The sequence below is a fragment of the Populus alba genome, chromosome 1 (genome assembly GCF_005239225.2).
Source record: "Populus alba chromosome 1, ASM523922v2, whole genome shotgun sequence".
Lineage (NCBI taxonomy): Eukaryota > Viridiplantae > Streptophyta > Magnoliopsida > Malpighiales > Salicaceae > Populus > Populus alba.
The window spans coordinates 32,130,775-32,269,520 of NC_133284.1; the positions used below are offsets into that span (position 1 = coordinate 32,130,775).

The window sequence follows — 138,746 nt, forward strand, 5'->3', positions numbered from 1 at the left end:
GAAATATATGTGATGGCTTGTTGTTTTAATTATGTTTACTGTGATGTTTGTGTTTTGATATAATAAAAATGTTTTTTTGTGTGTTGCATACGGCCAATACCATAACATATTTTAAATTTTTTATTAAAAAAAAAGAAGCAAGCAATTATTCGAGGTTTCCAAAAATATGTTTTAGCATGGATTTCTTAAATACAAAAATTATTTTCTTGCATCTTGGATTTTACAACGTGTTTGTAAATTCCAAAGGGTGTTGGCCAATATTTCAAAAAACATAAAAATCTTATTTTTGAGAATTCATCTTTATTCACTATTATCACTATTAATATTTGAATAAAGAAATCCCAAAGGCTGTAAATATTCAAAATATTATTAGGAATAATTTGTTATTATTCACTATTAATGTTTGGATAAAAAAAATCCAAAAGGGATAAATATCCGAAATATTATTAGGAATAATTTGTTATTATTCACTATTAATGCCTAATAATTTGTTATTATTCACTATTAATTTTGGATAAAAAAAAATTCAAAAGGGATAAATATCCGAAATATTATTAGGAATAATTTGTTATTATTCATTATTAATGTTGGGATAAATAAACCCAAAAGAGGTTAATATTCAAAATATTATTAGGAATAATAACATATTATTCACTACAAATGTTTGGATAAAGAAACCCCAAAGGGGTTGATATTCAAAATATTATTGGGAATAATTCGTCATTGTTCACTGTTAATATTTAGAAAAAGAAACCCCAAGTGGTAAATATCAAAAATATTTTTCTAAGAATAACAAGTCATTATCCCTCAATAATATAAGGGAAAATAAACCCATGAAAGGTAAATGTTCAAAATATTGTTAATAGGAATACAACTTGTTTAGTTTTAACATAAGGGCAGATTTATGCTTGAAATTTTATTTAGAACCTTTTAATCGCACATCCTTGGAAGAAGCCTCAATTATAATTAGGGACATTTCAAATTTTGATTCCATAATTTATAAGCCATAGAAAATATGAAATACTAAGGCAAAAATGGGCTTTTAAAGCACTTTGAATTTCCTTAGATTTCTAACTTAGTTTTTTTTCTCTTCCTTGCGATTTACGAGTCGTGAAGACTTGCAATACTAAGGGAAAAATAAGCTTTTAAGCACATTGAATCTCCTTAGATTTCTATCTTAGCTGTCTCTAAATTCATAAATTCTGAATTTATTTCAAATCAAACATAGACTTCAAGAGATCTGCATCATTTCTCTTTGGCACTCTGCAGACATATCTAAAGGTATGATCCTTATTGGCCAAGGGTTTTTTCCCTTAGACTTTAAACCCAAGTTCGTTCGTCAGAGTAGACTTATCCTAGGAAACTAATGGGATTAGAAACATCAACACCATAACAATTATAAGGCAAACCAAACACCAAGAAGCTTACCTTAGGTAGGGTGTACTAGGGGTGCTAAAACCTTCCCTTTACATAACCAGTCCCTTGCCTTAGAATCTCTGAAAGACTAGTTAGGTTTCCTAGTGACCATAATACTAGGTGACGACTCCCTTTTTTCACAAAACAAAGACCTTAACATCAATCCCTTCAACCATCGACGTCGCGCTCTTGCGAGGGTATGACAAGATGGCAACTCCCTTGGGGACCCTTGGACTAGGCTTGGTATTTGTTTGTTTATGCTATGTATTGTTGGTTTGTTTTCTTTTTTGCTATGAATGGTTAAATACTTTAGCATGCATCTTTACATCCTGTCATGCATGGTATATTGGATATGGATATAGATGTTATTACATCCTGTCATACATCACCTTTATTATTATCTTTTCGAGAGCACACACATTAAACTTTAAGTTAGGTGGGAGGCTAGCAGCTTGCCTTATAACATGAGTCAAGGTTTAAGTTTGTGTATACCCCAACTCTTTGTTGAGTGCTTAGACTGGTGGTGATTGGTATACGTGTCATCCCACTATCTACTGAGCCCCCATATTGCCTTCACGAGGGTGATCATTGGGACAACAAGAGACCCTCTTTAGAGACCAAGTAGCAAGCCTACCCCATGTCTCACATAAAAGAACTAGAACCTATCCTTAGGGTGTATGCTTCGTAATATCTCTTGTTTGCATTAAAACAAGCCTAACCCCCAAACATCTTGAATTGCAGGACTTGTGAACGAAATGGCCACCATTGCTAAATTTTCAATCATTTAATATGAAAAAAATTCTGAACTATTATAATTGACTGAAGGAGACTCCCCTAGAAGTGATGCTAAGAAACTATTGCTAATAAAAAATCTGAATTGCACAGTAAATGAGGTGAAAAAGTTAATAGCTCACTTTCAGAATATGGATGAGGTTGCATTTCTTAGGAAATATGGACACTTGATAGATATTACAAAGGTGGAAGTTTTAAACCCGGCAGTGCGAGCTTTATTTCACTTCTGGGATCCGGATTATCGGTGTTTTTCTTTTAAGGGCATTGACCTATGTCCCACTATGAAGGAATATGCGATGTTGACTGAGTTTCCAAACCATCTGCGTAGGGTTTACTTTCCTTTGAGATTTGACAAGATCATCCCTGAACTATTAAGGCTGCTCAAAATCTCTAATTTGGAGAAGTTTTTGGAGAAGAATGCTACTGGTCTAAAATGGAAGATGCTAGAAATTGAACTAGAAAAGAAGACAGGATCAGAAAAAGAGAGATTGGTTGATTTGGGCATGTTTGGCCTTGTGTTATTCCCAAGCCAAACAGGTGTAATAAGTTTGGAGGCCGCATCTGCTTATGTAGAATATGAGAACACCTAAATCAATCCAATGGCCGTTATTATAGCTGAAACCATCCTAATACTTAACCATTGTAGGAGGGCTGGAAAAGGAGTAATAAGGTACTACACACAGTTGTTGTATATCTGGATGGTTAGCCATATTGAGACAAAAAAGCCTGTCTTCAATAATTTTTGGTGGTTCAACCAAAGACCATTGAAGATAGTGGAAAAATAAGAATGGGGAAAATTAGACAACCAAGGTTGGGTAGGCAAACTAGAAAATTTGCCTGAAAGTGATTTCAAGTGGAGAGCCCTATGGGTCACGGTAATGGATGTCTTAGTGAGTTGTGGGCAAAGACACTGGGTGCCTTTGGTAGGGATCGCAGGTTATGTAAGTTATGCTCCTGCCCTTATGATGAGACAACTTGGGGGCATACAATTTGTTCTGAGGACCATGGGAATTGCTCAATTTTTTGGTTTATTCAAAGATCTCATTACACAAGAAGTTTTGGAGATCATCAAACAGGATTGGAAGCATCCGGTTTTGGTCGAGAGTATCAAAGCTTTGAGGGATCCAAGTGCCAGTGAAGAATATACAAGATGGGGAGACTTGGCTACTTCGGTCATGCCTTACTCGGGAGTCAGATCTTGCCAAGTTGTGGAGGCATCAATTAAAAGGAAAAGGATCAGCAGTGAAGAAGAGTTGAGAAGACAAGTGGAAAAGCTTTAGATAGAATTAAGCAAGAGTAAAAAAGACAAGACATTATTAGAAGAAATGATGCTTGAAAGGGACAAAAGGAGAGCCTTTTTAGATGAGCAAATACAGTCTAGAGATGCGAGAATATCAAAGCTGGAGTTGAAGCTGAGAGAGGAGAAGATTGCTAGGGAAGAAAGTGAAAAGGAGCTAAAAGGATTAAGTTTAGACTAGATGCAAAGCTGCTCTGAACTTGAAGCATTGAAGATTGATTTCAATGATTGTCAAGGAAGCACATAATATTACCGAGAGAAATTTGCACAAGTTCAGGCTGAGCAAAAAGGATATCCAATTGCTTTCGAGAGTCAAAAGTTAAATGATGTTGAATAAAAATACTCGATCTATGAGAAGGAAATGATGGTAATGGTGTACCCCCTTAGCATATGAAGAGTATATATGTTAAGACTAAGATTTGTTGCCAAAACTGACAAAATTACTAACACATTCTTCAGGACATAGAAGAAATTATCGGAGCAGGAAGCTAGGTGACAAGAATTCTTGGCTGAGTATGACTTTGTATGAGAGCACAAACTAAGAAGGCATAATCAAGATGCGAATGCACTCAACATACACGAGGTAATTACTATTGTTCTTGCTATTGTTCAGGTGGAGTCGAACATGCTGGGTCAACTTTGTCAAGCTGTTGGGGAAGATGCAACATATAAGAAGCTAAATGATTTGTTATGAGAAGGGACAATACAGAGGTATTGGTTAGAACAAGACCTACTTTATGCAAAAAAAAAGGTTGGATTTTAAGGCTAAAAGGAGAGTTGCAAGAATATTTGATAACAAAGACTCATGACCCGTAGTAGGCTGGACATCTAGGTAGAGAAAGAATGCTTGTTTTTTTGTTGCAAACTTATTATTGGCTGAAGATGGACAACGTAGAACTTTATGTCAAGACTTGTCTAGCGTACCAGTAAGACAAGACCTTACAGCAGTGAGAGGCAGGCTAGTTACAACCACTGTCGATTCCAAACATGCCTTGGGTGTCAGCTTGTGGATTTTCAAAGGTGGATGGCATGAACATTGTCATGGTTGTCGTAGACAAATTCACCAAGTATGCGATGTTTGTGGCTGCCCCGTTGACGTGTACAGCTGAAGTGGCCGCTGAGTTATTCTATCAAAACATGGTGAAGTATTTTGGAGTACCTTTTGACATCGTAAGTGATCGTGATGTGTGATTTACAGGTAGATTCGGGACAACATTGTTCAACATTATAAGAACAAAGCTGAAGTTTTTCACTGCCAATCATTCCCAAATCGATAGGTAGACATAAAGGATAAAGGCTTTGTTGAAGGAATATTTGAGACACTATATGACAACAATGCAACAAAACTAGTTGGATTTGCCAGATAGTATGTAATTTTGCTACAATCTTAAAAAATCCTCGACAACAGAAACAAGCTCATTTAAGTTGGTTTTGGGAGCACAACACCAAACTCATACTAAGATTGCAATGCAAAAATATAATAGGAAAGTCTAGCGACGTATAAGTTCGCAATGGAGCGACAAGAGTTGTTTGAGCAAACCCAAGATAACTTGCATAAGGCAAGGAAAAGGATGCTGAAATATGCCAACAAAAAACAAAGACTTTTGGAATTCAACGAGGGTGACAAGGTTTTGCTTAAGTTAACTCCACAAATTTAGAAGAAAATTATGGGAAAGACAAAGCATTAAGGTTGAAGTCAAGATACGTTGGACCTTTTAAAATCATGAAAAAGGTCGGGGTTGTTGCTTATAGGCTAAAGATACATGAATGGCTAAAGGTTCATCCTACATTTCGCATAAGTTATTTAAGACCTTTTCTTGAAGACCAAGAGGATGCAAAATAAAGTAAGTCGTAAAAAGCTCATTCTATAATTCATAAATAGTTTGATGATGGTATCATTAAGGTCATAAATCATCGTCGACTTGGCCAACATAGGAAGAATCGACGAACTATGTTTTTAGCAAAATGTGCGAAAAAACATAGATGTTTCATGGGAGAAGTACATAGATTTATGGCAATTCAAAGAATAGGTACAAAACTACCTCACGTCTATTCCAATGAGGACGTTAGGCTTTTCTGAGGGTGGTTTGTTAGAGCTCTAGGTGCGAGGACGCGCCAACGAATGCATACTGCCTAGAATTCAACAGCAATGGACATCGGTAACCTTGCATAGGCAACGACGAATTTGGCAAGCAACATGGAATGATTTGTGCAAGTCATTGAGCTATTGACTTGGCATGGACCTAGGGCTTTAATCATGGACTATAAAGGCTAGCAGCAGACAGAAACTAGCAGTTAGGACTGCCAGGTGGACATGCAGATCGTGGGTTAGTGGTGGCAATTATGGACATCAAGATCATGAGAACATGAGGGCAGAACTGGGTTGCTCTACAAGCTACTAAGATCATGGGATAATGAGAGAGAAACTACCAACAACTTCCTGGAAAATAGGCCATTAAGTTCATGGAGAACATGGGAGAGAAAATGCCCTATTCTGTCTGGAAAAATAGGGATCATGGTTGTGCCTTGTAACTCACATATCTTTGTTTATAAATAGGTTGGAAAGTCTTGGTCGTAAGGGTGAGCATTTTCGGTTCGATTCGGTTTTTATCTAAAAAACTAACCAAAATAAAGTTTTGAAAAACTAAAAAATTCAAAACAGAACCGGTTCAAACCGACCGGTTGCGATTTGGTTCAATTTTTTAACCTAAAAATCAGAAAACCTGTTTTCTCCTTCAAGATTCACTATAAGCTATCTTCAAGCAAAAGTTTATCAAAGAAAATAAACATAAACATCTCAAAGCACTATATTAATTTTCAATATAATCGAATTATGAACATAAAGTATTTAAAAAAGAAATCAACAATAAAAAAAGTTACAATCACAACCAAAAGCAGGAGAATTCAGGCTACAGTTAGATCTAGTAGAACTCATCAATATGCAAAAACTTGCAGATGCTTGAGCCATGGGCACTCATCTCCTTCTCTTTATAATAAGTATTCAGTGCCTTAAAAGAAAGCCTGAATTGAGAAGTGAAAGAGCTTATGGAGTCAAAGAAATCCTGCAGGTAGGACTCTGATCTTGTCTCCTTCTTATCATTGTCCTTCTTATAAGCAGCAAAGAACCTCCCACTGGCCATACCTTTAGTTACAGTTACAGATATGTGCGTGAAGGTGAAAGTGTGAAATGTGAATTGTGAGAGAGTGATTGAGGACCAAGGAGAAGGACGACGGAGTTTAGTGGATGCTAGGGTTAAGAATAATTACGCGTTTTTTTTTTATATTAATAGTACCCCCAACTGAACTGGTTTAGTTCAATTAGGGTTTTTCCGGTTTCAGATTTCTGAAACCAAAACCAAAACCTAACCGAATCGAAAATTTTTATAAAAATTTTAATCAGTTTTTATTTACGGTTCGGTTTTTTTGGTTATTTTTTTTCTTGGTTTAATCAGTTTCTCAGTTTTTTTGCTCACCCTTACTTAGTTGTAGCATGCAATCATTATACACGCGCACAAACACACTTATATTGTGTAATCCTTTGTTGACAAGATTAATAAAGGTTGAGAGATCTTCTTGTATTCTCGGTGTGCTTTAAGTTCATTTACTTGTTTATGTTATTTGCTTATAATAAGACAATTATAGGAACCTCTTTGGATCAGCAAAACATATAGTTGTAGGCAAACATGAGTGAAAAGGGGAGGCAAGACTTAGTCTAGTCGGGACTAGACTGCCGCAAAAGGCTAAATTTTGGGGTGAAAAATTTAATCTTGTGATAATTGGTATCAGAGCCCGGTTAATTCTAAGACCGTGCATCTCGAAGTCATGGAATCTATTCGAGAATGGTTGATGCGAGAGAAATTGGAGTATTTTTTAGCACATCCACTCTAAAAAGAGAAATCGATGGGAGCATCATTGACTAAATAACCTATTTTACTTCCACTATAATTTGAGATTGACACAAAAATATTTTCTTTTCTCTTATTCTTCAAAAGTTATTTTATATTATTAAGTAACATCATTAATACTTATATTGTGTACCTTCACTTTGATTTTGTAGGAATTATTGGAAAGGATGAGATTATAGTCTAACTAATTTTGAAGCATTTTCTGAAACTAAAATTTAGATAGTAAAAGATAATCCTTCATCTTTCACAACCGTAGTAGTATAAATCTTTCATCGTGATTTATCAATCATGACTATTCAAGATACTTTAAATGAAGGTAATCGAAGATTTGATCCTTTAGTTATTAGTTGTTTGAAAATAAATTATTGTTTAACATGTAATGTTTATTGGTTAATTTTGTTTCAATTATAGATTTGATAAATATAAATGATATTAAAGATGAATGTGATAATGAAGATACACGGAGAATGGTGATGTTTTAATAGACATTAATGAGGTTTGCTCAATCCCATTGGTTTTTGATTCAAATTTTGCTCCTATATATGAACACTGAAGAACTTAATGCCTACATTCAACCAAAGTAAAAATATTGTTGTGTTAGAAAAAGTGTGGTCATTCCAATGAGGTTTTGTACTTTACCATTTTTTTTTTTTAAAAAAAAAAAAATTCTACTAGTGTTAAGTGTTTAACATGTTTTAAATTTTTTTGCTTTTTTTATGTAGCGGAGAATGTTAATTTATGGATTCTAATGCAAAGTGGAGTTTGGATGTTGCTTATATATTTTATGATAAATTATTTATCTCTAGAACAACTTGTTATTTTATTATCCTTGTCTTTATTTTTATTTATTTTTTAATTTTAAGACAATCATGTTAAATGTTTGTTTATTGAAGACAAATGCCCCTTCTAATATGTTGATGCTAATTAGTTATGCTAGCATATATGTTAATGTGATATTTTTCTTCTATACTAGCTAAATTTTATGTTGAAACAACCATATTAATGTATGCTTGGTTCTTGACCCGAGTTAACCCACCTAACCCGTGAGCGGGTCATTTTATCGGGTCAATTATCGAGTCGAGTTTTATAATTATAATGAAAACATTGTAACTCTTAACAAAACGTATTGTGAATAAGAATAGTGATTTTATTATTTTGCTCTTAACAAAAAAGAAAAACTCATATGCTAATATTTGAAGGTTAAATGGTCTTCGTACAAGAACTATTTAGGCATTTTAAAGTTGATTAGGATAATTCAGGACTTTCTTATTTTTTATGGACAGTAATATTACAACAATAACCTTAAAAGTAAAAACATTTAAGCTAAGATGAAAGGTATTTTTTTGTCATTTTCCTTTTCAATGTACAAAATAACATATTTGCCTTTAGATTAAAAAATACTAATCGGCTATTATGGGCTTTTATTGTCTTTTTATGATTAAATGCACAATGAAAATGTAATTTTGTAAGTTGTGCATTTGTTTTTATCAATTTGAGTTAAAGACAATTTGGTAGTTTAACATATATAAAATATTAAAAAAAAAGTAGTTGACATGTGTAGTGCATGCGTCAGTCGCTTAGTCATCTCCGAATGGCAAGGATAGTTGACTCAAATGGTGAAAAATAGGGTTTTTATGTGACATTTGATTCTTCTTGACCTCCCCTCCATTCTTGAGTGGCGTGTGTCATAAACGAAGCTTCGGTGTAGTGTCGATAACCCTTTTTTTCTTTTTCTTTCTTCTCTCTCTCCCATTGATTTTTGCGCCTTACCCTTTAGTTTTACAAATTATCCTTGGAACTTTTTTTTTTTTTGGATTTTATTCTTGTTTTATTCTTATTATTTATTTTATTTTAAATAGCTTATAAAATTGAAATTCCTTTTCAATTTCATTTCCATTCATTTTTTTTTTGTTTTTAATATCTTGTCCCTATTTTTTTTTAATTTCTATTTGTCTTATTTAAGATAATTTCTAAAATTAATTTTTGTATAGATTTCATTATCCTTAAGGTTTTTTTCCTATCAAATTTTATCTTTATTCTTTTGATTGCGATTTTCTTTTGCTTTTACAACTTTTTAAATTAATTTTTTTTTATTTCATCTTTCAACATTAAATTTATTTAGAATTTAGCTTCTTTATTGAATTCAGGTCTAGCATTTCATGGGTTGTAAGCTTAAAAGATTTACCCAGCTCCATGAGATTTGCCCAAGTTTGCTTGGGTCTTTTTATCTTTTTTTTTTAAACTCATGTTCTTTTGATTTCATCCTTAAGAATTTATTTAATTAGAGATTGAACTTTGTTATCTTTTTTTATGCTTTTTACATCCTTTGTTTTATCCTTTTTTTTTTTGATTAATGGGTTTATTTCGGATTTTTTTATTTGTTATTTTTTATTAAATTAAATAGAATTATTGATTAAATATAGACACGAGATGCTTATTTCATTATATCTTGTTTTATTTGCCTTTTGGATCATTGCCCTAGCAACACGTGTGAATTTTTTCAGTGTTTTCATATAGTCTTTTCTAGTGGCGCATGAACCATCTTGACAATTTTTTTTTTTATGATGGGGCAGGGGGGAGAACAATGGGGAGTCTTTGATGGATTTTTTTTTTCTTTACAGGTATGATACTAGCGGCTCAATTTTTACAGTTAATTATTGTTATAAAATTTTATTTGATTAATCTGTTATCATTTTTTTTTAATGTCAAAATCCAAGTTGAATTGTGTCATCTTTGCATTCTCAAGTCACCCCATCTGTTACCTATCGGAATCATGTCAGAACACTTGGATCTGTACTTGGAATAATTTGGTGTGAACGTAGTCATATTATTGCCAACTTTATGCCTTACTAACCTAAATCGTAAATTTTAAGACACTTGCAGCAAGAAAACCCTTTTCAGTCAACTGTGATTGAGGTCCATGGATTTTTCACGTAGCGAAGAAAAAAAATAAAAAGTTTTTACGTCCATTCAAGCAGTGGATTAATGCCACGTGCTTTGGTCTCTGGGTTCATCTAATTGTTAGGCTTTCAAGTCAATGGCTAGAGAGAAAAATTGCTTATTCAAGTCTTAATTTTCAGTCCCTTCCACTTTGATTTGAAAACAAACAGAAACAGACTCTGTCTGGAAAAAGAAAAAAGAAAAAGAAAAAAAGAATTCAGTTCACAAAGACCACCCTTCCTCCACCCGAGAAACAGATCATAGGGCCGTGAACGGAATTTTACTGAGGCGGAGGATGCACCTTCACGGCTTCACTTCCGTGAATTTAGTTTTACTCTACCCTTCCTTCATCGGAGAATAGAAGCTTCCATTTTTATTGGTTACCACTAATTGATTGATTCTCCATCCAACTCATATAATGACTCGATAGTAAGATATATTTTCAATTTCTAATTAAACATGAAAATAATAATAATAATAATGGTGTTTTCAAATATTCTTCAACCTTCAAATATAAAATAGATTATTCAAAATAGTTTGTCCTATAAAATAAGAAATAATAAATATTCATAATATTGCTTCTGCAAATACAAAAAATAAAAACATTTTATATTTGCAAAACAATGAAAGAAAATCAATAACAAATACTTCTTTTTTTTAGATCTTGTATTATTAATGTTTATCAAATCCGTTATAAAACTCCAACAAGAAAAAGAAATATTAATGTTTGAGATTGCAATAATAATTATTTTTTAAAATTTATCTTAAAAATATATTAAAATAATATTTTTTAAATTTATTTTTGACATCAGTATATAAAAACAATTTAAAATTTAAAAAAAATTAATTAAAAATTAAAAATTAAAAAAATCTCATAAACTTTTTGAATCCAAAAATAAATACACTCATCGTATTTTTGTCGATACACGATTTAGAGAGTGTTTAAAAGGGAGTTTTAGCATGCTTTTCTCAAAATTTTTATTTTTTTGTTTTATAATAATTATTTTAGATATTTTTGTTATGTTGATATAAAAAAATAAATTTTAAAAAAATAAAATAAATATTATTTTAATATTTTTCTAAAATTTTTTAATAAAAACTAATCTTTTTTTTTTTTTTTTTTTTTGTTTCCACCTCCGTTTCCATTAAGATTTAGAGGGTGTTTGGAAGTGTGATAGCGGTTGCTTTTCAAAAGCTTTTCGTGTCGAAAAGCATGCCAATAATATTTTTTTTATTTTTTAAAAATATTTTTGATATCAGCACATCAAAACGATCTAAAAAGTATAAACTGCATTCAATTTTAGTAAAAACAAAAAACATTTTTAAAATTTTTTAAAAAACAGGTTCAACCTCACCCTCGAACAGGCACTTAGAAATACCAGCCCTTGTTTGGATAGATCTAGATCGATCTATCTCAAGAATAACAGGAGTAAAGAAACGCTACAGTAAGAATTCTGCTTTCTACTTTTCACCTTTTTTAGTCAACAAAATGAGTTTTTACTTTCTCAGCCACCAAACAGAAAAAAGAAGAAGAAGTAATTCATCAATATAATAACTACCAGCAATTAGCAAAATAAAACCAAAACAACTGTCAAATTAAATTTGAGGGCGGATAACAGCATGGAAAAGAATTATCCTACCCCACTCCTTTTCTTCTTTTCTTGCCATTTCTTTATTCTCTCTACTCTCTCTTCTTGAGCTCCATAAAATTAAAAATAAAAAAACGAAGAAAAACACTGCTCCACTCTTAGAGAAAAAGAAAAAGAAAAAGAAGCTGGAAGCTCTGGTTTATCGCTCTCTTTTGCCTACAGAAAGAAACTTCAATAATCAGATCAAACAATATATATTGTTTTCCCACACTCTCCCTCTCTCCAAACAGATACTTGATTTTATTTTCCAGCTCCAAAATCACCGGACTTTGGTATTTTTTTTCCTCCTATTTTTTATAAGTTCCGTTTAAGTATTCACTTCATTATTGCTACTATTAACTTCAAATTGAAGTTACTGTGAAGTGACAAGTTTCATGACTTTTGAAGCCAAGTGAGTGATCTTGATGGTCGAGCAGAGCTGGCTGAGAGTATGGATTTCTGCTGTTCGTAGGGTTTTGAATTGAATTGGATGGAAGGGTTTGGTTTTTTCGAGAATGGTTAATCTTAAAGAGTAGATTCTTTCTTTCTTTTTTAATTTTATTTTTGGATTATTGTTACTGTTGAGGATTTAATGTTAAGGAGTGATAGAATGGCTTCGGATCTTAGTAGAACTGGAACTGTTGAAAGAGACATCGAGCAGGTATTTTTCTTTTCTTTTCTTTTCTGTGTTAATTTTTTTAACTTTTTTTTTTTTTTTAATGTTATAGTTTAGTTCAATTAATTTAGATGACTGAGGAAAATTTATGAAAATTTATTGTTCGACAGATTTTTTCGCGGGATTAAATGAAATGCTGATTCTATGTGGTTGTTATGAGAGGTTGGGTGTTGACAATTTCTGGGTCATGGTTAGATAAGGATTGTCTGCTTTATTATTTGATTCTAAATGGCTTTGCTAGTGCTGAGGAAATAGTTTAGAATCTGGATGGTTAAACAACTGTTCTCTGGATGGTTAAACAACTGCTCTCTGGATAGTTGTTGTCGCTTTAGATTTCCACTTGAATGAAAGAAGATGGTGCAAGGTATCGGTGGTAGTGAGTAGGAATTTAAGAAATGTATGGGTGTTGGAAATAGGAAAAAATCAAAGTATATTATGAGGGCATTTATCAGAAGTTATGATTTGTCAACATTAAAGGGAAACATTGAATTTTCCATCTACAGTCCAATCCTTGGTCCCTTTGTAACTTCTGTTTCTGGAATGATAGATTTGATCAAGTTAAATGTTGAAATGGAAATATATCTTAAAGGAGAGTAATCCAGGTTGGGGGTCAAATATGTTAATCATCTTTATTCAGGCAGTAAAGGCAATAAAAATACTCATATCCTGAACGTCTGGTGGTGTTTTTGTATTGATTGAGAAGGCACACTAGTTAGATAGGATCTCTTGCAAAATGGGTTTTTACAATAAGACTTAGATTTGAGATCTTGCCAGATTGTTTGCTGTGCTTTTAGCCCCCCCCCCCTCCACCTGAAAGGATTGTGAAGTGCATTTTTGTCAGACTTTCAGTTCATTTTCTCTCCACCAACCTCATTGACATCTGTACAAATCTCTTTGAATTTTCTTGGCCATTTGAATATGACATTTACCATTTCACTTTCATTTAGTGTTCTGCTAGTATTATTATGCTTAAGAATATGCTAGCAGCGAACGTGCTGAATGTGCTTAAGTTAAGTTCGTGAATGATCTTTACAACAGGCCATCACAGCTTTAAAGAAAGGGGCTTACCTGCTCAAGTATGGAAGAAGGGGAAAGCCAAAGTTCTGTCCCTTTCGTCTTTCCAATGTAAGTTTGGTCCTGGTTTTACTGATATTTGTCTGTTAGTTTTGTGTACAAATTGAATGGGGTCAAGTTACACATGCACCTCTCCCATCCAACTTTTGCTCTTATGACAACAAATTTAAGTACCATGGATTTTGTTCATGCAATGATATATGTTATATAAGTTAATTTATTATGATATTGGCCCAGGTGGGTAGGAGATTAGGTTTTCTTGTAAAGTGCTGGTACATCTTTGTCTGCAACAATTGAATCTTTTCTTTCTTTGTTTATCTTTCATTTACGTTGCAACCAAGCATGTTTACTGCATATCAGTCATTGTAATCTTATTGTTGAATTATATTCTTCTTACTTGAAATTCTAAATGGCTGAATTTTCATTGTTTTCAGGATGAATCTGTTTTAATATGGTTCTCTGGGAAAGAGAAGAAACATCTCATACTAAGCCATGTATCTAAAATCATATCTGGGCAGCGCACGGTAAGTTTCTGAGATGAAATTATTGTGGTTTACTTAGCTACTCTACGTAGAATTTGACTTTGTTAATAGACTGCAGCTACGTGCTGACATCTCATTATAAGTTTTATAGCTACCTGTGAATCTATTGTTGTTTCCCCTGCCGTCCTCTCTTTTCTTCTTTTTAAACCCCTGGCTTAATTAGAGCATTATTAGCGTGTTTAAGGAAACTTTCCAAATACAATATTACTTGATTCCAGAAACTTATCTAGGTTGGCATAGAGCTGGCTGTAGTTCTCCAATATTAAACTCTCACATCTTAAATCCACATGAAAAAATGCTCATTCAGTGTAATCTTTTTTGTTTTTTAATTTGTCCATAAAAGGCCACTACCTTGTGCTGGTCCAAATAAAATGGAGTCTCATAGTGCATGACTTTTAGTTGGTCCCAACTTCCAGTTTATCTACCTGAAATTAGTTTCCCAAGGTTAAGGCATGCACTTAATGGTTCAGGATATTTGCCATTGCCCCAGAGAAGAAACCATGTTTGCTTTGTTTTCCAAACTAGTGGCCAGATTAAGTATTCTCCTTGCTAACTTTTTACCCACTGAGTGCAACACACCCATTCGGCTATCAGGATGCTTTTCAACTAGGATCATCTGTTGCAGTATCATGGCAATCCCTTCTTCAAATTTTATTTCCATGCAATTGTTTGTGTCAGAATAGATTGTTTGCAAATTTCACATGTCTCATTATGAATCCATCAAAGGATTCTTCATTTTGTTTTGTTCTGATTTACAGTCCAATTTTTCCAGCCAATCTTTCAAAGGTATCCACGCCCTGAGAAGGAGTATCAGTCGTTTTCTCTTATCTATAATGATAGGTCACTGGATTTGGTAAGAGTTCGTTAGCTGTAGTAATTCTCTTCTATTTATGAGTTAATTTCTATTTCTATTCATCCATTTCATTGTTTCCGTGACCTCCCTGTCATACCAGGTAGGAACAGTTGTAAAAAACTTTTTAGTATCTGATGATCTGATCTTTCTTACCAGATTTGCAAGGATAAAGATGAAGCGGAGGTATGGTTTAGTGGTTTAAAAGCATTAATTTCACGCAGTAATCCCCGAAAATGGAGAACAGAATCGAGGAGTGATGGAATTCTGTCTGAGGTTAACAGCCCTAGGACTTATACTCGCAGAAGCTCTCCCTTGAATTCTCCATTTAGTAGCAATGACAGTTTGCAGAAGGTACAGTTCTCTACTTTATGTCTTCCCCCTGTCCACCCACTTTCAATTGGTTGATGATTTAAGGGATTTTCTTTACCTTCAATTCAGGGCGCAGACCACCTTCGCATTCATAGTCCATATGAAAGTCCCCCCAAGAATGGTTTGGATAAAACATTTTCAGATGTGGTATTATATGCTGTTCCTCCAAAAAGTTTTTTCCCTTCAGACTCTGCTAGTGGTTCTGTACATTCTTTATCATCTGGGGGCTCGGACAGTGTACATGGTCATATGAAGGCAGTGGCAATGGATGCTTTTAGAGTTAGCCTATCAAGTGCTGTTAGCTCATCAAGCCAAGGTTCTGGTCATGATGATGGTGAGGCGTTGGGGGATGTTTTCATTTGGGGTGAAGGGACAGGGGATGGTGTACTAGGTGGTGGTGGAACTCATAGAGTTGGAAGTTTTTTTGGTGTAAAAATGGATTCTTTGTTGCCTAAAGCCCTGGAATCTGCAGTCGTACTTGATGTCCAGAACATTGCCTGTGGTGGACAACATGCAGCCTTAGTGACCAAGCAAGGAGAGATTTTCTCATGGGGTGAGGAATCTGGCGGCAGGCTTGGGCATGGTGTGGACTCTGATGTTTTGCATCCCCAGCTTATTGAGTTCCTCAGTAATACAAATGTTGAGTTCGTAGCATGTGGAGAGTACCATACATGTGCTGTAACACTTTCTGGTGATCTGTACACATGGGGTGATGGAACATATAATTTTGGTCTTCTTGGACATGGAAATGAAGTAAGTCACTGGGTCCCAAAAAGAGTGAATGGGCCCTTGGAAGGCATACATGTGTCATCCATCTCTTGTGGACCCTGGCATACAGCAGTTGTGAGCTCTGCTGGGCAACTGTTTACGTTTGGTGATGGCACATTTGGTGTTCTGGGTCATGGAGATCGAAAAAGCATTTCATTACCAAGGGAAGTGGAATCTCTTAAGGGGCTCCGCACTGTCCAGGCTGCCTGTGGTGTTTGGCATACTGCTGCAGTTGTAGAAGTCATGGTTGGAAATTCAAGTTCCAGCAATTGCTCTTCAGGGAAACTGTTTACCTGGGGTGATGGAGATAAAGGACGACTTGGGCATGGTGACAAGGAAGCAAAGTTGGTTCCTACATGTGTTGCTGCTCTTGTTGAACCCAATTTTTGCCAAGTTGCATGTGGACATAGTCTGACAATTGCACGTACAACATCTGGTCATGTGTACACAATGGGCAGTCCTGTTTATGGTCAGTTGGGCAACCCACAATCTGATGGAAAGCTCCCAGCTCGTGTTGAAGGAAAACTCTCCAGGAGTTCTGTTGAGGAGATTGCTTGTGGTGCTTATCATGTTGCAGTTTTAACTTCAAAAACTGAAGTTTACACCTGGGGCAAGGGAGCAAATGGAAGACTCGGTCATGGGGATACAGATGATAAAAATTTGCCGTCTTTAGTGGAAGCCCTAAAAGACAAACAAGTAAAGAGTATTGCTTGTGGTACTAATTTCACTGCAGCTATCTGCCTTCATAAATGGGTTTCTGGTGTTGATCAGTCTATGTGTTCTGGCTGCCGCCTACCACTTAATTTCACAAGGAAGCGGCATAATTGTTATAATTGTGGACTGGTTTATTGTCATTCATGCAGCAGCAAGAAGTCTCTCAAGGCTTCAATGGCACCAAATCCAAACAAAGCTTATCGTGTCTGTGATAATTGCTATAACAAACTAAGAAAAGCAATTGAGACTGATGCTTCTCAGTCTTTTGTGAGTAGGAGAGGCAGTGTCAATCAAGGGCCAAGCGAGTTTATTGATAAAGATGAGAAGTTGGACACCAGATCTCGTGCACAACTTGCTAGATTTTCATCAATGGAATCCTTGAAGCAAGCAGAAAGCCGGTCTAAGAGAAACAAAAAACTTGAATTCAATAGTAGCAGGGTTTCACCTGTTCCAAATGGAGGCTCCCAGTGGGGAGCGTTTAATATTTCTAAATCTTTCAACCCAATGTTTGCTTCATCCAAGAAGTTTTTTTCTGCTTCTGTTCCTGGATCAAGAATTATTTCTCGAGCAACATCACCAATATCAAGACGACCTAGCCCCCCTAGATCAACAACACCAACCCCAACCCTGGGTGGACTTACCTCACCAAAAATTGTCGTGGATGATGCTAAGAGAACAAATGAGAGCCTTAGCCAAGAGGTTCTTAAATTAAGAGCACAGGTATATATTTTCCTTCCTTTCTGTCACCTACCTGTGTAATTTAGTCAATTACTGGGACTATTTTCTTCTCTTTTCCCTGGCAATTTTGGCAAAGCATTCTGAAAGTGTATGAATGGACAGATGACAAAGGGAATTGGTTTCAATATATCCTTTTTATTTATGTTCAGTGCTAACCATATGTATGAGATACTGTAAATGACAAAGAACTGCACGTTTTAGTTTTATATATTTCTCAATAGCTGATGAATGTAATCATCAAACTGGCACAACTTTTCTAGTTAAGCACACTCTGTCTACTGCATCTATTTTCTGCTTGGCTCTGTTCTGCTGAATCACAAATCTTCATCCAACCTCATGCCATTGTGTTGTTCATAACTTGGTCATATTCTTTACCAATGGTGAAGGCCATCAAAGACAAACAGGTAGCCTGTAATGCTTGTGTTATTGATTTTACTGCAGTTATCTGCCTTTATAAGTGGTCTCTGATGTTGATCAGTCCATGTTTCTGGCTACCAACCACCATTTGATTTCAAAAGGAAATGTAGTGTGTAATCACAGATTAGTTTATTGTCATTCATGTGACAGGCATGGCAGGGATTGACTTGGCAGTTTCCATCATGACTATACTATCAGTTGTTAAATTTTTAACATTTGTCTAATTATGATTGTTTGGCATTTCAGCCTAAGAGAACCTAAGATCTAAACCCCTGGTATTTCATTGTTTTCACTTGATTTGGTTGTTTTACTTGTTCATTATTATTCCTTATCAAATTGGTCTCTCAGGTGGAGAATCTTACTCACAAAACCCAGCTTCAAGAAGTTGAGCTGGAAGGAATAACCAAAGAGCTGAATGAAGCAATAGCCATTGCTGGAGAAGAGACTGCTAAATGCAAAGCAGCAAAAGAAGTGATCAAGTCACTTACTGCTCAAGTAAGATTGATTTCATCTTCATTAGAATGATTGATTATGGATTGCCTCAACATACCTAGATTGTCTTTTTCTTGGTTTATGTTCTCCCTGTTTTTTTTTTTGTGTTCTTTTTGCAATCAGGTTTTCTCACTTCCTAGTTGTAGTAATCCAACCTTTCTTTATAGAAGGTCGTGGAACTCAACTTTGAACTCCTGAAAATGCAGATAAATTCTGTCTTGAAAATTCAATTTGAAAATCATATACTTGTGTGCTTTGCTTTATCTCAAGTAGCATGTAAAAATTGTCTGGTGTGCATGCAACCAAGAAGCAATGCTCAGTTGGATAGCTGCTAATCAACCCAATTGCAACTCTATGTTAATGTTGCATCTTTTGCTAATGATTGATTTTTTTCATATACTTAATAGTTAAAAGACATGGCTGAAAGGCTACCTGTGGGAGCAGCCCGGAGCATCAAATCACCTTTGTTTGCTTCGTTTGGCTCCAGTCCTACTTCCAACGATGTTTCTACTATTGACTGTTTGAATGGTCAAATCACATGCCAAGAACCAGACACGAATGGATTGCATAGCCAGTTGCTTTCTAATGTTTCAAGCACCACCAGTAACCGCGGTGCAGGTCACAACAATCAAGGCCACTTGGAAGCAACAATTAAAAATGGAAGCAGAAACAAAGAAGGTGAATTGCGTCATGAAGCTGAATGGGTTGAGCAAGATGAGCCCGGTGTATATATAACACTAAACTCCCTACCTGGAGGCATCAAGGATCTTAAGCGAGTGCGCTTCAGGTGCGTTGTTTTCAAGCCAGTTTGGCTATCCAAATCATACCCACATTTCTCTGGTCAATTAGATTGTATAGTCAGTGGTTGCATTACCAGGCTCACGCTTCTAATAGCATATTGCCCATGTGTCTCTATTACCCTTTTAACTTTGCCATGAAGCAGGCTCTTGTTTTTGTGTATTTGCATTCCTGGCTTCTGCCTTTGATTTGAACACGACTTTGAAAGCAGTCTCTTTCCGCGATTCAGTTAAGGATAGAGGTTCTGATGGAAAGAAAGCTTGTCAAAGAAAGTTTTGGTCCTATCAACCTTGAATTTTTTTTCTTGCATATGCCACGAAACAAATCCAAATGTTTCTTCATGTTTTTTTTTTTCTTGAAAATTGTAACTATATAGTTGCCAGTAATTTGTGACATCGTAATTGAGTTCTAGAAATGAATCTTGTTAATGGTTCCAGTGGTGCAATTTTAAATTTTGATCGAGTTTATAAATGCAGTCGAAAGCGGTTCAGTGAGAAACAAGCAGAACAATGGTGGGAAGAAAATAGAGCAAGAGTATATGAACAGTACAATGTCCGTATGATTGCCAAGTCAAGCGTTGGTGTTGGGAGTGAGGATTTGGCTCATTAGCATGCAGAAACAATCTCTGTGATGGAACCTAGATTGTTTTCCAGTTTTGAGCTCCACTTTAAGGATGGGCATCTCCACACTAATTAGATTTGCTTCCATCCTTCTACTGAGTTTAGAAAAGCAAGTAGCGAGGATTGGTGTCGGGCAGAGAGCTCTAGAAAAGTTTGATTGCCTTTTTTTTTTTTTTTTCCCTTCATAATATTTTTTTCACCTTGTATTGATTTTTTTTCATGGTTTCTAATTTTTTCCCTATATGTACGTTGTGTGGGGAGTTGAGGGTGAGAAATGTAAATTCCTAGTAGGTTGCTGCTCATGTTCAAGAAAGTATCAGATGCCATGTAAATTCACAAGAGAACGTGCTACAGAAATGCTCTTTTATCCGGTTCATAAATTCAGCTCAGGTTTGTTGAAAGCAGATGCCATGCCATGTACATTCATAATCGAATGCCACTTCAGTTGTCTTATTTTGTTCTAGCTTCTAAGATCATCATGATTTATTGCAAGTCTCAAAACAAACCTCTCCTGCATCATAATTTCCACCTTCAAGGAAGAACTGCAAGATCTTCAACTTACAATTATACATGTCATCCCGCTCTTTGATTGAGCTCATTCTAGTCACCTTGCTCTATTCATAGCTTCTCTCTTCGCTTCTACAAGGTTAATCCATGGAGGAAAACCCTGAAATGGATTCATAGCAGCTGACGATTGCGTGCCAGATTGAGAGAAAGGGGCCACTCACCTCCTTATTGGTCTGGATCGAGAGGCCAGCTAGATGAACCCATCTTGCTCCGAGTTCACGACTCTTTCTCTTGGCTGAAGCAATTCAATGAATTGAAGCCGTGGATAGAGGGAATGATGTATCCAGTGATATCATATCTAATGTGGCAGACAACCATCTCTTGCATTGAATGTACTGGTTAGTGAGGATGGGAAGGAAATAAATGCAGGCAATGGACATAACTGCAAGTTTCTTTTCCTCTTTCTATATTTTTGATCAAGAGAACTAGAATTTGATGCTCAAAACAAGACAAGATGTGGTATAATAACAAGCTCCGTTGAGGAGCTTTCAACACAAGGACATAACTGTAAGTGAGCATTTGGTTACTGTTATATAACAAAAATAAAATAAAGACAACGGATATAGCAAAGAAAAGATAAAAGAGGAAACAAAATATAATTGTGTTTAATAATGATGTATAAGATAAAGTGATTGTTTTTATATTTTGTTTGGTTATGATGGACATTGTATAATAAAAAAAAAATATATTTTATCTTAATACGTATAGTTAAACTTGCATTTTTTTAAAAATAATTTGATTTTTTATTTATTTTAATTTATAGTGTTGAAATTAATAATACTATAATAACCTTGTTATAAACCAGAAATGATTTGATGGGTTGACTCGGGGTCTAAATCGAGTCGAGTCAAGTTTAAGAAAATATAGAAGAATGATTGACTCGACTTGACCAAGTCGAAAACCTGGCTCAACTCGAGATAAAACACAGGTTAAAAATCCATTGACTTCTTTGAAAAAAATTAGTCAAAAAAATATTGTTTTGATCATTTAGAAAAAAAAACTTTGGATTAATTGGGTTGACCCTCCTGATGTGTGACTTGAAACTTACCTCGGGTTAACTCTCTAATCGAGTTTTAATTGTGTTTAATAGTGATGTATAAAATAAAATGATTGTTTTTATAATTTGTTTTGTTAAGATGGACATGGCATAAAAAAAACAAAAAAATATTTTAATACTGATAGTTAAACTTGCATATTTTAAAAAATAACTAGATTTTTTTTAATTTTAATTTATATTAAGTGTTGAAACTAATAATACTATAATAACCTTATTATAAAACCGAAATTGACTTGATGGGTTGACTCGGGGTCTGAACTGAGTCGAGTTTAAGAAAAAATAGAATAATGATTTACTCGACTTAACATAGTTGAAAACCTTGGTCAACTTGGGATAAAATACATGTCAAAAACTCATTGATTTTTTTGAAAAAAGGTTGTTTTGATTATTTTTTAAAAAAAAACTTTTGATTAATCGGGTTGATCCTCCTGATACGTGACTTGAACTTTATCTCGGGTTAACTCCCGAGTTGAGTTTTAAAACTATAATAATAACCATTTTTTTTTATATATTAGCTCGAGTCAACCCGTGTTGACCCTTTTGAACCGTCACCCGGTCCTTGCCCCAATCGACCTTCAAGTCAGGTTTTAAAATTATAATAATAACAATTTTTATCTTTTCATTGGCTGAGGTTAATCTGAGTTGATCATTTTGATCTATGATCTTAGTCTTGTCTCGAGTTGACTCCCGAATCGAGTTTTAAAACTATAATAACAATCACTTTTATTTTATGTTGACTCGAGTCAATTCAAGTTGATCCTTTTAACATACGACTGAGCCTTACCCAAAGAGTATCATAAAATCAGGTTTTAAAACTATAATAATAACCACTTTTATTACAAGCCCATCATTAAATGTTGTGGAGGCACAGAGCTTGCATCATCTTACATCCAAGGATGTCCATTGCAGCCACAAGCTTTTGGACCATTTAGCACTGCATCGATGACAGCAGGCTTTGTCATCCTTGATGAAAATGGTGTTTCTTATGTAAGATAACTTTAATTTTCAACTGTTGTTCTGGGTCCAATTTTTATTTCTACCATTGCAAACCAACCTGTGTGACCTGTCACTGGATCATATCAGTGTGATCTTAGTGTCAGGTGGGAGATTACAAGAATTGTCATGATAACAAAATAAATGTGAATTGAGTCAAGCTGAAGGACTGACATGTTCATTTCTGTTCTATACATATGTATCTGATTTCTTTGATCTATTGCAGCCAGATGACATGCCTTGTGTTGGTGAAGTGGGCTTATTCCCTCTATATCTGGGAGCAAGTGATAGATTGCTCAATGCTGATCATGACAAAGTTTACTTCAAAGGAATGCCGATGTACAAGGGAATGGTACAAATTTGCCGTTCTTACAATATGCTATCATTCTTCATGGAACATATTCTTGAATGTTCGGTTATGGTCTAATTACAATTCCATGCAGAGCTGTTTGTATATTCTTGGTTATAACATTAGTATCCTACCTAAAAGGCAAATTTGGAGGTATGTTCATGTACTATTACAAGGAGATACCTAGCCCTGATATAGTTTGACATTTAGACATTCCATTCCTTGTTTCACCAAGATTAGGAGACCTGCTTAGCTGGTTTCTTAGCATTGTCAGGGTTTATGATCATATAAAACTGGACTCATAGGTCTTTAATGACTTGGCACATGCATTTGCAGCAACTTAGGAGACATGGAGACATCATTGAGCGAACAGTTGGAGGCTATTTTGTTGTACAAGGCCGGGCAGATGACACCATGAATCTTGGTGGAATTAAGGTACAACATTCTCTACGGACAGGATTGTCCTTCAGTTTTGTCCCTCCTAATAGGCTTTTGGCATGGCATGCTTCCTGACTCTTGAATGACCTTCGCCTGTATCCCTTGTGTTTCCTTTGAAATGCTTGGACCAATTTCTGAATTTTAAAATCTTGAGTCTTTCTTGATATACAGACAAGTTCTGTTGAAATCGAGCGTGTCTGTGACCGTGCTGAAGAAAGCATCATGGAGACTGCCGCAATCAGTGTAGCACCAGTAGATGGGGGTCCAGTGCTATTGGTAATTTTTGTGGTACTAAAGAAAGGATTTGATGGGGAACCAGACAAGTTGAAGATGAAATTCTCAAAAGCCATCCAAAACAATCTAAACCCTTTGTTTAAGGTTTGACTCTGAATTTATGTTTTCTTCATTCACATGACATCTGATTTGGACACCTTGAAATTCTCAAAAGCCATCCAAAACAATCTCAACCCTTTGTTTAAGGTTTGACTCTGAATTTATGTTTTCTTCATTCACATGACATCTGGTTTGGACACCTTGGCATCTAGGCTACTCTACACGGTTGTTTTAAAGTGTAAACCATGATATTGTTTGGGTTCCTAGCTTCATTGTTTCCATATTCTTGGCTGTTGACAGGTGAGCTTTGTTAAGATTGTTCCTGAGTTTCCCCGAACTGCTTCTAACAAGTTACTAAGGAGAGTTTTGAGGGACCAAATGAAGCATGAGCTATCAGTTCGGAGTAAAATTTAGTTGAAGCATCTTCAAAATCTCTTATACATCAGTCTTTGAACCAAAAACCTGTTTTGTAATAATGAAAAAGAGATGCTAGGTAGCCATTTTAATCCCATTGTTCTATGGTGGATAGATGGGATCAATTGAGGCATGCATTCTTGTAATTCCTGCCATGTCATTGCTTGTTGTCAAATAGATGTAGCTGAGATGCTTGTGGTTTTGCATAAAGGACTGGTGTAAAATGGAAAAATGTTTCTTGCTACCTGATGATTTGTCAGATAGTTGGAATAAATATTTTGTTGCAAGCCTGTTTTCCTTTCCTCGTTCTGTTAAATTATAGTATGATTTTTCTAGATTTGGATTAGAGAGTTTGAAGCTTCAAATACTTTGTTGCAGAGGTATTTTTCAGGTTGTTTATGTTAAAGAATAATATAAATTATATATTGGAATCTCACCTAAAAGTTTAAGTTATTGAGTTGAGATAGTTCTTTTACATGATATCATAGCTTTAATAACCAAACGGTTACGAGTTCGAATCTCATCATCTTTATTTATTTAATAAAAATTAAGCACAAGGTACTTTAAGCTTATGTAAGTTCCTAGCTCAAATAGCTTATATTTAAGAAGAGGTGTGATAGAAAATAATATAAATCATATATTGAAATCTTATCTAAAAATTTAAGTTATTGAGTTGAGATGATTGTTTGACAACCTAAAAAAATGCTGATTTAACTCTTTCGTGAATAATATCTTGCACAATAAAGGATATAAACCATGCAAAATCATATAATTTCTTTTCAAATAAGATAAGCAGCAGCAAAGTAAAACTTCTGCGTACAAGATAATACACAGGTAAGTGCTGGTCTCTCACATGTTGTGACCGGCCTCAACCCTTGTAAATCTTGCTCCTTATTAGACAACATTGCTCATGTAGTATCAAAACAAGTTACACACCTGAAAGAAAGGGAAAAAATAGAGAGCATTATATCTTTGCCAAATCGATTGTTTTCTTCCCATCATGTGCTTTTCGGAAGAAATGCTTGACGTAATCCGAGTACAGAACTTCCTTATACACGGCCTTCTCGCCACTGGCTAGCACTTCAGGGAAAGGAGAGATTTTGTCTGATGGCCTGGGGTTGATGAAAATGGGAACTGAGATCCTGTTACTATTTCCATTAGCAATAACACGGTGCTCGATGCTCTTGTATCGACCATTGCTCATTATTTGCAAGGCATCTCCAACATTGATCACAATGGAGCCGCTAACAGGAGGAACATGAATCCAGCTATCATTGTTCCCTCGCACGTAAAGTCCACCGATGTCATCTTGGAGGAGGAAAGTGAGTGTTGAGACATCCGAGTGGCGGCCAACTCCTACAGTGAGCTCAGGGTTTGGACAAATCGGATAGTAGTTAAGGTTAGTCCTTTTAGATCCCATTAAGAGGGATTCTTTTGTCTCATCGATCTCAGTCACATTTAGATTCTTCATTAGCACATCCAGTAGCTTTCTGATAACAATTTCTGATCTCTTCATGTACTCTAGCACTTGATCCCTGAAACAGAAGAAAAAATCACGAGGCCGACAAATTGATAGCCGTTATAATCAAGTAATAATGGTATATGCATGTGCAATGTGCAAAGTTAAATATTTATTACTTGCAAACCGCAGGCCACATTGCAGAAGCCTCATCCTCGGAGACATAAAAGAGACTAAGGTAATCTTTCCACTCTAAAGCCTTCTCAGCTTCAGGACTAAAGCTCGTGCCAAACCGCACGTTGTTAGAAGGAGAAAACTCTTTTAAATACTTCCTCTTTTCCTCTGCTGGTAATCTGAAGAACTGATGAGTTGCTTCCTTGACATTCTCAAGTACTTCAATGGGAACTCCATGGTTAATAATCTGGAAGAATCCCCATTTCTCTGCAGCCTCACAGATTGCTTCAGCAACTTTAGGGTCATCCCATTTTGACATGTCGATGATGGGAATGGATTCATGGGACATGATCTTGGTACCACACATTCTTTCCTCAAGGGGTTGGATATATTGCTTGGGGAGGCTTTCGAGGCCCATGTCGGAGAGACCCTTGACTCCATTGCCTTTGTTCAGGACAAAATCAGTGATATCTGAGGAGTCATTGAATGACACTGCAAGTGTTGGAGCCATTAAAGCTTGGACGCTTCTAGCTAGCTAAGACAACCAAGGTAGAAGATGTAGTGTGTGCCATCAGCTTCCAGGGCTTCGCTACTTATACTGTACTGTTGAGGGATGTCTCCTTGCCTTCTGCTACATGTTCTTTCAGTTGATAAATTCCTCACCAACTCACCTAGCAACTTGCACGCCTTCTCACCTTTTCCTTCTCAAAGTTGACTTGATGCTGCTCAATCTTAATTCCTTACATGCATGTCACTAGTTTAGTTTGTCAAGTATTTTTTTCTAGTCAATCTCATTATTTATGTTGGCTTAGGTCCCCTTTAATGAAATTATTTTATAGTGTTTATGTTTTATCTAAAAATAGTATTTTAGTTAAAGAGCATAATTTTGCTTTGAATCAAAGCAGCTACATCCTCGTTTTTAACAAAAATTAAATAAAATAAACAATTTATTGTACTGTTTTCAACTCACAACTCTATATATATAATATAATAATTAAAACCTAACATAGCATAATAATATCAAACATATTCAGTAATGACATTATGTTTTCTTTTTTAAGTTTTTTTAATTAAAAATATATTAAATAATCAATGGATATAAATAATATCAAAATATTAATTTAATGTTTTTTTATGCAAATTTTTTTTTTTTGAAAAATGCTTTAAAAAATAAATTGAAGCACAAAAATAAATACTACCTCAAAAATAAAAAATAAAATTGGATTAATGCGAAACAAACACACTGTGGATTAAAGAAGATACAAGTAAATAATTGAACATTGATACAAGAAATCTCATAATCAAGAAAGGATAGAGAATTGTACGAACAAATCAAAGTCATTGCATAATTAAGATCCTTTTTATTTCATCATGCCAAATTGCTAGATTGACTTGGTAAAATTAGTAATTGATCCTTGCTTGCCAACCTCGCGGCATGCATGTTTGAGTGAGGGAATGGGGCAAGAAGCACGTTACAAATTTAAAAAAATCAAAATTAGTCCCTATTGTATAAAATTACTTTCATTTAGGTCCCTAACCAATATTCTTGATTTGTTACAAGAAATGGAAACTACTAAAGCTGACATTGATAATTGTATCCGACAATTTGTGATGTTATAGCAACAACAAATGACAAGAAAATGAATTTCTTGTATATTCGGATGAAAGAATCCAAAATGTTTTTTTTTTTTTTTCATATAGAAGTGTGAATATTTTCATTAATCAATTATGCGGCACATAATTGAAAAAATAATTGGTATTAAGGTAATTTTGAAGCTAGAACCACGTCTATATGGCATCAAAAACATTATGCGGAATATATTGTTAAATTCTATGTCTTAGATTGAGAGGAAATTGATTAATATGAAGTTTCTTAATTATATAATTAGGATTTTGTTTCAAGTTGTGCTTTATTTAAAGAGAAAGGCCAGACACGCAGGCCATAGGATCAGCGCATACACAAAGCAACAAAGACATATCACTCTTTCAAAGATTTGTTTTTGGGAGGAAATTAGCAATAATAAATAATTCTGAGCGAGTCCAATATGATCCTATAATGTTCGATTTGTTTACGAATGAGCCGGGATGAATATATATATATATATATATAATTTTAGTTGATAATTTTGTGTTTGGTTTTCCTGAAACGGTAGTAAAACAATTTTCTTTCATATTAAAGTAGTATTTGGTATTGTAGTCGGAAAGTGATTTTAAAAAATTTTAAAATTTTAAAATTTTTTTAAAATTAATATATATTTTATGTTTCCATATTATTTTGATATATTGATATTAAAATAATTTTAAAAAAAATAAAAAAAAAAGTTATTTTAAAATAAAAAACAACCGCTACAGTATTTTTAAACAATTGACAATAGAATTACATCCATTACACTTGTTAGAGTAGATGAACAAGAAATATTCAGATCATTTTACGAAATACTGCATTGTAGTCATCTGCATCTGTCCAAGAGAATAGTTTACTATATATATATATATATATATATATATATATATGGGTATAATATATATAGCATACCACCATTAAATATTTTCTTTCTAAACTATTTTAAGAATATATTTCTGATACATGATGTATTTATATGAATAAATTATTCTAAATGTTGGCTCTAACTCCTAAGATTCAAAACAGCATCCAACTCAATTTTCTTAAATAACACTAAAAGCATGCAAGGCATCCAAAATAATCATAACAATGTCAATAAAAAAAACTATAAATAATAAATAAATCTCAGTAATCTGTAATTTCTGGTGCGTACAATTTCTTGTCCATTTATTAGATACAACCAAAAAAAAAAAAAAAGTATTCAATTGAATGGTATTGAAATAATGCATTAATTATAGCAAAAATTTTGTAAAACAGAATTACCGATGCAATGTTTTTGTCGGTAATTTTTACTGACACAAATAATTCTGTCGGTATATACCGACAGAAAATACCCGTCAGTGATACAGTCGATATATACCGATAGAGTAAGTCCACCAGTACATACCAACCGTATCACCGACGTATTATATAGTTTTTTTTAAGTTGCAATGATGTGATGACATGGATTTTTTTCAGACGATTTTACCGACGAAATGACCGAGGGATTCAAACCGGGATTTCCATACAGTGATGTGGCATAGTAACCGGCGGAATCACTGACGGGTATACCGACAAAACGTGTCCGTCGATAATTCCATCAATAATAGTTGATATATACCCATTCTGCCGACACTCTATTTCTCCTTCTTTTTCCTCATCCCACCTCTCCCCTCCCAAACTATAGCCAACCACCCATCCCAACTCTCCCCCTTTTCTCAACACAAGCACTCAAGTTTCTTATACTTCTATACGTGGTAAAAACATCTGTTCTTGTGGATTTTATTAATTTTTATAAGTAAATCTATCCTTTTTAGTTTTAACATTTAAATGTGAATTTTATTACTTTTTTTAGTATATGTTTTTTGTTAACATATGTACTTGTTTGATTGTTATTTGTAAAAAAAACTTGTAGTAAGAATGTATAATTTTGTAGTTGTTATAGTTCGTTTTAGATTTTGTCAAATTATATTTGTTTGTAAGTTGTTGAAACTTTGTTTGAATTACACCAAATTATATGTGTTATGAAATAAATAATAGCTTGTTTAACGAGTATGTTTTAATTTTTATCAATTCTATTGCGAAGTTGTGATTTCATAAATTTGTATATGTATAAATTTGTATGGACGTTGATAGTTGATAATTGATAATTGATAATGAATATTTAACATAAGTGTTTTTTTAGTTTGTTGGATAATGTCGGGGCAAACCCATATTTTTGTTATGTTTATTTATGTAACATAGTTAATTAATATATGTTGTCATCATAATTTTATAAAGGTTCGATAGAAGTCATGGATGATCATTCATGAATGTATCGGGACTCACCCCAAGGATTGTGGAGGATGGATTATTGTAACGGGGTTCAGGGTTTTATTAATTTCACAACATTTATCCCGATGAATTTTACTAATGGTGGTATTAGGTGTCCATGTAGGAAGTGTAAAAATAAAAAGTTTTTACATCAAGATGTTGTAACGATGCATCTTCTAACCAAGGGTTCATGAATGATTACCTATGTTGGTATGCACATGGAGAACTATTTATTTATAATGAGAGCATGGTAGAAAGGGTGGTTGGGTCAACTTCTAGTGCTAGCAATATGCATGAAATTGGAAATGACAATAGTAATCCTTACAGGAATGTGGTTATGGATGCAATGAGAATGAGTGAAGGTAATGTCAGTGAATGCCTAATCGTAGAAGAAGAACATAATGCAGATGCGGCAAGGTTTTTTGATAAATTAAAAGATTATGACAAACCATTATGGGATGGCTGCACGAACCACAGTAAATTATCGGCTGTAGCACAGGTGTTCACCATCAATTCAGATCACGGGTTGAGTGAGGTCGGTTATGACAAGATTATCGAATGGGCAAGAAGCATTTTACCTGAAAGGAACAGGCTGAAAGAGAATTTCTATGCTGCCAAGTCCATGATGAAACCCCTCGGTTTAGGATACCAAAAAATTGACATGTGCCTTAACTTCTGCATGTTATTCTACCTTGAAAATGCTGAGCTGATCAAATGCATGACATGTGGGCATTCCCGTTACAAACCTAGAACTGGTAGAGGAAAGACTCTCGTGGCATATAAAAAACTTAGATATTTCTCAATCACACCTAGATTACAAAGGTTATACATGTCACCAAGGACTACTAAGCACATGACATGGCACCAAACACATCATGCGGTTGATGGAGTGATGGTCCATCCTTCTGACGACGAAGCATGGAAACACTTTAACAGTGTGCATTCTCGCTTTTCAGCTGAATTAAGAAACGTTTGTCTTGGGTTATGTACAGACGAATTCAACTAATTTGGGTCATTTACTGCTCTTTATTCTTGTTGGCCGGTCATATTGATGGTTTATAACTTGCCATTGGGGATATGTATAAGGTCGGAGTTCATGTTTTTATTTATGGTCATACCAGGTCCGAGCAGTTCAGGGCAAAATATAGATGTTCGTTTTCGATCATTGATTGATGAGTTGATACAGTGGTGGTCCTCTAAAGCTTTGACTTATGATATCTCGATGAAACATAATTTTGTTATGAGAGCAGCTTTGATGTGGACTATCTTTCCCAGCTTATAGAATGGTTTCTGGTTAGAGCACGCATGGAAAACTAACATATTTATACTGTATGGAGAATAACAAGGCATTCACGCTAACAAACAGGGGTAAAGCTTCTTTTTTTTATTGTCACCATTGTTTCTTGCCACTGAATCACAGGTACAAAAAAACAGAAAGGGTTTCTTTGTTGGCAGAGTTGAAAAGGATGTTACACCCCCACATCTTTCTAGTGAAGAATTGTATGATGTTGTGTTAGAATACAGTGACATTGTGTTTGGTCTCCAATTAGGTAAGCAGAAGTTTCCTGGTTTTGGTTTGACTAATAATTGGATAAAGCAAAGTATTTTTTGGGAGCTTCCTTATTGGAAGACCAATCTTCTCCGCCATAACATTAACGTCATGCACATTGAAAAGAACGTGTTTGAGAACATTTTCAACACCGTCATGGATGTGAAAGGGAAGACAAAGGACAATATCAAGGCTAGATTGGATGTAGCATTTTTCTATAAGCGTAAAAATATGGAGTTGGTTTGTGACGGGTCATGAAACCAGGAGCAAGCTTCATGTTAGAGAAAAACGCACAACTACTATTTTACAAATGGCTTAAGAGTTTGCGATTCCCTGATGGATATGCCTCGAATATATCAAGGTTGGTTAATATGGAGGAATGCAGATTATATGGAAAGAAGAGTCATGATTGCCATGTGTTTATGCAAACACTCATCCCATTAGCTTTTCGTGATTTATTGTCAAAGGGGATATGGGATGCACTCACGGAGATCAGTCATTTCTTCAGAGATATATGCTCCAGCAAGTTGAATGTTGATCACATTGAAAGGCTTGAAACGAATATCATCGAGACAATATGAATACCTGAGATGATATTCCCTCCATCATTTTTTGACTCACTTGAGCATCTACCCATTCATTTACCATTTGAGGTAAAATTTGGAGGACTGATCCAGTACAAATAAATGTATCCATTTGAAAGGTTAGATATTACAGTTGCTATGTAATTTATAATTAAACGTTTTTTCATTTTTTTAATTGATAATTTTTTATTAATTCTATATATACAAGTACTTATTCAATCATAAAAAAAGGGTTAAGAACAAGAAGCATGTTGAGGCGTCAATATGTGAGGCCTATATTATTGAGGCGATCTCAACATTTATCTCATACTATTTTGAACCTCATTTGAGAACAAGGATCAATCGTGTTTTACGACATGATGATAGTGATGAAGTAAGTGCCTTCAAGTGGGAACTTGTCAATATTCTCCAATCTTGGACGACCAACACCTAAAAATACCGTGAGGGAAAGATATTTGTCTGAAATAGAGTTCAGACAAGCACACAATTATGTCCTATTTAATAGTGATAAGCTAAGACCTTTTATTAAGTAAGTAAATGTTCGACTTAAAATTTGTCAAGAGTGTACTATTTATATATTGTGATACCATAAATTCATATAATTTGGAACAACTTTGCAGGCAACATCGATGATACTTACTGTCCAATAACTCACAGCTGACCGAATCCTAGATCTTTCAATTACAAGATGAACAATTTTCCACGTGGTTTAGAACACGTGTAAGTCTTATCACAAACTCATTATCTCTTTTAATGTAAGTAACTGTACGTCAATATTACATAATATCTATTTATTGATTATTATTGTATTTGATATACAAGGTTTATCAAATGGGAGGCTATTTTACTGTGTTTACTAAGTATGGCCCTAAAAGAAAAGTCAAGTGCTATAACGAGTATTTTGTCAATGGATATGTCTTTCATACTAAAGAATACTGACATGGAAAAAAGACATACAACATCGGTGTTTGTATTAAAGGATCAACTTCTAGTGAGTTTAAAGTTGACTACTATGGTAGATTTGAAGAGGTCATCAAACTGCAATATCATAGTGAGCGGAATATAATGCTTTTATTCAAATGCTATTGGTATGACACAACTGACAAATGAATCAGAGTAGATCCTCAATATGGTCTCGTTAAAATCAACTCAAAAGCTAGACACCGTAACATAAACGATGTCTTTGTTTTCGCAAAGCATTGCCAACAAGTTTATTACACATGCACACATTCCTTTAGAAAGGACCAATCAAGAGTTGATTGGTTATTCATTTTAAAAACCAAACCTAGGTCGTGTCGAGGTTGTTCAGGATGAGAACAAAGACACAAGTGTGATAGATGAAGTCTTTCAAGCTAGTGAGTTGGTTGAACCATACCGAGTTGCTCATTCGATTGACTTAGAAGAAAATTTGAATTTTCATGTTTTCGATGATAGTCTTTTGATGTTGATGTAGAGGAGTTGAATGCTATTTTGAGCTCTAGTGGAGTAGAGAATGTTGATGAAGAAGATGATAACCACATTGAAGAGTGCGATGAAGCTAATAACAATTCAATTGAGGATGAAGATAAAAATTCTGACTAAATATGTTGTAAAGCCTTATTTTTATAATGTAATATTACGGATGATATTTTGGAACATGAAATATTTATTTTATAATTGTCATCTCTTGTTTTTATGTTGTGCGTGTTGTAAGTTTGCAATTTAAGATTTTGTGCAAAAGGATAGACAGGCATACAAATAGAAGTTGCAAAAAGATTGACAGTTTTACTGACAAATATACCTACGGAATGGTACCTGTTGGTATTTTACCGAAAATTGCAAAAAAATTATGGAATTTTACCACACTCATTGATGGCTATATCGACAGACACCCGTCGATATTTTATCGAGAGTTGCAAAAAATTTACAGCCCCTGCCACAATCACCAACAAATATACCAATGGATTCATCGATGGATGACGCATATTCCAAAGCGCACACCTGTCAGATTGCTTGTTCGGTCAACACAGTTACCAACGGATTTGCCGACGGACGTGGAAAATCCAATGCACCCGTGCTCTTACACACAATTACCGATGGACGTGAAAAATCTGGAGGGATTTTTGAAATTTTTGGTGTGAATATAAATTAAATACCGATGGAATTTAATGCCACCGCAAAAAAAAATATTATTCTATGTTTCGTCGGTAATTTCGTCGGAAACATTGTAGTATAAAACCCCCCCTCCCTGGTTCATTTTTTCTTCACTCCTCATTTCATCTTCTTTTCTCCACTCCATTTGCATTAAGTTTTTGCAAGAGTTTTTATTGTTTTGTTCATAGTTTTCAACATATTAAAAAGTATGTATTCTTTTTTTATATATATATATATCTTTGTATTTTTTTACTTTTTTTAATTTAATTATGATTATTTTTTGGTGTTCTTTGTTTTGTGCATTGTTTGTAGATAAAATCTTAAAATCAACACACTATTAAGGTAACTATTTTTTATTCCTAAATTTATTTTGAATTTATATAGTGTTCTTTAGTTTTGTGTATTGTTTGATTTGTGTAGTGTTCTTTAGTTTTTTCTTTTTATTTATTAAATTTATTTTATTGTTTGTATTGCCATAATACCTTGAAAATTTTGTTAAATTTGAATTGTTATTGTTGAATTTACCTTTAAAATGTTTATTGAAATATAGAATTAAATTTAATTAGTTTATCATAATTTTATGATATTATTGTTTGTTATGTTTTTTTTTTATTATTTTAATTAATTTTAATTGTTATTTATGAATTTGTATTGATGTTAGTTGAAAATATATAGATGTTGAATTTCTATAGATGTTAGGTTTTATAGAGTTGATTTTGCAATATTTGTGTAATTATTAATATTTGTAGTATGAAAACTATGGGTAGTCTCTAATATAGGGAAAGTGATGGCAAATTTTTTTAAATAATTAAATTTAATTATTTAATTATTCATATAAATTTGTGTAGATGTGTTGAATGAAAATTTAATTATTTTATTGTTTGTATTGTAATAATTATTTGATAATTTATTCTCTTTTAATTGTTATTGTTGAATTTTCCATTGAAATGGTAATTGAAAATGAAGAATTAAATTTCATTGTTTTATCTCAATTTTATTTTATTATTGATTGATTGTTATGTTTTTTATTATTTCCATTAATTTTAATTGTCATTTATGCATTTCTATAGATTTTAGTTTAAAATATATAGATGTTGAATTTCTATAGATGTTAGGTTGTATATAAGATATTCCAATGGAGTCAATTGAGTTGTGGTTATGGTAAAGATTGCAGGTTTGAAAACTATGGGTAATCTCCAATATAAGGGAGGTGCTGCCGAATTATTTTAAAATAATCAAAGTTAATTATGTAATTATTCATATAAATTTGTGTAAAAGAGTAGAATAAAATATAAAGCACGTCGTCAGCAGACGGTTGCAGCTAGTTCTTCTAGTGAAGAGGAGGACATATCCTAAGGTGCTGATCACGGCGAGGCATCTGCGCCAACTTGTGATGCGGCCTCTTCTAGTGCGGTTTCACAGCGTAGAGGCGGTGTACCTTCACAGTAGGGTCAATTCACCCACAAGTACTAGGCACAATAGAAGGATAACCTCTTTAATGTAAGGTTTATATATATATATATATATAACATAATTTATGAACAATTAATTAATATTTTTTTAATTTTATTTAATTTTAGGTTCACAAACATTGAGGCTGCCAGGACAATAACATCGGTGTTTAAATCATCGATGGAGATTCCATTATTTCAATGGAGTCAGGTTTCCAGACATCTTGAGTGGAGACTTAATATCGATGTATGGTTTCGGCGATTTCAAGTAGGTGTTAACTTTTAATTTCCAGCTTATTTTTAATAAATAATTTTTGTAATTTTATATCTTTTACTATTTTTATTTTAAATGAATTATTTATATACACAAAATAAATTTGAGTGGGATAACGTGGACAACAATGTTGTGAGGAGGGTATGAGAGAATCACGCGGCAACTAGATAACATCGAAAATAATATTTATTTTTTATTTATAATTTTATGTTCTAAATTCTAATTCGTTACTATGGAAATAGGTTGCGTGATTTTTAGTATGACACAAAAAAGCAAAAAGATATGTGAGGGATAACGGTCTTGAATAATGGAATGAGGTGGCGGTTTGGCGGGAATTCAAACCGCTATTTATCTCGAGAGATATATGGGAGGCATATATTGAGCACGTAACCTTTGAGCGGTTCTCACGGGGTTCACAGTCCAACGCCGACAACCAGAATTGGTAAATTCATGGTTTGGTGACCATGCACACCAGCGGCTCCGTCCCATTCAGCGCACATACGAAGCGGATGATAAGATTAATTTAAATAAAATATATCATTAATTAATTTATTGTTGCTTAAAAATATATTTAACTTGCAACCTTTGTTTTCCTTACAGGCTACGTCTTTTGGACGTGAACACAGTCCAGTGGAGCTGTTTGTAGAGACGCACGTGCAAAGTCAAGACTACTAAAAGGGGGCGCAGTTTGTGGACAACCATGCTCAGCAATTCATGGTATGTTTGTTAAATCATTTTATTTCGTAAGTTATTATTTTCTTGGATTGAATATGATGATTTTAAAAAAAATCAGGAAACCTATAATAGCCAGTTGAGAAAGAGATATGGGAACGATCCTTCAACCCATCCGGATTTCAATCTGGATTTGTGGATGTAGGTAGGATTGTCTGGTGGACCTGATAAAAATCGGGTCTACAGGCTCTCCAACACTACGACCTAAAACTTACGGTCAGCCCATGGTGTCTCAACTGTTGAGAGCTCTCCATCAGTATTGAGCATCTAGTCTGAGGAGTTCATGACCTTAAAACAACAATATGAAGACTTTCGACGAATAATGATCAGCTCCGTCAAATGGTCATGAAGATTAGATCAAGGATGGATGATGATACATGTGCAGCCCATTTTTGGTCGTACGGTCCTGGGAACAACTAGCCTCCTCCTCCTCCACCGCTATTTTAGTTTAATTTTATTTTTTAAACACATTAAATTTGTAATGAATATTTTGATGAATATTATTTTTACATTTTTAATGTTTAATACAAATTTATTTGGTTATTAAGTTTTTTTTTACTATTAATAAATAATTTTTTAAAAAATATTTTAAATAAATACCGACAGCTTTCCAGAAGAAACCAGGCTGTCGATATTTTACAGTGAGTTGCAAAAAAATTACCACCCATGCCACAATCACCGACGGATATATTTCGTCGGTATTTACCATTGCTATTACTGACGGAATATATCCGTCAGTATTTGACAGAGAATTCTAAAATATTTATCGCCCATGCCACAATCACCAACGGATATTCCGTCAGTGGTTACCATAGAAAATACAGACGGAATGATTTCGTCGGTAAAATTCTTGAGGAAATTTTTTTTTTGGCGCGCTTCGCTATCAATGTTTGGTTTTTTTTAATTCCCAACAAAATTGGCGACAGAATGGAAAATTACCGACAATCGATATTCCAATAGACGAATTCCGTCGGTGAGGCCGTCGGTAAAAATGTTACCGGCAGTTTGCGTGTCTTACACCGACGGAATGAATATGTAGGTAAAACTGTTTAATGGTGCAGTGTTGATCTTGGAAGTTGCAGAAAGCATTATGCCCATTTTCAAATTGAGCCAAGCTGCCATGCAAGCTGTTGCTGATTCTCGCTCAGCACCTGTCCATTTTCAAATGTGTCAAACTGCTTCCCTCGTGGAATAGGTCCGGTAAGAGGGTTGTGAGACACATTGAAGATAGCAAGAAAATTATTAGGTTGCAGCAGTTGTTGAGGAATCTCTCTTGAGAGATTGTTTTGAGAAAGATCCAACGATTCAAGCTGCGTAAGATCGATGGAATCTTACCCCTGGGAATGTTGAAGCTCCCGATGACTTGAGGAATGTGATGAGGTTGTCAAACCTCTGCTGATGATGAAGCCTTCAACAAGGCTGATTTCTTCATTTCAATCCAGTCGAGGAAGTAGTGACTTGGAAACTGGGTAGAGAAAGTATTTCGAGAAAGGTAAATATTGTGCAGCTTCTGAAACTCAAACTCTGTTTTGTGAGGAAGCACCCTCCATTACTACGCCACGAAACGGGTTAGATCTCAAGATGAGAAGCTTCAGATCTAGAAAAACAGGAAAGAAAAACACCATTGATCTGATTGCTTCCAAGATCTAAAACTCTAGCCTTGGGCTAACGATCATGGTGCTTTCCCCTGCAATTGGTTGTGACCTAAAGCAACCGTCTTTAACGTGCATCGACTTTTTAGAATGCTCCTTACATCATATTTGATCCATTACGTAATGATCATTGTTTACTAATTTCCGACTAATCGGAGGAGCCCTTGCGTGCTTGCTATTGAATCATAGAGATAGAATAGGTAAGAAATGCAGTGCATGAGAGAATTTGGTGCTCAAAACTCAACTTCACTTTTAATACTATTATATATTTATAAATGTAGTCTCTTACTAATAAATCCGTTGTCGTCCAGCGGTTAGGATATCTGGCTTTCACCCAGGAGACCCGGGTTCGATTCCCGGCAACGGAACTTTTGTTTCTGAAAATTCTCTTTGAGAAAAGAAGTTTCTGTTTTGTTTTTTTTTAAAAAAAAAATAAAACAAGTACAATTTTCAGCTAAGGAAAAACTACCATGGTAATTGAAGAATACGACAAAGTTTTTTGACCCAGCTTGGTTTAAAGCTAGTTTTTGAATATTGACTGGATTATTTGGAATAACTTTTTTTAAAAAATAATTAAAATGATATTATTTTAATAAAAATAAAAAATAAAAGTTAACGGGTTATAATCAGGTTTTATTGGATTAATCGAATTACCTAATCATACTGAGTTTCTTTTTTTTTTTTACTCGATCTGGTTATCGTCTTAATTCTCAGTTAGATTCATCGGACTGGCCAAATTTTAAAGTTATGAACTACACCATGTCCATTAACTTTTTTTTTTTATCAAGTGAAGATAATTCTGATATAAAAATATAAATACTTATCCCAAAGTTGTAAAGTTTTAGATTAAAATATTTATTTTTAGATTGAAAATCATTTAGTAATGATAAATTGTTAATTAAGTGATCCAGAATTTAAAATTGTTTTCTAAGTTTACCCAATACATGACGCTCATGTGTTAATTAAGTAATAATTTTGATTTTATTATTTTAAATCGTATAAAAAAACTTGATTAAGAATACCCTTTGCAAATTAATAGCCTCAAACAATTCTTCAAATTACTAAAAAATAAAAATAAGTAGCAGACACATAAATAAAATAAAATTTATACCACAAGAACAACTTATATCTTATTTTATCATGCAATAATAATTATTTTTTAAAATATTTTTTATTTAAAAATAAATTAATTTTTTTATTTTTTTTTAAAATTAAATTTTTTATAGTATTTTTAAAACTATAAATAAAAATTAATTTTTAATAAAAAAAATTTAATTTCTTTTTATTAAAACCATTTGTAACACAATTTCAAACCGCCACAGCAATTAGAATCAGAAGAGACCGTAAAAAACAAGTCACTCACCACTGCTTAGACGGAGCTTGACAAACCTCGATAAGGTTTCAAACATCGGTCAATCAAATTCTTGCATAAACTAAAACACTCGCAATCCCGAAATGGCGAGGGATAGTTGTCTGGCTCGTATAACTGCGGGCGTTGCTGTTGGAGGGGCTATTGGTGGCGCCGTGGGTAAGTTCTCTCATCATAAACCCTAAAACATCTTCTTGTTCTAGTTTTTATCAATACCTGCGCGTCTTGTTATTGGGTGTGGTTCTTTAATGCTCCCTAAGTTGTTGTTATTTAAATTTCCAAAGTCCACCGATTTATCTTCTCATACAAACACACAAAATCCATAAACCAGTTGTCCTATAAATTTACGACTTCCATTGTATTACGCCTTGATTTGGGAAAGGGGGATCGAGGGAATGTTTCTTGATTGTGAGTGCAAAAGTTGATCTTTGAATGTCAATTTTTTCACTACTCTTTGGAATGCTTTGGTGAAAGAAATCATGTACCACTAGATGTAGACTGGTTTTAGGAGTACTGTAAAGGGCGTAATTTTAATGAAAAGACTGGGTCTAATACATCAAGACTTGAAATTTCAGGAGATGTGCAGATGGGGTTTATTTATTAGAAGGTATTAAATGGAAGTCACGGAATAGCTTGCAAAACGGGGACGCCCTTGATGATATTGCCGGGTGCCTAATAATGGTGGATTTCTTGATTCTAAACTGAGAGGCTCCCGTGTTCTTCAACTTAGAAGCTTGAGAAGTTTAATTAAAATAGCGTTGGTAACTTTTGTTGGTAACTAAAATAGCAGGGTCTCTAGAAGTGTTTGTTTGATGGAATTGGAAAAATTATAGTTGGACTAGAGTTGGTTAAAGAGAATGGTGACCGAAGTCTGTTAATTGTACTGTACGGGGAAAGATTTATAAAGAAGCAACAAGTCCACACTGAATTTAAGAAGATTGCATAGAGAAATAAAACAGCTAGATTGTAGCTTAAGGGGCTGTTTGTTTTGCGTCAACTATTTTCCTGCGAACACATTTTCTCATAAAATGAAATAGTTTACTTTGTGATTGTGACATGGAAAACAAACTGGAAAATATTTTTCAGCAACACTGGAAATTGTTTAGATGATTATTGATACAGGAAAATCAATTATATTTATTACCAAAGATAATTTATAACAAATTAAACATATAAATTTTTTTGTTTGATGGATACGTAAAGGATTTTTACTTTTATTTGGATTGTAATAAACTATTTGTTTATGAAATTTTAGAACATTAGGTTGCCAGCTTAGCCAATGACAATCATGTGTTTAAAAATACATCGACATAGGTTTTATAAAACGTTAAAATGCAATTTTATCATAATAGGAGATTTCATAGCCAAACACATGTCAATAAAAATAGATATATGAACAAAAGTTTACCATGACAACTACATGTCCAAAACCAGAAGAATAACTTAGTACATGTGAAAGTCATATTTCCATCTTAAACAAACATGCTTTAATTTTAGAACTTCATAGTGATAGGTAAGTTTGTAGCCAACAACTCAATGTAAACATTAAATAGAAAAACTGTAGGGTTATTGTAGCAATGACCTGCCTGCTGAGGGTAGCAACGTGGTCTAGGAACATGAACAAGGTTGTGGAAAACATAATATTCAAAATTCTAGCTTTAACTTCTTTGATGCAAGTTAAAAGTGTGTGCTTGTACAGTTTACACAATGGAACTTTAACTATCTTGGTGTGTGCTTTTGCACATCATATCTAGCCATGACCATTGATTTTCTCATTGATATGCAAAAAAGAAACATTGGCTAGTGGACAATCTTAATAAGATAGTTTCAATTCATACAAATCCAGTCTTATATATTCAATCTTTGGTTCACTGTTAAAACTATAGTTTGTTTTTGCTTCAACTATCCATCTAATATGATTTCTGTGCAGGTGCTGTTTATGGAACATATGAGGCAGTAAGGTATAAGGTACATCATCTGACCTGATACCAAAATTCACAATTTAGAGTGTGGAGACACCTTATTAAATGCCTGCTCTTGACCATTCATTGTTCTTTACTGAAATAGAAATATGTACCCTGTTGTCTTCTTTTTCTTTTGATTTATAGTCTGAGTGAATGAAATATTTTATGTTACTTAATGTGTTTCATATTGTGGATTCTAACTTGTAATTTCCATGCTTAAGTATGCGTGTAAAGTTATAAAGAGATGGAACAATGAGCATCAACTTGGAACTTAAATTTTATGATCATGGCTTCCCTTAAGTTCATGTTTGTATGCTCCTTTTCACTATGTGCATCCCCTCTATCCCCTGCCATAGATATGAAATAAAACAGAAGGTCAGAAACAGCCAGAATATAATGGCGTGCATTGGCTTTTGTCACCCTCATTTTTCTGTTTGGGCTGAGCCTGTGAGTTTAATCAGCCCTGAGATGCTTAGAAAGATCTGTTTCCTTGTGCCCCCAATTGTTCTGGCTTCTGGGTGTCTCTGTTTGCTTTCTGGAGTAGACTTTGTGAAACTAACAACTCTCAAAGGCCGTTGGTTGTTACTTGTTGTGTCATATGGTCCTGGTTGCCTTCAAAAAGATTTCTCACTGCCCAGTTAGTGAACATCTGCCCTATCTGCTATTTTTTATTTTATTAAAATACTATCCAAATTTTGATTTTTTTTTTTTTTGTTTATTTATGCAGATTATCTTGTTTTAGTTATGTTATGTTAAAGGAGTTTAAACTGAAGTCAATGCATTTTTCTTGGTATTCCATTGTAAGTGTTCATCAGTTAATTAATTAGTTTGGAAATATTCAGGTACCTGGACTTTTGAAGATCAGATACATTGGACAAACCACACTTGGCAGTGCTGCCATCTTTGGTCTTTTCCTGGGTGCTGGGAGCTTGATACATTGTGGGAAATCATATTGATTTGTTCTATTCAGAGCATCAAGAAATCAACTTTGTTCTGCACACAAGGATCTGTGCTTTCAACTTCACTTGCCTTTGAGCTGATGGATAGAACTTGTGGTAGCGATTAGTTGTTTTTTCAACATAAAATTTCCTATGATGTTATGGCTTTCAGAAACAGCTTAGCAGCAATTAGCCTTGCGAAATTTCTTGGTTATTGTCACTTTCACAGTTGTCTGGGTCCTTGATGGTTGCCTCTTTTTTTTTTTTGCCTCTCTCATAGTAGTAGTCTTTTCTTTAGATGTAAAACTTTATCTATGCCATTTCCATTGCCAATCCATAATTTGATTTACATGGCCAAAAGCTGTATTAGCACTCGTCTTTATAGTTTCGAAGAGAGCAAATGAAGATATAGCAGCAAAGATGTGGGAGCTGATCTCACCATGGGCTTGACCATAGGTTTTCATGGTCTGATATCGCCTTAGCACCTTCCGGTGAAGAAATGAAAGTTCGATTCTTTAGAACAATTATTTAGAGCGATGGGATTCAAGAAAAGAAGAAAACAATCTTGATCACCAAATTTATCCTGGGCTTAGCTTCAATAGGCAATTAGAGTTAAACATAAAAATGGTTGATATCATAAAAGACGCTTTCCGGGCATCATCAAGACAGATTGAAAATGCATCGATCAATCTGCAAACTACATTTTTAGTGCTTCGGATTTGGTAATAGCTTCGGTTTGGAATCAGATGTTTTGACCTGTGGTCTACTTTTCTTCTCCTTTTTTTTTCCTTTTCCAGCCAGCATTATACATTGTTCACACAAACAGCCATAAAATTTCACACAGAAATCTGTCTTTGACCTCTTCAGTTAAAATCTGCAAAGAATTTAGAAAGAAAAAATAATTCAGAATTTAACTACTTTAGAGACCTAATTGAGATGAAAAATATGTTAAGGACCTATTTGATTCTTAGCTATAGTACTGGGGGCTAATTTCGTGGTTTTGCCGTGCCCTGAAGTCTTCCCTATCAAAACTTAAGAGGAGAGGAGGCTGGTTTCCAAATCCACTTGTCCTTCAATCATGAAGGAGGTGAAATGGAAGGTGAGAACCTTGAGGAACACTCTGCTGCAGTCCAACCCGATAATGTTGAACATTACAATCAAAATCCTATAGTTGAAGAGTCAGCTGAGAAGATTGACAGTGTTAACAGTCAACAATCTTCACCAAGCTCTACTCTAGTGAAATTAAAAACCTTGGAAGACATATATGCAAGATGTGCATCATAGAACCTGAGAACTATCAAGACACTACAAGATTTAACAGTTTTACCGACGGAACTTTTCAAATAGAAGACGACGTCGGTGAATCGTTTGTCGGTAATTTTGTCCGTAATTCCATCGGTAATAATATTAGCGACGGATTTACTGGCGGAACAGACGCGTCGGTAATTTTTTTTTATTATCGATGATTTACCAACGGATTTACCGACGGAAATTTCCGTCGGTAAATCCGTCTGTAATTATTAAAAACATTTTAAAAAAAATTCATTTTATAAAATTATAAAATAATTAAATTAACATAAATCAACATTGTATAATATATACTCAAAATGCTTAGAAAAAAGAATAAGAAAATCAACTCAAACAAATTTGTAACAAATAAATAAAACAAAAAAATTAATTCAACTAAAAACTTCATATGAAAAAAATGAAGTTGCAATTGCTAAAAATTTAAAAATCCTATAAATAAATCAACTAAAAATTGATCTCATATGAAAAAAAAAAAAAAACTCACAACAACATTTATACAATTATTAAGAACAAAATCAATTAAAATTAAATAAAAAACAAATATAGTGAAAAATCATGAAAAAATAAGAAAAAAGAAAGATCTTACCTTAATATACTTGCAAGTGAAGCTAAGGAAAAAATTCGTGAAGCATATTAATTAAAAAAAAAACATACATACCCGAGCATAGGAAAAGAGAAGAGATGAGGAGAGAAACATATAGTGAACGCTTTACGACGGATAATTGAATATTAATATTTTTTAATTATTCCGTCGGTAATTCCGTCGGTAATATTTAATTTAAATTTTCAATTTCGTAAAAAGTTTTTAGAAACCGCCAAAAATTACCGATGATTTTCAATCCGTCGGTGATTCCGTCTGTAATATTTAAATGAAAATTTTAAATCAATTGAATTTTTTCAGAAAACCGCCAAAACACCCCGACGCATTTTCAATCCGTCGGTGATTTTGTCCGTAAAGTAAAACAATTAACAGTGCAATTGGAAGATGAACAGTTCTGGAGCTCTCTGTAAAATACCGACGGAAAAATTCCGTCGGTAATTCCCTTTGTAATTGACATGATGAACAGTGTTCACAGTTTACCAACGGATTTACCGACAAAATTATCGACGGAAAAATTCCGTCGGTAATTCCGTTGTAAAAAATGACACGTCATCTTTTTTTTTTTTGCTTTATTTTTTTTTCCACGGTAATTGGTATATACCGAGGGAATCTTTTAGTCTGTAAAATCCCTCGGAAATATTTCCGTCGGTAAAATCCCTCGGAAATTTACCGACGAAAATATTCCCTCGGTATTTCCGTTGGTATTTATTGATTTTCTGGTAGTGAGAAGCCTTTGGAGATAAAGCCTGGCAGGAGGCTATGAAGGAAGAATTGGAAGTGATAGAGAAGAACAATACTTGGGAGTTGGTGGAGAGACCAAGTGATAAACCTGTGATAGGAGTGAAATGGGTGTACAAAACCAAGCTACATCTTGATGGATCAGTTCAAAAACACAAGGCTCGCCTTGTAGCAAAAGGATATGCACAGAAATCCAGAATTGACTACAATGAAACATTTGCACCAGTAGCAAGGCTAGATACAATCCAGACTCTCATTGCACTTGCAGCATAGAAGGGGTGGAAATTGTTTCAATTAGATGTTAAATCAGCATTCTTAAATGGTGTTCTTAAAGAAGAAGTATATGTTGAGCTGCCTGAAGGGTTTGGAGTAAAGAATGCAGGACACAAAGTTTACAAACTAAAAAAGGCCTTGTATGGATTAAAGCAGGCACCGAGAGCCTGGTATAGTGAAATTGATACATATCTCTCTATGTGCAAATTTAAAAGGAGCACAAGTGAAGCTACTTTGTATACAAGATCAGACATGGAAGGTAATTTGATCATAGTCTCAATCTATGTTGATGACATTGTGTACACTAGCAGCAGTGAGAGGCTTCTCAGTGAATTCAAAAAGGAAATGATGCAGAGATATGAGATGTCTGATCTTGGACTTCTTCATCATTTTCTTGGCATGGGAATACTGCAAACCAATCGAGGAGTGTTTATTCATCAAGGGAAATATGCCAAATCTCTGCTTAGTAAGTTTAGACTTGATGATTGCAAACCAGTTTCCATTCCCCTTGCCACTGGTGAGAAACTGAAGAAGGTGGATGGAAGTGAGTTGGCTGATGAAGGTCCTTATAGAAAAATAGTAGGAAGTCTACTATATTTGACAGCTACAAGACCTGATCTAATGTATGCTGCAAGTTTACTATCACGGTTCATGACTGGACCTACCAAGATTCATATGAGAGCTGCAAAAAGAGTTCTAAGATATGTGCAAGGAACTCTCAGTTATGGGATTCAATATGTAAGGAATCAATCAACTACTCTCATTGGATTTTGTGATACAGATTGGGCAGGAAGTGAAGATGATAGCAGGAGTACTTCGGGCTATGCATTTAGTTTTGGAAGTGGAGCATTCTCCTGGTCTTCTGTGAAACAAAATACAGTAGCATTGTCAACTGCAGAAGCTGAGTATGTCTCAGCATCTGAAGCAACTGCTCAAGCCATTTGGTTACGGTTTGTTCTTGATAATTTTGGGGAAATGCAAGCTGAAGCAACATCTTTATTTTGTGATAACATGTCAGCAATTTCGATGGCCAAGAATCCAGTTTTTCATCAAAGAAAAAGACACATAAACAGGAAGTATTACTTTATAAGGGAGGCTCTACAAGAAGGAGTAATTAATGTCAAGTTCTATAGAAATGAAGAACAACTTGCAGACATCTTCACAAAGGTATTACCCAAAGACAAATTCAAGAAACTAAGACTAGATCTTGGAGTTAAATCAGTAAACAGCTTAGGAGAGGCTGTTGAAAGCTAAGCTGATTACTTGTGATTGAAATCCTTGAAGAAGAATACGTGGACTGTAGCAAGAAGGATGAAGAAGTTGCAGAAATTCTGTTAAAACAGTTAAAAAGGCAGTTAAAACCGTTATTTCAGTTATATTAGTTTTTACTGTTACAAAACTATTACAAATCATTCTTATATGTGTAAGAATCATGACACTCCATTAGTGGATGGATGAGATGATCTTGATTCCGAAAATAACGGAATCAGTTACATAAATTGTGTATAAAAACAGAGTTCTGCACTAATGGAACAGTAAGAAAAATTACAAAGGAATTACAAGCATTCTTCTTGTTCTTCTCTGCAAACACTTCTTCTTATAACCTGAAAATTCTACAGTTAAGGTATAGCATTCTACAAGATCATGAAGATCTTAAATGATACTCGCAATTCATTTGATGTTATGTACAGCAAAACTGCACCGGCCTTTATACACTATTCGACACGGTTAATTCACCGGTATCTGTGCACATGCAGGTCTTGCGAAGGGCCATCCATAAAGAGGACACCGATGAAGATGCTCTTAGTCGTGTGATCGTCACGCGTGCAGAGAAAGATTTGAAGGAGATCAAGGAGCTCTACCTGAAGAGAAACAACGTCTCTCTCGATCAAGCAGTAGCAGCAGACACGCATGGAGAATACAAGGAATTCCTTCTGACCTTACTGGGGAATGAGAAGAATTGATCAGCTCTAAACCACACATACAGAATGATGCGTTGTGTTGGCATCATCTGTATGGTCAAGAAGCTGCATTTCATTGGAATTTTTGGTCATCTTCATCCAGTCAAGCTTCAAATAATGAGAGCTTTATTCTTGTTCTCTTTGATTCAGAAATATTGTTGAGTAATTATAGTTTCTTTAGTTTTGGTTGTAAGAGACTCCGTCTCCCTTGTCGTGTCTTCGCTTATTATTGCCATGACTTTGTTCTGGTTCTGTGCCTTTCTTTAGCCAATCTTAATTAATAATATCAAATCAATTTCAAATATTAGAGATTCTAATTAATCGTCTAACCGAAGTTCCTTGCTCTGTCTCGGCAAATCCTCCAAGACTAACTTCTCCATTAATTAATTGGGCTGTTATGACGATTTTCATATATAGCAGACAAAGTGAATCGAAACCCCCAACTCACCCTAACGGCAAGGCAGAGAGAAGGTTTTGGTCATTGTCGAGGTCAGTTGTCAACGACGGCAGTAATTACTCGGTGAGTCACAACTCAGTGATTAATAAATAATTAAAAGCTAACCTGAATCCACTGGTTGTTGTTTCTTTTGTTTTATAGAAAAGAACTGATATAATTTTTATTTTTTTTCAAGTTATTAAAATAAATAGATATTAAAATTGGTAGAAAAGAAAATTAAAAAAAAATGAGATTTTAAAAAAAATTAATTTTATAAATTATTTCAAATAAAACAAATAATATATATATATATATATATATATATATCAAATCTGAAAGATAAAAAAATTTAAAAATAATGAAAATAATGAGGCAATTCTTCTAATTCTCTATCCTTTCTCTTCACTAAGTTCTTTGTTAAGATTAGTTATTAACATTTAAGATCTTCCCAACTGATCATGATGAACTTGATTGTTACTACCTGTATCGAAAAATTAAGGGAATTCCAGTGCCTGATGCAGTAAAAAATTGTAATCTTTGCGGTGATAAAAAACCTTGAGACTTGAGAGAGCCTTGGAGGATCTAACAAGGAGAACCTTTACATTTTTTACTCAATTAAAAGAGAGGAGTCTAATAATTCGAGAATGCGACATGGAGTTTGATGTAACGGGCCAGGTTACAAGGCATGGCTATCATGGCGACACATTTATAGCTAAACGGATCACGTAGATTGAAAAGAGATAAGGCTATAGAAATCCTATAGCTCGAAGAAGCACGATGATCGTTGGCTTATGCTAGAGTATAATCTTGATAGATCTTTGTTGTCGAATCCGAGGAACTGCGTCCTTCGTCGAACTTCAAAAAACAGAAACATTCTGACAACATTCTACTGGCGAAGAATGTTCTGACATCGTACTTCCATAGTGTGCCATATGGTTGTTGTAATACGATGAACAACAGAAACACAATAAAATTTGAGTCGTGCACATATACTGTTTTTAAGGATATATTCTCAGTACAAGGAAGCTCTTCCTGTAAAATAAGAGTTACAGAAACAGTTAAACCAAGATAAAAAATAAAAAAAAAAATAGTAAGCCTTGCAAACACATAAAAATATATATTATGGTTTTTTCAACCCACTTTGATGGTACAAGTGCATAGTAACACATGTAACAACTAAGCAGAAAATAAATTAGAAAATTAATGAGTTTTTACAATAATTTAAAAAATAAAATAGCTGCTAAAAAATCAAAGAGTTGTAGCTATTATAAAAATTTTAAAATAAAAAAGTTGTTAAAATTTTATGACAGTTTAAAAATTAATTTCAAGTGTTTAAAAAATTGTAGTTTAAGTTTAAATTACTATATTATATTAAAGTTCATTATGTAAACATTAGATAAAGATTTTATTCTTTTAATGTGAGATAAAAAACTCCATATATATTTTTATATTCATAAAAAAATAAATTGTTTTTTTTAATTGTAGAATAAATGATTTTTGAAATAGTCTTTATTATTTCAGATAATCATTTTATCACTTCTTTTTTTTTTAATCTTACGACTTTATAGCACTCTTTTCTCATGTTCTCAAATCTGGTTGGTTAAAACTTCCTCTTGAGATTGTCATGACATCATTACCCCCTTAATGCCAAGTTCCCTTTTTGACAATAATAATAATTATTATTATTATTTGTGGTTTGAGTAGTGCGCGTTGATGACTTTTTGGTTGTGATACAAATGAAAGTACTTGGGATTTGATGAAGAATATTAATTGTAGGGGATTTTGTGGATAACAGCATTGTATAGGAGAGGAATGGGATCTGTGTCGATTAACCTGTTGTAGTTTCGGTGAGTTTTTTTAGTATATCAGTGATTTTAACATCAATCTTCTTCTTCTTCTTTTCATCTACTGCTAATTAGCTCACGAGGGGTTTTTTCTGCTGCTAGTCCGACTCTTCTTTGCTTTCCGATGTGGATTGTGAATTATTATTTCTTATTTTAGTTTACATAATAGAGGGCAATGCTCCCCATATTCCCTGAATCCAACATTGAATTTCTTAGAATTTGAACTTTGAGACTTGCAATTAATGATCCTTAACCTGAAGTTCGAAACGACTGCCTTGCATGTCCCCTTACAGCCAAGTGAAATATTATTTTGTCGTCAACATATCCCCTTTGGGATCATATATGAATATAGAAATAATGTTTGATAGCACAACATTCCACACAGAGAAGATTAACTCGTATCATGCTTCGCATATGAAAAATCTTAAATAATTCTTGAAAATAATGGTTTACCGCACCGAAGTACGTGAGCCCATGCTGAAGCTATATGCACTTGACATGACACAGCAACTTGAAATTAAGAAAGATGACGATTATTAAATAAGGAAGCTAAGGCGCCTTAGAGAATACATGTTTAGCTGGCAAATGAGTATAAATCAGCTACCTTGAAGTACAAAACGTGAGCGGTGTTATTTATTCAATATATATTTAGGTTAGAATCCAAAATATTAGATAAAGAAAGCATCACAGAATCTCTCAGCCTTTACGGCCACCGCCGCCCGCTGCCACCCCAGTTCTTGTTTCTTTGTGAAGGATCGTGCCCACGGTTTGCTACTGGGTCACCGTAATCGTTCAGTGTAGTAGTCTTCAAGGACCTCCCCTTTATAGCCAAGGCCATTTCGTTATCTGCATGCACAATAACACATTTAATTATTGGAAACCTTTAAGTCAACACCAGACCCATAGTTTAAATCACTAAGAACAAATTCTCTTCATTTCCCAGACTTGTTTCGGCCTAAATCAAATCAACTTGTTATAATAATAGTTATTATTATTATCATGTATGATGTATCCTCTGTGTGGTGTGGTAAGAAAAAAACCAAGGATGTTGTCTCTTATGAAAGTGCTGTGAGATAAGTGTAGTAATATAATGATAATCGCTAATAAATATTAAGCAGGATTAACATGTATCGATGCAGAGCAGACCATGCACACAGAATCTAGCTGGCCTTTGCACACATTACAATAATAACAATCTTATTAACCATAGATTAAGACGTAAAAAACAGGCATCCCATTGATTTAATTTCCTGGAATCTGAGTTGCACTGGACTTGATTAACTCCTCTGTTCACCTTAAACACAAGGAAAGTCTTGGGAGCTTCTCTGCATGCTAAGGAACAGCAATTCGATTCATGGCTCTAAATCTTATATGCGCGTGTGTACACGCATCACCACACTTGACACTACAAACTGGACCCTTTAGTGTAGCAACAGAAAATCTCGCTTCTTTAAGGACTTTCATAGCTAATTAAGAGTGCAGAAACCTTAGCTAGCCAAAAGGGTCATATCCTGATATCGCGATATCAGGTAAAGCGATGACAGGATCATGCAATGGTCAAGAAAGTTTGGACCAGATGTGGGAAGTACACACACACACACACACACACACACACGATCGATGACCCGTATTATGCACGCTCTATAACCAATAAAACAGAAGAAACATACCTGAGAATGAAATGGTGATTCGAGCTGAAGATATTACAGCAAAGACAAGAAGGAGACACAAACACAAGCGAACTCCAAATGCCATCTCTCGTCTCTCTCGATCGAGTTGATGCTGAAACTACTAGTGACTGCAAAATGGCAGGTTGACAACGCTCTCTATTTATAGAACAACGAATCTTGCGAGGACGCCACGTGGCAGATAATGAATGCTAATGAGAGTTGACGTTTTAAAAACCGTCGGATCCCACTTTCTGATATCTGTAGTGGGTGCATCGGTGCCGTTCAGGTTTTGGTCAATGGGGTTGCTGTCGCTTCCTTTACCAGATAAATAATTAAGAGGCTTTGCTTGCTTTTAATTTACAGTCAATTTTCTAATTATGATTTTATTTTGCATTTCCCATTTCACCAAAAAAAAAAATATCCATCATGAAATAATAGATAAAAATAAAAGTAAGATTGCACATAAACAGATTATATAAAAGACTAGACACTTGACCCGCGCGATGCCGCGGGTCATTTTTTTTGCATAAAAAATATTAAAACAAATAAAAATTTAAAATTTTTGAGTTTTTCTGCAAAGTTATACCCAAGAAACTTGGGTTTGACTGCAACGTTTGACCTAAAAGTAATATAATAAAATTAAACTTGCATGACCCAAATTTAAGTGAGCCTGGCTGCAACACTGGACCCAAGAATATTGGATGTAGGTCTAGATATAAGGTCGTGTCATAAAAGTGTGATAATTAAATAGATTGATTAAAAAAAACAAAGAAAAAAAATCATCAGAAAGGAAAAAACTAATGAAGAAAAAGAAAAAAATTGAATTAATTGGGTTAACCTTTCAAACCAGGTTATCCCGTAAAACCTGGGATTCATATCATGAAAGTTTGATCACTAAATAGAAAAACAAATGACGGGTTTACCCAAAATTAACTGGGTTAACCCATCAAACCAAGTTAACCCGTTAAACCTAGGACACGTGTCATGAAAGTATGAAAATCTGATAATTAAATAAAAAGAAAATTAACTTTAACAAACTAAACTAAATGAAAAAAATAATTTGTCAAATCAGGCTAACCCATCAAACCCGAGATCCGTATCATGAAAATCTGATAACTAAATAAATAAAAAAAATAACATTAACAAACTAAATCAAACAAAAAAAATTCATTAAAAAAAATTAAAAAGAAAAAAAAGGAAAAAAATAGTTATATAATATAATATAATATAATACAATATAATAATATTTATATTTATAATTATAATATAATAATTATAATAATATAATATATTAATAAGTAAATATATTAGTAAAAGGCGTGACATGCCTGCGCGATGCCGCGGGCTCGTGGCATGCTTGTGCATTATTGTGGATTTGTGAAAAAAATCATATAAAAAAAATGTTACCATTCACGATATTTTAAAGGAAAAAACTACAAAACTATATTCTTAACCAGCTCAATATTAAAAAAAAAAATCGACAAAAAAATTATAAAAAAAACACAAAAAAATGAAAAAAAGAAGATGACAATTTTGGAAGAAAAAAAGCAAAAAACAAATAATAAAAAATGGAAAAAAAAAACATGTGGGGAAAGTTAAAGCTAAATTTTCAACCAGCTAAATATTAAAATCATTTAAGAAAAACACTGTAGCAATCTATAGTGTTTTGTGAGGAAATATACAATTATAATTTTCAACCAGCTCAATATTAAAAAAAAATCAATAAAGATAATTTTGACAAATATAAAAAATAAAACGAAAGGAAAAAAAAAAAAACATCCATGGAAACACTATAACAATCTAAAGTGTTTCATGAGAAAATCTACAGTTTTAATTTTTAACCAGCTCAATATCAAAAACAATAAAAACGACAAAGACCATTTAAAAAAAAACATAACAAAACAAAGCATATGGGAAAACACTGTAGCAATCAATGATGTTTTAAGGAAAAAAAGCTAAATTGTTAGCCGGTTTAGTATGAAAAAAATAAATTTGACAAAAACATATTTGAAAAAAAAACATGTGGGGAAACACCGTAGCAAGGCAAAAATCATGTGGGAAAACACTATAGTAATCTACAGTGTTTTAAATAACTACAAAGCTAAATTCTCAATCAGCTTAATATAAAAAAAATAAAATCGACAAAGATAATTCTGAAAAAAAAAATTATTTAATAAAAAACCATGTAGAGAAATACTGCAGCAATCTAGTGTTTTAAAGAAAAAAAATTAAAAAACTAAATTATCAATCAGCTCAATAGTAAAAAAATAAAATCAACAAAAATAATTATGAAAAAAAATATATAAAGAAGAAAGACAATTTTGGGAAAAATTTAAAAAAACAAAAAAAAAACGTGGGGAAAGCTAAAGCTAAAGCTAAATTCTCAACCAACTCAATATTGAAAAAATAAATTCGACAAAGATAATTTAAAAAAAAAACATGTGGGGGAAACACTGCAGACAAACAAAAACCATGTAAGGGAAACACTGTAGCAATCCATAGTGTTTTTTTTTTTTAAAAAAAAAAAAGCTACAAAGCTAAGTTCTCAACCAGCTCAATATAAAAAAAAAAGCTGACAAAGACTATTGTTTTTTAAAAAATTCAATTTTGGGTAAAAAAAATGAAAAAAAAAAACATGTAAAAAAAAAGAAACAAAAGCGAGAAAAAAAAACACGCAGGGAAAGCTACAGTGTTTTAAAGAAAAAACCAAAAAAACTAAAATTTCAACCAGCTCAATAACAAAAAAAAATAAAATCAACAAAAATAATTCTAAAAAAAAACACAAAAAAAACTGCTACAGAAGAGAAAAAAGATATTATAATATATAATAATAATATAATATAATATAATAATAATAATAATAATAATTATTATTATTATATTAAGTATAATTAAAAGGCGTGGGGAAGCTACAGTATTTTCCCCACGCCTTTTAGAGTTCTTTAATATCTATTTCATTAACATATTGAAAGCAAGAATTCCTGCATAATACTGATCCCATGTATTTATACTCTTATTATTTTTGTCGTGTATAGAGAAGTCTTAATAAAAAAATGATTGCGTGGATGATTATAATTAATTTATTTATAAATACTCTAATCTCAATCCAGACGGTTTATTAATTTATTGGATCTGAAAAACAGATTTAGTATCGATAAACGAAAATTATAAAAATACAATTAACATAATTATCATTCAATGGCAATTAGTATAAGACACATCAATGAACATTTGGTTAATTCAGTGACTTAATTACAGGTATAATTTAACTAATATATAATTGATTTCATAGTATTTCCATAATTGGATGTTTTTAAACCTCAAATCACTGCTGCAATGGCGTTCTTCTCTTCAAACTCCACGTTTCCTTCATGTCCAATAAAAATATCATTTTCAATTCAATTTAGTTTTTATTAAAAAAAAATCAAATTATTTTTTTAAAAAAAAACACCAAAATTGTTTCAAACCGACCCGTTTCAGCTCAGTTCGGTTTGATTTTTTAGGATAAAAACCACTGCAAACCAGTTTGGTTTGATTTTTCAGTTTAACTCGGGTTTTTTCTGGTTTGGATCGATTTTTTTTCGGTTTGGGTTCTATTTGGTTTGGTTTTTTCAGTTTTAGACTTATAAAACTAAAACCAAACTAGTTGGTTTTTTTAAAATTTTAATTGATTTAATTAAATTTTTTTTCATTTCAGTTTTTTCTATTTTTTTATAGTATTTTCAATTTAATCAGTTTATCATATCTTTTCTCACCCCAACACCTACTTCTACTCATGAAAGCGGCCATAATGGTATCGTGCATGCAATGTAGCTTGTCAGTGCTATGACGCTTGGCATGGAACAAAGAAGGTGCTTGTGTTGAGATTAAAGTCCTAACCTCACATTAAAAACTATTTCTTCGTGCATTGTTGACTTGGCTCCGTGATGTCGACAGCATCTTGACTGCACACACACAGCTGGGTTCGTACATTATTTCTTTTTTTAGTAACATCGGGGCCAGAAGTCACAATTCATTCCATGAGCAGCTTGCTTATTTAATCGTAGCTGAGCAGTATGGAGCACTAAAATGTGCACAGAAGAGACCATCAAGCACCAAAACACATCTTAGGAAAAAGATCATTTGATAATGTGGTGCTGAGTATCTGAGATATGTTTCGAAAATCTGCAAAGAGAGGTCAACAAAGCGCTACAAAGTTTTTGCACAGATGCATGCATAACTTGTTCCCCTTCTTGGTATTTTTAGCAACGGTACGTACGTTTTCGAGACTTCAATATGCTTACATTTGTACAAGAACTTGTAACATTACCTTTGCTGACCAAAATCAGCTTGGTTTTAAAGGCCACAATGGTTCAACAGATACACACGCACGCGTAGAATGTCACATTGTCCTACGGTGAGACTTAGTCTAACAGGAGATAGGGTCAAAAAACCATGTATATTAATCCAATAGTTTAAGCTGCTAAATGATATTTTAAAATATAATTTATATTATTTTAAAATGATATCGTCACCGTTAAAACAAAAAAAGAAAGAAAAGAAAAGCAGAAATAAGGCATTAATTTCTCATCCGCAAAAGGATTTCACATCTACGTACAGTCATCAAGAATTGGAGTATTCGCGTAAAACTACAAGCCCCTCTGTTGCATGTCCGATCATGACACTCTGCAGTGTCCTGAAGGGATGGCATCGGTGGGACAACAGTGAATGGCGGGATGGATGTATGTTTCTGTATCCAAGGTCAAAATATTCTCTCCGCCCCACTAGCAAGAAATGCGTCATCTGATGAGGGCCAAGACTAGGGGCACTACCATCATGTAGTGCAGCCACAAAGCCAGAAGAAAATTCGCAGCGACTGCCATCTGGTCAGTCTGGTGCTGTGAATAAAAAGATCAATTCAAATGCAGTTCAATGTAGCGATGGTCCACTTCCACAACTAGGAAAAACAGAAGGCTCTCTGCCTACGCATCAACGATCAAAGCAAATAAATGGACTTGAAATTTGGTTTCTATAATGATTCCTGTCCTTTACAGTCAACAATCCTGCTCTTGCCTTCTCGCTGGTTTAGGACACAGGCATTGAGGACCGTACATGTTGCTGGTAGACAACCAAAAAGCTTGATCCAGAGAACACTCATGTCACCAGCAATGTAGTTGTCATAGCCAAATTCTAATCGAAGTTGGCCAGAAATCACATATCCTAACGCTCCTGCTCCCCTGGACATGATCGCCGGAGAGGATAATATTAAGCAAAGAGCGATGGCAATACTAGCAAAATTTATGTCTACAGAAGGCAAGAGAACTAGTAGAAAGTGATAAACACAGCCTAATCTACAGAAAAAACATAATATTAACCCGTTGAGGCCCAGTTAAGAAAATAATACTACTCACAACACAGAGCCAAAAACAGGAGTTCACGTGATCAACTTGAACAAAAGATAATACAAGTGAATTCGATTAGACATACTGCCAAGGACAAAGGAGCAGAAATATTTGCCAGCATGCTTAGAAATAAGTCGACGTTAATAATTAGATTATAAACAGCAAGCTAAAATTCATGAAATCACAAAAGACTAGACATTGCTCCAATACAATCCAGGTCCATTGCATTAAGAAACAACTTCTCTTCAGGAATCAATATTGTTTTCAACACAACTAGAGGTAATATCAGCAGATACAATCTCAAGACCTAAAAAACTGTTTCAACATTTTAGATTGCGGGCGCCAGATAGGAAAAAAGGCACTACAGATGTCATCCACTGCTCATCATCTTTTCTTAAATCCATATTTCTTACGTTCATAGAACAGATCTGTTTTGGCACTCCCTAAATTAACAATTTTTGGACACCCATCCCTATCCTTCTCCTGCTGAGTGCACTCTTTGCAATAGTAGGCATCAGAGATTCCCACTCCTCCGCAAATAACACATCGACCTTGGAAGGATCCATAGTTGCACTCATCACAAACTCGCACAAGTGTGCAAGGACGCACATAGGAGTCGCAGATTACACATTTTCCATCACACTTCTCACAAAGGCGTCCAATAGCAATTCCTGGCTGCTTCCGGCACATAATCAAATCAGGATGATGCTTGGCCATGATCTCTTCAAGATCTTAGAGTTGCCGCGTGTACCTGTGACTACCACAATGTAAATGGACGTCAAAGCATGGGGTATATTGCATTTGGTAAAAACGAAAATCACCCTCCTAATCATAACAAAAATAAACTATATATTCACAGGGAGAAAACTGACAGCATCAAACAAAACATACTCTTTCGTTGTTCTGAGATTAACCGGAGAATTTCCACAACTCATATTGGCATATAAAATGCAAACTAAATCAAAAATAAAGAAAATACAAGTTAACTAAGTAAATGAAAGGAAATGAAAAGCATAAACAAGATATTAATGAAAGCAAAACTTAAAAATTACAAAAAAATATAAAGAGAGAAATAAAAAGGATGAGCTTGATCTGAACAACCAAGCCTCCAAATACATGGCAAATGCCTCCTTTTATAGGCCAAAATTCGGAATTATTGATTTGATGACTAATTGTTAAGTGGGTGGCCAACTTTTGACTTGGTGAAAATCCCTATCTTCTTGTCTGAATAAAACAAAAATGCTACCATCCGAACTGGGTCCACTGGAAAACATGAAAGTTGTAGGAAATTGACTCAGCTTTTCAGGAAAAAAATGGAGGTCATTTGGACTTCTAGAACTCCAAATATTGGCCAAACACTGAACAGTGTTCGGGCTGTAGGACAGATTCAGACTTCTCCGTTGTTGCTATAATTTGGACTTGAAAACAGCCTTCTTAGATCTTTATAAAAACATGAAAGTTGTAGGCCTATGTCTTACCAAATTTGTGTAAAAATTTAAGATCATTTGGACATCTAGAACTCGAGATATGACCCAATTACCGAACAGTGTTCCAGTTTGGACTACAGCAACATCTCTTTTCTAAACTTCACCCTCTCTTTATCTTCACAAATTTCAGTAGTTGAATTCATCAATCAATCCTTTGATTTATGTGATATGCCTGCATTTAAGATGAACATTTACCATATATTAAGGCATTTTATAGTATTAGACTTGTTATTATAAAACATGTTTTAGTTAAGGAGTTATTGATACTTTAAGTGCAAAATGATGCTATAAAACCTTGATAAATATATACTTTTAAGTACTAATCACCCCCCCAACCAGCTTATTACTAGTCCCTAGTAATCAAAGCGTTAAAATAGAAAAACAATTTGCAAGTTCCACAAAGCAAGGCATTCTTCATTCAACTTACTTTAATTTATCCAGATAAACAAACTCTCATTAAATTTATATATCTGCTCAATACCTCTTAAACAAGATATTACTAAACCTTTCTTTTGTGCTCAAAATATCAACATATAGTTATGGGGCTTTACTTGGAAGAAAAACAAATTTTTGTTCTAATGTTTAAGGCTAACTTCCTTAGGTTGGGATTATTTTTTTTTCTTTCTTTTATTTATTTATTTATATACACATACAACTTGAAACACAATGTATCTTTAACCCATGTAATGAGTTTTAGGCTAATGACTCCAAGACTAGTTGGTCTTAGGGCATTAGGTGTTGAGACACCCCTACGAGCTTAGCAACTCGGGTTGCAGATACTGATACGTAGATAGTGCAATGTTTGATTCCCTTAAGCTTTTCTCCTCAACCCATGTAACAAGCGTTGGGCCAATAGCTCCCAAGTCAGTTGCCTTTAGGGTATTAAGTGTTAAAACACCCCTTCGGGCTTAATTGCTTAGGTTAGGGAGGCTACGAAACCAAACTTATCTACCTTTTTATTATCATTATTTTTTTTTTTTTTTACAAATTATGTACTATCCCTTTCTCTTAGTTGTTACCTTTAACAAAAGAACATAAATAATGTAATAATCCAATGTGCAACCCACAATCATATGTTAAAGTGTGTGTGAAAATGAAGATTTAAAAATACTTGTTAAATGAGCATATGAGCAAAATCAAGTGCTACCAATACGAGAGTTTGTAAACCTGAATATTTCAAGAAGTATTCTGATAGACCCTGTTAAGAATGTTTACTAAGATGCGTCTCAAGAGTCACTTTTAACAAAAGAACTCATTTTACTCTGTCATCCTAGTAACAACAGTTTTGCAAATAGTTTATGAAATAGAAAACACAGTTTTTTGTTTTTAATTATCAACTACTACCCTTTCCCCCCCAACCAAAATGAGACATTGTCCTCAATGTCTTCAGGTAGAAAGATAGAGTATAGAAGACATCACCTGAAATAGGAAACACTAACAAACCTGAAACACACTTAAACAAATATAAGAAACAACAAAACACAATAATAAAATCAAAAGACGCAAATATTTATAGATGAGAAATTGAAAATGCAATCACACCACTTATATGTAGGCCAGTCATAATCTCACACACTCTCTCTCTTTATTTATTTATTTATTTATTTTGAAAAAACATGTCTATATACAGGTATTTGTGATTGTGGCTCACGTCTTTCCTTGGTTTTACATCCAAAAACGGCTTAAACGCCCTCTATGGGTTAGGGATAGGCTTCCCATCTAGTTTTCTTAAAAACTAGCAAACAGGGTCTTTTTTAGTCAGATTCCCAAGACTAAGTCGAGCATGTTCTTTATGGAATTATGGCCATAAATCATAAATTGCATGATGCACATCTCCATTAGGGTGCGTCTCAAGAGTCAATAGAAGATTATCTAAAGACCCCTTACTCAGGCCATCCTTAATGAATTGTATTTTATCTTCACGATTTACAGATACCATTCCTAAAGAACGACATGTTGCATTACAAGTCCATCTGGCACATCTGTGACAGACTTTCAATTGTTTTGCACGACGTTTCTTTGCAAAAGTGCTTTTACTTGTTCCAGACATGTGTGAAATGAAAGAATTGAAGGACTCACCTGATAATCAGACCTTTACTTCAATCAGCCAACGAATATCTTCAGGAATTTCATGGTTCATTAACAACCTCAATCTTTTACACCTAACACGGTAAATTTTTGTAATCGCATTCTGAGGCAGAGCAAGAAAATATTTTTTCAATTTTTCAAGAGTGGTGTCCATTTTCAAATGAGAATTGGATGAGAGATTCAAAGAAAGAAGAAAGAGCAGAGAATTGCACAAATATATACACAGATATCAGTAATAATGGGAAACTGAAAGAACCGACTTAAAAGTCACGAAGTACCGTTATCCGCCATTTGACCGGGGTGAGAGAAACTAGCAAAACAAAAGTCACACCAAAAAGGAACACAAAAACAAAAAAAATGTGAGAAAAACAAAATAATCAACCTTTATCTACAAGATCATTCAAACCAATGGATTCATTTTCACTAGGAAACTCATCAAAGTAAGCTTTCAAACGATGTCCATTTACCTTCAAAACATTGTCATTCTTTGAATTCTCAATATCAAGGGCCCTATAAGGATACACATGTTTCAAAATAAATGGACCGCTCCATCGTGATCTTATTTTTTCAGGAAATAAATGGAGTCGAGAATTATAAAGCAAAACTTTTTGACCAGTATCAACTTTTTGACAATTTTCACAATTTTTGCAAAATGCATGTGTGTCCTTGAACATGGTGGGCCAATAAAATCCATTTTGTAAGATTTTTGCAGTCGTCTTTCTTGATGAGAATTGACTCCCACATGCTTTAGAATGACAAAGTTTAATGACACTACTTACCTCATTGTCAAGAATGCATCTTTGAAATTTTTTATCAGGATAATATTTGAATAAGTTAGGGCCATCCCAATAAAAGTTCTTCACTTCGTTCAAAAACTTTCCTTTATCTTCAGTACTACAGTGAGCTGGCAAATCTCCTGAAGCAAGAAAATTGATATTTTTAGCAAACCAAGGCATTGAATTAGAAGAAAGTAAGGATTCGTCAGGAGAGTAATCATCGATTCGTGGGATGTTAGATGTCAAATCTGTTGTCACTTTTGACAAAAGATCGGCATCAACATTTTTTGTGCCTTTTTCATCCGTGATTTCTTCCTGAGAATAAATCATTTGCAAATCTTCAGATTCATCAAACTCAATTTTACTCAAAGTAGATTCAAGTTGATCATGAACTAATTCTTCAATATGATCTACTTCTTATAAATCATTATCATCTCCAGGCTGCTTGCAAATGTTGAAAATATTCATCTCCAATGTCATGTTTCCAAAAGATAACTTCATGAGTCCATTTCTACAATTAATCAATGCATTAGAAGTTGCAAGAAACGGACGTTCTAAAATAACAGGAAATGAATTACATGGTTCAATAGGTTGCGTGTCCAAGACAATAAAATCCACAGGATAAATGAATTTATCGACTTGTACTAACACATCTTCAATTATTCCTCTAGGCACTTTTATAGATCTATCGGCAAGTAAAAGAGTTACAGAAGTTGGTTTTAACTCACCTAGATTGAGACTCTGAAAAACTGAATACGGAAGTAAATTCACACTAGCTCCAAGATCAAGTAAAGCTCTTTCAATTTTATGTTCTCCAATAAAGCAAGAAATTATAGGACAACCAGGATCTTTATATTTCAAAGCATTATTGTTCTGAAGAATAGCACTTACTTGTTCGGTTAAAAAGGCTTTCTTTTTCACATTCAGTTTTCTCTTCACAGTGCATAGATTTTTTAAAAATTTAGCATAGAAAAGTACCTGTTTAATAGCATCCAACAAAGGTATATTGATCCTTACCTGTTTGAAAGTTTCAAGGATATCAGAATTGTGATTGACTTTTCTTTGTTTGGTCATGGCGTAAGGAAATGGAAGTGCTGGCGGAGAATCAGTCTTTTCTTCATAATGTTCAGATTCAACCCCTTCCTTACCCTCAGAGATTGACTCATCATCTTTCTCACAAGGTTCAAGAGTGGGTTTTTCAATAACCTTACCACTGCGAAGAGTGAAGACTGATTTGACTTGATCCATGTGTTGGCTTCCGGAACTTTTTGCATTTGCATTGTATTGCCCCTTTGGATTTTGTTGTGGTTGAGATGGAAACTTACCTTTCTCTTAAAAACTGAGAGCAGATGTTAACTTTGCAAGAGTATCTTTAAAATTTATCATACTTTGAGCAAGTTGAGTGTTGATTGTCTCTTGCTTTTCAATGAATGCATGCAATGTTTCCTCAAGATTTCTTCTAGGAGGTGGAGCATAAAGAGGTGCATATCCATGAAAATTTTGAAAAGTATGGTGTGCTTGAAACGGTGGCTGCGAAGTTTGTGCATTATTGTTGTCACTCTTCCAACTAAAATTTGGGTGATTTCTCCAACCAGGGTTGTATGTTTGCGAGTATGGGTTATGATTGGGCCTTTGGAAACTGTTTAAAGCATGTTCATTTGTTTCACAGATTTGACACACAATATCTTGAACAGATTTTAATTGACCACTCTTTTTCAATTCTAGTGCCTCGACTTTTCTAGCTAAAGATGCAAACTTGGATTGGAGGTCATGATCTTTCATAAGGTTATACATACCTCCACTAGATGTATGAGGTTGGGTTTTAATTGGTACCTCATAAAAGCCTTTAGTGTCCTAATTTTGCGCATTTTCAACTAGCAAGTCTAGGTACTCCATTGCTTCATTAAGGTCTTTATCTTCAAAAGTTCCATTGCACATCAATTCAACCATTTATCTATCTTTAAGTGTTAATCCTTCATAAAATTGTGAAACCAATCTCCATGTTTCAAAACCATAATGAGGGCAAGTATTAAGCAAGTCTCGATACCTATCCCAACATTGGTAAAATGTTTCACCTGGTTTTTGAGTGAAAGTGGTGATTTGTCTTTTGAAATAGTTGGTTCTATGAGATGGAAAAAACTTCTTTAAAAATTGTTGTTGCATTTCATCCCAACCACTAATGGAACCTGACCTAAGATTTTGTAGCCATGTTTTAGCTTTATCTTTTAATGAAAAAGGAAAAAGCTTTAATCTAATGGTATTCATGCTACAATTTAAGTCATTATAGGTGTTACAAACTTCTTCAAATTCTCTCAAATGCAAGTATGGATTTTCTAGATTTAAGCCATGAAAAGAAGGTAAAAGTTGAATAATGTCTGGCTTAAAATTAAAATGGGATGCATTAGGAAGGAAAACTATGCATGAGGGTGCACTTGTTCTTGTGGGATTCATGTGGTCTCTAAGTGTCCTAACACGGTTATTCTCAGAATTCTCATTATTATCGTTATGAAGTGACTGGTTATCTTCTTCGGCCATATTTTCTGAAAATGATGAGGATACCCTACAAAGTCTACCACTTAATGTACGTGACCAAACACTCATGCACGTGTAGAAAGAAAATAAAAGGAAGAAGAAAACAAAAGAAAAAGAAACAAAACAAAAGAAACAAAGTTAGATACAAGAAAAGTGAAAAGAGAAAACAAAATATGTAACATCCCCCATTTCGGGATAAACGACAATCTCATATCAATCGAAATAAAACACTTAATAATTTATATATATATATATATACATATATGTTCATGGTACCGGAAGGTCCGAGGTTATTGACATGAATTTATTTACATTTCTAATAGTTCGCATCTCCTAACTAAATTCCTGACCCAATCATCATGGGTTTTCAATTTCCACACTTATGCCCACTTTATCAACCACAATATTTACGACATGCATTATATAACAAGATATCATTATGGATGGATAAAAATAAATAAGTATAATTACATCGGCATAAGCATGATTACATGAACTACATGGTTACATTCATTCAGTCTAGTTTAAACATTAATTATACAAATTAAGTTATACAAACATTTTCATATTTACAAACTACAAGGGTATACTCCCTAGAAACTAGATTACGAGAAAGGAGCATAAGCTAGGACCTACTCTTGTCGTGCATGGGATGATCCTGAAACAAAATACATATTATTGAAAGGTGAATATTACAATAAATATGACAACATGAACACCTAACAATTTAACAAAGTAGCATGTATTCATAGTTCATTTGCCTCTCCCTTCTAGTTTTCTTTTTTATTATTATTATAATCCCTTCCTTGTCCAACTATTATTAATTGTTCCCTCTACCACTTTCAACTTCTTTATAGACTCTATGAGAGATTGAACATGATCATTTTTTTCTTTTTGCTTATCACATTACTGATACCAATATCACCGGTACCATCACCATCACTCCATATGAGTCATGACTAAATGTATGTTAGCCCCTTATCTGGGATCCTAACATACACTAAATGTATGTTAGCCCATACATGGTGATCCCCTTTCCCGGGATCCTAACATACACTAAATGTATGCTAGTCCAATTATGGTGATCCCCTTACCCGGGATCCTAACATACACTAAATGTATGCTAGCCGATACATGGTGATCCCCTTACCCGGGATCCTAACATACACTAAATGTATGTTAGTCCTTACATGATGATCCCATTATCCGGGATCCTAACATACACTAAATGTATGCTAGTTTACGACTCAATTCGCACTTCTCAATTTCCTTTGTCAATGATAATTTCATCATTTGGCAATTTACACAACTTTTCACCTTGAATACCCATACATTCAGAAATGCACATTTCACATTGGTAATATAAATAAATCATGGAAATTTACTAGGAAGTATAGGTGCGATTCACCTACCTGAAATAGAAGCTCTATTCGTACTCCCCTGCTGCTGCTGTTGTTGCCCCACGCCTGTGGTCCCTCCTGAAATTCACAGGTTTATCCCATAAGTTCTTCTCACTCACATATATGTTTTATTATAAACATATCAACAACCAATAAGTCTTTCTTTCAGTCATCATTTCTTTATTCATATATTTGAACTATTTCTACTTAAAATCCGAACTGTTACTGTCTCGTTTTTGAACTGTCACTGTCTCATTTTTGAACTGTTACTGTTTGAACTGTTACTGTTTGAATTGTTACTGTCTAGACATTTTTGAATTGTTACTATTTGAACTGTTACTGTCTAGACTTTTTGAACTGTTACTGTTTGAACTGTTACTGTCTAGATATTTTTGAACTGTTACTGTTTGAACTGTTATTGTCTAGACTTTTTGAACTGTCACTGTCTCATTTGGTGACCCATAACGGGAGTTCTATAACTCCAATTTGAGCAAGACCAATTTCATTTATTAGCCAACATTCAAAACTACAATTTCTATAAGGAATCTGATCTTAATTCTTTCATCCTCCTACCTGAAATCTCTTGAAAATCAAGAGACGAAACTGTCCAGATTCGTCAGCCTTTCCATTTACACACAACACAAGAAGTTCTTTAATTTAGTAACTCATACTTTTTCCTCAATTTAAGTTTAAGAACTAAAATCTATAGTTTAACATCCAGGCATCAATTCAAAATCAACTTGAAATGACTCATAAAAACAGGTTTAGAATACCTTACCCGATACACATAAAAGTTTTGATCCCCTTTTTTTTTTTCTTTTTAATGGCAGCCGGCCCTTCCCTCTTCTCTTCTTGTTAACCCCTTTCCCACCAGTGTTTTATTTTACCTTCAACCCTTAATCTTGGATGGTTTGTAAAAAAGAACATAAAACTCCCTCTTTTCTTTCTTTACGTTATCTCCAGATCTGTTTTCTTTTGTGACAAAAGGAGTACTTATGCTCTATAATTATTCTTATTTGCATTTAGGCCCCATCTTCTTTAAGTGTATTTGTTTTTCCCCCACTTCTTTCTAGTTTAGTTTATTTCCTTTAAATTTAATCTAGCCTTGATTTTTTTTATTTATTTATTTTTTCTCGGGATTTACAAAATAAATACTATAATTTGTACAAGAATTTACCTACCCGGAAACGGCGCCAAAAACTTAACACGACCAAAAGATTGATGTCTTCTCCCAAGTGCAGAAGTGTCGAAGTAATAAATAACCCGGCAAGACCGGGGTCGAACCACAGAGAGGTTAATTGTATAAATTATAAATAACAAGACAACAATAACAACAACAACAACAATAATAATAACAATAATAGTAATAATAATATTAATAGTAATAATAATAATAATAACAATAATAATAATACTCAGTATGTGGCGTTGTTATACCTGAGAATGATCTAAAAGATCGGGTCACAGGTTTCCAACCTATATACTAAGTTTATGAAAAGATCAAAGAGATATATTATATAATATAAATAAAATGTAAATAATAATAATAATAATAATAATAATAATAAAAGATGAAGAAATTAATGAGAACTTTGAGATGAAAGATTAATGTAAGGATTAAACAATGATAAAAACAAATGTCAAGGTTAGAGGATCCACTAATGGTATTTCAAACAAGTATAGTATAAACTCTTATTATTCAATTGGAAACCACACACAAAGGAGGTTCCAATCGGATGATTTCTCATTAATAGCTCATTATAAATTATTAACATGATCATATTAATTATCTTAATTACATAACACCAAACTTTTAAATATTGTCAGGAATTCATGATATTAACTGATGTTAACAACAAGTCAAGTTATTTTCATAGCCCGGGTGTAGGTAATACCATACTGTTGGGCTATGAGAGTGCCAAGCATTTGCTATACCAAGTGTTACACAACACAAATCTAGATTAACCATTTAACAAGCAAGGTATTAAGAATTAGTAAGATAAAAAGATAAGACATGTTAATATTAAACATTAAGATCCATGTTGAGTTTACACTATATTTATTCTTACACCATTAGTGTAACCTTTTCACCTTGACATAATAAACTTAGCTAAACATAATGAAAAAGAGAAACATAAATAAACAAAACAAGAACATAAAGAAAATACAAGTTAACTAAGTAAATGAAAGGAAATGAAAAGCATAAACAAGATATTAATGAAAGCAAAACTTAAAAATTACAAAAAAAATATAAAGAGAGAAATAAAGAGCATGAGCTTGATCTGAACAACCAAGCCCCCAAATACATGGCAAATGCCTCCTTTTATAGGCCAAAATTCGGAATTATTGATTTGATGACTAATTGTTGAGTGGGTGGTCAACTTTTGACTTGGTGAAAATCCTTATCTTCTTGTATGAATAAAACAAAAATTTTACCATCCAAAATGGGTCCACTGGGAAACATGAAAGTTGTAGGAAATTGACTCAGCTTTCCAGAAAAAAAAATGGAGGTTATTTGGAGTTCTAGAACTCCAGATATTGGCCAAACACTGAACAGTGTTCGGGCTGTACGACAGATTCGGACTTCTCCGTTGTTGCTATAATTTGGACTTGAAAACGGCCTTCTTAGATCTTTATGAAAACATGAAAGTTGTAGGCCTATGTCTTACCAAATCTGTGTAAAAATTTGAGATCATTTGGACATCTAGAACTCGAGATATGACCCAATTACCGAACAGTGTTCCAGTTTGGACTACAACAACATCTCTTTTCTAAGCTTCACCCTCTCTTTATCTTCACAAATTTCAGTAGTTGAATTCATCAATCAATCCTTTGATTTATGTGATATGCCTGCATTTAAGATGAACATTTACCATATATTAAGGCATTTTATAGTATTAGACTTGTTATTATAAAACATGCTTTAGTTAAGGAGTTATTGATACTTTAAGTGCAAAATAATGCTATAAAACCTTGATAAATATACACTTTTAAGTACTAATCATTTATCAAATGGGAGGTAGTGTTTCAATTTCACTGTCTTTACTAAGCCTGAGCCCTAAAAGAAAAGTTAAGTGCTATAACATGTATTTTATCAATGAATATGTCTTTCATACTGAAGAATACAGGCATGGAAGAAAGACATACAATAACGATGTTTGTATTAAGGGATCGACTTCTAGTGAGTTTGAAGTTGGCTACTATAGTGGATTGGAGGAGGTCATCAAACTATAATATTATAACGAACAGAATAGAATGTTTTTATTCAAATGCTATTGGTATGACACAACTGACAGAGAAATCAGAGTAGATCCTCATTATGGTCTCGTTGAAATCAACTCAAAAGCTAGACATTGCAACGTAAACAATGTCTTTGTTTTCATAAAGCAATGCCAACAAGTTTATTACACATACATCCATTCATTTAGAAAGGATCGATCAAGAGTTGATTGATTATCCGTTTTAAAAACCAAACCTAGGGGTCATGTTGAGATTGTTCAGGATGAGAATAAAGACACAAGTGTGATAGATGAAGTCTTTCAAGCTAGTGAGTTGGTTGAACCATACCGAGTTGCTCCTTTGATTGACTTAGAAGAAAATTTGAATTTTCATGTTTTTGACGATAGTCTTGTTGATGTTGACGCAAAGGAGTTGAATGTTGTTTTGAGCTCTAGTGGACTAAAGAATATTGATGAAGAAGATGATAACCACATTGAAGAGTGCGATAAAGCTAATAACAATTCAATTGAGGACGAAGATAAAAATTCTAACTAAATATGTTGTAACGCCTTATTTTTATAATGTAATATTAAGGATGATATTTTGGAACATGAAATATTTATTTTATAATTGTCAGCTCTTGTTATTGTGTTGTGTGTGCTGTAAGTTTGCAATTTAAGAGTTTGTGCAAGAGGATAGACAGGTATACAAACAGAAGTTGCAAAAAGATTGTCAATTTTACCGATGGCTATACCTACAGAATGGTACCCATCGGTATTTTACCGATAGTTGCAAAAAAATTACGGAATTTTTCCGCACTCACTGACAGCTATACCAACGGACTGGTACTCGTCGATATTTTACTAAGATTTGCAAAACAATTACGACCCTTGCCACAATCACTGACGGATATACCGACAGATTCACTAATAGATGGTGCACATTCCAAAGCGCATGCATGTCAGACTGTCTGGCCGGTCGGCATAGTTACCGATGAATTTGCCGAAGGATGCGACAAATCCAATGCATCCGTACTCTGACACACAAGTACCGACGGATTTGCCGACAGAATTTAATGCCACCACAAAAAAAAAAAAAATTTCTATGTTTCGTCGGAAACATTGTAATGTAACCCCCTTCCCTAGTTCATTTTTTCTCCGCTCCTTATTTCATCTTCTCTTCTCCACTCCGTTTGCATTAAGTTTTTGCAAGAGTTTTTATTGTTTTGTTGGTGGTTTTCAACATATTAAAAGGTATGTATTCTTCTTTCTTTATCTTTGTATTTTTTTTTTAATTTTAATTATGATTATTTTTATGGTGTTCTTTGTTTTGTGTATTGTTTGTAGATAAAATCTTAAAATCAACACACTATTAAGGTAAACATTTTTTATTCCTAAATTTATTTTGAAGTTAAGTAATGTTATTTAGTTTTGTGTATTGTTTGTTTTGTGTAGTGTTTGTTTTGTGTAGTGTTCTTTAGTTTTTGTCTTTTTATTTATTAAATTTATTTTATTGTTTGTATTGCCATAATACCCTGAAAATTTTGTTAAATTTGAATTGTTATTGTTGAATTTACCTTTAAAATGTTAATTGAAATATAGAATTAAATTAAATTAGTTTATCTTAATTTTATGATATTATTGTTTGTTATGTTTTTTATTATTTTGATTAATTTTAATTGTTATTTATAAATTTGTATTGATGTTAGTTGGAAAATATATAGACGTTGAATTTCTATAGATGTTAGGTTGTATAGAGTTAATTTTTGCAATATTTATGTAATTATCAATATTTGTAGGTATTAGGTAGTCTCTACTATAGGAGAGGTGCTAGCAAATTTTTTTAAAATAATTAAATTTAATTATTCATATAAATTTGTGTAGAGATGTTGAATGAAAATTTAATTATTTTATTGTTTGTATTGTAATAATTATTTGATAATTTAGTTTCTTTAATTGTTATTGTTGAATTTTCCATTGAAATGGTAATTGGAAATGAAGAGTTAAATTTCATTGTTTTATTTCAATTTTATTCTATTATTGATTGATTGTTATGTTTTTTTATTATTATTATTTCCATTAATTTTAATTGTCATTTATGCATTTTTATATACGTTAGTTTAAAATATATAGATTTTGAATTTCTATAGATATTAGGTTACAAGATATTCCAATGGAGTTAATTGGGTTGTGGTTGTTGCAAAGATTGCAGGTTTGAAAATTGTGGGTAGTCTCCAATATAAGGGTGGTGCTGTCGAATGTTTTTTAAATAATCAAAGTTAATTATGTAATTATTCATATAAATTTATGTAGATGTATAGAATTAAATCTACATCACATCGTCAGCAGACGATTGCAGCTAGTTCTTCTACCAGTGAGGAGGACATATCCTTAGGAGCTGATCGCGGTGAAGGATCTGCGCCAACTTGTGATGCTGCCTCTTCTAACACGGTTTCATAGCGTAGAGGCGGTGTGCATTCACATCGGGGTCAATTCACCTGCAAGTACCAGGCACAATGGAAGGATGACCTCTCAATATAAGTTTGTTTAGGTTTTAGTTTACACACACACACACACACACACTTATAACATAATTTATGAACAACTAATTAATATTTTATTAATTTTATTTAATTTCAGGTTCGCAAACATTGAGGCTGCCAGGAAAATAACATCGGCGTTTAAATCGTCGATGGAAATTTCATTATTTCAATGGAGTCAGGTTTCTCGACATCCTAAGTGGAGACCAAATATCACTGCATGGTTTCAGCAATTTCAGGTAGGTGTTAACTTTTAATTTCCAGCTTATTTTTAATAAATAATTTTTGTAATTTTATTTCTTGTACTATTTTTATTTTAAATGAATTATTATATACACAGAATAAATTTGAGTGGGATAAGACGGACAACAATGTTGCGAGGAGGGTATGGAAGAATATGTGGCAACTAGGTAACATAAAAAATAATATTTATTTTTTATATATAATTTTATGTTCTAAATTCTAATTCATTACTATGGAAGTAGGTTGCGTGATTTTTGGTATGACACCAAAAAAAAAAGCAAAAAGATATGAGAGGGATAACGATCTTGAAGGATGGAATGGGGTGGCAGTTTAGCGGGAATTCAAACCACCATTCATCTCGGGAGATACATGGGTGGCATATATTGAGCATGTGATGTCTGAGCAGTTTTAACAGTGCTCACAGTCTAGCGTCAACAACGGGAACTGGCAAATTCAAGGTTCGATGACCATGTACATCGGCGGCTTCTTCCCGTTCAGCGCACATGCGAAGCAAATGGTAAAATTAATTTAAATGAAATATATCGTTAATTAATTTATTGTTGCTTATAAATATATTTAACTTACAACCTTTTTTTTTCTTACAGGCTACATCTTTTAGACGTGAGCCGAGTCCAATGGAGCTATTTGTAGAGATACACGTGCAGAGTCAAGACCGCCAAAAAGGGGTGTAGCAGTTCGTGGACAACCGTGGTCGGCACTTCATGGTATGTTTGTTCAATCATTTTGTTTTGTAAGTTATTATTCTCTTGAATTGAATATGATGATTTAAAAAAAATAAAATCAAGAGACCTATAATAGCCGGTTGAGGGAGAGATATGGGGACAATTCTTCGACCCCTCTAGATTTCGATCCAGATTTGTGGATGGAGGCAGGATCGTCTAGTGGACCCGATAAAAATCAGGTCTACGAGCTCTCCAACACCACGGTCGAAAACTTGTTGTCGGCTCGTAATGTCTCAATCGTTGGGAGCTCTCCATCAGTATCGAGCACCTAGTATGAGGAGTTCATGGCCTTGAAACAATAATATGAACGACTGTCGATGGATTATGATTAGCTCCGTCAAATGGTCATGGAGATTAGATCAATGATGGATGATGATACATGTGCAGCCCCTTTTTGGCCGTATGGTCCTGGGAACAACCAGCCTCCTTCCCCCCTCCTCCTCCAGCCCCGCTGCTATTTTAGTTTAATTTTGTTTTTTAAACACATTAAATTTCTAATGAATATTTGGATGAATATTATTTAACATTATTTTTACATTTTTAATGTTTAATAAAAATTTATTTTGGTTATTAAGTTTTTTTACTATTAATAAATAATTTTTTTAAAAATATTTTAAATAAATACCGACGGCTTTCGAGACGGAACCAGGCCATTGATATTTTATCGAGAGTTGCAAAAAAATTACCACCATGCCACAATCATCTACGGATATATTTTGTCGGTATTTACCATTACTATTACTGACGGAATATATATGTTGGTATTTGACAAAGAGTTCTGAAATATTTACCGTCCATGCCACAATCACTGACGGATATTCCGTCTATGGTTACCGTTGAAAATACAAACTAAATGATTCCGTCGGTAAAATTCTCGCGGGAAATTTTTTTTTTTTGCGCGTTTCGCCATCGGTAATACTGTCAGTGTTTGGTTTTTTTAAATTCCTAACAAAATTGGCGATGAAATGGAAAATTACCGATGATCAATATTCCGATGGACGGATTCTGTCGGTAAAAATGTAACCGATGGTTTGTGTGCCTCACACCGACGGAATGAATCCGTCGATAAAATTGTTTAATGGTGTAGTGTTAATCTTGGAAGTTGCAGAAAGCATTATGCCCATTTTCAAATTGAGCCAAGCTGCCATGCAAACTGTTGCTGATTCTCCCTTAGCACCTGTCCATGACAAAACCTATATCAAGTCCAGTTTTTACCTCGTGTATTTGAAAAGAAGATTGGAAAATTCGCTGTCTCCCATAGCATGACTCATCATTCTTTGGAAAAATGGAACAGAAATCCTGGAAAGTTTTGCTTTAATGTTCGCGATCCAACTTCCATCTTCTTGTGGCACCTTGAATCATCCATTGGTAGCCTTAGGAATTGGGATTGGTGGGAGTTGCTTGATCTGTTGGGCTTCAAGTTTGTTCATTGTAGACAAATTCAGAAATGCAAAATGCTGTTAACAGCCTCTTTCTCACACCAAAGCTGAAAAAAAGAGAGGCTTCCTTTTGTCCACTGATCCTGTGGTTTGGTGCTGTCGTTGCAAACTAACAAGTAGTCTTATGTTTTACTGGCTTCCAATGAAGAGAATAGTGAAACAGGAGTGATGTCCGTAAACAAGCTAAAATGGAGAGGGTAGCCCATTGCCAGTACCAAGTGGGATTTAAAGGGATATTACAATGACTTTGTGGAAAGTCTTCCAAAAGATTTTTCAAGTATAGCTATTTCATTGCCTTCTCACATCTTTCACTGCAAAAACAACAGTAGTTGAGCTGTTTTTTAATCACTTTTACAAGTTCCATGGTCCATTGTGACCGACAGAGACAAGTGTTTATTAGTTTGTTCCGGAAAGAATTATTCAATTGTAAGAGTGAAATTGTTCAGCTTATCATTCACAATCAGATGAACAATAAAAAAACAATGAATCAATGTCCCGATGATGAGGTTGTCAAACCTCTGCTGATGATGAAGCCTTCAACAAGGCTGATGTCTTCATTTCAATCCAGTCGAGGAAGGAGTGACTTGGCAACTGGGTAGAGAGAGTATTTCGAGAAAGGTAAATATTGTGCAGTTTCTGAAACTCAAACTCTGTTTTGTGAGGAAGCACCCTCCATTACTACGCCACGAAACGGGTTAGATCTCAAGATGAGAAGCTTCAGATCTACAAAAACAGGAAAGAAAAACACCATTGATCTGATTGCTTCCAAGATCTAGAAACTCTAGCCTTGGGCTAACGATCTTGGTGCTTTCCCCTGCATTTGGTTGTGATCTAAAGCAACCGTCTTTAACGTGCATCGACTTTTTAGAATGCTCCTTACATCATATTTGATCCATTACGTAATGATCATTGTTTACTAATTTCCGACTAATCGGAGGAGCACTTGCGTGCTTACTATTGAATCATAGAGATAGCCGAACTAATCGGTAAGAAATGCAGTGCATGCGAGAATTTGGTGCTCAAAACTCAGCTTCACTTGTAATACTATTATCTATTTATAAATGTAGTCGTTTACAAATAAATCCGTTGTCGTCCAGCGGTTAGGATATCTGGCTTTCACCCAGGAGACCCGGGTTCGATTCCCGGCAACGGAAATTTTGTTCTGAAAATTCTCTTCAAAAGAATTTCTGTTTTTGTTTTTTTTTTTTAAAAAAAAATTAAACAAGTACAATTTTCAGCTAAGGAAAAACTACCATGGAAATTGAAGAATACGGCAAAGTTTTTTGACTCAACTCGGTTTAGCTTTCAGGTTTTGATCAGGTTATTTAGGTTAAGTTTTTTTAAAAAACAAAACAATATCATTTTAATAAAAATAAAAGTCAATGACTTGTAACCATGTTTTGTCAGGTTTTAGATTTTGATCAGGTTGTTTAAGTTAATTCTCTTTTTAAAAATAAAACGATATTATTTTAATAAAAATAAAAAATAAAAGTCAACGAGTTGTAACTAGGTTTTGTCGAGTCAACCGAGTTGTCAAGTCACACTGAGTTTTTTCTTTTTCTATTTTTTTTTACTCGACTCGGTTATAGCCCTGGTTCTCGGCCAAACCTTCCAGACCGAGTCGGATTTCAAAGTTATGGACTCCACCATGCCCATTAACCTTTTTTTTTATATAAAAAAATAGTGAAGATAATTCTGATCTAAAAATATAAATACTTATCCCAAAGTTATAAAGTTTTAGATTAAAATATTCATTTTTAGATTGAAAATCATTTAGTAATGATAAATTGTTAATTAAGGGATCCAGAATTTAAAATTGTTTTCTAAGTTTACCTAATACATGACGCTCATGTGTTAATTAAGTAATAATTTTGATTTTATTATTTTAAATCGTATAAAAAACTTGATTAAGAATACCCTTTGCAAATTAATTGCCTCAAACAATTCTTCAAATTGCTAAAAAAATAAAAATAAGTAGCAGACACATAAATAAAAATAAAAATTATACCACAAGAACAACTTATATCTTATTTTTATCATGCAATAATAATTATTTTTAAAATATTTTTTATTTAAAAATAAATTAATTTATTTAAATTTTTTTTAAATTATATTTTTTTAATATTTTTAAAACTATAATAAAAATTATTTTTTTAATAAAAAAATTTAATTTCTTTTTTATTAAAAGCGTTAGTAACACAATTTCAAACCGCACAGCAATTAGAATCAGAAGAGACCGTAAAAAACAAGTCACTCACCACTGCTTAGACGGAACTTGACAAACCTCGATAAGGTTTCAAACATCGGTCAATCAAATTCTTGCATAAACTAAAACACTCGCAATCCCGAAATGGCGAGGGATAGTTGTCTGGCTCGTATAACTGCTGGCGTTGCTGTTGGAGGTGCTATTGGTGGCGCCGGGGGTAAGTTCTCTCATCATAAACCCTAAAACATCTTCTTGTTCTAGTTTTTATCAATACCTGCGCGTCTTGTTATTGGGTGTGGTTCTTTAATGCTCCCTAAGTTGTTGTTATTTAAATTTCCAAAGTCCACCGATTTATCTTCTCATACAAACACACAAAATCCATAAACCACTTGTCCTATAAATTTACGACTTCCATTGTATTACGCCTTGATTTGGGAAAGGGGGATCGAGGGACTGTTTCTTGATTGTGAGTGCAAAAGTTGATCTTTGAATACCACTTTGTTCACTATTCTTTGGAATGCTTTGGTGAAAGAAATCCTGTACCACTTGATTTAGACTGGTTTTAGGAGTGCTGTAAAGGGCGTGATTTTAATGAAAAGACTGGGTCTAATACATCAAGACTTGAAATTTCAGGAGATGTGCAGATGGGGTTTATTTATAAGAAGGTATTAAATGGAAGTCACGAAATAGCTTGCAAAACGGGGACGCCCTTGATGATATTGCCGGGTGGCTAATAGTGGTGGATTTCTTGATTCTAAACTGAGAGGCTCCCGTGATCTTCAACTTAGAAGCTTAAGTTTAACTAAAATAGCAGGGTCTCTAGAAGTGTTTGTTTGATGGAATTGGAAAAATTATAGTTGGACTAGAGTTGGTTAAAGAGAATGGTGACCGAAGTCTGTTAATTGTACTGTACGGGGAAAGATTTATAAAGAAGCAACAAGTCCACACTGAACTTAAGAAGATTGCATAGAGAAATAAAACAGCTAGATTGTAGCTTAAGGGGCTGTTTGTTTTGCGTCAAATATTTTCCTGCGAAAACATTTTGTCATAAAATGAAATATTTTACTTTGTGGATGTGACATGGAAACAAGCTGGAAAATATTTTTCAGCAACACTGGAAATTGTTCAGATGATTATTGATACAGGAAAATCAATTATATTTATTACCAAAGATAATTTATCACAAATTAAACATATAAATTTTTTTGTTTGATGGATACGTAAAGGATTTTTACTTTTATTTGGATTGTAATAAACTATTTGTTTATGAAATTTTAGAACATTAGGTTGCCAGCTTAGCCAATGACAATCATGTGTTTAAAAATACATCACATAGGTTTTATAACCAATATATGCCCCATGAAAATAGAATGTTAAAATGCAATTTTATCATAATAGGAGATTTCATAGCCAAACACATGTCAATAAAAATAGATATACGAACAAAAGTTTACCATGACAACTACATGTCCAAAACCAGAAGAATAACTTGGTACATGTGAAAGTCATATTTCCATCTTAAACAAACATGCTTTAATTTTAAAATTTCATGGTGATAGGTAAGTTTGTAGCCAACAACTCAATGTAAACATTAAATAGAAAAACTGTTGGGTTATTGTAGCAATGACCTGCCTGCTGAGGGTAGCAATGTGGTCTAGGAACATGAACAAGGTTGTGGAAAACATAATATTCAAAATTCTAGCTTTAACTTCTTTGATGCAAGTTAAAAGTGTGTGCTTGTGCAGTTTACACAATGGAACTTTAACTATCTTGGTGTGTTCGTTTGCACATCATATCTAGCCATGACCATTGATTTTCTCATTGATATGCGAAAAAGAAACATTGGCTAGTGGACAATCTTAATAAGAAGGTTTCAATTCATACAAATCCAGTCTTATATATTCAATCTTTGGTTCACTGTTAAAACTATAGTTTGTTTTGCTTCAACTATCCATCTAATATGGTAATATATATGATTTCTGTGCAGGTGCTGTTTATGGAACATATGAGGCAGTAAGGTATAAGGTACATCATCTGACCTGATACCAAAATTCACACTTTAGAGTTTGGAGACACCTTATTAAATGCCTGCTCTTGACCATTCATTGTTCTTTACTGAAATAGAAATATGTACCCTGTTGTCTTCTTTTTCTTTTGATTTATAGTCTGAGTGAATGAAATATTTTATGTTACTTAATGTGTTGCATATTGTGGATTCTAACTTGGGGGCTAATTTGATTTATTTGCTTCTTAGCTATAGTATTGGGGGCTAATTTCGAGGTTTTGCCGTGCCCTGAAGTCTTCCCGATCAAAACTTAAGAGGAGAGGAGGCTGGTTTCCAAACGTCAAGTTGTCTTCTTATTCTCCCTCGAAGCCGCCAAACTGCGGTCTCCTTCAACACCGTCACTGCTTTAGTTTCTCTCTGTAACTTTCAAATTCAAACATCGCAACAGAGGGAAACCTTGTAGAAACCCCTCTCCACTACCAACAAGTAAACCCCATAAACATTCCCTGCACAAAATTTGATTTCTCTGTTGTTTAATGTTACTGAATTAGAGAGCTAATTATGGCATCAAAGCTGCTTAAACTCACTGCCTATGAGGCGAAAAACGAGCTTGAACTCTCACTAAAGCAAGCCTTTGAGGAGCTTGAACCAAAACTAAGACCCCCATTTCCATTAACAATACCAAGCCCTCAAGAATATTCCAGACTCAATCTTGCTATTCTTTATGGGGTTTTAACCGAACCCCATTTGGCTAAAACGCATATAAAGCATCTTCATGCTATTGTCACTGATGGGTATGCTTTGTTTGTTAGTTTGACTGTGAAAATTGTTAATGATTTGTATGGCAAGTTAGTTGATTCGGTGAAGGATCAATTGGTTTGGGTTGTTAAAGAAATGGTTGATGTTTTAGGAGTGGGATTTGATGGTTTCTTAGTGTGTTTGTTGAGGCAGATTGTTGGTGGGGATTTTAGTGATGGGAATTTGTGGTTGTGCTTTGAGTTGGTCTCCCTTTTTTCAAGCAAATGGGATTGTTTAGTAGAAGATGCGCCATTTGTTTTAACTAGTGCTTTGTATGTGTATCTACGAGTATTAGCTGATCATTGTAAGGTATTGACTGATGCTAAGATGGAATCGTTGAAAAGATTAGAGATTGAGTTTTGTGTCAAGATGTTGAGGGAGCAATTTAATTTGTGCATGAAGATTGGGAGGGACCTTATTAGATTGCTTCGAGATTTGGTTCATGTCCCTGAGTTTCGAGCTATATGGAATGATTTGGTGTTGAACCCAAGTGAATTTAGGACAGAAGGATTTTCAGATATTTCACAGTTGTACTGCTCTAGGACTTCTAGTCGGTATTTTTTGCTTCGAATTACTCCAGAGATGGAAACCCAATTGAGGTTTCTACTCATGCATGTGAAGTTTGGGAATCAGAGGCGATACCAAGTGTGGTTTGCCAAGAAGTTTCTTTTTGGACAAGAGAGAGAGACACTTGTAGTTGACATTATTCGCTTCATATGTTGTGCACACCACCCATCAAATGAAATTATTCAGTCAGACATTATACCAAGATGGGCTGTTATAGGTTGGCTTCTAAAATCTTGTAGAGAAAAATATGTTGAAGCTAATATGAAGCTGGCCTTATTTTATGACTGGCTTTTTTTTGATGAAAAAATTGACAACATAATGAACATTGAGCCTGCAATGCTATTAATGGTATGCTCAATACCAAAATATATAGATATAACTCATTCTCTTCTTGAATTTTTATTGTTTATTGCTGAAAACTATGAAGAGGACCGTAATTATGTCATTATAAGGGGTTTGTCATCAGCTATGAGGATGCTTGTTCAAAAAGGAGTGGTTCGGTCACTGGATATTCTGACTTCATGTGATGCACTTTCTCCTTTTCTAAGAGAGGGACTTAGGAAGTTAATATTGCGTTTGAATATTGAAAGTAATGAGTTGCAACCAGCCCATCTTCCTCCTCATTCTGTGTCACGTTCGAGTTTGCAAAATGTTTCTCATCTTGCCATAACAACACCAGCTCCGGAACAACAATCTGCAAAGATTGTGGAAGTAAGGCTTAGCAAAGAACCTGCTGGTTCTTCTATTCCCATTTCAGGTGACCTGTTTACTACTTCTTGCCCATCAAATGTTACCATTGAAAGTCAATTTGATGCTATTGAGAGCTTAGCACAAAATCTGGCAGAAGCTATGAAGAAGTCAAATAAAATGGGGCTTCAGATTTTGGAGGAAATACTTCTCTCATTTGTGAATCTTGATGGCCAAGCATCAAAATGTGGTTCAACTTTCCCTAAAACTTTATCTTCAAGAATTGCAGATCAATTTGAATCCGTTGGCAATCGATTATTTGCTCCTTTTGATGTCAGCATTAGTGTTCCTTCTTCTGACAGTGGAATTCAGTCGCCCACAATCTTAATTGCACGCTCCTTCATACTTTCTCAGCATGAACAGTTGCAAGAAATGCTTGTATTCTGGTCAAGGAATGGTTTTCATGTAGGAGCTCACTTACTATCTTATGCAACAAGGCTAGCTTATGAGGCATGTATATCAGATTCTTCAGGAAATGCAATCATCAACAATAATTTTTCTAAGATAAGTGACTCAGGGATGTCATTATTACTCTTTCATGTTGATGGGTATTTTTCTATTCTGAATGGAAGGAAACAAGATTTTCTCGAAGGCAGTGTTTCTACTTCTAAGATGGATAAGGAGTTAGTTAATATGTTGGTAAAAAATGCTTTTGCTGCATACAAATGTTTCCTTGAATGTTCAAGAACCATCCTGCATAAAGAAGATGATTTAGCTCTGTCAAAGCTATTCATTCTAGACATAACCTCTTGTTTTCTTTGTGAAAGAAAAAAGACAAAGTTCTTCTCCAGCATCTTCTGTCATCTTGCCGACTTATGTGCTGGCAACATTGATATCATCAGGTTCCTTGTGAGTCAGTTGGATCATGCTGATCTTCTTGAAATGCAGTTTGAAATTGGGCTGAAGAGATTCTTCGTGTTCGGGGAGAGCACTGAAGATATTTTTCACATAATGAAGAACTCTCTCAGCTGGGATCCTTCAGAGCAGCACAAGCTTTGGGGCTTGATCAGATCAGAGCTTGCTGTTTCTAAGGTTCAGCTGGAGAAGATCATTTTGAAATTTTTCTGCTCTACTGAGCTGGATGCAAATTCAAGTGCCATTGCTGTGGGAGGCCTTCTTACATTGTGCATTTGCCGTGCTCCCACACCTGAGCTTGTTGGGGCAATCATGTTGCTGCCTGATGATGTATTCCAGGACTTTGCTGCTACAGTTTTGGCATCATGGGTTGTCTCTAATGCCTCAAAGCTATTTGACAGCTTGACTAAATTTTCAGAGAAATTTGACAATGAGAATGGAAATGTTGCCGGTTCAGTTGGGATTGTGATAAACCATTCTGCAATTCTCTGGTTGTTGAATTATTTTAAATCACAGGGGATGAATGGCTCCAATATTTTAAGCACCTTTTCTGCAAGTATTTCTTGTGAAAAACCAGCATAGACATTGTGACTGAATTGGGTTATTAGTGATGGTTCTGCATTCAAATGGTAAGCTGCTGAGCCTCCAAAGTATTTGATATGGTGAAACTTGTAGTTTAAATTTAGATATGTTTTGGCAATAAGAAGTCGAATTGCTATATCAGTTTTTTCCTGCATAATATCATGTGTGCAAATACTATTATTTTTTAATTTCATTATTGGTGTGTTAATTCAGTAGGTCAAACCATACTGACTGAATTTGTAAACTAGATCATAGTTTAGCACATTTAACAATATTGCTTTCAACTGTTATTTTTTCTTGTCAAGATCTTTCTGCAATAACATTCAACTGCAAACAACTGGAAGCTGTCAAGTTCATATGTAACACAAGGACATGGGTTTATGAAACTTTTTGCATGGATAAGACTATCTTGCTGTTACGCTGCACTTCAAGACATCAGAATAACTGTAGAGTATATTGAATAGCTGATTAGTTTGTTGAAGTTCCTGGCAGGACGATCATAATAAATATGCTGATGCACAGCTCATTATAGAGTGCTTGCACAGAACTCTCTGTCATTTTTGTGCATTCAAGTTTTCTTCTGCTATTTTAGTTAGAAGTACAACAAACCACAAAAAGACAACTAAATTCAGTTAAACAATTCCTATCAGAAAATAATTTTGTTCACTGTGATTAACTTTCTGTTGCTTGACTAAAATTATTGAATTCTGACTTTATATGGATAAAAATAGTGAACTTGCATAGTCAATGAATTGTACAATCGAGTTGAGTAGCTTAGTATGTGATGTAGTCTCATGAAGTCCCTTTTTCTTCATGGCGCTCAAATCATCACCGAGATCAATAGCTCTGGGGTGTCTTATTATCCTTGCATCGTTATGATCCATTCTCTCCAATTATGCTCCGTTTGACCTTATTAATTAGCTAGAAAGAAAGTTGAATTTTCATTTCCCTTGTAAAATTTTTATAAGTTATAATTTCTGCTTCCCAGATGGCTGAGATAGCACATGTTGATGCAGTTTAGCCTGGCTTCATTCATGCATCTGAGAATCCTGAGTTTTCAGATGCAATGGATGCGAAAGGAATTATATTACTTGTCCCCCAGCTCATGAATAGCAGCACTCTGGGATAAGATTGGCTCATCCTTCCTGGCTCAAGCAGCAGATGTTCCTACGTGAGTCTCATTGTATTATCTCTCTCTGATGTGCTATAATTTTATTTTGTTTCGTTTTCAGAATCCTTCCATGTCAAAGATATTTAAATTCTATCTTTCAGGTGACATATATAGGAAAGCATGTGTACATACTACATATAAAAGAGGAAACAATTGCTAGTTGTAACTTGTTGAGTACCCTGCAATCGACAAGGCATCTTGGTTGGTGGTGGTAATGGCCTAATAAAGGTGTGCTTCATTCATGACTATACTGCAATATCTGATTTATGATTCAGCAATAGAATATCGTATGCTAAATCTCCTTGTAAACTCTTAATATATCTCTGGTATTGTTCAAAATCAAGGTTTATCATATCACCTATCAGGCCTCTTGAAATGTTACTCTCATACCTTATTTATATCACTAGCTGAACTAGTCCATGCTTTCTTTTGAAATTTCTAGGCTCATAATTATGAAGTCCGGTCATTGTTCAAGCAAAGTTCTACTGCCTTTCATTTTGAATAAAATTCTACTGTTACTGTTATTGGTGAAGTGTGGATCTTTTTTTGATTTGCTTGTGTGGATCTTATTTTGATTTGCTTTTTTGAATTTGTCAGAGAGTCAAGATATACAAGTCCACTTACACTGATCAATATGGAATGTAGCTCCATAGCTGTGATTGTAATGTTCCTCCTGCATGAAAAGGTGAGTTGGTTTCCTGGAGCCAAGCTTAAATTTGATGTTCCAACAATTTTCTATTTGGTTTTCTTATTTTTTTCGTCACTGTCATAGATTTCTTGGTACCAATGCGTAGCATCATCCCCAAGCGTTTCCTTGTAAGATCTGGTGGTCTGACAATGTTCAATTCTCATATTTGTTAAACAGATAATTGAGGAGGATGCCATTATTGTTATGCCACTGGAGACTGCCAAAAAGCTAGAGCAGGCAGAGCAAAGGTCTGCAAAATGTGAGTCATGAGGAGCAGCTACTGTAGAGTATTTTCTATAAGATAGACACTGGCAAGTACTGCGTTTTTTGATTGACCCTCAGTTACAGGTGTGTGAACCCTTTAAGAAGCAAGTTCAGGTGGGTGTCATACTCGTTAGCTGTTATTTCATGTGGCCTTTTGCATTAATTTCTGGTTTGAAATGTTTTAATCTAGAAACATACTTGAAAAGGACGTGTCAGCGTGGTTCTCACGAGCTTGTCTTCGTAGTCTAATGCATGGATAAACATAGAGGTAGTAGTTTCTTGCACCATTTTGCTCCTGTTCTTTTGAGTGAATTGACCTAATTGTTTGGTATTCCAATTGTTGGTCTTTTTTTCTGAAGATTTTTAAACAAATCCGGATGAAGGTGGAGCACCTTGTGACTGAGTGGATTGCTGAAATAAATTTGCCAGCAGTGTAGTTTGTCAGGGCACATTCCGCTGTTAGATTTTTTCCCTTCAGCTGGTTGTTTGATGGTTTGCAGAGAAGATGGATCCTCACCTCTGGGAGAAAGCGCATGGTCCTAATAATGAGTATCAAAGGTTGCTAATTGATCAGATTCACAAGTATTCCTTGCTCGGCAAGTATGGATTTTTAGATACCTGACCCAGCAGGATTCCAGATACTGACTCGTAGCTATGAACACACACACACACACCATTAGTAGATCATCACCTCCTCCTCCAGTTCTCTCGTTCGCCATTCAAATCTGTGTGTAATCACATTCATAAAAACACAAACAGACAATCAAATCGCCCTCGTAAAGAACTTTGTTAACGTTTGTGCCACTGGTATTTCTTTTTCCAAGCAAAAACAAAGTGTTGCGTTGATTGGAGAGGACGTGATTTTGCGTGGTTTGTCAGTTTTGTCTCAGACATGTAACGCATAGCTTTTTCTTCCCTTGATTGTTGTAGCTGAAATGTCTGAGGCAGAAAACGAATCCTAAATTCTTTGATTGTATAGTTATAATTTCTTCAAATTTCAAGAATATAAATAAATTTCGAGAAGATGGGTTTTTATTAATCAAGTAGCGCATTCATTATCCTTTCAAGTTAACAACTAGGTATGTAACCTGCAATCTATTTCAGGTTGGATAAAAACAAATATATTCTGCTGACACAAACACATTTAAAAAAAAAAATTCAATATCGAATAAAAAAAAATAAAAAAAAATAATGTAATTTATTAAACATGTACCTCCAGTCATTTGATTAGAGTAATAAATTTAGAAACATCTTGACTAAATTTTAATTAATCATATATTGAAAAATTAAATTAAAAAAAAATCAAACATACAAAAAAAATAATTAAAAAAATAGCAATTATATGTTAAAATAAAAAATTAAGCCCACTAGGAGTTAATTTGCCAAGCTTACAGATTAGATTATGAGATTAAAATAACTCAATAATAAATAAAATAAAATAAATCATAAAAATAATTTTAAAAACAAAAATGTTAAATGCTGAATCATGAGATGAAAAGGGTTGGTAATTTCATGATTGCACTGTACATAAAAGGGTAAATTAGTAATTTAACCATAAAAAATCTTAAAAAAAAAAACCTGGCAACCTATTTGATTGATTTCTTTTAAGGAAAGTGAAATGTATTTCACTGTTTAAAAAAAGTTGTAAATACATTTGTATCCCTATTGAAAGTGAGAATAACTATTGATCCACTAAAAAATATCATTTTACCTATAAGCTTAGTCTTCTCATGCTCTATATTTTTTTTTTATTATTATTATCAATAAAATATATAATTCATTTCAATTTTCTAAAGATTTTTTTTATTCGGGTGAAAGTTGAAACTATCATCCCTTGATGCAACATATATAGATGTTTTTTTTAATATATATATATATATATATATATATATATATATATATATATTAATTCGTTTAAGAAATTAGACTTTTTATTTATTTGGATTTTTTTATAAGGAATTATCACAGTCCTGACATTGGGTTAGTACTTGTAAGATCTATTTTTTTTCCTATCATATTGTTAAATAAAAAATGATCTATCATATTGTTAAAAAAAATAGTTTAAAAAACATAATTTTTATGAAATGGTTTCATAATTTATTTTAATTTATTTTTATGAAGTTATCGTGATCTTAAAACAATATGCCAACATTGGGTTTTATTCAGTTTTTTTTAAATATATATTTTCTTATCATATTATTAAATAAAAATAGTTAAAAAACTTAATTATTGAGAAATAGACTTCATGATTTAGTTTTTATAGGGTTATAGTAATCTCATAAAAACATCTAGGTATTGAGTTGATACTCTTTTTGCAAACATCTATTTTTTTTTATCATATAATTAAATAAAAATAATTATTTTAAAAAAGTTATTAAATTCAATGAAATTCATTACTCAAATTATAGGTTCGACATGTTAACATAGTTTGATATATGTTAATCCAACAAGTCATCATTGTAATATTTTTTGAATAAATATATCATCTTGAAAATATTTTTAAAGTTAAACTATATTTTTATAAGTTATTTGAAATTTTTTTAACCCTTCAAATCAACTTAATTGCATCAAAATAATTTTTATATAATTTAATTTAAAACTTGATTTTAACAGAAATTATAACCAAAATATTTTAGATTTGACCAGTGAAATTGTGTTTAATAACTCAATTAATAAACTTTCTTTCATCTTAATATTATATTTTTAGAGGAAAAAAAATTTTGGTCCGAGAATTATCTTAGTGTGTGTGTATACACACACTATTATCCTTGTGATGGTTTGGTTTCCACATGTTAGTAAACCGGGCATAAAGTCAAAGATCAGCCATGGATTAGATACGACGGGGAAGAAAAGCCTCCACATTATTTCTTCCACATAACCTCCATCTGAGCTAAATGATGTTTGAACTCTCCTTTCTTATCTTGTTTCTCACTTCCATTTCAGTCCTCATCTTCATTTGCTTCTTCCGCTCCACTTCTCATCCTCCAAGCAAAACCCCATGTCCAGAATCTTACCCTATAATAGGAAACCTCCCCGGCCTCCTCCGCAACCGCCACCGCTTCCACGACTGGGTCGCTGACATGCTCTCCAAAACCCCATCATCGACTCTCCAAGTCAACAACTGTCTCAACCTCTCCCATATCATCTGCACTGCCAACCCTGTCAATGTAGAGCACCTCCTTGTCACCAACTTCTCCAACTATATCAAAGGTTATCGTTATCTTGACTATCTCCAAGAACTCCTTGGCCATGGAATCTTTAACGTTGATGGTCACCTCTGGACTGTACAACGTAAGATTGCTAGCCATGAATTCAACACTAAATCTCTCAAACACTTCGTATCAGATATAGTCAAATCTGAACTGTCCAAAAGGCTCATGCCAGACTTATTTAAAGCATGTGATCACAACTTGATCATCGATATGCAAGAGGTGTTGCAAAAGTTCACTTTCACTAACATCTGCAAAGTTGCTTTGGGGATTGACCCTGAATCCATGTCAAATTTAACTTTTGTTGAGGCTTTTGATGATGCTGTGGAAATTGGGTTTTCAAGATTTAGGGCTCCACGACTTCCTGCGTTATGGAAGCTTCAAAGATCCTTGAATATAGGATCAGAGAAGAGACTTAAAGAAGCTGTTAAAGTGATTAATGAGTTTGCTTTGGCTGTAATAAAATCGAGACAAGAACAAGATGGCGGCAAGAATCAAGATTTATGTCGTTGAGTTCTGACATGGAATTTCAAGATCAAGAACATAAAAGGAAGTTCTTGAGAGACATAATCATAAGCTTTGTGCTTGCTGGCAAGGACTCAACTTCAACAGCTTTAACATGGTTTTTTTGGTTAATTGCTGGCAACCCTCATTGTGGGTCTTTGATTTACAATGAAATATCATCGGCCGCCCCGCTGCCTGCGACAGATTCAGGGACAGGGATTTTTAGCTACGAAGAGTTGAAGAATTTTCACTATTTGCACGCTGCTCTATCAGAGTCAATGAGGTTGTTTCCACCTGTGCCAATCAATTCAAGATCAACGGTGGAGGATGATATATTACCAGATGGGACCTATGTTAGGAAAGGGTGGTTTGCTGATTACTCTGCTTATGCAATGGGTAGGATGGAGAGAGTGTGGGGTCAGGATTGCAGGGAGTTTAAGCCTGAGAGGTGGGTAGATAGTGATGGAGTGTATCAACCGTTTGATCAATTTAGATATCCTGTGTTTCATTGCGGTCCCAGGATGTGTTTGGGGAAGCAAATGGCTTATATCCAAATGAAGGCAATAGCTGCAGCTGTGATGCATGAGTTTGAGATCTTGCCTGTTGATGGAGGCGCCACTGCAAATAAAATGATGAACCCGCCTTACAGATTAACCATGGTTCTCAAGATGAGAGGGGGCTTGCCTGTTAGGCTGAAGAAGAGAGTGACATCTCAACAATGAATCACAAGTCAACAAACGAGATTAACGAGCAACAGGTTGACTGATTTGTAACTCATGATTTTGATTTGCACTTCATAAATTGTTCTGTCTATGCTAAGATTTCTTGGAAGGTGTAATCAACTATTTGTTTCTGCATGAACCAATTGGTAAACAAAACAAAGGATTTTATAATTTGAAAATTATTTTTCACGTCATTATATTATATTGATCAAAAGGATTCAAAACATGAAACACCTTTTGGTCTAGAATACAGTTTCAAAAGGCATCTTAGATGGTGGTAAACATGAACTAATCTGCTTGCTTGCAGTCATTTAAGGCTATTTCACTGATGCAATGGGCTGTGATTTGTGAAGAACTATAACAAGATGGTAGCTAGTAAGCAGCAGCGACAAGAATTGATGCGAAGAAGAAGACCGTGTGCAATAACATAAATTAAGAGAGCTTCTTTAACCATCTGGCCTTATTGCACACTACAATACCAGCAAACCCACCCTGATTAAACATATATTAAGATGCAAATAAAGAACATCCTACCATGTTTTTATTTCCCTGAAATGTGAGTTTCAGAATACTAGATTAACTTTCTTTGAAACTGAACAAGGTAAAGTTTCGGAGCTACTGGGTTAAGGAACTGGGATTCAATCCACGGCTTGGCTGTGAATGCAGGCAAAGCACCGACGACCTTTCAAAATGCATTCTTTAATCGTAACCAAAAAATAAAAAACTTGCATTCTTTAAGGATTTTCCATGGCCAAAGAATTAAAGATACCTTAGCTAAATGGCTCATATCCTAAACCCATTTCTGTGTTCGAATGGTACAGGCTCTACTACTGGCTCTAGTTACCAACATCAATTTTCAACAAAAAAGAAAAAAGAAAAAAAAAACTGTCAAATATTGAAATAAAGTTAAAGCCACTCTCGGCCCCAAATCAATGATATATAATATATACACTGTAATTGTTAATTATCCAGCAAAAAGAGGTTCCTCAAACAAGTCAGTCTATTTTTGGTGAAGGTGGTTATCCGGGTCCTCGGTTTGCTAAAGTCACTACCAGACACCAGCAACAAAACCTATCATTTCCCTCTCAGTCACCTATTGTAAATGATAACTATAATAAAAACTGAAGAGAATACCTGAGAATGAAATGGTGTTACTGGCAGAGCACTTGCAGCAAAGACAAGCAAGAGACACAAAAACAAGCAAAATTCAAATGCCATCTCTCTCTGTCTCATTGATGCTGAAACTCGTGACTGCAAAGCTCACCATGCTCCCTAAACAAAGGTGTATAAATTAACCCCCCCTCTATGTACGCCGATGATGGTGAAAAATATGGGCACAGTTCTACATCCTCATCCAAAAGGGAGAAATTATTATAACCTTTTACTTAAAAGCACAAATCTAAACATACTTGAAAGCACAATCTAAACATACTTGAAAGTTCAAAATCATCTGTTAATCCACGGTAACTCCCCCTAACATGCCCAATTCAAACAAGGTGCGAAGATCTTTATGCCTATGCAAGGCAGAACAAGACATGAAATCACCTGTTGACCATTTCATAGGTCCACTAATCTCAGCTTCTACCAGCATGGTTTAACTTTCATTTCATTCAAAGCAATGGAACAAGAAGAATCAACCTGCTATTCTTAACAGTTTGAAAACTAAAATAACATTCCATGAGTAAATGGAAATATAATGCAAAATCAAAACCATCTTTATAACAAAAGCATCAACAGTCGTTATTATATTAGATCACAAAACTACCATCTGGCACACAGTAGGTGATGTAAAGGAAGAGACTACTGCTTTGCATTATTTATGCAACTAAGATTAGCTAAGCAGTTGCTACTTCCTTGATAAAATTTTATGGCTTTGATTATCTCCATAGAGGTATACAAGCAAGAAGATCTTTCAAACAGCTAGCCTGCAAGAAGCAGGGTAAAAGAAAAAAATCTAGGAAAAATAGAATGAAAGCACACTAGTGAACATAAGATGTAACAAATGTCTATAATATTTGGAACATCTAACACAAATCAGAAAGTTCAAGAAAATTCAACATGTTTTCAAATAGTGGATGCTATGAAAATAAAAATACTCAGAGTAAGCAAAAACTTCCTCAACTCAAAACACATGATCACTGAAATCCCCCTAAGCAGCTATAATATAAATTAGGGCAATGGAAATGTCAATCAGGCTGGAAATATCTCGAAACAGCTGAATACTTGTATTTGGCCAAAAATTCTCAAATATTTTATCGTCCATTTTAGCCAGATGATCTAAGCACTAGTAATAATAACCAAATGAAGTAATGGCTTGTTATGCTCTGTGTGCTAGTTGATTTTCCAACAACTTGGAATGAGGATTTCCAGGTCGTATTATCACTTACAAGAAATCTTCAGCAGGAAACGGAAAAATTTCCTCAAGTTGGGGAAGAGATAAGAAGAAGAAAGAATAAGTGAGGGAATTAAAGAATCAAGCGCCAGCTTGTGACATGGATCCTAAAATTATGACGAGCTGGAAATGTCCCAAGGGACTTGTCTGCATAAAAATATCTAAACGTTGTCTTCACAAACAATTTCATATAATGTTAATGAAATAAATATTCCGAGGGTTAGCTTAGGTGGTAAGGGAGGTGGGGGGATTGGATATGAATTCTATCTTGAAAAAGTGCTGCCTATTTTACAAAAACGGAAAAAAAGTGGCAATAAATACAACATAGTGATATTGAGAGACAAACAAACAAGAGTACGCAATAGTGCTTCTATGCTTAGATCATATAATATATTATTTGAACTTGTCAATATGCCCTTAGTTGATTGCAGCAAATTAAAATCCGACAATTACAAAATCAACATTCGTCTAAGAAAAGATAAAAAGAGAATGACAAGAAGGAGATTCAGAATTCAACTTCTAACAAGATATGATAAGATGGAGAGAAAAAATGCACAAATATTTACAGATACCCTTGATTCTTCCAAGGAATAAAAATGATACCATAAATGGATTTGACAACCAATAATTTGTACCATGAACTGATATCCAAAAGCTCAAGAGAAATTCGTACTTTAGGTGTCTAGACATTCAGCGGTAGTGCTTGAGCCAAGATGGTGGTGGCCAAAAAAGCTTTGAACAACTTGAGAACTTGGATAACTTCCTAGAAATACCATCCTCAAAATCAAAAATGCCAGCCATGGGCCCTGGGCCGTCACTACCAGATCCCATAAACAAGTAATTAAGAAAACAAATACAATTCCCTTTCCACCAAGCAAAATCATTAGCCCAAACAAAGAAAGAACAACCATCACCAAGAAACAATACAGCATCTTTCAATCCATCCATCTCAACCCAATCACACTCCACTTCATTCATCTTGTAAATTTTAAATTTGATGTGATAATCATCTTCATCATCCGACTCCGACCAATAAAAAAGATCTTCATGGTACTTCTCAATTAAAAACAAATCTGAGAACCACTTAACCAGGTACTTAAACTTATCACCGTGTCCAAACCCAGACCGTGGTTTTGCTGGAGCAACTTCCATGATCTCAAACGAAGCTTTCGCTGGATCAATACTAATTGTCAATCCATTGACGTCAATAGCAAAAAACTTCCCATTACTATAAGCAACACTATCATATACATATCCTTCTAGAATATCATTCACACTACTCCATTTATCGTCTCCCATTCTCCACAAAGCCAGCTTTCCACCATTATATATCACCATAACAACAAAACCATCATCATCAATTTTGTCAAAACTCGTAGAAACAGCAACTTGCTTGATAGAAATACACGACTTCATTTCATTAACAAAGATGGAAGGATAAGGGGTTTTACCTTGCTCAACAAACTCAACATAATACCCTTTGCTTATCTCCTTAACTCTGTAATCCAATAAGTTCAAAACTTTAGGCAAACGATCTAAGCCAGCAAGTGGGTGTCGAGTAAGGGGGTCTTTGAGAATAACATTCCCAGATTCTGACTCTTGAATTTTGATAAGCCAAGTCCTTTTTGGGTCTCTGTTGATGGGTTCGAGAGAGTAACTGAAGGACTCACTAAGTGCAAAGTGGCCATGGCGGTTAGGATTGAGGTTAGGGTTATTGGGGTCAATGGGAAAAGGAAGTTTGACGAGGGGAGCTTTGGGAGGGAGAGGAAGAGAGGAACGCCATGAGTTGCAAACAGCACGGAGACTAAGCAAATCAATGCGAGTGCCGAGGATGCTGGCGATATTGAACAAAAGATCACTTGGAAGAGATGACCATTGGGGTGGTGAGGTTGAATCCATATCTCTGTTGCTTTTTTGTTTTTCTTGAGAGAGAGAGACAGAGAGCAAGAGATTGTGAAAAGGGGAGGGGATACAAAGGTACTGGATTCTTGAAAATGAGTTTCAGCCATTGAAAGCTATTTCTATTTGGAAAATTCAGCTATATTCGTAATAAAAGAATGAGAGAGCAGATGATTTTATTATACCCTCCTCGTTAGGCATATTCATGCATTGGTTCAGTTCGGTTTAAATTATAAAAACCAACCAAATTAAATAACTCAAATTTTTGAAAATTTAAACTAAACCGAACTGAATTCTAGTTCAAACTGAACCAATCGGTTCAGTTAAATTTAATTTTTTTTTTTTGCTATAAAACCAGAAAATCTAATCATACCATTAAATAGACTTTTTTGATTTTTTTTTTAAATTGACTTACATTAAATTGGGCTTTTAAATTTATAATTTTTTTAATTTAACTTTCCTTATTAACCTTAAATATATATCAGTATATTAACAATAAATTTGAAATACTTCAAATCTTGCTATCTTTAATATACAAAGAAATAGGAGTCCGTAGTATTTGTTCCAGTAAAATCATATTTTAAAAAAATATTTTTTATTTAAATTTATTTTTTTAAAATTATTTTAATGAACTAATATTAAAAATAAATTTTAAAGATTGAAAAAATATATTATTTTTAATATATTGTTTAAATAAAAATACTTTAAAAAATTACAACGAAATATTATCTAAAACTCAAAAAAGAAAAGTTTTCTTATAGCCTCTTTGTTGATAAAAAAAAAAAGTATTTTTTTATTATACCTCTTTTCTCACAACAATATTTATGTAATGTTTTTTTTTTTCCAATTCATTGTTTTTTTTTTAATTTTAATTTTATTATTCAATATTAAATTTATTAGGAATTGATATGCGAATTGATAAATTGACCTAAATCAATTCAATATGTTGTTATTTCAATATTTATTAAAACAATTATTATCCTATATATTTATCTAGAGTCATATTATGTTCTTATCGGTTATTTAAATTGTTTTTGGACCCGCTAATATAACTGAGTCACATTAAATCAATTCTCACAATTTTTATATTTTTACTAAAAACAATTAGCAACACCTAGATATTTTTTTTATTAAAAAACAATTGATCCAACTTACAGCATATTGCAGACTAATTTAACATATCACTAAAACTTTATATATATAAAGCTCAAGGATTAGAAAGTTTAAGCATACCCTCTCTAACATGAAACTATTCACTATGTAAAGATTTTATAGTAAAATACTATTTACTCAAATAGTGTTTTTTATATATTTTTTTTTTTCAATCATCTTTTAATATTAAGTTCATTAGAGGATTCAATTTCATTAAAAAAATATTAATTTATTTTTTATGAGCTTATTTCAAACTCATTACCTAAACCGTGAGTTTAACGAATTAACTCGGTTAACTATAGTTTTTTTTTTTAATTGAATTTTTTTTAATTTTTTTTTCAACATTTTATTTTTCTATTGGATTAGCCCTCAATATTTTTTTTTTTTATTTCACTCCTACTATTGTTAATCTAAAAATAATATATCATATTACAAATGATTTTCAATTTAACCCCCAATGATTTTCTAATCTTTTAAGTTCGGTCTTAATTCTTTTAATTTTAATTTCATTTTTTAGGATCATTTTTTTTTTTTCAAATTTCATCTTCATTGGGTTTTTCCTATTAGATTTTAGCCTTATTTTTTTATTATTTTATAAGTTATTTTATTAATATTTTTTCAACAATTACATCCTTCAAAATCAAATTGGATGACATTTAAGCCTTTTGATTAAATTCAAGTCCATGATTTAATAAATTATAGGTTTTTTAGATTAGACTATGTTTAGAAGGTTCATTTGAGTTTACTTGGTTTTTTTTTTTTTTTTTAAGTTGTGGTTTCTCTTTCTTTTTTTTTTTCTTTTTTTTTTTTAAAGTTTTACTCTCTTATTTTTTGGTGGTTTTTCTTTAATTAGGTCAGCATTGAGTTATTTGATAATCTGAATAGGTTCAGGTGTGCTTTTTATTTTTTATTTTTTTGCCATTTTATTTGTTGTTGTTGTTTTTTTTCATATTATTTAATTTACCATTTGAACCAATGAGTTTAGAATTGAATTTTTTTTTTTTTTTTTAACTTATCACATATTTTACATAAAAGAAATCCGAATTGAATTTTTTTGTTGTTGCTGGCCGTGATAAATTGAAAACAATATATCTAATATGCACCATGACTATAATCTCGCTAATTTTTCATTGCTCGGGTTACAAGTTTGACAGGTTAACCCGAATTGAATTGTATTATTTTTTTTGGTCTTTTTTGAATTGATTTTTTTTCCAGTTTTATCAGTCAGCATTGAGTTTATTAAAAATTATATTTCATAATTTGTTTTGATTTGATTTATATAGGGTTATCATTATCTTGTGACTTGATATACAGATTGACAAATTGACTTAAATCAATCCAATATTTTATCATTTTAATTTTTATTAAAACAATTATTATCCTATATATTTATCTCGAGTCATACTATGTTCTTACTGGTCATTCAAGTTGTTTTTGGACCCGCCAATATGACTGTATTTATTTTTTTTACTAAAAAAAATTAGCAATACCTGGATATTTTTTTTATATTAAAAAAAAATTAATCCAACTTGGAGCATATCTAACATAACACTAATTATATATATATATATATGGTGGATATTAATCCAACTATTTAAAGTAATAGCATTAAATCATCGATGTTTCAAGGATGAGAAAGTTTAGAGATACCTCTCCTCAAATGATACTATTCACTTGAATGGTGTATGTAAAGAGCTTATAGTAAAATACTATTCACTTTAAATAGTGTTTTTTATATTTTTTTTTTAATTTCAGTTACATCTTTTAATATTAAGTTCATCAAGGGATTAGGTTTCATAAAAATAAAATATTTTTTATAAAGTTATCTCAAACTCATTAATTTCTTTTCTAATCTTTTAAGTTTGGTCTTAATTCTTTTAATTTTAATTTCTGTTTCTGGGATCATTTTTTTTCCCAATATCATCTTCATTAGGTGTTTTCCTATTAGATTTTATCCTTATTTTTTTGTTTTTTTTATTTTGAAATTTTTTTTTGTTAATATTTTTTCAATGATTCCATTTTTTAAAATTAAATTGGATGACATTTAAACTTTTTGATTAAATTCAAGTCCATGATTTAACAAGTTACAAATTTTTTAGATTAGACTATGTTTAAAAGTTCATCCGAGTTTACTTGATTTTTCCTTCTTTTTTTTTTTAAGTTCAGGTTTGTCTCTCTTTTTTATTTTTTGAAGTTTTACTCTATGTTTTTGCGATTTTTCTTTAATTAAGTTAGCATTGAGTTATTTGATAATCCAAATAGGTTTGGATATGATTTTTTTATTTTTTTGTCATTTTATTTCTTATTGTTTTTTTTTTTCGTATTATTTAATTTACTATTTGAATCAATAACTCTAGAATTGATTTTTTTTTAACTTATCACTTATTTTGCATCAAAAAAATTGTTGCCCGTGATAAAGTGCAAACAACATATCTAATATGCACTATGACTATAATCTCACTAATTTTTCTACATCTTCACCTTTAACAACCACTTATTACTGAATTCTATCTGTTACGTTCATAGTATAAAAGGGTTCATTTTAATATCTCCAGCTGACAATCATGCATTGTCCGGGTTTTTAATTTTAAGTTTTCTAAAACAAAATCCCCCCTCCACCTATCTTCCTTTATATGGATTTTAAAAAAAAAAAAAAAAAACCCTTTCATCTATAAAAAAATCAAAATTTTACAAAGACAAATTCTAACAACAAAAACTAACGGTTGAGTTGATACGAGATTTTATCAATCGAATCTTCCATTAAAAAAATTTAATTGAAGCGTACAAATAACGTCATGTGTATACTTTCAGTTTACTGTTTTTAGAGGTAATAAATTATATATTCAAATAAAAATTGAAGGTAAAGAGAAAATTAAATGCTAGCCTTTTGTTACAGTTTAAATTAAGAGAAAAAAAATTATATAGAAACTAAATTGATATTAACATAACAAAACAAAACTAGAGCGTATTATTGAAACAATTTCATACTATACAATAAACTAATCTAATTAAATTGAACTATTAAAAATAATTTTTATTTGGTAAACATAAATACGGAACTTATTAAGAAAATAAATAAAATCTTTATATAAAAATTAAACATAAATGATAAAGAAAGAAAACTAAATTTGGGCAAGGGTTTGCACAACAGGGCAAGGACTCATTAATTGGACATTGGTTGACGCGGTCGTGTTTGGTCAAGCAAAGGAGACCCGAAAAAGAGGAGGGCGGCTCAAATTAGTTCCTTGACAATGAACTAATTCTCATCAATCTTATTAATTTGATCCCCAAAGTATCATTAATACTTCAATTGGATCCTACTTACAAAATCTACCTGGTTCTTAATGACAAATGCGAAACTCTCCTCAGAAAACATCAAATTTGCTACGTAATATATGCAATTGAGTCAGAAAGCTATGTTAAAATAGAGAGTTAGAGACTCAGTTGATAGATAATGAAGAGATGAGGGACTTACATGGATATTTCCCCATAGGAAAAAAGGAAGAAGAAGCTGTGCAATGTAACGTAAGTCTATTTATGAAAAATGAATGTTTGCATGAGTTTTCATTCCGTTTATTCTTCATGACAGTTAATTTGTGAAACTGTACCATCATTAAAGAGCAAGGCTTGGCCTCTATAAATATGAAAAATCGAGAGAGAAGGAAAACCAAGCAATACATTGTTTTTTGAAAATGGCCACAGTTGTTGCTCCCAAAGACTTTTCTCCCGTTGAAGATGCAGAAACAATCAAGAAGGCTTGTCTAGGTATGGTTCCTCCCTCCTTCTAATCCTCCTTCTTATATAAACGAGCTTAGATCGTTAGAAATGGAATTGAGTTGGCGTTTCTCCAGCAACTTTTTGAAATTATCACAACTTATTAATAATCAAAATCAATTCTGGTTAATTGGGCCTTTTAATGTTCCTTTCTGTTGCTAATCTTACATCCATGCGTGAATGATTGAAAGTCCATGCAAATCATAGCATTAAATCATCGATGTTTCAGGAATGGGAACCGATGAGAAAGCCATAATATCAGTGCTGGGGAATCGAAATTCGTTTCAGAGGAAACTTATCAGGCTAGCTTATGAAGAGATATACCATGAGGATCTAATTCATCAACTTAAATCTGAGATCTCCGGAGATTTTGAGGTTAATTTCTTAATGTTCACCTCATTTACTTGCATGGATTTTTATCTATCATTACATGGATGACATTCTTGATCGTTAAAATCTTTTGTGGACAATAAAATAGAGAGCAATGAGCCACTGGACCTTGGAGCCAGCTGACAGAGATGCTGTCCTTGCCAACGCGGCTTTGAAGAAATCAAAACCTGATTACAGAGTAATTGTTGAAATTGCATGTGTCGGATCACCGGAAGATCTCTTGGCAGTGAAGCGTGCCTACCGGTTTCGTTACAGGCATTCCCTCGAAGAAGATGTGGCCCTTCATACCAAGGGTGACATTCGAAAAGTATACATCTAGACTTCTATAAAGCATTTCTTGTTCTTTTTTTATTAATTATTCGCATGCCCTAGCTAGTTAACACTTTAAGGGTTGGGATTATATTTGAAGTAAACCACTGAAATTAATAACTTCAGAACTAGACAAGAAATATTGTTGCATGAAAAATTAAGAAATAAAAAAAAACAATCTCGATAGAGAAGCCAAAGAGATTTGCAATTATGAATAGAACTATTCATGGGCATTGATTTGTTGCTTAATGGATCACCACGCAGGTCTTGGTTGCTCTCGTAAGCGCCTATAGATATGATGGCGATGAAGTTGACGAAGATTTGGCGATTTCTGAAGCTGGTCTTCTCCATGATGATGTATATGGAAAGGCTTTTAACCATGATGAATTGGTTAGGGTATTGACTACAAGGAGCAAGGCACAGCTCAATGCAACTTTCAATCGTTACCAAGACATCCATGGAAAATCCATTTCCAAGGTATAATTAATTCAAGAATATCACATGCTTTATATTCTCTACAATTACTTGATTTAATTGATTGGAGAAAATGAAAGAAACATCTGATTAAGAAATTAGCACATCATCCAATTCGTCTGCTATATATTTTGGCTGTTAGGGGCTGCTGGGAGACCCCATTGATGAATATCTAGGTGCCTTGCGAACTGCAGTCCGGTGCATTCGAGATCCAAGAAAGTACTTTGTTAAGGTATGGTATTCTACAAGATCATGAAGATCTTAAATGATACTCGCAATTCATTTGATGTTATACACAGCAAAACTGCACCGGCCTTTATACACTATTCGACACGGTTAATTCACCGGTATCTGTGCACATGCAGGTCTTGCGAAGGGCCATCCATAAAGAGGACACCGATGAAGATGCTCTTAGTCGTGTGATCGTCACGCGTGCAGAGAAAGATTTGAAGGAGATCAAGGAGCTCTACCTGAAGAGAAACAACGTCTCTCTCGAACAAGCAGTAGCAGCAGACACGCATGGAGAATACAAGGAATTCCTTCTGACCTTACTGGGGAATGAGAAGAATTGATCAGCTCTAAACCACACATACAAAATGATGCGTTGTGTTGGCATCATCTGTATGGTCAAGAAGCTGCATTTCATTGGAATTTTTGGTCATCTTCATCCAGTCAAGCTTCAAATAATGAGAGCTTTATTCTTGTTCTCTTTGATTCAGAATTGTTGAGCAATTATAGTTTCTTTAGTTTTGGTTGTACGAGACTCCGTCTCCCTTGTCGTGTCTTCGCTTATTATTGCCATGACTTTGTTCTGGTTCTGTGCCTTTCTTTAGTCAATCTTAATTAATAATATCAAATCAATTTCAAATATTAGTTAATCGTCTAACCGAAGTTCCTTGCTCTGTCTCGGCAAATCCTCCAAGACTAACTTCTCCATTAATTAATTGGGCTGTTATGATTTTCATATATAGCAGAGCACAAAGGGAATCAAAACCCCCTGCTCACCCAAACGGCAAGGCATAGAGAAGGTTTTGGTCATTGTCGAGGTCAGTTGTCAACCACGGCAGTAATTACTCGGTGAGTCACAACTCAGTGAGTAATAAATAATTAAAAGCTAACCTGATTTCCACTTGTTGTTATTGTTATTGTTTTTTTTTTTTTTTGTTAGAAAAGAACTGATATCATTAATGTTTCATTTTTTTTTTCAGTTATTAAAATAAATAGATATTAAAATTGATAGATAAAAAAGTTAAAAGAAAATGAGATTTTAAAAAAACTAATTTTATAAATTATTTCAAATAAAACAAATAGCAATCAAAAGAATATGAATCAAATTTGAAAGATAAAAAAATTAAAAAATGATAAAAATGATGTGTAATTGATAAAGGAATGTGATGCGTACAATAAAGCAAAATTGAAGAGAGGATGGCTAGCTTACCCTAGACTCTTATAACCCTCGTGTCTATACTTAGAGCCTGTTTGTTTCTGTTTTTTAAAAGTGTTTTTAAAAAAATTTCAATTTTTTTTTATTAACTTTAAATTAATATGTTTTTAGTTTCAAATCATTTTGATGTGCTGATGTCAAAAATAATTTTTAAAAAAATACAAAAATATCATTGACATGCATTTTAGCATGAAAAGTTATTTGAAAAGCAACCGCAACCACAATTGCTAAACAAACTTTTAGTAAAGTATAAAGAGACATTTCAATGGTTTTTGTGGAAGGACTTCCAAAGTCTTAAAGAAAGGATACTATAATGGCAATAATAGATAAATTTACTAAGTACATTAATCATTTTATTGTACTTTCATTGCTAAGATTGTAGCTTAGGTATTCCTAAACTAATTTTAAAAGTTCTATGAATTATTGATGATCATTATCACTGACAGATATAAGATGTGTACTAATTTGTTACATAAGAAATTATTCAAGTTGTTAGGAGTCTAGTTATTCATGAGCTTAACTTATCATCGAAAATCTAATGGGCAATCAGAAAAGATAGTGAATCATTGCCTAAAAACATACTTGAGATGTATGTCCATGAATAATCCTAAGCAATGACATTAATGGTTGGCTTTGGCACAATGGTGTTACCATTCTAGCTATCATTCCAGATTTTTTTTTTAAAAAAAAGACATTTTCAGGCTATGTATGGTTACTCACCACTACCTACAGAAGTGGCATTACTAGAGATTGTAATTATATATAGTTGAAGTGGAATTACATAACATTTATGTAATTTGCAAAAACTTTTCCTTCCCTCTAAATTCTTCTAATTCTCTATCCTTTCTCATCACTAAGTTCTTTGTTAAGATTAGTTATTAACATTTAAGATCTTCCCAACTGATCATGATGAACTTGATTGTTACTACCTTTACCAAAAAACTAAGGGAATTCCAGTGCCTGATGCAGTCAAAAATTGTAATCTTTGCGGTAATAAAAAACCTTGAGACTTGAGAGAGCTTTGGAGGATCTAACAAGGAGTACCTTTACATTTTTTACTCAATTAAAAGAAAGGAATCTAATAATTCGAGAATGCGACATGGAGTTGATGTAACGGGGTTACAAGGCATGGCGATCATGGCGACACATTTATAGCTAAACGAATCACATAGATGGAAAAGAGATAAGGCTATAGAAATCCTATAGCTCGAAGAAGCACGATGATCGTTGGCTTATGCTAGAGTATAATCTTGATAGATCTTTGTTGTCGAATCCGAGGAACTGCGTCCTTCGTCGAAATTCAAAAAAAGAAAATCGTTGGCTTATGCTAGAGTATAATCTTGATAGATCTTTGTTGTCGAATCCGAGGAACTGCGTCCTTCGTCGAAATTCAAAAAAAGAAAATCGTTGGCTTATGCTAGAGTATAATCTAGAAGAAAAGCAAGGTTCGATAAACATCATTCAGAATAACGTTGATCTGAGCTCGAGCTTTAAGACTCCTCCTGTTTTCATTGAGCAACATCCTTAATCAAAGCGTTTAAAGTTTGAACAAGAGCCTATGAAGACCAACAAATTGAAGTGAATATCCAGGATGCGGCTGGTGGCGGTTGCCTTTGTCCATGCAAATAGAATTTCAAGATAATCCATGAGATTTTAATGGCACGTAACTCGACTAACGGCGATGATGTCCTACCTCTAGAAGATTGGATGTAGACGGAAGAATGTAGTTTTAGCGTTGATGAGCTGAATGGTTGTAGGAGATTTTGGAATAGTAACTTCGATACTGGGACAACATTCTACTGGCGAAGAATATTTTGACATCTTACTTCCTTGGTGTGCCCTATGGTTGTTGTAATAAGATGACCAACAGAAACACAATGAAATTCGAGGCGTGCACATATATTGTTTTTAAGGATATATTCTCAATACAATGCTAATAAGGGTTACAGAAACAGTTAAATCAAGATCAAAAAAAAATATTAGCAAGTTTTGCAAATACATGAAAGGACATACTATGGTCTTTTCGTTACACTTTGATGGTAAAAGTGCATAGTATATATAAGCTGCTTATAACATGAAACAACTAGGCAAAAAATAAATTAAAAAATTAAAAAGTTATTATAATAATTTAAAATATAAAAGAGCTGCTAGAGAATTAAAAAAGTTGTAAATGTTATAAAACTTTTAAAATAAAAAGTTTGTTAAGATTTTGTGACTATTATAAAATTAATTTCAAGTTTTTTAAAAAATTATAGTACTATATCATATCAAAGTTTATTATATAAACATTAGATAAAGGTTTTAGTTTTTTTAATATGAGATAAAAAAAACTTTATATTCATAAAAAATAAATTGTGTTTTTTCAATATAAAATAAAAAATTTTTTGAATGATTTTTGCAATATTCTTCATTATTTCAGATAATCATTTTATCACTTTTTTTTTTTAAAAAATCTTACGACTTTATAGCACTCTTTTCTCATGTTCTCAAATCTGGGTGGTTAAAACTTCCTCTTGAGATTGTCATGACATCATTACCCACTTAATGCCAAGTTCCCTTTTTGACAAAAAAAAAAAATAAAATTAATAATGATTTGTGGTTTGAGTGCGCATTGATGACTTTTTGGTTATGATACAAATGAAATTACTTGGGATTTGATGAAGAATATTAATTGTAGGGGATTTTGTGGATAACAGCATTGTATAGGAGAGGAATGGGATCTGTTGTAGTTTCGGTGAGTTTTTTTAGTATATCAGTGATTTTAACATGTATCAAATCTTCTTCTTCTTCTTCTTCTTCTTTTCATCTACTGCTAATTAGCTCACGAGGCCGGGGTTTTTTCTGCTGCTAGTCCGACTCTTCTTTGCTTTCCGATGTGGATTGTGAATTATTATTTCTTATTTTAGTTTACATAATAGAGGGCAATGCTCCCCATATTCCCTGAATCCAACATTGAATTTCTTAGAATTTGAACTTTGAGACTTGCAATTAATGATCCTTAACCTGAAGTTCGAAACGACTGCCTTGCATGTCCCCTTACAGCTAAGTGAAATATTATTTTGTCGTCAACATATCCCCTTTGGGATCATATATGAATATAGAAATAATGTTTGATAGCACAACATTCCACACAGAGAAGATTAACTCGTATCATGCTTCGCATATGAAAAATCTTAAATAATTCTTGAAAATAATGGTTTACCGCACCGAAGTACGTGAGCCCATGCTGAAGCTATATGCACTTGACATGACACAGCAACTTGAAATTAAGAAAGATGACGATTATTAAATAAGGAAGCTAAGGCGCCTTAGAGAATACATGTTTAGCTGGCAAATGAGTATAAATCAGCTACCTTGAAGTACAAAACGTGAGCGGTGTTATTTATTCAATATATATTTAGGTTAGAATCCAAAATATTAGATAAAGAAAGCATCACAGAATCTCTCAGCCTTTACGGCCACCGCCGCCCGCTGCCACCCCAGTTCTTGTTTCTTTGTGAAGGATCGTGCCCACGGTTTGCTACTGGGTCACCGTAATCGTTCAGTGTAGTAGTCTTCAAGGACCTCCCCTTTATAGCCAAGGCCATTTCGTTATCTGCATGCACAATAACACATTTAATTATTGGAAACCTTTAAGTCAACACCAGACCCACAGTTTAAATCACTAAGAACAAATTCTCTTCATTTCCCAGACTTGTTTCGGCCTAAATTAAATCAACTTGTTATAATAATAGTCATTATTATTATCATCATGTATGATGTATCCTCTGTGTAGTGCGGTAAGAAAAAAACGAAGGATGTTGTCTCTTATGAAAGTGCTGTGAGATAAGTGAAGTAATATAATGATAATAGCTAATAAATATTAAGCAGGATTAACATGTATCGATGCAGAGCAGACCATGCACACAGAATCTAGCTGGCCTTTGCACACATTACAAAAATAACAATCTTATTAACCATAGATTAAGACGTAAAAAACAGGCATCCCATTGATTTAATTTCCTGGAATCTGAGTTGCACTGGACTTGATTAACTCCTCTGTTCAACTTAAACACAAGGAAAGTCTTGGGAGCTTCTCTGCATGCTAAGGAACAGCAATTCGATTCATGGCTCTAAATCTTATATGCGCGTGTGTACACGCATCACCAAACTTGACACTACAAACTGGACCCTTTAGTGTAGCAACAGAAAATCTCGCTTCTTTAAGGACTTTCATAGCTAATTAAGAGTGCAGAAACCTTAGCTAGCCAAAAGGGTCATATCCTGATATCGCGATATCAGGTAAAGCGATGACAGGATCATGCAATGGTCAAGAAAGTTTGGACCAGATGTGGGAAGAAACTGCCCATCCGGAGACAATATATATATATATCTTTGATTTTAACCAGGAGCGAACCAATAAAACAGAAGAAACATACCTGAGAATGAAATGGTGATTCGAGCTGAAGATATTACAGCAAAGACAAGAAGGAGACACAAACACAAGCGAACTCCAAATGCCATCTCTCGTCTCTCTCGATCGGGTTGATGCTGAAACTACTAGTGACTGCAAAATGGCAGGTTGACAACGCTCTCTATTTATAGAACAACGAATCTTGCGAGGACGCCACGTGGCAGATAATGAATGCTAATGAGAGTTGACGTTTTAAAAACCGTCGGATCCCACTTTCTGATATCTGTAGTGGGTGCATCGGTGCCGTTCAGGTTTTGGTCAATGGGGTTGCTGTCGCTTCCTTTACCAGATAAATAATTAAGAGGCTTTGCTTGCTTTTAATTTACAGTCAATTTTCTAATTATGATTTTATTTTGCATTTCCCAACCAAATATATATATATATATATAGAAATAATAGATAATAAATAAAAGTAAGACTGCACATAAACAGATTATATAAAAGATAACTATTTTTTTTTTTTTTTAAAGATATCTATTTCATGAACATATTGAAAGCAAGAATTCCTGCATAATACTCCCATATATTTATACCCTTATTCTTTTTGTCTTGTATAGAGAAGTCTTAATAACAAAATGATTGCGTGGATGATTATAATTAATTTATTTATAAATACTCTAATCTCAATGCAGACGGTTTATTAATTTATTGGATCTGAAAAACAGATTTAGTATCGATAAACAAAAATTATAAAAATACAATTAACATAATTATCATTCATTGGAAATTAGTATAACACACATCAATGAACATTTGGACCATGTTTGTTTCCCGGAAAGTAGTTTCCGGGAAACCATTTTCCAAACTTTCCTGTGTTTGTTTGTCATTAGAAAAGTTGGTCAACGGAAAACACTTTCCGATCAATTTCAGTCAAAGAAAAATTTGACTTAGTTTTCAGGAAAGTATTTTCCCTTTAGCTGTGTTTGTTTTCCGGAAAGTAATTTCCGGAAAATCACTTTCCAAACTTTCTTGTATTTGTTTACCAGTAGGAAAGTTGGTCAATGGAAAACACTTTCCAGTAAAAGAAAAATTTGGCTTGGTTTTCAGGAAAGTATTTTCCTGAAAAATTTGGGGGGAAAACACTTTCCGGAAGTTGTGAAAAATTTAGAAATGTCATTATTTGCTAATTATATTAAATTTAATCCTCAAACTTTTGATTGGTATATATATTTTGTTTTGAATATTTATTTTTCAATTTCATCTCTTAAAATTTTATTTTTATATTAACTTTGGTCCTTATTTTTATAATTGCTATTTGCTTTTTTTCCTTGTCATATTTTTATTGAAATTTTTTATTTATCAAATTTGGTCCTTATTTTTTTTATTGTTACTTATTTTATTTGAAATAATTTATGAAATGTTGATTATTATTTCTTTAATTTCTTCATCTTTCATTTTTTTTTTTATAATTTTTTAGATTTGATCTCTATTATTTTGATTATTATTTATTTTATTTGAGATAATTTATGAAATTATATATATTTTTTTTTCAATTTCATTCTCATTCAACTTTTTAATTTGTAAGATTTGTTCCTCATTATTTTAATAAGCTATGTATGAATATAGGATATAATAAAAAAAATCCATCATTATAAATACTTTTTAGATTTTATTTTTTTTATTGTAAGTGATTAAATATTTTATATATATTAGATAAACTTGAAAAAAAAAATTAATTCATTAATAAATTATTTTCCAGTTCATTTTCTATAACACAACCAAATACTGGAAAGTGTTTTCCAGTTCATTTTCCATAACACTGCCAAACATCGGAAAATACTTTCCCGGAATTCACTTTCCCCGGAATTCACTTTCTAAAAAAAACCACTTTCCTGCAAACAAACGGAGCCTTGATTAATTCAGTGACTTAATTACACGTATAATTTAACTAATATATAATTGATTTCATAGTATTTCCATAATTGGATGTTTTTATACCTCAAATCACTGCTGCAATGGCGTTCTTCTCTTCGAACTCCCACATATCCCCAGATTTAGTTTTTATATATATAAAAATTAAATTAAATTTTTTTTTAAAAAAAAAAATGCCAAAACCGCTTCAAACCAACCAGTTTCGGTTCGGTTCGGTTTTTTAGAACAAAAACCACTGCAAACCGGCTTGGCTTGATTTTTCGGTTTAATTCGGTTTTTTCCTGTTTTGGATCGGTTTTTTTTTCCGGTTTATGTTTTGTTCGGTTTTTTTCGGTTTTAGATTTATAAAATCAAACGAGTCGGTGTTTTTAAAATTTTAATCAATTTAATTAGTTTTTTTTTATTCAATTTTTTCAGTAATTTGTTTTTTATAATTTTTTTAATTAAATCAGTTTATCATATTTTTTTTCTCACCCCAATGCCGACTTCTACTTCTGAAAGCAGCCATAATGGTTTCGTGCATGCAATGTAGCTTGTGAGTGCTATGACGCTTGGCATGGAATAAAGAAGGTGCTTGTGTTGAGATTAAAGTCCTAACCTCACATTAAAAACTATTTCTTCGTGCATTGTCGACTTGGCTCCCTGATGGCGACAGCATCTTGACTGCGCACACAGCTCGGTTCGTATATTATTTCTATTTTTAGTAACATCGGGCTGAACTCAGCATATTTAATCGTAGCTGAGCAGTATGGAGCACTAAAATGTGCACAGAAGAGACTATTAAGCACCAAAACACATCAATCTATAACCACATGAAGCCAATAGCATCAACCAGTCATACAATCTTATCTGAAATCATATGCTTTGGAAAAAGATCATTTGATAATGCGGTGCTGAGTATCTGAGATATGTTTCGAAAATCTGCAAAGAGAGGTCAACAAAGCGCTGCAAAGTTTTTGCACAGATGCATGCATACCTTGTTCCCCTTCTTGGTATTTTTAGCAACGGTACGTATTCGAGACTTCAAGACGCTTACATTTGTACAAGAACTTGTAACATTACCTTTGCCGACCAAAATCAGCATGGTTTTAAAGGCCAGAATGGTTCGACAGATATACATGTAGAATGTCACAATATTGTACTACGGTGAGACTTAGTCCAATAAAAAATCAGGTAAAAAACAATGTATATCAATTTAATAGTTTAAACGGTTAGGTAAGATTTCAAGATATGATTTATATTATTCTTTAACATACTTTTTCAAGTGAAAGTTCTTCGAGCTCGAAATTTGTACTAATTTATATTATCTTGTACCTAATTTTTATCAAATAAATAAAAAAAAGTGAGATTCAAACTCGTGACCGTTTGGTCATCAAGACTCTAATATAATATTAAAAAACTATATCAACTAAATAGCTTAAACTATTACATAAAGTTTAATATATAATTTATATGTATTAGTGTAAGCAAGGGGTTTTTAATCTCATGGTGGGATCCATGGGAGGAGGCTTCTCTAAACTAACCCAAAAAAAAATGTTGTCACCGTTAAAACAAAAGGAGAAAGAAAAGAAAAGCAGAAATAAGGCATTTCTCATCCCCAAAAGGATTTCACATCTACGTACAGTCATCAAGAATTGGAGTATTCGAGTAAAACTACAAGCCCCTCTATTGCATGTCCGATCATGACACCCTGCAGTGTCCTGAAGGGATGACATCGGTGGGACAACAGTGAATGGTGGAAGGGATGCATGTTTCTGTTCCAAGGTCAATATATTCGTGCAAGATCAATTCTCTCCGCCCCACTAGCAAGAAATGCGTCATCTGATGAGGGCCAAGACTAGCGGCACTACCATAATGTAGTGCAGCCACAAAGCCAGAAGAAAATTCGCAGTGACTGCCATCTGGTCAGTTTGGTTCCGTGAATAAAAAGATCAATTCAAATGCAGTTCAATGTAGCAATGGTGCAAAACGAAAAGTTTCCACTTCCACAACTAGGAAAAACAGAAGGCTCTCTGCCTACGCAATCAACGATCAAAGCAAATAAATGGACTTGAAATTTGGTTTCCATGATGATTCCTGTCCTTTACAGTCAACAATCCTGCTCTTGCCTTCTCGCTGGTTTAGGACACAGGCATTGAGGACCGTACATGTTGCTGGTAGACAACCAAAAAGCTTGATCCAGAAAAGACTCATGTCACCAGCAATGTAGTTGTCATAGTCCAAATTCTAATCGAAGTTGGCCAGAAATTACATATCCTAACGCTCCTGCTCCCCTGAACATGATGGCCTGAGAGGATAATATTAAGCAAACAGTAATGGCAATACTAGCAAAATTTATGTCTACAGAAGGCAAGACAACTAGTAGAACGTGATAAACACAGCCTAATCTACAGAAAAAAAACATAATATTAACCCGTTAAGGCCCAGTTAAGAAAATAAGACTACTCACAACTCAGAGCCAAAAACGGGAGTTCACGTTATCAACTTGAACAAAAGCTTAAACAAGTGAATTCGATTAGACATACTGCTAGGACAAAGGAGCAGAAATATTTGCCAGCATGCTTAGAAATAAGTCGAAGTTAATAACTAGATTATAAGCAGCAACATAAAATTCATGAAATCACAAAAGACTAGACATTGCTCCAATACAATCCAAGTCCATTGCATTAAGAAACAACTTCACTTCAGTAATCAATATTGTTTTCAACACAACTAGAGGTAATATCAGCAGATACAATCTCAAGGCCTAAAAAACTGTTTCAACATTTTAGATTGCGGGCGCCAGATAGGAAAAAAGGCACTACAGATGTCATCCACTGCTCATCATCTTTTCTTAAAACCATATTTCTTACGTTCATAGAACAGATCTGTTTTGGCACTCCCTAAATTAACAATTTTTGGACACCCATCCCTATCCTTCTCCTGCTGAGTGCACTCTTTGCAATAGTAGGCATCAGAGATTCCCACTCCTCCGCAAATAACACATCGACCTTGGAAGGATCCGTAGTTGCACTCATCACAAACTCGCACAAGTGTGCAAGGACGCACATAGGAGTCACAGATTACACATTTTCCATCACACTTCTCACAAAGGCGTCCAATAGCAATTCCTGGCTGCTTCCTGCACATAATCAAATCAGGATGATGCTTGGCCATGATCTCTTCAAGATCTTAGTGTTACTGCGTGTACCTGTGACAACCACAATGCAAACGTACGTCAAAGCATGGGGTATATTGCATTTGGTAAAAACGAAAATCACCCTCATAGTCATAACAAAAATAAACTATATATTCACAGGGAGAAAATTGACAGCGTCAAACAAAACATCCTCTTTCGTTGTTCTGAGATTAACCGGAGAATTTCCACATCTCATATTGGCATATAAGATGCAAACTAAATCAAAAATAAAAAAGCAAAATGAATCAAATTTCAAATGGACATCCTAAAACAATAGACCCCATACCTATATACTCAAGCAGACATGCTAACTTTTTAGCATCAGCTACAACCAGAAGCAACAGAATTCATTCTATGACCTTAAAATACAAAAGCAGATCCAAGCTTTTCCGTTGCAGGAGCTATCAGGCTAGTGAAGCTAGTGCCAGTTTTCAGGTTCACACCTAACTAAACTACCATTCTAATTAAATTGAACAAGCTAATGTTTGATTCAGGACATGAAGATCGGAACTCTCAGCTTTTCAAGAAACAAGCTTAAGATGACAAGTGCTAATTTGTGCTTCTAAGCTCTAATAGACAGCAAAATCCTCTTTTATTATGACAAGTAGCTCCTATGGAAACCCAAAAACTCCAAGCTTATAATTGAAACCAGCAAGTACCAAACCAGCTTATAAAGTAACGAAACCGAGCACACCAAATACTGAAACATCAAGAGTGATACGGAAAACCCACCAAAAGAAGCTTTAGATAAACCAAAAATTAAATGTAAGAACATTGATGAGTAGGAAGACGCGTACCTGCTGTAATCGATAAGAGACTCTGTTGCTTCTCTTTCAGCAGAGAGAGGGAAACCTGGAGAAAGGAGCTTTAGATGGTTTTTCTAGGAGTCTTTCTGGATGGGCTCGTAAGAGAACAATCGAGGCACGACACGAGGTTGGGACTCTTAAGAGCCCGTTTGAAACGGTATTATTATGATAGCGGTTTTCTTAAAATATTTTTTTTATTTTATAATGTATTAAAATAATATTTTTTATTTTTTTAAAAATTATTTTTAATATTAATATATTAAAATAATATGATAATATTAAAAAAATAATTTTTTTTAATTATACTTTAAAACCACAAAAATAAATAGTAAAACCAATAACAAAACTCACCGAGTTATCATTGATGCCCCCCAAGTAATACAATGTGGTATTGTGGTAATGATTTGTCGGCGAGTTTGAAGATATAAACTACTAGTCGTTTCCAATTTGTTTAGAAAGGAACACTAGAGAATTCAAGGATTCTAGAAATTTTGAAATTATTAGGTTTTTTTCTTTGCTTGATAAATATTTTTCCCTCTATAAAAAGAATATAATAAATCTTATTACTATAATATTTCTCTCTCTATCTTCTTGCTAAGGTAATAATTAAAACTGGCATTTTCAAATTAATGCGTTCCTTGACAGTACAGTGATCTTGTGATTGTGGATGGTTGCCGGCACTATGTGAGAAGCTACAAAATGATGCTAAACACCTTGGATTTGCTGGTTAGTAAATTGCACCTGGAGAAAAGGATAAACGAAGAGGGCATCTGCTGTACTGTCCTTGCTTTAGATTCTGTGACGGTGGAGAGAGAAAGAAGAGGGCACTGATTAAAATCACCTGTGGTTTGCAGAAATTGAAGAGGACAGAACAATGACATCAGAATAGCTTGTCGACGGCCATGTTGAATGGACGAGTGATTAACTGGACATTATACTATAAACCAAACCTTAAAAATCATTGTTTTGGTCAATGGTTGGCTTCGAATGTGAAGCTCGACTGCAGAATGTTGCCTCATGTTTTACATTTCAAATACCAACCAAATTAATCACGAATAAGATTCTTGAAAAAACATTCATCTTATGTTAGCCAGCAGAAGATCTCTTGGATATGAAAGCCGGCACAGGTAAGTAGTTTGGCCCTGAAATCAGTGTTAGTCCTGCTGCCTAGAGTACTCACTATTCCTCCACCGCAGGATATGGAATTGTTCTACAGCAACTTTTTAATAACTGAATGGACAAGCATCAGCAAACCTCTAATATCATCAGGTACCTCAACGATTACTTAGGGAGACTGCAAAGCTAAAGCGTGTCTTCACCTCAACAATGAGAAAATCGATTTTTCAACATCGGATATCTCGATTCATCTAGCCACTTCTAAGGACTACCCTTCAAACAACCGAGAAAATGAGGAGCAGGTAAAATATATGAAAGCTTCCAACAGTTTGTAGCCAAAACTAAATTCACATCTCACACAATCCAAGTTCATAAGACCATAAAACACTGGGTTTGAAGTGGTCAGAAAATAAAAGGAGGAGAATACTGGAAATTGTTATGGTACAACCCAAGTCCATTAGATCAATAGCGTTTCACAATGACTAGCAGTGAAATTTGGGCTCGCAGAATTCTGGTGAACAATGGCAGACAAAAACACTACAGGTGAAACCCATTGCTTATCATCTTTTCTTAAAACCATATTTCTTGCGTTCATAGAACAGATCCGTCTTGGCACTACCTAAATTGACGATCTTGGGACATCCATCCCTATCTTTCTCCAACTGGGTGCACTCTTTGCAATAGTAAGCATCGGAGATTCCCACTCCTCCACAAATAACACATCGACCTTGGAAGGATCCATAATTGCACTCATCACAGATTCGCACAAGCGTGCAGGGGCGCACATAGGAGTCGCAGATTACACATTTCCCATCATCCTTTTCACAAAGTCGTCCAATGGCAATTCCAGGTTGCTTCCTGCACATAATCAAATCAGGATGATGCTTTGCCATGTTGCTTTCCACAAAGCCCTGGTTCCCACCACACCTATAACCAGCCAAAAAAAACAACAACACACTGAGAGCATTACAAAAACCTTGTCCTTCACGATATTGCAAGAAACTATTCATCACAACTAAGAGCAAACCTACTCCTAAGATGTTTCTGAGATAAACTAGGACTTTTTATTGAAACATAATAAAAGAGCATGACGAGTTCCCACTTTACATACATCAAGTTTAGAAAATGCCCATCCTTGTGTGAATATTTTAGTGTAAGATTTCATCCAAAATGATATTAACTTTCCAGTTTTCCAATTCCATAACAACCATATGCAGAAAATTAAAAGGCGGAATCAAAATTTAAGCAATCCAAAAGCCTAAAACCCAAAAAGAAAAGAAAAGAAAAGAATGAAAATGAATGATAAATCAAGGGTGAGAAAGAGAGGTTGACCTGACCTTAGCTTTTGAATGAAATCGGAGACTTGGGTGCGGCAGATTGGAACGAAGAGAAAAAACGGACTTTACATGTATATATATATATATATAAATTATTAAATAAACGTATAGGCTTATACGAGAACAAAGTCAGAGACGTTTCGAGAATCCAGTCCATTAGCACGGACATGCAGGCTTGTCCTAATATTGGGCTATCAAGACACCCTAGCCCATACTCACAGCTCACTCACGGTCACGGTTCCAAAATCTTATCTCGGGAGTAAGGATTCGGATTGCAATTCCAATTCCAAGTCCAGTTTCTCGGTCTTCAGACCTTTGTGCTCCTGCTACCCCGAGTCTCATTCCTTCACTACAAGATATTGAGTGTTGTTTAACCTCTTCACCTTCAGACCAAACACTCAAATGATTTGCTTTTTCAGAAACTATCAAAGTCAGAAATTTGTCGATGCCATAAGGATCTATACCATCCACACTGCGTGATTCTTTTTGTTTAATTATGGACCATTATAAACTAGTCCTCCCACCGATGCCTTCAATGATACTTGAACTACTTGTGCAACATCAGCTGAGCAGGTTCAGCTAGCCTCTTGAGTAACCAAGGAAAAAGTAGGAGCGTGGAGCCCCAAAGAAAATCTAACATATTTAACGTTCATAACTTAAATGACGGGATCAAAACTTGAATTTTATATATATATATATATATATATATATATATATATATATATATTGACCTAAGTTAATCTGACATGAACAAGCTGATAGCTTAAAATCATGGCATCACAATCAATGATTTTTAATTATCCACCAGTGGTAGGGCTCTCCAGTTCAGCCTCAAGTGTTCAACCTGTTTCTTATCTCCTTGGTTCACCATTTCTCCTGCTATCTCCGATAACCATTCTAGATCCTAGTAATATAGCAAGACTTGGAGTTGAATTAGTCTTAGACAAGCAATCCAGAAGTAGATAAGGAAAGAAAAAGGCAATGAACTCTGAATCTACCAGTATTATCATTAGAATAAAGACAATAATTTCATCCACCATAATACTTCAACTACATTCCTACAGAAAAATGGAAAGATAGAAATGGAATTCTTAACAGATGCGCCTCTCAGTAAAACAGAGAAGGTATCTGCCTCAATTACATTATAAGGAAAATGAAGTTATGCAGACATCCACTGCTTTCATTCTGGATCAGGGGAACCACCAGGAACCAGCTGTATTGCAAACCAGATATTAGAAAATGATCCAAATCTAAAGAACTAGATTTTTCTTTAATCTGGCATATTTCTCACATCTGACCATAACAAAGTAAAACACATACTTGGAAGTAATTATGAAGAAAGCAATTAGAAATCAGAGGTTCCATTCTATTTGCAGTAATTGATGTTTAGAGAGCACCTAAAGTTGTAGCAAGCTTTGGCCTCTAACTTATTCGTGTATTGGGCTTTGCCCTATCAGTCTCATTTGATAATGAAACCTTCATTCATCAAAAAAAAGTAAAACACCTACTAGACATTGTGATTCTTATTCCAGGATCCCAAAAGTGCACGGTGATTACTCACCCGGATCACAAATAAAATCATAAGACACAAGTACAAAGAAAAGCCCTCGATTATCGACAGATTATATTGTTCAAAGTTTTGCTGAATGGCCCAAACATAGAGCCAAAAAATTCATAATTTGCTTTACACATGAACAATGAGCAGAACTAATCTCTGATGGGCTTTGTAAGGATGCGTCATAGGTATGATTTACTTACAATGGCAATGTTATTTCCATTCAGCAATATCTGATCAAGCTTGGTAATCCGTCGCCCTTCAGCCGTGATTTCACTGTCGTATCAATAAAGAAGCAGAAACAAGCAACACCATCTTTCAGCATTCGATCATAATGGACGATGATATAGTCATTTTGCCAAAAAGAAAATAATCTAATCTCCAAACGAAGTAACTCCCCCAATGATTTGCAATAGTGAGAATTCACAGACAAAATGTATAGCCAAAACGAAAAAAAAACAACCATAAAACTGGATCACGCAGCCACCCTCAAGCTATAAACATTACCCAAAGTAAAACATCAATCCCTTGATATCATGGTTGGCCACCCCACATACACTTCTGTTTCAAGATTTTGTTTCAACTTGAAATAATAGTAGTAGTAGTAGTAGTAGTAAAGAGCAAATGAATATTTGATAACCAAGTTTTACACCAACACATAAATATCCAGCTCAATATATTAACGAGCAATCAACAACAATGAAGCCGGCAGTCTCAAAGAAGCTAGTCCAATAACCTGTCCTCGTAAAAGAGAGCAGCTTAAAAACCCATGTCACTAAAACACTCAAATTAAAGTAAGTGGATTTATACTTGTATGTACTCGCTTAAAACCCTAAAATTTCAAGAAAATAAAAAACAAGCAGCGAGGAAAATCAGAGAAATAGTATTTATTACTACATACTATTCAGTAACGTCTTCAAGGACCATGTTGACATAGACGTCAAATCCCCTCAGAGTACCGACAAGCTCCTTGTCTCCTTTCATTATCACCCATATTTTCGACCCTATGCACCTGTCTATTAGCTCTGTTTTCAAGAGAGAGAACAAAACCAAAATCACCACTTTTTTTTTCCTGTTTGATGTTGCTATCAAGAAAATAAAGAAGAGTGAGAAGAAAGAAATATGTAGCTGACCTGACGGGAGGAGCTGCGAGGGATTGGTGTTGGCCATTAGCACAGCTTCAGCGTTAAACAGTGAGGGCGATTGAGTGTGGGCAGCTTCATCAATTTGAAGTGCTATTTATTTGTCCCGGGTAAGAGATGACATGTCGTTTTTTGGGAAACCTAAATTCAGTCCCATACCAATATTTTTCATTCCAAATTCAGTCCTAAACTTATAGATTTTTTCAATGTGATCCAAACTGGTCAAAAATAATCTCTACCAGGTGTTTCTTCTATTAATGTTCATCCATATTTTTATCAAAATATCTTCGAATTTATGTCATTGTAGTGCGTTCAATATATATATTAGATAAAAAAAATATTAGTGTTCTTTAACTTTTTGGTTAAATTTTCTTCAAATCAAAATCATTTTAGTGCATAAAATATGCACATTAGACTTGCATTATTAAATAAAAACTGTCAAAAGGAGTCAATTGATAGACTTAGAAAACATTTGGAACCTAATCATAAAATTCAAAGGTCTGGAATGCAATTGAAAATGTGTATGAAAGATTGGGATTAAATTGAGGTATCATCCCCTTTCTTTTTATAAGAAAAATACAGAACTCTTTTGGTTTATAAAAGACAGCACAAGAGATTAGCAGTTACTCTCGGTTGGGACTTCTATGCGAACAAGAAATAATTTCAGAAAACAACTCTGAGAGATCAGAAGATTTGTGTTTGGTGTAGCTAAGAAGGGTTTTGAACGAAAAGAATAGTTAATTTGAGATTACAACTTAGATGGTTAATAAGAAGCTCAATAGATAGCAATGGAGTTCAAGAAAAAATATCAAACCAAATATAAACGTTTGCGTTCAAGTTCAGGTGTTTAAGCAAGAGGAACCGTGCCAGTCAAAAGAGCCTGCAGGAGCATGCATTAAGATTTCATGTTCCTCTTGATTAACTTCCACAACTCCGAGCCTCCTGTCTCTCTAAGATGGAGGTCCCATGCTTGACAGAGTACAATATAGCACTTAAAATTTTTTGAAAGAATTTCCAAAGATAATAGTAATAATAATAATATAAAAAATAAAAAAAAAAAAACACAAAAGCACCGGCGCTGTATTGTTTCAGATTCAATAGTTATAACAGAAGCGTCGAAGGAGAAATACTAAGCGCTAGTAAAAACTGAATAAATTTGATCCAACTCTACAACATGATATTCTGCTACGGTAACATTTAGAGCAATAAATTACTGGCCATTCCGCACACCAATCTTCCAATACATTTTCTTTTGCAAGTACTTAACCCATCATATGTTCTGCGACAATTCAGCTTTTCCTTATATCAGATCAATGAATGACAGGCTTGAGTGGATGAGCTCTCAGACTAGACAAGTCAAGGTGCGCATCAAGCTCTTCATCAAGTTCCCCAACAACGCCTCTGAAACAAACAAGCAGAGAACTTATTGTGGGAAGTAGAAAGTTGGGGAACTGAAATGGTATCATCCTTTCCAATACAGCAACACTACGAAAAAAAACAAAAGGAAAGAAAGAAAGAAATGGAAGATGGGATTTACATGTTGTCACCCCTTATTATGTACAAGCCCAACACTAGTTGTTGAACACCTTCCTGCAAAATCAATCGAGCAAATTATTGAAGTGGCACTGAAAGGAAACAAAGATGTTTGCTATCTTTCACTCTTCAAAGCATAAAAACTACTCAGCACTGTATTAAACCACAGAAGAGGAACCTAAATATTGTAATTAGAATAAAAACTAGTTAAAATTACTAAAACATTCCCTATGAAAGTATGAAACTACACTGAACTTAGCCAGCTTAAACCAAGACTAATTCACATTATTTTAAGTTTCAGCAAATTCCTTTCTTCTTTCATCACTAGGATTCAAATGGACAAAGGAATAAAATGAAATCTGAAGCCAGTTAAGGATACAAACCTTGGTGGAGTAAACACGCTCGTGAGATTCATCAAGGATAATATTTGTGGCCTGGTCAAAGCCTTTTAAGACTCCCTAAATCAAAAGGAGCCTCTTTACAATTAACATATTATAGCAAAAGATCACATGCATGTATTAGAAACATATAATAACGCACCACTATATTCCGGCCATCATTTGTGATAATTGAAATTGTTTCTGCACAGGGAAAAAATGGCAATAGAATATTAAGAACACAGAATTAAAGAAAATATGCCCCACATGCATAGACAAAGTGTGTGCCAATTAAGCAATGACAAGTACATTCTGAAAACAACTGTTTCAAAAACCTTGCTATGAACCCAACTCAACTCACGGCATATGCCTCAAGGCTTAAGAAAAGTCTTCATTAGGCATCAGGCATTGCTGTTCATAAGCCAGCCACACCCTAAGTCGCTCTCTAAATTGTGAAACCTCTGCTTACAAGCTGACTCAAACTCTTATCATGGCTTTTGGCATATGCCTCAAGGCTTAAGAATAGTCTTCATTAGGCATCAGGCATTGCTGTTCATAAGCCAAGCCACACCCTAAGTCGCTCTCTAAATTGTGAAACCTCTGCTTATGAGCTGACTCAAACTCTTATCATGGCTTTTGTTATTTTTCATCTTTGACCCAGGTCAGTTGAAGCTAGTATTCTTCTATAATGTTTCATATGCTGTTTGCTTCTATAATATAATCTGTCATTTTATTACATTTCTAACTGCTTTGTAAGTTTTTTAGCATAATTTGCGAGCATACAACAATATCAAATGTTTTACCTCAAATCAATTCTTATACTACACCTGAAATGTTTATGCAGGAACACAATGCTTATGAAATGTTAACAATTAAAAAACGTAATGTCTAACCCAGCTCTTACATTAGATCTGAACAACTAAAAAAGCATATAAAAAAGGGAGTAAAACAACTTGCATCACACATTAGTCTAATACAAGGATCAAACCCAGAAGCAATAAAAAAGGTTTCTTACGATCTACGAGAGACTCGAGTCCCGTTCCAATAGACATTTTTCAAGTCCAAAAACTGCTGAATCCCTCGCAAGACTGGTTGTGAAAACTTTATTTCTCTGTAACAAAAGCCCATTAGTTTCCAAAACTGTTACACGCAGATAAAAAAGCTAAGCTAAAATCCAAACTCTAAAATCAAAACAGGTGAGAGCCCGGATAGTAAATTGTAACGCTACAACAGAATCACTGACGGGAAAACCCGAAAATCGAAACATTTAATATGAACCCAAAAACAATGTAAGTTTGAAAACCTAAAAAAAAAAAAAAAATTGAAATCTAACGTAAAGGGATTTTTACCTGTTCAACTCGATTTGTAAGCTTCTTTTTGTTTGGATTTCAATAGAAAAGGAGCGTTTTTAACTAAACTACGAGGCGGAAGAAGCTTCAGAGACCCGGGAGAGATCCTCCACACCTTTGAGTTTCTAACACAGAAGAGGCAGAGAAAGAGGGTTTTGATGGTTTAAGAGGATTTGAAAGATCTGGGCTGGATTTAGCACACAAAGACTGAGGTTTCACTTTTATTGATATGGACTGTTGTGCCAAGAATTGGGCCTAATCTAACCTTTCTTCCTTTTTCTCCCCTTGTTTTCGGCTGCATCATATCATATGTATTTTGTTTTGTTTTTGGCTTTAAAAGATTGTCTAGCACTATTCAATTTCAAGAGTTAAATTATTATTTTAGTTTGGAATTATTTTGATGGTTTTGATTTGAATTTCAAAATAAATTTCAATTTCTAAAAAATAAAGAAAAACAAATTAGAGGGGAGACCCTGTGTTTTACTATTGTAATTCTTATTAAAATTGATATTAAAAACAATATTACAAAACTACTCTTAACAATATATATATATATATATATATATATATATATATATATATATATATAAACCATCATTATTCTTTATCGTCTTAATTTTTATTTTGTAATCCAAGGTTCAATAAAGTTTTACATCTTAATATTCAATACTCGGGAAGATAGCACTGTGAACATCTTGAGGAATAAAAGAAAGAATGAATGCACCAGCAGAATCGAGGCAAGGAGATTTCCTTGATCAAGTCATAGTTGACATGGATAAAGAGCAGTTCCTGATAGAGGATTTTTACTGTCAATCTGATCTCCGGAATCTTATTTGCTAGCTTTGAATCGATTTCAGCAGCACTAACACTAGCTCTTAAGTTAATCTGAGATCATCCTTCACTGTTAGAGGAGTTGACAGCAAGTCTAGGAAACTCTTATTAACAATTCTACTGATTAACTTCATAAATTTAACTTAACATTTCTGATTAACTCTGTCAGGTTGAGCATGCAGCAATTCTAAATACGAGAGAAAATCTGGATTCTCCACTATAACGCAATGACTTTTAACTTCAGGTCTGTTCTCTAATCTCATAATTTTTACTGTTATTTTAAGTGAATTTGATTTATTACAATAATCTTATAAAACTTGATTAATTGGTTGGAAAATATCTCGCCCTGTTTGCTACGAAGATCATTGCGCTCCGTTATTATATATACAACTTTTACACTTCAGGTCTGTACTCTAATCCCCACGACATTCAAGGATCCACTTGAGTTCAACCCCCTGGAGATGGAAGGTGTGTGATTCCACAATGAAATAAATTTAAATACAAGAGGCAAATTATTATTCATACAACGTACGTCTGTTAATGTTTAATGAAATGTAGGAATTTGATTTATTTGTTGTTTCTAAGAACTTGATGCCTTTAGTTGGAGGAAGGAGAAAATGTGCAGGATCAGAACTCACTAAATTGTTAATGGCAATCTTCCTTCAAAAATTAGTCACCAAATACAAGTAATTAAGTCTTAGTTATATGTGCTCATGTTCAGATTTTTTGCATGTAGATTGCTGATAGTTTTCTGGGTTTTGATACGTGGAATATAATCAAGCGATGAAACATTGGTAGAAATCCTAGACGACATCCATATTTTCTCACCAAAGGGCAATTAATCATAGACATTTGTTATATTTTTATTCAATGTTGTGATTAACTATATATTCAATCAAGCTTTGAATGAACTCTTTACCTTGTTTTAATTAATTGAAGCAATAAAGAAACTGAGATTATAGGAATTAAATTTTTTTAAAGTTGTTGAATAATTTGTAGATCATTCTAATTTTATTGAAATATTTTTCAAATATCCAAAAGAGTTATGATTTAAATGATTGGTGAAAAAGATGGGTTCGTAATATTTTATTAAGAAATTCAAGTTAAACATAAAAGTTAGAAATAATATTTATAAAATCACCACAAACTTATTTATGCAATTATCAAAAAATTATTTTGTATAGTGATATCTTTTGAATTATATTAGAATTAAAAATTATAGTATTTTTATTGTGTTATTAACATTATCATAATTATATTAGACATCCATTTAGATTTTCTTTTCTTTTTTGTGATGAGTGGGTGATTCCAAGTTTAAAATTTGTTACTTGAATTCTCACTTGTATTGTATGCTCCTGTATTAAGCCTACTGTTAATATTTTTGAATCATTTCTCTCACGGTCATTGATGCAACAACAACATTTTAAGTTTTCAGCCTTGTTTCTGGTACTGCAAGAAAATTCAAGCTAGTCCAATGCTCCAATGCTAGAGCTAAACTAGTAAATTATCATAAAGATGATAAAAATATTACAAGGATGGTAGTTAGAAATTGGTAAGTACAAGGATCCTTGTAATAAAAAGAAATAATCTAAGGGCAAAATAGTTAAGATTGTTAATTCAAGTTGTTTTCACATGTATTTCAAATAGTATAATTGAATTCAATTATGTGGTTTAGTGTTTTATTCCAAACATAACAATTGTAATAAGTTATCAATTGAATTCAAATCACATGTGAAATTAAATTTGATTTTACATGTGATTTTATTTTCAAACAGGTTATAAGAAAACCACAAGCGAATTTTTTACTTTCAAACTAGATTTATCATTTTTATTCAATCAAAGATAAACAATTTATATCAAAATTAAAAAGATTAATAAGAAAAACACATGTGGAATATCTATTTTTTATATACTCCTCAGCCAAATACTTCCCCGCTGAGTCGCAACAACCCTCACTAGTAAGACGTCTGTAAAGTTCAGGATTGAGATTGGATTGAAAACTGCGCTAAAATCCTTACATTCCCACCATTATATGAAAAAACTTTTCATGTCATTACATATCTTGAGAAGGCGACTCAAATGCTACATGAAGTGTTAGCTGTCGTTTCATTCCCCAAGACGAACCTCTTGCTCGTAAAAAGAAGGCACCTAGAATTAAGGGTTCCAACAGCTCTAGGGGAACGCATAAAAATCTCATGAGAAAGATAAAAATATCTATCCTGTTGCGAGAATAGCCTTTTTAAAATCTTCGCATATAATACCCAAAAATTTAAAGGGCTATTAATGGATCAACATTTATTAATATTTGTATGGTTGTTTGTTTAAAACTGCTCTTCAAAGGGTTGGTTGTGATAAGATTAAGTCTCATCATTTCTAGGCTCAGCAAGGTGTTGAGTTCAGATGCTTATGAGTCTAGCGAGTTGCCTAACCCATCATCATTAAGCTCAGTCAAGCACTGAGCCTAGATGTTTATGGGTTTTGGCGAGTTTCTAGATTTGTCATCCTAGTTATCACTTAGTGTTGAGCCCAGGCGCCTGTAGGTCTAGCGAGTTGCCAGACCTATCATCCATAGACTCAGCTGGACGTGGAGCCTAGATGCTCCTGATAGATCAAAGATATTTTATCCTGATAAGACTGTAAATCATAGATATTTTATCATGATGGGACGGGCCAACATTTTCCTTACAAGGAAGTGAAGCATCCAAGAGGCTATAAAAGGAGGAAACAAAGATAATCACGTTAGGTTCCATTTTTATTTTTTTTAATCTATAGTCTCTATTCTCTAGTTATAAAAGTCGATTTATCTTAAAAGCCTTTTTGAAAAAAGTATAATTGATCTCTCTCTGAATTGGCACTAATAATCAGAAAGTCCCCAGATAGACAAAAATGAATCTTTTGTAGGTAATGACGATAATCTACTTGCACTTTCACCATTAAAGGGTTAATTAGATTGTTAGAACTAAAAAATTAATGACTTTTTTTTCAAGTCTGGTCCCCATCTTTAAGCCCATGAGATAAAACATACCTCATAACAATCTTCCTTTAAAAAGTAGCCACCAAATACAAGTAATTAAGTATTAGTTATATATGCTCTTGTACGGATTTGTTGTGTATAGATTACTAATAGTTTTCTGAATTTTGATTATGATATGGGGAATATAATGAAGCAATGAAGCATTAGTAGAAATCCTATTCTGGGACTTGCATATGACATCCGTATTTATTATTTTCTCATCAAAAGGCAATTAATCATATATACTTGTTATATTTTATTATTTAGTGTTGTGGTTGCATATATATTCAATTAAGCCCTGAATGAACTCTTGACTTTGTCTTAATTAATGACGAAGTTAAGATCATGGGGATTAAATATTTTTGAAGCAGTTGAATGCCTTGTAAATCATCCTGATTTTTTAGGAATATTTTTTGAATATCTAGAAGAGTTACACTTTGAATGATTAGCGAAAAAGACAAGTTGATAATATGTTATTAAAAAGTCCAAGTTAAGCATTAAAGTTAGAACTAATATTTATGCAATTACCACAAATTTATCTATGCAACTGTTAAAAACTTATTTTGTATAGTGATATCTTTTGGATTATTAAAATTAAAAATCATTGCAACTTTATTGAGTTTTAATATTGTCAAAATTATGTTAGTCATTAACATAAATTTCCTTCTTTTTTAATGATGAATGGATGATTCCAAGTTTAAAGTTTGTTACTTAAGTTTCCATTTATATCGTATGCTCATGCAATCAATTCACTATTAATATTCTTGAATCATTTCTCTCAAAATCATCGATGCAACCACGACATTCCAACATTGTTTCTAATACTGCAAGAAAGTTCAAGGTGGTCCAACACCAACATTCAAATGCTAGAGCTAAACTAGAAAATTAACATATATAGATGGTAAAAATATTATAAGGATAGTTGCTAAAAGGTGGTAAATATAAGGATCCTTGTAATCAAAAGAAATAATTTAAAGGTAAAATAGTTAAGATTGTTAATTCAAGTCATTTTCACATGCAGTGGCGGAATGAAAGGGCAGCAAGCAGGGGCCTGGGCCCTTGCAAAACATTCAATTTATTTTATTATCTAGACATTAAACATGAGAAGGTTTAAAGGTGGAATGTGTTTTATTTTAAATAGGTAAGCCATCCCATGGTAAATATGTTGGTAAGGTTTAGTTATATTTTGTTTTAACTCCTACGTGGAAAGAAGAACATAAAGTTATCATCACTTTTTAAAACCCTAACATCAAATAAAAGATAGACATAAGAATAAAAACAAAAATTGGAAAAGCTAAAGCAGACGGCAAGCCCATCGATTAATTAATCTTTCATCAAACAAAACAAGGTAATTGATTATTGATAACCCAAATTTCAGATTTATTTTTGTTTTATTTTGGGATATTTGTTAAGATGTTGATGATGTTTTTTATATATATAATTATGCTATTTTTGCTTTTTCTTTTTTTTCTCACATCTGCTAGTTTTACCCATTTTTATTGAATTTTTATTATATTGATGTTTTTTTTTCTAATTAATTTGATATATTTTATGGGTTTGTTTTGATTATACTTAGATTTGTTTTTTTATGTTTTTTTTTTAGCAAAGCCACCAAAATTATCAATTTTTTTCTCACAATATATGTTTTGATTTTAGGTTGAACCATGAACAAAATAAGAAGAATTGATTCTTTTTTTGAGAAAAAGAGAAAAAATATTGATAACTCACAACCTAGTGAACCAGCTCCAATGTGTAATGTTGAAGTTATGGTTAAGCAGCCTCAATGTGCTTCAGTTTACGAAGAACCTGCATTGACTAGTGAACCACCTCTTACTAGAATCAATATTTCTCATTTAATTAGGGATCCAAACAATCGTCCTCAAATTTGGAAATACCCGGTTAATCAACAAGATAAAATTTGAAGGGCATTTATTAATTTATAGCCATATCAAACTTTGATGTCTAAATATCTGCTGATTGGTGAAAAACATTGACATGATCAAAAAATTGATGTCTTCTCCCAAATGTAGGAGTGTCGAAATAATAAATAACTCGGCAAGACCAGGATCGAACCACAGGGAGGTTAATTGTATAAATTATAAATAACAATAATACAGCAACAACAATAATAACAATAATGGTAATAATAATAATATTAATAATAGTAGTAGTAGTAGTAGTAGTAGTAGTAGTAAAGAAGTTGATGATAATTTTGAGATGGAAGATCAATGTGAGAATTAAACAATAACAAAAACAAGTGTCAAGGTTAGAGGATCCACTAATGGTATTTCAAACAAGTATAATACAAACTCTTATTACTCAACTGGAAACCACACACAAAAGAGATTCCAATCGAATTATAAATTGTTAACATGATTACATTAGTTATCTTATTCAAATAATGTTAATACATCTAAATCTTGTCAGGTATTCACGATTATAACTTATGTTAACAACAAATCAAGTTCCTTTCATAGCACAGGTGTAGGTTATACCAAACGATTGGGCTATGAAAGTGTTAAGCATTTGTTGTACCAAATGTTATACAACATAAATCTAGATTAACAATTTAACAAACAAAGTATTAAGAGTGAACAAGATAACAAATACAAAACATGTTAGTATCAAACATTAAAGTCCATGTTGAGTTTACACTATACTTATTCTTACACCATTAGTGTAACATTTTTACCTTAACATAATAAACTTAGTTAAATATAATGGAAGAGAGAAACATAAATAAACAAGATAAGAACATAAATAAGATACAAGTTAACTAAGTAAAGGAAAGGAAATGAAAAGCATAAACAAGATATTAATGAAAGCAAAGCTTAAGCATTGCAAAAATATAAAAAGAGAAATAAAGAGCATGATCTTGATCTGAACTACCAAGCTCTTAAATTCATGGAAAATGCCTCCTTTTATAGACCAAAATTTAGAACTATTGATTTGATGACTAATTGTTGAGTAGGTGGCCACCTCTTGACTTGGTGAAAATCCTTATCTTCTTGTCTGAACAAAATGTTATTGCTAACATCAAAATTGGAACCAACTGTATCAAGAAAGTTCTAGGAAATTGTCTTATCTTTCCAGGAAAAAAAATTGAGTCTATTTGGACTTCTAGAACTCGAGATATGGGCTGAAAACTGAACAGTATCAGAGCTGCAGGACAGATTCGGACTTCTTCATTATTGCTATAATTTGGACTTCAAAATAGCCTTTTTAAATCTTGGACTCCACATGAAAGTTGTAGGCCTATATCTTAGCTTTCCATCTATATAAAGCAGACCTAAATCCGAGATCTATAACTCCAGATATGACCCAATTACCGAACAGTGTTTTAGTTTGGACTGCACCAACAACTCTTCTCTAAGTTTAGCCCTCCCTTTGTCCTTTCAATTTTAGTATTTAAACTCATGAATCAATCCTTTCATTTATGTGATAGGCCTTCAATTAAGATGAACACTTATCATAAATTAAAGGTATCTTATATTATTAGATATGTTAGTATAAAACATCCTTTAGTTAATGAGTTATTAATACTTCAAGTGCAAAATGATGATATAAAACCTTGATAAAAATGCATTTTTAAGTACTAATTAAACATCCTCGTCAATTTCAATCTCATTGGTTCAAAAGTTATCCATAGCTTAAATATTCAGAGAAAAATACTACATTTTGTTTCCCTTGCTATCTATTTTCAAGTAAGCCATCTAGAAATCCAGGATCAGACACATTTACTGTTAAAGGATTCAATTGTTGGAAGAAAGTTAAATATGGGGAGCGGTGTGCTTTTTTAACTCATATAGGAAAAGGTCGAAATTCAACTCATAGATTTTCTACCAGGTGCTTGGAAAATTTAAAAAATCAGTAATGTCATATTGAGAAGGTAGTTAAGAGACAAACTACTAAATAAATACAAAATAATTGATTGCATATTAAAGCTTCAAATGATATTGTTCGTTAGCTCACATTTCAAGCATGTGCTTTTTAGAGGACATGATGAACGTCCTAAATAAAAAAACCGAGCTAATTTTCTTGAAATGATGGAACGTTTAACATTTTACAATGAGCAAGTAGGAGCTATTGTTTTGGGTAATGCTCCACAAAATGCTAAATACACTTCACATCAAATTCAAAAAGAATTTTTGCATGTCTTTGTTAGAAATGTTCAGTCTTCAATTCATTATGAGATTGGTGATGCAGATTTTATTTAATTGCTAATGAAGCTCGAGATGAATCCATAAAAGAGCAAATGGCGCTTGTTATTAGGTTTGTTGATAGAAGTGGATTTATACGAGAATCATTTTTGGATATAGTTCATGTCAAAGATACAATTACTTCAACTCTTAAGGAAGAGATTTTTTTTTTTTTTTTATCTCATCACAATTTTGATGTTCAAAATATTAGGGGCCAAAAGTATGATGGTGCTAGTAATATGTGTGGAGAGCGGAATGGTTTGCAAACTTTATTCATTAATGATTGCCATTATGCATATTATGTACATTGCTTAGCTCATCAATTATAGTTGGCTCTTATTGCTGCAACTAAAGAAATATCTGATGTTTACACTTTCTTTCATAATTTAATTTTTTTTATTAACATTGTTAGTGCTTCTTGCAAGCGTAATGATGAATTATGGTTTTTTCAAGCAGCTACAATTAAACATCTAGTTGATATTGGTGAGATTGAAACGAATAAAAGAGTTAATCAAGTAGGTGGTTTGCAACAACCTGGAGATAGCAAATGGAGTTCACACTTCAAATCAATTTGCAGTTTGATAAAAATATATAGGGCAACTTGCTTGGTTTTTGAAAACATTTCTTTATATAGATCTACTTATTCTCAACATGGTGATGCGGCCTTTTCATTTAAGCTGCTAATATCATTTGATTTTGCATTCTTCTTACATATAATCAAGAATGTTATAGGAATTACTGATGTGCTTTATCAAGCCTTGCAATAAAAATCTCAAGACATTTTAAATGTTATACATTTGGTAACTAGCACAAAGACTTTAATTTAGAAATTAAGAGATGATGGTTGGGAAACTCTTTTAGAAGAAGAGACATCATTTTGTAAGCATCAAGACATTGAAGTTCCTGATGTGGATGCTTGTTTTTCTAGTGTGGGACGATTTCATTGTAAAACAAAATTAGTAATAGTTGAGCATCACTACCAAGTTAATATATTTATAACTATCATTGATCAGCAATTACAAGAGTTAAATAATAGATTCATGAGCAAGCGATCGATCTTCTTAAATTAAGCATAGCTTTAAATCCTAGAAATAGCTATAAATTATTCAATGTTGAAGATATATGGTTACTTGTTGACAAGTTTTATCCTGAAGATTTTTCTAACCAATAAAAAATTCATTTGAGATTTGAGTTGCAACATTATGAGCATGATGTACCCAATCATCCAAAGTTAAAGAATATGTCATCAATTGCTAATTTATGTCAAGGATTGGTTGAAACAGAAAAATCAATAATTTATCCACTCATTGACAGGTTAATTCGACTTATTTTGAGTCTTCCTGTTTTGACAACAACTACTGAACGAGCTTTCTTAGTGATGAAGATTGTTAAAACAACACTTCGTAACCAGATGGAGGATAATTTTCTTGCAAATTATTTGATTGTATATAGAAAAAAGAAATTGCTGAAAGATTCACAATTGATATGATAATCGATGATTTATATTCTATGAAAGAACGAGAGCACAATTAAATAAAAATGTAAGAATCATTCTTTATTATTTTTTATTTTATTTCAAAGTTTATTAAACATAAATAATGCTTCATTTTAGCTAATGTTTCTTATATACTTTGTATGTTTGTATTTAATAGGTACAAATATTATTATATGTTTTGTAATATGTTCTTGAAATAAAACTAAATCATGCTGTTTTTATTTTATTCTTACAACTTAACACTACCAAAAGATTGACGTCTTATCCTAAGTGCAAGAGTGTCAAAGTAATAAATAACCTGGCAAGACCAGGGTAGAACCACAGAGAGGTTAACTATATAAATTACAAATAATAATAATAATAATAATAATAATAATAAGTTAAAGAGGGCTTTGAGATGTAAGATTAATGTGAGGATTAATCAAAGATAAAAGCAATTGCCAATGTTAGAGGATCCACTAATAGTATTATAAATAAGTATAGTATAAACTCTTTTTATTAATCAATTGGAAACCACACACAAAGGAGGTTCCAATCAGATGATTTATCCTTAATAGTTCATTATAAATTTTTAACATGATCATATTAATTATCTTATTTTAGTAACACCATACTTTTAAATATTGTCAGGAATTCATGATGTTAACTTATGTTAACAACAAATAAAGTTCCTTTCATAGCACATGTGTAGATTATACCATACGGTTGGCTATGAAAGTGCCAAGCATTTGTTGTACCAAGTGTTATACAACACAAAACTAGATTCACCATTTAAGCAAGGTATTAAGGATTAATAAGATAAAAAGATAAGACATGTTAATAACAAACTTTCTTGGATATAAACATTGAAGTCCATGTTGAGTTTATATTATACCTATTCTAACACCATTAATGAAACCTTTTCACATTGACACAATAAACTTATCTAAATATAATGAAGAAGAGAAACATAAATAAACAACATAAGAACATAGGTATAATAAAGGAAATGAAAAGCATAAACAAGAGATTGAGGAAAATATAACATGAAATAAAACTTAAACATTACAAAAATATAAAGAAAGAAATAAAAAGCATGATCTTGATCTAAACAACCAAGATGTCTAAATACATGGCAAATGCCTTATTTTATAGGCCAAAATTGGGAACTATTGATTTGATGACTAATTGTTGAATGGGTAGCCACATCTTGACTTGGTGACAATCCTTATCTTCTTGTCTGAACAAAATATAATTGATAACGTCAGAATTTGAACATACTTAACTCATGAAAGTTCTAGGAAATTGTCTCAACTTTCCAGGAAAAAAAAATTGAGGTCATTTGAACTTCTAGAACTCGAGATATGGGCTAAACATTGAACAATGTCCAAGTTGCAGGACAAATTCAGACTTCTCTGTTGTCGCTATAATTTGAACTTGAAAACGGCCTTTTAAAATCTTGAACTCCAATAAAAGTTTTAGGTCTATGTCTTATCTTTTCATCCATATAAAGCAGACCTAAATCCAAGATCTACAGCTCCAAATATGACCTAATGACCAAACGGTGTTCCAGTTTGGACTGAACCGACATCTCTTTTTTAAGTTTGGCCCTCTCTTTGTCTTTTAAATTTCAATAGTTAAACTCATCAATCAATCCTTTTATTTATGTAATAGGCCTGCATTTAAGATGAACATTTACCATAAATTAAAGGTATCTTATAGTATCAGACTTGTTATTATAAAATATACATTTTTTAAGGAGTTATTGATACTTCGAGTGCAAAATGATAATATAAAACCTTGATAAAAATACATTTTTAAGTACTAATCACAACTCATATATAATAAATAAATAAAAATATTATATTTTTTGGTTTCCTAACAAATAATCCTAGCTTCGTCCATGTTCATATGTATTCCAAATAGTACAATTAAATTCAATTGTGTGGTTTAGTATTTTATTTCAAACATAAAAATTATAATAAGTCATCAATAATTAAATTCAAATCACATGAGAATTAAATTTAATTTTCTATGTGATTTTATTCCAAACAGTTTATAAAAAGAAATTCTAGAAGTCAGTTTTTACTTTCAAACTAGATCCGTTACTACTTATATCCCATCAAAGACAAGCAATTTATATCAAAATTAAAGAGATTAGTAAGAAAATTAAGTTTCTTTTTTAATTAGTTATCTTTATTGTACCAATTTTCAACATGCATGGAAACAAGTTACTTTTTAACATGAGCCATTCACATTTTCTCTTGAATTTAAACACAAGAGAAGAAGTCGATACATAAAATAACAAATATGTTTTTAAAATAAACTTACATGCATTTAAAATACAGTGTGTGTGTGTAAAGAAACATGTTTCTTCTAATTTACTGCGTCGTTCTTTTCACCCTCACACGGAATTCAAAGCCCAACCCCACAAATTATTCTCCTCTTTCTTGAATCTGCTATTGTGTGGTTGTTCGGCCCTTCAAAGGACAACAACAACGATAAAAATTCAATGCCCACCACCGCCTGATCATTCCGCCGGCACCTTTTTGTCTCTCTTCTCGTATTACAACCTTTCGGCCTTTCCCTCAATCGAATTTTTCAATCACTAATATCCCATTCGATCATTTCATCATATCAAGCAACTTCGTTTACTTTTGATTCAATGAACGAAGGCAGTATCACAGAGAGTTAGTGGATGCTCTTTGAACAAATATTATATTCCTAAATGCTTCTTCCTCCTTCCTTTATAAAGGAATGGAACAAGTGCCCATCAAAAAACAATTATTTTAGCTTAATTAAAGTTGATGTAAATCCTTTTATTCTTCTTTTAATACATGATTAGAACGGATTAATCATATTAATTTGGCAGAATTGACTGTTGATTGCCCGGCACCGATCGACAAGAACATTACGGGACGTGGCCGGGGAAGTTCCTCCCATGCACCCGCCTTTCTTTCCGCCGTTTTTAATTCGAATGCCGTCACGGTGAAATTATTTCTCATGTACTAGGGAAACTAGTGAAAGCTGATGCCCAGATAATTACAGCAAGTACAGTGTCCAGTCAGGACAATGCTCACGTGGGCAGCTGTATGAAGAGGACCCTAGTCCTAGAATTCATTGATTTCCTCACCAACCTCCACTATATAATATTTGGTTCAGGAGAAGATATACTTTTTTATAGACTCCAGATGCAAGTGGAATCAAAGCCAAATTATTGTTAATAATAGCATTTTATATGTGTAAAGCTCTGGTAGGTAGAAATTAAAGACCTGGGAGGCTAAGAAAATGCCTCAAGCGAACCTTGGATCCCACCCCCCCGAGTCCTGCCATGGAAGAAACGCAGCCGGAAACGTTGATCGAGACGATACCATCCAGCACAAAATGCAAGATTTTGACCCTGTTACTGTCTAAGATCTACAGTGCCTAGACCTGGATAAGCTAGGAGAGAGGTTTGCAAATTGCAAAGACTCGGGCCTGTTTCGTTTGGTCAACCATGATGTTCCCTTTTGAACCAACTTCAAGACCTTGCCAAGAAGCTTCTCTCCCTTTCTTTTGAATCCAAACAAGCGCTGCTCACTTGCCCAATTTCCTGCTTCTCAATCAACTTTCTCATCGGTTTCATGCTGCTGGAGATCAAATGCTTGATACTTTCAGGTACACTTTCGTTTCCATCTTGTCCCTTTTTTTAATTTGCCGATCATTGCCAACTTGTTGATTCTTGAGATTTGTACTTGGATGTATGATTTGTTCAGATCACTAATTGAGAATTATGATTCTGAGAAAATATGTATGTTAGTAGATTTTAAAAAAAATAAACCGATATAGTTTTTGGCCATTATAACTACTTTTAATATTGGTTATAAAACTCGAGATTAACAGATTAATTTAATACTCGGTTTATCCAAAATTTAAATCGGTTTGATTTATATAAAAATTTAAAAAAATTAATTTAATTTAAATAAGTTAAAAATCTAAGTTAATCTTTGTCCAAGTCAATCCGAAAATAAAACAAGATAACTTTTTTTTATTTGTCAAAACAACTTTATTTTAATGCTATTTTTTAATTAAAAAATTACTAATTTAAATTAACCTTTTTCGTCCGGAATCTAAATTTAGTTTAGATAAATTTCTCAAGCTAGATTATATAACTACGCTTGTGATAGAGGTTAAAGTTTTAATTAATGGTAATAAAAAAATGCGAGGTTAGCAAAATCAAAAACTCTTGAAGGAAACACTTTTATGGAACAATGGCATGAATAATGTTAAAGATGTGAAAGTGTTGTACCAACTAATTTGCGATCTTAGCAAGTTGATAGGACAAGTTAGTGAATTAACGGATCTCGTTTATCCCAAATAATAATAATAATAATAATAAAACGGTTAATATAATGCTAGTAAGAAATCTCGAGAAAGGTTATAAGGATAGGTTTTTTTTTTTTTGTATTTTTAAAAAAATATATTTTTTTTGTTTTAAATTAATATATTTTTAGATTATTTTGATGCACTAATATTAAAAATAATTTTTTAAAAATAAAAAAAATATTTTGATATTTTTCTGAGTGAAAAATATTTTAAAAAACATTTTAAAAAATAACTGTAATTATTTCTAAACAAGCTATTACTAATTAGTTACTGTAATATTTCTGAAGATAGAGTTTCGATTTAAATTTTGTAACAAAAATTATATAAAAGTATCTGTTTTGGAGCTTTGCAATCACAATAATTATTTTTCGTTACTTCAATCTTAATAATTTCGATTTCAATGATAATGGTAAAAGAACGGTCACACATTCCTAACATTTTCTCCTCACTTTCGGTGGTGCTTCGTGAATATAATAAAATACCATAGATAGCAATTGTAGACAGATTCCTCATATATTTTTTACACTTTTACATGACAAATTATTACATAATTGGTGTGTGAGTGTTTTTATTTTTCTATTTGAGTGTTCTTATTTTTGTTTTTTTTTTTTTTGTTTTTATCATTTGAGTATGTTAGCTTAATTTCTTACTCTTAATATTTAAATGCTTCTATTAGATTTCTTTATATATATATATATATATAGATGACCATGTATATTTAAACTTTTTACTTTTTTTAATGGATATGTGTACTCTTTTTTGTTTAATTCCAGTGTTTAATTTTTATATTTTTATCAATTGAACACTAATGATTTTAAGAAAATATATTTCACATCACTATATAGGCCACATTTAATCAAATCCAATAAAATTAAAACAACAAAAGTAATTAAATAACATTTAATCTAATTAAAACTTATTTCTTATGATATTTTTTAATATTAAAAAGTAACTTATTTTTAAAAAATCTAGTTTCTAGAAAAAATTATAGATGACAAACAAGTGCTAATAATACAAACAAACCAGTGGTGTTTCTTGAAATCTTGATTTTGATATCCAAGGGATCTTAGGGTATTTTCAAGGGATTTACTGAATAAAAAACCAATAATAAAAAAATATGTTAATTTGACTTTTCATACTTGTTTTACACAATTGAAAGAAAAATAATAAATAAAATATAATTTTTCTAACAAAAATATTATTCATAAGTTTTCACAAAAATATTAAAGCCTTACAAAATTATTCATTCCAATACTATTTTTTTCACCTGTTTCTTTTCTTTAAATTTTTTTAAATCTATATTTTTTTCGGTTTGTTTCCAATAAAATTATTATAGTTTTATAACCCGTGTTATGAGTTTAACGAGTTTATTCGGGTTAATTCAAATTATTTTTTATTTTTTTAATTAAATTATTTTTAATTTTATTATTTAATATTGAGTTGATTGAAACTCGAGTTATTTTTAAATTCATTAAATTAATCCGGTTATATTAAATTATTTAAATAATTATGGATAAAATATATTAAAATACAATAATCTCTTTTAAATAACTTTTCACTGTTGAAGTTCACGTGAATGAGTTCATATTAATAAAACAAACTATGCTATATATACTATTAAAATAATCATATTATCAATTTGATACTCTCAGACGGCCATAACTTGAGGATGATGGTCTTGCCGGCTAGCACGTCAGTGGTGAGAGGTGAGAGTCCCAGGGAACACGTGTCGCAAACATACAAGGCGGACCCTCCTTGTGACGCATTCAATAAATCTCATTTTGCTTATAATTTCCTTTTATCTTGCAGCTCTGCTTATCCTTTTGGTTTAAAGGCCAGAGAAATCAAGCATGTCTGAAATACTGAACCTTAAATCCTACCCTCCCGTGTTTCGCCAACAGTACATCGGAATCCAACAAAACTCCGGCCTTGACGATACAACCAAACAGATTCAAGAAGTTGTTAACGATGATACCATTCCGGTATTAGACCTTCAGTGCCTAGACCTGGGCAAGCTTCAAGAGGCTTGCGAAGATTGGGGATTGTTTCGTTTGGTCAATCATGGGATTCCTCTAACCCTTATGAGCCAGCTTAGAGACCATTCCAGAAACCTTTTCTCTCTTACTTTTGAATCAAAACAAGAACTATTCACTAACCCCTTGTCGTATTTTTGGGGCACAACTGCCCTGACTCCAACCGGGGCAGCTCTCTCAATAGGACCACAAAACATCAACTGGGTTGAAGGTCTCAATATCCCACTGAGTCAACTCTCTCTGTTTCAAAAAGAAAATGAAACGCTTGGTTCGTTCAGGTACAGTTTTCCAGCATTTTCTTTGTCATGTTTTCGTGGATTTTATGTGAACTTCAGAGATTTGCACAGTTCTTTTAGTCGGCAAGAATGACATAGAAGGGACATCTGCTGATTGGATTGTCTAGATCTTTTTGAAACAGAAAAGATAGGAATACGGTCAGCATCAATAACTTTTTCATTATTAACGATTGAACTGTTTGATTAAAGTGATGGAAGCAGCAATATTTATGGAAGATTTTATTTCTTATAATTATTAAACCACTGAATATCTATTTCCATCATGTGTTTCTTCTGCCTATATTCATGGCACCTTGTAGCAGAGTAAAATCCTGTGAATCATAAGGTGGCATGAGAGGCGCAGCAGCCACTGTGAATCGTAAGAAAGTAAAATCCAATAAATCCCCACTGTTTTTGGATTTTAATTAGCCTAACACAATAACATTAATAGTTGAGACGAGGAGCCACTTGTGCAGTTTTTGGCTGAGATTGCCTTTGCACATTTGGAACTGATGAGATTGGCATGTGACTCAGAAGAATTCTGAAGCGAAAAAAAAAAATATAGTGATCGGCAATGATTTCTACATGGCCCATGCTTTTAGCTTCCAGATTTTTTTCTTTTAATTTAATTTTTTTTTCAAACCAGTCTAAAGATATGATTTTTTCCTTTCCATGATTTACCATCGCTTCCATGAAAATTATTTTAGTTTTTTTAATTAAATTACGTAAACGTAAATATTTTCCTTTGATTAAAAAAGATAAATGTCTTGCTTACATTTTATAATAAAAGAAAATGAAGAAATCATTATCTCATTCCACTGTACCGCTCGCCGAAAGATTTTCCCACTAGTGCATTGACGTATCGATGTCTCAATGGCAGATTAGCCTGTCATATGCTACGAATGATTGTATATTTTTTTAAGGCTAGTTAATTACTAATTGCATTTATATATTGTTCTGTACAATAAAATTCCTTTCTTATTTATGGTTATTACTCATGGTCTAGAATCGAATAGCACCATCAAATGCTGGATTTATATTCCATTACACATACTAGCCAGCACACTGCTGTGTACTGATTGATGTCAAGTCCCTGCAAAAATGGAAAAATGTCCCATTGGCAGCTCTTGTAGAGTAAAAAGAACGAACAAGGATACATGATCATGTGGTTAATTAAAGCCAAATTATGCTATTCTCCACGTGATTTCTTGTTTAGTGTGGATCCCAAAGATACCATCTGTTTCTCTTTGCTGTTCTTTCATCACATGTCTCTTCTTGCTCATGTAGTTGAAGAAGAACACCGTCTAATTATAAGAAAGAAATTCTCATTTTGGTTTGCTTTTACTTTTTTTAAATTCTGGCAGCTGTTCAAGTGGGAATCATAACCTTGGTGAAATCTGCATATGCTTTATTCACCTTAATTAGTTTGTTTTTTCTTTTGATGTTAACACCATATTGCTGTTTTCTACGCTTCACTAGAGCTTTGTTGGAAGAGTATGGAAGGCACCTAGAGAGACTTGCAACAACCATGTTCGGAGCAATGGCCAAAAACCTCCATCTTGATCCAGAACTTTCAAAAACTTACATTTCAGAATCAACCGGATTCGTACGTGTTTACCGATACCCTCAGTGCTCTATGGAAAATGAGGCGTGGGGCATAAAGGTGCACACAGACAGCTCAGTTCTGTCAATATTGAACCAGGACCAAGTGGGTGGACTTCAGGTTCTCAAAGATGATAACTGGCTACAAGTAGAACCCATTCCTGACACACTGGTTTTCAACCTTGGAGATATGATGCAGGTCCGTATAGCTTAAAATGTTGAGCTCGATAAATTTTTAAATATGTTAATTACTTCTTCTTCTTTTCTTACTAATGTTGTTTGATTGATAATGTTCCTAACGAATACTTCAAATCTGTTAATCAGGCCATAAGCGACGACAAATACAAGAGTGTGAAACATAGAGTGAAGGTGAACAAAGAAAAGGAGAGATTCTCCATCTGCTACTTCGTCTTCCCCGCTGAAGGCAGTGTCATACAGAGCTCGAAGTACAGGCCTTTCACATACAGTGATTTCCAAGCACAAGTGCAACAAGACGTAAAGACACTAGGATTTAAAGTTGGGCTTGAGAGGTTCAAGGTTGCTGGTTGATTATTATTATTTTTTTCTCGCAAGTCTCCTCCTCTATTTTATTTAGACAGGTCTGTTTCCAATTACAAACAAATGTTGAGCATGACATATCAATTATCGCTATCTGTTCCGCTTAGTGGAAAACTCTGTGAAACTACGTAGAAGGAGAACTGGATTTCGATTGTGATGGCATGGGTACGTACGGCGGGACAAAAAAGGCCGGCAAGCTGAGACGTCAATCTTTTCATGTGCTTTGACACTCGGTGGGCCCGTTCTTCTGTATTAAAAATAAATAAATAAATATAAGCCCAACTCTTGAAATCATGCATCTGAGATCATTTGGGCCATCCCAATTATTTATACTCTTCCAGTCCCAGATTGTTACTTCTCGTCGGAGCTGAGATCTTCCATCTAGCATTTTGTTAGCTATTTGAGATCCCAAATTAACAGTGGATTACAAAACCCTAGTTTAGAAGCCACTCTGTCTCACCTCCAGTGGTTTGTCGGAGCTTCTGTGTTTTTCCCCTGCATTTCCTTAATTCAATCTATGTTCTTGCATTGCATGAGTTCCTGTCTCCTCGTTGTTTGTTAAAGTTACGGAATTTTTATATGCAGTTCTTATTATTCCTATCTCAGGACTTAGATGACCGCTGTTGGGGATCATAATATTGATATATTCTATAGCCTTTTCTTACTTTCTGAAATAGGTAGGAGGGTGATATGATATTCCATGAACCCTGGTAGAGCTATTAAGTTGCCTTTTATGGATTAGATGCTCTACTCGATTGGAAAAAAAAAAAAAAAAGATGTCATTTCACGCTTTTGTGGATGGATTCGATCGATGAACCTACTCACAATCGATAATGCGGTGCATCAATTTTGTAGATTTGGTATGTTTCGCCTTTTATATAATTATATCTTTCGATGATATTTTAAAAATTCCATGAAACTCAAGGAAAGTATTATGAATTAGATAATTGATTAATTTTTTAATTTTAATAATTTTATTAATTTTCATTAACCATGATGATTGGTATCCAATATTTATAAGAGATTTTTTTTTTTTTTTGTTGATTGTGAGACTCTTCAACATTTAAGCAAGTATCTTTTTGGAAAAAAAAATGATATTTTAGAAAGGATTCTAAAAATATATATGCAATCAAGAAATTTTAAATTCTTTTATTAAAGGATTCATAAGATTTTTATACATCACGAGTCTTGTCCTTTTGTGTAAAAAAGAAGTTGAAGTGTCATCTTGCTCTGATAGCATTAGCGAGAGAAAATATTCCTGATGACACATGCATTAAAGAAAAATAAATATCTATTATACATCATTAATGAGAAATAAATATTTATTACACATCATTAATAAGAAATAAGTGGTGGGGAGTTTTAAAGACTTTTATACACTTAGAGGTGTAGAGAGATAAATATTATTGACCTTAATATTATTTTTTATAGCATGGGATAAGGGTCGATCAAACTTAGCTCTAACATTCATCTCTCTTGAAGGGAGAGTAGTTCTCCCCGCAAGAGAAATTTTTCTTCGAAACCTCATGAGAGAGAAAGGTTGCCTTGGGCCCCTGAGGATAATTCTCCTAGCACTCTAGGTGTAAACGATATAGAGTTTGTTAAAGTTCAGCAAGCAAGAGAATACACAACTTAAATGCCTATTAAGATTTAGTGAGTGTTTGTTAACGTGGTAGCTTCCATGTTTAGATGCCTTCCATAATTTTGATGTGTTTAGTTAGATATAAACCACACATTTTAATTATTGGGACCCATAAAAACTTGTGTTCCAACTACAGGCTATGCAAAAGCCACTCACGCTTGCTTTTAAGTGTGGCTGCTGTTAAAAAAACATGGTTTTATTTTTTTCTGTTTTTCTATCCAAAATAGCCTTGTTTGGCCTTCTCCTCTCATCGATATTTCTCTGCTCTCTCTATTGTGCTTCCCTCTCTCAACCTCACACAGACCACACACCGTCTTTTTTTCTTGTAGCCGATTGGAGATCCCAGCCATCTTTTGGAAAATTTGAGTATGTCAACAGATCTATTACCTTCTCCTCTCATCGATCTTTCCCTGCTCTCTCTATTGTGCTTCCCTCTCTCATTCCAAACTCATACAGACCTCACACACTCACCTTATTTTGTACCTGATTTCCTACTCGCGCCACTATTCTTCCCTCTCTCATTGTAACCTCACACAAACCGCACATAGTCACCTTTCTTCTAGTCGATTGGAGATCCTGACCATCTGCCAACAGAATTGTTGCCTTCTTCAAATTTTTTCGAGGTGATGGTGCTTCTTCATAACCCATGAATGGTTGAAGACACACTAACATTATTATGATTGTCAATGTAATTTTCTTGTGAATTTATTTTATAAACATTATGTAACATCAAAATCACCGCAATAACCATACCCTTCTTCTTCCTTTTGTATAATTTGTCTCATTCTGTTTTGATTCAGAAACTAATAAGTTGACATCTT

General features: G+C 33.4%; 14 protein-coding genes, 1 long non-coding RNA gene, 2 other non-coding genes and 2 pseudogenes across 33 annotated transcripts; 10 read left to right on the forward strand and 9 right to left on the reverse strand.

Moving 5' to 3' along the window:
- The first annotated feature begins 11,864 nt into the window (after nt 1-11,864).
- LOC118055514 (PH, RCC1 and FYVE domains-containing protein 1) lies at nt 11,865-20,492 on the forward strand. The gene is made up of 10 exons (XM_035067419.2): nt 11,865-12,271; nt 12,387-12,639; nt 13,693-13,779; nt 14,163-14,252; nt 15,043-15,123; nt 15,280-15,474; nt 15,562-17,694; nt 18,478-18,624; nt 19,029-19,408; nt 19,896-20,492. The coding sequence occupies exons 2-10, from the start codon at nt 12,571-12,573 to the stop codon at nt 20,026-20,028; spliced, it is 3,315 nt and encodes a 1,104-aa protein (XP_034923310.1). The 5' UTR covers nt 11,865-12,271; nt 12,387-12,570; the 3' UTR covers nt 20,029-20,492.
- A 2,013-nt stretch (nt 20,493-22,505) lies between these two features.
- On the forward strand, nt 22,506-24,487 carry LOC118055556 (probable CoA ligase CCL12). Its single transcript, XM_035067515.2, has 5 exons — nt 22,506-22,650; nt 22,883-23,008; nt 23,342-23,440; nt 23,615-23,821; nt 24,077-24,487. The coding sequence occupies exons 1-5, from the start codon at nt 22,606-22,608 to the stop codon at nt 24,188-24,190; spliced, it is 591 nt and encodes a 196-aa protein (XP_034923406.1). The 5' UTR covers nt 22,506-22,605; the 3' UTR covers nt 24,191-24,487.
- A 455-nt stretch (nt 24,488-24,942) lies between these two features.
- LOC118055560 (feruloyl CoA ortho-hydroxylase F6H1-3) lies at nt 24,943-26,396 on the reverse strand. The gene is made up of 2 exons (XM_035067519.2): nt 25,829-26,396; nt 24,943-25,725 (listed from the first exon to the last, which is right to left on the reverse strand). The coding sequence occupies exons 1-2, from the start codon at nt 26,332-26,334 to the stop codon at nt 25,155-25,157; spliced, it is 1,077 nt and encodes a 358-aa protein (XP_034923410.1). The 5' UTR covers nt 26,335-26,396; the 3' UTR covers nt 24,943-25,154.
- Nucleotides 26,397-29,929: 3,533 nt separating this feature from the next.
- On the forward strand, nt 29,930-71,926 carry LOC140955866 (uncharacterized; annotated as a pseudogene).
- Nucleotides 38,411-38,482, forward strand: TRNAE-UUC (transfer RNA glutamic acid (anticodon UUC)). The gene has a single exon. It is a non-coding gene; the product is annotated as a tRNA-Glu (tRNA).
- Nucleotides 39,436-42,651, forward strand: LOC118055606 (uncharacterized). Its single transcript, XM_035067562.1, has 3 exons — nt 39,436-39,642; nt 41,414-41,451; nt 42,290-42,651. The coding sequence occupies exons 1-3, from the start codon at nt 39,570-39,572 to the stop codon at nt 42,401-42,403; spliced, it is 225 nt and encodes a 74-aa protein (XP_034923453.1). The 5' UTR covers nt 39,436-39,569; the 3' UTR covers nt 42,404-42,651.
- LOC118055524 (protein PSY3-like) lies at nt 50,058-51,333 on the reverse strand. Its single transcript, XM_035067443.2, has 2 exons — nt 51,217-51,333; nt 50,058-50,392 (listed from the first exon to the last, which is right to left on the reverse strand). Exons 1-2 carry the CDS (start codon nt 51,299-51,301, stop codon nt 50,250-50,252), a joined length of 228 nt encoding a protein of 75 aa, XP_034923334.1. The 5' UTR covers nt 51,302-51,333; the 3' UTR covers nt 50,058-50,249.
- Nucleotides 56,796-57,444, reverse strand: LOC118055520 (PHD finger-like domain-containing protein 5A). Its single transcript, XM_035067441.2, has one exon. It carries the CDS (start codon nt 57,312-57,314, stop codon nt 56,982-56,984), a length of 333 nt encoding a protein of 110 aa, XP_034923332.1. The 5' UTR covers nt 57,315-57,444; the 3' UTR covers nt 56,796-56,981.
- A 2,219-nt stretch (nt 71,927-74,145) lies between the features above and the next one.
- Nucleotides 74,146-74,217, forward strand: TRNAE-UUC (transfer RNA glutamic acid (anticodon UUC)). The gene has a single exon. It is a non-coding gene; the product is annotated as a tRNA-Glu (tRNA).
- Nucleotides 74,218-75,268: 1,051 nt separating this feature from the next.
- LOC118055515 (uncharacterized) lies at nt 75,269-83,985 on the forward strand. Of its 15 annotated transcripts, none has more exons than XM_073411092.1 (9): nt 75,269-75,486; nt 77,015-77,139; nt 77,257-77,294; nt 77,524-80,870; nt 81,812-81,994; nt 82,096-82,222; nt 82,592-82,679; nt 82,860-83,214; nt 83,306-83,985. In XM_073411092.1, the coding sequence occupies exon 4, from the start codon at nt 77,836-77,838 to the stop codon at nt 80,821-80,823; it is 2,988 nt and encodes a 995-aa protein (XP_073267193.1). In that variant the 5' UTR covers nt 75,269-75,486; nt 77,015-77,139; nt 77,257-77,294; nt 77,524-77,835; the 3' UTR covers nt 80,824-80,870; nt 81,812-81,994; nt 82,096-82,222; nt 82,592-82,679; nt 82,860-83,214; nt 83,306-83,985. The 15 variants fall into 15 exon arrangements, with proteins under 15 accessions (XP_073267193.1, XP_073267198.1, XP_034923319.1 ...); XM_073411097.1 differs by having other exon boundaries at nt 77,530-80,870; XM_035067428.2 differs by lacking the exon at nt 77,015-77,139 and having other exon boundaries at nt 82,860-83,060; nt 83,137-83,217.
- Nucleotides 83,986-85,750: 1,765 nt separating this feature from the next.
- Nucleotides 85,751-87,575, forward strand: LOC118055517 (cytochrome P450 CYP94D108-like; annotated as a pseudogene).
- Nucleotides 87,576-90,222: 2,647 nt separating this feature from the next.
- LOC118055518 (F-box protein SKIP23) lies at nt 90,223-91,817 on the reverse strand. The gene has a single exon (XM_035067438.2). The coding sequence runs from the start codon at nt 91,670-91,672 to the stop codon at nt 90,464-90,466; it is 1,209 nt and encodes a 402-aa protein (XP_034923329.1). The 5' UTR covers nt 91,673-91,817; the 3' UTR covers nt 90,223-90,463.
- A 4,699-nt stretch (nt 91,818-96,516) lies between these two features.
- Nucleotides 96,517-98,587, forward strand: LOC118055610 (annexin D8). The gene is made up of 6 exons (XM_035067565.1): nt 96,517-96,589; nt 96,828-96,973; nt 97,077-97,295; nt 97,562-97,774; nt 97,914-98,003; nt 98,137-98,587. The coding sequence occupies exons 1-6, from the start codon at nt 96,517-96,519 to the stop codon at nt 98,341-98,343; spliced, it is 948 nt and encodes a 315-aa protein (XP_034923456.1). The 3' UTR covers nt 98,344-98,587.
- Nucleotides 98,588-102,475: 3,888 nt separating this feature from the next.
- On the reverse strand, nt 102,476-103,752 carry LOC118055553 (uncharacterized). Its single transcript, XR_012169534.1, has 2 exons — nt 103,634-103,752; nt 102,476-102,810 (listed from the first exon to the last, which is right to left on the reverse strand). It is a non-coding gene; the product is annotated as an uncharacterized lncRNA (long non-coding RNA).
- Nucleotides 103,753-108,177: 4,425 nt separating this feature from the next.
- On the reverse strand, nt 108,178-109,673 carry LOC118055607 (PHD finger-like domain-containing protein 5A). Its single transcript, XM_035067563.2, has 2 exons — nt 109,516-109,673; nt 108,178-108,730 (listed from the first exon to the last, which is right to left on the reverse strand). Exon 2 carries the CDS (start codon nt 108,694-108,696, stop codon nt 108,364-108,366), a length of 333 nt encoding a protein of 110 aa, XP_034923454.1. The 5' UTR covers nt 108,697-108,730; nt 109,516-109,673; the 3' UTR covers nt 108,178-108,363.
- A 1,295-nt stretch (nt 109,674-110,968) lies between these two features.
- LOC118055554 (PHD finger-like domain-containing protein 5A) lies at nt 110,969-112,082 on the reverse strand. Of its 2 annotated transcripts, none has more exons than XM_035067511.2 (2): nt 111,978-112,082; nt 110,969-111,567 (listed from the first exon to the last, which is right to left on the reverse strand). In XM_035067511.2, exon 2 carries the CDS (start codon nt 111,531-111,533, stop codon nt 111,201-111,203), a length of 333 nt encoding a protein of 110 aa, XP_034923402.1. In that variant the 5' UTR covers nt 111,534-111,567; nt 111,978-112,082; the 3' UTR covers nt 110,969-111,200. The 2 variants fall into 2 exon arrangements, with proteins under 2 accessions (XP_034923402.1, XP_034923404.1); XM_035067513.2 differs by having other exon boundaries at nt 111,973-112,046.
- An 877-nt stretch (nt 112,083-112,959) lies between these two features.
- LOC118055555 (sm-like protein LSM5) lies at nt 112,960-114,797 on the reverse strand. Its single transcript, XM_035067514.2, has 4 exons — nt 114,666-114,797; nt 114,434-114,557; nt 113,736-113,808; nt 112,960-113,190 (listed from the first exon to the last, which is right to left on the reverse strand). Exons 1-4 carry the CDS (start codon nt 114,700-114,702, stop codon nt 113,158-113,160), a joined length of 267 nt encoding a protein of 88 aa, XP_034923405.1. The 5' UTR covers nt 114,703-114,797; the 3' UTR covers nt 112,960-113,157.
- Nucleotides 114,798-115,734: 937 nt separating this feature from the next.
- On the reverse strand, nt 115,735-118,097 carry LOC118055613 (sm-like protein LSM8). Its single transcript, XM_035067569.2, has 6 exons — nt 117,934-118,097; nt 117,600-117,695; nt 116,748-116,788; nt 116,591-116,665; nt 116,212-116,264; nt 115,735-116,075 (listed from the first exon to the last, which is right to left on the reverse strand). The coding sequence occupies exons 2-6, from the start codon at nt 117,634-117,636 to the stop codon at nt 115,985-115,987; spliced, it is 297 nt and encodes a 98-aa protein (XP_034923460.1). The 5' UTR covers nt 117,637-117,695; nt 117,934-118,097; the 3' UTR covers nt 115,735-115,984.
- A 12,565-nt stretch (nt 118,098-130,662) lies between these two features.
- Nucleotides 130,663-136,613, forward strand: LOC118055519 (gibberellin 2-beta-dioxygenase 8). 2 transcript variants are annotated; one of them, XM_035067440.2, is made up of 5 exons: nt 130,663-131,107; nt 133,468-133,521; nt 133,625-134,126; nt 135,603-135,924; nt 136,050-136,613. In XM_035067440.2, the coding sequence occupies exons 3-5, from the start codon at nt 133,666-133,668 to the stop codon at nt 136,272-136,274; spliced, it is 1,008 nt and encodes a 335-aa protein (XP_034923331.1). In that variant the 5' UTR covers nt 130,663-131,107; nt 133,468-133,521; nt 133,625-133,665; the 3' UTR covers nt 136,275-136,613. The 2 variants fall into 2 exon arrangements, with proteins under 2 accessions (XP_034923331.1, XP_034923330.1); XM_035067439.2 differs by lacking the exon at nt 133,468-133,521.
- Nucleotides 136,614-138,746: the final 2,133 nt, after the last annotated feature.

Excerpts from the sequence above, each read along its gene's own strand:
- LOC118055556 (XM_035067515.2), top strand. The coding sequence starts at position 22,606 with ATGACAGCAGGCTTTGTCATCCTTGATGAAAATGGTGTTTCTTAT. Across the intron at positions 22,651-22,882 it reads ATGAAAATGGTGTTTCTTAT|CCAGATGACATGCCTTGTGT; the intron begins GTAAGATAACTT and ends GATCTATTGCAG. Across the intron at positions 23,441-23,614 it reads TGAATCTTGGTGGAATTAAG|ACAAGTTCTGTTGAAATCGA; the intron begins GTACAACATTCT and ends CTTGATATACAG.
- LOC118055607 (XM_035067563.2), bottom strand. The coding sequence starts at position 108,696 with ATGGCCAAGCATCATCCTGATTTGATTATGTGCAGGAAGCAGCCAGGA.
- LOC118055518 (XM_035067438.2), bottom strand. The coding sequence starts at position 91,672 with ATGGATTCAACCTCACCACCCCAATGGTCATCTCTTCCAAGTGATCTT.
- LOC118055613 (XM_035067569.2), bottom strand. The coding sequence starts at position 117,636 with ATGTCTATTGGAACGGGACTCGAGTCTCTCGTAGATC. Across the intron at positions 116,789-117,599 it reads ACTCGAGTCTCTCGTAGATC|AAACAATTTCAATTATCACA; the intron begins GTAAGAAACCTT and ends TTCCCTGTGCAG. Across the intron at positions 116,076-116,211 it reads ATAATAAGGGGTGACAACAT|AGGCGTTGTTGGGGAACTTG; the intron begins GTAAATCCCATC and ends TGTTTGTTTCAG.
- LOC118055520 (XM_035067441.2), bottom strand. The coding sequence starts at position 57,314 with ATGGCCAAGCATCATCCTGATTTGATTATGTGCCGGAAGCAGCCAGGA.
- LOC118055554 (XM_035067511.2), bottom strand. The coding sequence starts at position 111,533 with ATGGCAAAGCATCATCCTGATTTGATTATGTGCAGGAAGCAACCTGGA.
- LOC118055515 (XM_073411092.1), top strand. The coding sequence starts at position 77,836 with ATGGCATCAAAGCTGCTTAAACTCACTGCCTATGAGGCGAAAAACGAG.
- LOC118055606 (XM_035067562.1), top strand. The coding sequence starts at position 39,570 with ATGGCGAGGGATAGTTGTCTGGCTCGTATAACTGCGGGCGTTGCTGTT. Across the intron at positions 39,643-41,413 it reads GGCTATTGGTGGCGCCGTGG|GTGCTGTTTATGGAACATAT; the intron begins GTAAGTTCTCTC and ends ATTTCTGTGCAG. Across the intron at positions 41,452-42,289 it reads ATGAGGCAGTAAGGTATAAG|GTACCTGGACTTTTGAAGAT; the intron begins GTACATCATCTG and ends GGAAATATTCAG.
- LOC118055514 (XM_035067419.2), top strand. The coding sequence starts at position 12,571 with ATGTTAAGGAGTGATAGAATGGCTTCGGATCTTAGTAGAACTGGAACT. Across the intron at positions 12,640-13,692 it reads TTGAAAGAGACATCGAGCAG|GCCATCACAGCTTTAAAGAA; the intron begins GTATTTTTCTTT and ends TCTTTACAACAG. Across the intron at positions 15,124-15,279 it reads ATGATAGGTCACTGGATTTG|ATTTGCAAGGATAAAGATGA; the intron begins GTAAGAGTTCGT and ends CTTTCTTACCAG.
- LOC118055560 (XM_035067519.2), bottom strand. The coding sequence starts at position 26,334 with ATGGCTCCAACACTTGCAGTGTCATTCAATGACTCCTCAGATATCACT. Across the intron at positions 25,726-25,828 it reads ATGTGGCCTGCGGTTTGCAA|GGATCAAGTGCTAGAGTACA; the intron begins GTAATAAATATT and ends CTTCTGTTTCAG.
- LOC118055610 (XM_035067565.1), top strand. The coding sequence starts at position 96,517 with ATGGCCACAGTTGTTGCTCCCAAAGACTTTTCTCCCGTTGAAGATGCA. Across the intron at positions 97,296-97,561 it reads CCAAGGGTGACATTCGAAAA|GTCTTGGTTGCTCTCGTAAG; the intron begins GTATACATCTAG and ends ATCACCACGCAG. Across the intron at positions 98,004-98,136 it reads CAAGAAAGTACTTTGTTAAG|GTCTTGCGAAGGGCCATCCA; the intron begins GTATGGTATTCT and ends GTGCACATGCAG.
- LOC118055524 (XM_035067443.2), bottom strand. The coding sequence starts at position 51,301 with ATGGCATTTGGAGTTCGCTTGTGTTTGTGTCTCCTTCTTGTCTTTGCT. Across the intron at positions 50,393-51,216 it reads AATCACCATTTCATTCTCAG|ATAACGAAATGGCCTTGGCT; the intron begins GTATGTTTCTTC and ends TTGTGCATGCAG.
- LOC118055555 (XM_035067514.2), bottom strand. The coding sequence starts at position 114,702 with ATGGCCAACACCAATCCCTCGCAGCTCCTCCCGTCAG. Across the intron at positions 113,809-114,433 it reads CTTGAAGACGTTACTGAATA|TGAAATCACGGCTGAAGGGC; the intron begins GTATGTAGTAAT and ends TTGATACGACAG. Across the intron at positions 113,191-113,735 it reads ATGGAAATAACATTGCCATT|CTGGTTCCTGGTGGTTCCCC; the intron begins GTAAGTAAATCA and ends TTTGCAATACAG.
- LOC118055519 (XM_035067440.2), top strand. The coding sequence starts at position 133,666 with ATGTCTGAAATACTGAACCTTAAATCCTACCCTCCCGTGTTTCGCCAA. Across the intron at positions 134,127-135,602 it reads GAAACGCTTGGTTCGTTCAG|AGCTTTGTTGGAAGAGTATG; the intron begins GTACAGTTTTCC and ends ACGCTTCACTAG. Across the intron at positions 135,925-136,049 it reads ACCTTGGAGATATGATGCAG|GCCATAAGCGACGACAAATA; the intron begins GTCCGTATAGCT and ends TCTGTTAATCAG.